General features: G+C 43.5%; 1 protein-coding gene and 1 long non-coding RNA gene across 2 annotated transcripts in view; one reads left to right on the plus strand and one right to left on the minus strand.

Moving 5' to 3' along the window:
• Positions 1–5,348: 5,348 nt before the first annotated feature.
• On the minus strand, positions 5,349–117,941 carry bsna (bassoon presynaptic cytomatrix protein a; the record flags this gene model as incomplete). Its single annotated transcript, XM_079272879.1, has 14 exons — positions 5,349–5,389; positions 6,077–6,208; positions 7,087–7,180; positions 9,878–10,233; positions 11,781–12,281; positions 13,156–15,661; positions 19,332–20,268; positions 20,739–20,995; positions 21,495–21,662; positions 23,002–28,338; positions 32,774–33,232; positions 63,200–64,822; positions 91,160–91,799; positions 117,754–117,941. 14 exons carry the CDS (start codon positions 117,939–117,941, stop codon positions 5,349–5,351), a joined length of 13,239 nt encoding a protein of 4,412 aa, XP_079129005.1.
• A 24,068-nt stretch (positions 117,942–142,009) lies between these two features.
• The window catches only part of LOC306781101, a 9,785-nt gene continuing 7,615 nt past the window's right edge, over positions 142,010–144,179 (plus strand). The window contains exon 1 of the long non-coding RNA XR_013772187.1: positions 142,010–142,983. This is a non-coding gene — a long non-coding RNA (uncharacterized lncRNA). The remainder of the gene's footprint in view (positions 142,984–144,179) is intronic.

Raw genomic sequence — 144,179 nt, forward strand, 5'->3', positions numbered from 1 at the left:
CTAAGATCCGAGCGGAGCGCGAGGACGCGCCTCCGTACTGACGTTTGAGTTTTCCTGTCGGCTTCGTCTGCTGCTCAGCAGGATTAGCCACTTTCCGGCTTGGAACCGTGCGGAGGCGTGGAGACGCCTCCTATTGACTTTGTCCATTTCCTGTCTTTTCCCTTGACTGAGAGAAATAAATTATCGTGGTTTTGAAATAGAACTGTGCTGTCTGAGTCTGCATTCGGGTCCATGAACACACCACATCATAACAGAACGGACTGACCATAACTATGGACCCAGCAGCCACAGCAGGATTTCCACCTGCAGATCCCCGGGTCCGTGAGTCATTTGTTCCGTCTCCTGAACCTTTCCACGGAGACATGAGTCCACGGAGACATGAGAGGATGCAGAGGTTTTCTGCTCCAGATGACGTTTGTGTTCAACCAACAGCCCTGCACGTATGCATCGGACAGTTCTAAAATTGCCTATCTGACCGGGTTACTAATGGCCGTGCTCTCGACTGGGCCCAGGCCTGGCTCACTCAGAACCTGTTGGATACGGTTTCTTTTGGACAATACCTGGAGGCGTTTAAGAGAGCTTTCGACCACCCTACATACTCTCAGGTCGCTGTTCAGAACCTCCTCCGCCTCCGTCAGGGCTCTGCTAGCGCCGCTGAACATTCCATTGACTTTCGCATCCTGGCCGCAGAGTCCGGTTGGGAGGAGAGGGCGCGAAAGGGGGTTTTTCTCAGCAGCCTGTCGGAGGGATTAAAGGACGAGCTCGCTGTTCTGGAGGAGGCTAAGACACTGGAAGACCTGATTGCTCTCACCATCCGACTGGATACTCTGATGCAGGAACGTCGGAGAGAGTGTAACTACAGGCTCCCGGCTCCGGTTCGTCAGCCAGTAACCACTTCCGGTCACCGGTCCCCAGTTCCACCTTGCCGCCGCAGCCCAGGCCCCCAGCACTCGCCCGCTCCGGCACCTTCTCCCGTGGATCGGGATGAACCCATGCAGTTGGGACAGTTCCATCTGTCTCAGGATGAGAGGGAGCAACGAATCCGTTCAGGAGCCTGCCTCTACTGCGGCGAGCCGGGTCACCGTATCCCTGTCTGCCCGGTGCGCCCAAAAGAGAGGGCTCGCCGGTAAGAGTGGGAATACTGGCAAGCGACTCCACCCGACTTCCCCGTCCCAAGTCCCGTCTCACACTACCAGCTAAGTTATGCCTGCCGTCCGGTGCTCTACCGGTCTTGGCCCTGATTGACTCCGGAGCAGAACAGAGTTTTTTGGACTCCTCCTTGGCCTTCGCTCATGGGATTCCCTTGGAGGAGTTGGAATGCCCTCTTCAGGCGAACGCTCTGGATGGCAGTCGCTTGACCAATATCACGCACCGGACTTGCCCTATTACCCTGCTTGTGTCAGGAAACCACCAACATGAGATCTGTTTTTACGTCTTCTATACGCCCCTGACGACCTGGGCCATCCTTGGCTCCTGGACCACAACCCACAGATAGACTGGGCAGGAAACAGAATCATCGGATGGAGGCCTACATGTCTTTCAAGGTGCCTCAAGTCCGCCATTCCCCGGCAGACCTCTTCTCTCCACACCCCTACTACCGGGACTGATCTCACCTCGGTCCCTTTGGAGTACGCAGATCTCAATGAGGCATTCAACAAGGAACGAGCCCTTTCCCTGCCACCCCACCGACCCTACGATTGCGCCATAGAGCTATTCCCCGGCACCACCCTGCCCTCCAGCCGACTATACAACCTTTCCCGACCTGAACGCGAGTCGATGGAGACCTATATCACAGACTCCCTCACTGCTGGAATTATCCGCCCATCATCGTCCCCGGTGGGAGCAGGGTTTTTCTTCGTGGCCAAGAAGGACAAGAGTCTCCGTCCTTTCATCGACTACCGAGGGTTAAACCAGATCACCACCCGGAACAAGTACCCACTACCCCTAATCAACTCTGCTTTTGAATCCCTACCCGGTGCCACAATTTTCACCAAGCTAGACCTCCGCAATGCTTACCACTTGGTTCGGATACGAGAGGGGGACGAGTGGAAGACTGCTTTCAACACTCCCCTGGGACATTTCGAGTACCTGGTCATGCCATTTGGACTTACAAATGCACCAGCCGTTTTCCAGGCTTTGGTGAACGATGTGCTCAGGGATTTTCTCAACCGGTTTGTGTTTGTCTACATCGACATTCTGATTTACTCCTCAAACCTACAGGAACATTGCCACCATGTCCGTCAGGTCCTTCAGCGCTTACTGGAGAACCAACTCTTCATCAAAGCCGCGAAATGTGAATTCCATGTCACCTCCGTACAGTTTCATCATTGAGGGTCAGATTCGGAAGGACCCAGAAAAGGTTAAAGCGGTCACCGAATGGCCGGTCCCCTCTAACCGGAAGAAGCTCCAGCAGTTCCTAGGATTTGCAAACTTCTACCGCCAGTTCATTCGGAACTACAGTCAGACGGCGTCACCCCTAACCAGACTCACCTCCTCTAAGGTGTTTTTTTCCTGGTCCCCCGAGGCTGACCGGGCGTTTAATGCCCTCAAGGAGCGATTCACATCAGCCCCCATCCTAGTACAGCCGGATGAAAGCCGCCAGTTCGTGGTCGAGGTGGACGCCTCCGACACCGGAGTAGGAGCAGTATTATCACAACGCTCAACCACTGACTCTAAGCTCCGTCCGTGTGCTTTTTTCTCTCGCCGCCTTTCCCCGGCCGAGCGGAACTATGATGTGGGCAACTGGGAGTTACTGGCCATCAAGCTGGCTCTGGAGGAATGGAGACATTGGTTGGAGGGGTCAGTCCACCCGTTCATTGTGTGGACCGACCACCGAAATCTCGAATACATCCATTCTTCCCGGCGACTGAACTCCCGCCAAGCCCGTTGGGCTCTGTTCTTTGCCCGTTTCAACTTCACCACCGCCCACCACCACCGCCCAGGAAGTAAGAACATCAAGCCCGACGCCCTCTCTCTGCAGTTTTCCCCAGACGAGGTTGAACCAGCTCTGGACACGATTGTTCCACCTGCCTGTGTCCCAGGGGTTCTCACCTGGGCGATAGAGTCTGCAGTGCGGGAGGCTCAGCAGACCCAGCCAGACCCAGGAGGTGGTCCTCCTGGGTGCCTGTTCGTTCCCCTTTCCGTCCGTTCCCAGGTTCTACAATGGGCTCATGACTCCAGACTCTCCGGCCACCCTGGGATAAGACGTACAATCAACTGGCTCCGGCGCTCCTTCTGGTGGCTATCCTTGGACAATGACACCCGAGCGTACGTCCTAGCCTGTATCACCTGTGCGCGCAACAAGGCCTCACACAGACCCCCTGTTGGACTATTACGACCTCTGCCTGTTCCCCACAGGAATGGTCGCATATGGCATTGGACTTCGTCACCGGATTTCCTCCCTCCGAGAACAACACGGTCATCCTTACCATCGTGGACCGGTTTTCCAAGGCAGCTCACTTTATTCCCCTTCCCAAGCTCCCATTGGCCCACGAGACCGCAGACTTGTTGGTTCAACATGTCTTTAGACTCCACGGCATCCCTATGGATATTGTTTCTGATCGGGGTCCTCAGTTCTCCTCACAAGTTTGGAAGGCGTTCTGCCACAGCCTCGGTGCCACTGCTAGCCTCTCCTCCGGCTTTTACCCCCAGACCAATGGGCAGACCGAGAGGCTGAACCAGGAGCTAGAAGCCATGCTCCGGTGTGTAGCGGCGGCAAATCCATCTTCCTGGAGACGTCACTTGGCCTGGATAGAGTATGCACACAACAGCCATACCTCCACGGCAACAGGTCTCTCCCCCTTCGAGGCCTCCATTGGCTACCAACCTCCCCTTCTACCCAGCCAAGATGTCGAGATTTCCGTCCCGTCAGTCCAAATCAACCATGGCCGATGCAGAAGAGTCTGGAGAGAGACTCGTGCCGCCCTACTTCGTTCTTCCGAACAAAACAAGCCTCTGGCTGATCGCCGCCGCACACCCGCCCCCACCTATCTTCCCGGCCAACAGGTCTGGCTTTCCACCAAGGACATACCCCTACGCACTGAATCCAAGAAGCTCTCTCCCAGATTCATTGGCCCGTTCCCCATTGTCTCCGTTATCAACCCGGTCAAGCTCAAGCTCCCGCAATCCATCAGGATCCACCCTGTTTTCCATGTGTCTCTTCTCAAACCTGTTCACTCCAGTCCTCTGAACCCTCCGGCCGAACCCCCTCCACCCCCCGACTCATCGAAGGCGGTCCGGTTTACACAGTCGACCGTCTCCTGGATGTCCGCCGACGAGGTAGGGGTTACCAATACCTCGTTGATTGGGTGTGGTATGGTGTGGAGGAACGATGCTGGGTTCCTCGCTCCCGGATTATGGATCCAGAGCTACTCCGCACATACCATCGCCTGCAGCCCGATAAGCCTGGCGGTTCGCCGGGAGGCCCCCGTTAAGGGGGGGGGGGGTGTACTGTGAGGATTTGTGTCTAACTCTGCTGTATTTCCCTCAGTAGGGTCCTCCTACGAGTCCCGCCCACTGCCACGCCTCTCTCCATAGGCACAGCTGTGCCTCATCTCCTGTGATCGCCTCCAGCTGACATAAATACTCCTGTCACTCTCATTCCAGTTGTCAGTCCGTCCGTTTACCTACCTGGTATTCCGACCCGTGAGTAGTCCATTTGTTCACTCTCTGAAGATCCGCTACTAACGATGCATTTCGTTTTTTCAACTTGCCTGCCGTACAGTGTCGAGCCTCGGGTTTACGCCTGTACGAAGAAGCCTTCCAGTTAGTTCCTCGGAGATCAACTGTGTAGTCTTGGCGTTCCTGTGTCGAGCCTCGGGTGTCACACAGACGATCCAGCCTGCCTGCCAGCCGCGGACGCGGACCGGCCACTTCCCGGCTAAGATCCGAGCGGAGCGCGAGGACGCGCCTCCGTACTGACGTTTGAGTTTTCCTGTCGGCTTTGTCTGCCGCTCAGCAGGATTAGCCACTTTCCTGTTTGGAACTGTGCGGAGGCGTGGAGACGCCTCCTATTGACTTTGTCCATTTCCTGTCTTTTCCCTTGACTGAGAGAAATAAATTATTGTGGTTTTGAAATAGAACTCTGCTGTCTGAGTCTGCATTCGGGTCCATGGACACACCACATCATAACAGAAGGAAGCTGCTTTGAATGTAAGAACCTCGGCTAAAACCTTTTCCATAAAATAAAAGCCACAGTAGATAATAAATCACCTTCCAGTTCCCTCGTCTGTTTTCAGTCCTGCTTCTTTTATATATGATCCGTCTTCTGCAAGCCTGACTTCGCACATGACTTATTGATGTACATCGGAGAAGGAGAGGAAGAAAATATGTACCTTAATCTCAGCACCTCAGAATAAGGAGGAGAACTTCTTGCCAAAACCGGTGAGAGCTGGAGGAAAGTGAAAAAGAAATTTAATAGATTAAATAGATGTTAACTGAGGGACTTACGAGTAAAACCTGAACGTGTCATGAGATCGATAAAATTATTTTTTTGCATTCTTAATGACGAGGCTTTTACTTTTTACTGGACAGCCCATTGTAGGGTAAAAGCATCTCATATTTTTCTGTTTGGTTGATATGCAACTTCAAAGCACTGAGTTACTGCACTGACTTTGGTATAGATTATTATTCTAATTATTACAATGATGTTTCAGTCACTTTGTGTCTCTTGTTAGTCATTTTGGCGTCTTTGTAGTAGTTTTGTGTCTCTTTGCAGTCATGTTTTGTCTCTGTCTCTTTGCAGTCATGTTTTGTCTCTATTGTCTCTTTGCAGTCATGTTTTGTCTCTATTGTCGTTTTGTTTCTCCTTCTAATCATGTTTTGTCTCTTTATAATTGTTTTGGCCCTCTTGGTAGCCATTTCGTGTGTCTTGTTGCTCGCTTTTTGTCTCTGTGGTCATTTTGTGTCTCTTTTTACTTACTTTTTTGTGAAGTAAAGTAGCTGTCGAGTTTGAAAAATGCCTTTCTCCAACAATTATTAGAACGTTTACAAGGTGATGATCAATAATAATACGTGATGCCATTCCAACATGACGGTCAAATGAAGTGTGCTTTTAATAAATGATCTTTTGTTGTACCGTCTCCCAGTTTGCCGGCCTGCTCAGCGGCGGATCCAGGGAGGATCTTGGACAACATGCTGTCTCCCTCCATGCCAGGCTGACCTGCTGCTGCACTGCCAATACCTCCTGGCCTAGTAGTTGCCTTGGAGCCTGGACACAAAGAACAGAGAGATGAAGAGAGGATGACAGACAGACAAGAGAGAAAGAGGAAAGGAAAAGACAGAGACATATCCAGAGGACATGTCAGGATCTATGCAGGTCTAATATTAGGTGGCATCTGACGGCTTTTTTCTTTGATGGCATCTGTGGTGTCAAGTGCTCTGTGTCTTTTCATTGCACTCTCCAAAAATGTGCTTGGAAATCAAAGTGTGTGCAGTAGAAAATAATCATCTTTGAGTTGCACTAGCTGTCCCTGATGTATTTTTCCTCTCCTGCCAGTCTACTGAATCAGCCACCTGCCCTGCTTTCACATGAGGTCTCTTTATAGACTTAGATGGGTTCCTGTGTTTAGTGGACAGATTTTTCTGAATAGATGTGTCTGTTGTAGCCTTCGGTCATTACTTGAGACCAACTCCTAGTCATTTTTTTGTCTTTATTTGCATTTTTTTTGTCTTTCAGAATTGTTGCCAATTATCTGTTGATCAAATCTGTTCATGGTCAAATGTGGGATTCAGATCCGTCCATTTACCTCCCACACCGCATAAAAGACAAACTACTTCCTGTATCAGCATTTCATTTTCTCATTGTTCTTCTTTTACATTTCCAAGAGACGCACTACCTACTGGTCAAATTAACTGAATTACTTTATACCAAATTAACTAACTGACCCAAGTCATTACGTAGTGACTTAACACACTCGGGATGATCTGCTGCCTTGAAGTGAAACCCCTCCACTGTGGGATTATCTGCAGATTAAGCTCAGATTAGATGAGACGGCACACACCGGTTACATAATAAAGACACAGTGGGCAGCTGCTGGCGAGACGTGAGAGTGCTGGGAGTCTCTGTGTGCGATGATTATACTGTACCTATGCCTGTGAGTGGGGGCTGGGCGGCTTTTGTGGCAATGACCGGCGCTGCCTTTGCTCCAATAGCTGTTACTGGAGGCGTGTCCATCTTGGCCTGCAGAGACAGAGACAGAGAGAGAGAGTATGAGAAGATAAAACAGCATGAGTAACCAATGCTCATCATTTACTAACACAAACATCTCAGTACTGTCTATACCTCTTCACAGCAAAACAGCTGGTAATTGAAGACAGTGGGGGAGAAATAGCTCTTAGATATTCACAACACAGCAGACACAAAGAGAAGAGAGGAACAAGTAAGAGGTTGAGAGACTGACAGAAGGTGACAGAGAAAGCTGCTCCCCTATTGTGTTGTGACATCTTACTGAATGACATGAATGATGAGTGTCACCATCTTCAACACAGTCAACTGTCAGTTATCTTCCTTTTCTTTTTTTACGAGCTGATCACATTTGCTTTGTTTCTTGTCCAGGCATAAAGCATATTTTAAAATGAGAACACAGAAACTTTTGGGGAACACAAAAAAAAAGATTTCATCATTGTAATTATATTATTGTTATTGTTAAAATAAGCCATTAAACAATTGTACTACACACTTGAAATGAGACTATCACTCAGCAATCACTGATCATACAAAATAATTATCCACAGATGCCTCCAAGGAAATCTCAGGAAAGCTGAAAAATTCCGCCAACTTCTTTACATTCTGGCCTTTGATGATAGATTGTCTGTTGTTATTAATCAATTAAATGAATACATTTATAATTTATCATTTTGGTTGAACTCCTGTCCCTGATTTAAGATAATATTGACATTGTCGTATTACTCAAATGCTTTTTTAACTGTTTTTGCTTTTCTGCATTTATTTTCATACAGGGAATTATAAATACATTTTATGTGACTTTGGTGAATCCAAACTTTCCACGTTGGAAACCGCCGTCTGACGGCAAGGTAAGTCAACTAAAATATTCTAAACATGGCTGTAGATGTTCCACATTTTCCTGCATCATTGTCCCACCTCATCCCTTTATCAGAGTGGACTGGTTTGGACATTTTGATATCTGCTGAGTCACTGTGAGCAGTGTGAAAGCTTTTACATTGCTGTGTTTCTTTGCAGCTCTGCCCTCACCATTTACGCACTAAACTATACAGTGGCTGCTGCTGCACTAACACAGAATAGCTTCAGGAAAGAGCAGACCAGACCTCTGCTGATATCCATCACTATAACAGTTAGTACTATCTGAACACAGGAAACAAGGCCCGCTTTCTATGTTCTTACTTTGTGTCATCTGTTTTATGTAAAGCGGTAATGTAATGCCACTCCTGTTTATAAACACTCCATAAATATACTTGACTTGACACTGAATCCAGTTTAGCTGCAGCAAAGAAGAGGTGGCGCATCGTTAAGCACCGTGCAGCTTACAGCATCTCATTATTTACAGCCACTTCGTAAATGCTTTTAATTACACAATGGACCGAACAACAGTGTTAGCGTATGAGTTTGCAGACTTGGATGATACTCAAATGACAGTTCATGGCTTCCTGTCAGACCTTTCTGAATAATTTCCAAGACAAATTCCGGCATAACTTGATATCAGAACCTTATGACCTCATGAATTATTGTACTTTGCTTTCCCGCTGACAGCACAACGATGCAGCAACATGAAAATCAGGAACGCTTTTCAGCCGTGAAAACTGTCGGCAATAATTATGGGTCCTGGTGACTTTATGAACTTCATTGGCAACTCATTCATGGATTCTTGAAGTTGAGATTTTTCAACTCCAACAGCAAATACGTTTGCATGGATTTATGAATATGTAGTAAACACAGGGTGCAATCGTACATTTTGAGTGCCAATTTCTTGAGCGCCTAGCAGACAGTGAATCAGCTACGTTTAGTTATCTGTTGCCTCAGTGTTAATCACAGCGTTAGATAAAGTCTGCCAACAGAGGCAGAGCAGAATTTAAATAAACCATCTGAACTGGGAGGAGATGGACTACCGGTAGCTCTTATCTCTGGGAGCATGGAGGGACACAGGGGAATAAGGGGAAACAAGGGCTGAGGGTGAAGACTGTCTGGAACCTAGGAAGAGGTGAAGGGATGGAGCAAAAAAAGATGAGGGGGAGGAAGATTAGTATGGCGCCTGGAGGGATGAATGAATACAAAAAGGATGAACTAGCTAGCAGTTGGTTGTTCGAAAATGTTGAATTATAAATAGCAGGATGGATAGAGAGAGCGAGAGAGAGACAACAACATCCTTATCAAAATGGTTTGTTACATGAAGATGACAACATATTAAACGCCAGGTTTGTCATAATCGTGAAACATTTCTTTTGGGACAAATATAACAAGCTTGTTTTGTCAAGATCACAGTAATATCACGAGTAATATGTTGTGTACAAAAACTGAATTTGAAATGAATGTGTGTGTGTGTGTTGTGAGAAAGAGAAATATAAACATAACCTGTGGTACATTTAGTTCTGCAAGAGAACAACAACTCAACACTAACAGAGGAGGTATACAGTACATACCATACTTCACATCAATCACATGCAGTGATGGAAAAGTAGAACTGACAGTAAATTTGATTTGAATGTATTTTCAGCCATTGAACAGCATTTTAACAGTAATAAAAGTGTAGTTATTTTTTCTCAAACAGAAAAATACTACATCCTTTCTATTATCATCATACCATCTGTTGATCATAAAAAAATGGAAACAAACGCTGCAAGTCTTTTTAACATTGTCATTTTCTATTTCTCTCTATTACTAGTCTTCCCTCTTTGTACTCACCATGGTGGCTGGCATGGTTCCTGCGGGACCTGTCTGCCTGGCCTGACCCATGGGTCCACCCGATGGACCCATCTGGCCTGGCTTGGCTTGGCCTTGCCCCATGCCCATTCCCATTCCCATGCCCATGCCCATGCCCATGCCTTGTCCCTGGACTGGGGGCTGCTGCTGAGGGCCGGTGGCCACTGCGGCACCAGGCTGCCCTGACCTGGCCGCTGATGTCTGGGCTTGTTGCTGGAGCTGGGTCCTCTGTCCTGGAGCTCCGTCTGTCTGGGAACCTGGACCACCCTGTCGCCCTGATCCCGTAGGCCCTCCAGCGGGGCCCTGACCCCGGGAAGAGCTGCCAGACCTGGAGGAGCCTGGATGGAGAAGGTGGGTGACATATTTGTTTTAATGGAAGTGTTGTGCTCATTGTTCCAAAATCGTCTCACCTTAGGACAATGAGAAACAGCTAAAAGAAACGACAAAAATTCAACAGTCACCAGATACTTTAAAACAAGTATCAGCAGTACTCTGAATGCTGCAGGCCTTTAAATGCAGGGAATGATTGACAACTTAAAGTTATCATGTGTTATCATCTGTTCCTCTTCGAATGTGAGCAGTTCCTAGAGGGAGAACCTCGACTGATAAGCTCCAGTCAGTGAGGTCGAACTTATCCAATCAGATTATTTATGCCTTTGAGAAACTTTTGTGAAACTGGAACTGCAGTATTTATTTTACAGTAAGGCTTTCTTATTATCATAATGGATGACCTTTTTATTACATTGTATAGAGTAGCAATTGACAGGTGACGCAGCAATGAAATGCAACAAATGTTGTGAGCAAAGATCAGACCAGCGGTTTAATGAGTACACTGCTAAGAACACAGCCACAATGCTGCCTCAGGAGACAGCATTTTCTTTCAAAAAGTTACGCTTGACATAGTTAATTAAAAATTGTTGATCCCTCAGGGGACTGTTGCTTGTAAAAGTCAAACTCAGTCTGAACAACCAGGGGTAATTAAATATGTCTCCCTCAGATCTAAACAAGACATTTACAGTGATTTTATCCAAGAATCACAGCTTATTATTGCTCCACTAATAATTTGAGAGTGTACAATGTGTTTAGGAAACTTAACTTATGTCTGTGAAATACACGTTTTCATCTCATTTAGTTAATATGGTTCATGGTATTATTCAACCTTGAATGGTTAAGGTTAGGAAAGGTCATTGGAAAACAGTATCGCGAGTGCTTTTAGTTTTTGCAACTTGAGGGTAACTGTTCAGACACAAACCTGGGACAGGGATTTTTTTGGGGTGTGTTTTTCTTTATCCGAATCAAGGGTCTAAGGACAGAGGGTGTCGCATGCTGTACAGATATTGGGCTGTATACGTAATATTGACTTGACTTGACGTGAACTGGAAATATCTGTTACTTCAAGTCACCGACATATAATTTGTTTTTAATGAAGACGTTTTGGCACCACTGCTCATTCTGGAGAGGCGCCAGACCGCCTACACTGGCCAGACTCTGAATGAGGTCTAATATTGTTCTATCATAAAATTAAATGAGCAAATTACTTTGGAATGGTCTCTTTTTTTACTACTTCTTAAACATATTCCACATATGGATGTTAAAATGACATTATAATGTATAACACGTGATATACCAGTATTTAAATAGTTACAGAGATGATGTAAAATCAGGTGAAGAATGCATCAATCAGTCATCGTTCAGTTTGTTGAATTATCAACAAACAATTAGTTCGATGGTCTTTTTTTTCTGTCAAATATTTTGAGATATAATGGAGATGAAGGGCTAGTAATATTGGTTAACTTCTACTCTGAAAGTGCAAATGTAATGCTATTCCTCCTGACATACAGTAGAAAAGCATGTTATATGAGGTGTAAAGGTGCCCTGTATTTACCAGGTGGCTGGCCCTGCATGTCCATTGGCTGCTGGGACTTGCTCCGTGAGGAACGGTGCGGGTCCCCCTGTCTGGAGGAGCGCTGTCCGTGGTGGTGACCAGACGGATCTCTGGAGTAGTCCGAAGAGTGGTACCCTCCGGACCTGGACTCACCACGCCTTCCTGCAGATGAGGATCGTGCTGAAGGGTCTTGGCGCATTGCCGGGTCTTTGGGGTGCACCTTGGTTGACCTCGAGGCCCTCTGCTCATCTGAATGACGTGATGCGGATGACTGACGGCCAGAGCTGCCTTGGGGCCTGTGGTCACGGGATGCAGAGTGTCGCCCTCCGTGGCCGTACTCATCCTGGGGCCACAGGTCCTCCTCAGGAGGCTCATCATAATCGTGGTAGGTATGTTTGACACCGTGCCGGCTCCTCCCAGATGAGTGGCTGCTGCCGTAGTGTCGAGAACTGGAGCGTGGCTTCTCAAACCAGTCAGTTTCTTCTTGGCCCAGATGGTAGGCTTTGGAAACCGAGAGCAGATCACAGTCAATCTCCATGTCGTTTGGTGACAGCGGCATGCAGGCTGAGAGAAGGAAGGAGACAGGAAGAAGACCATCCACATGCAAAAGAAAAGAATAGGAGGGAGAAGACAGAAAGAAAGGCAGAAAATAAAAATAAAAGTTTAACATCCATGCAGTTTACACTTCACGTCGCCTTCACACATTACAAGACAATATAAACAGGATAAAACACTGCAAAACTGTCCGTCATGGCAGCTGTTTTTGTGCAAAAATGTTTTCGCTTTAATTTCAAAATAACTTTATGCTGCACAGACATAACTGCCATGCAAATTCTTGATGGTATGAGAGGGCCTATGGGTAAACTGTTTCAGTGAGACAATAATACTCGCCCTCTGAAAGATAAGGTTTAAATATAGAATTTATCGTGATGGACTTTTTTGCAGTGTATCAAAGGATTCATGAATCAAAACACAGACAAAACAACAATGCCAATAAAAGAACTAAAAATAAAACCCTGTAAAGAAAAACAATGCATCTGTGTCGTGCAAAGAAGACCTTTCAAGTGAATCAGAGTGTAGCGAACGGAGAAAACGACCACGCCGGAGAACCATGCGAGTATTGGACAGACAGACGACTGGACGAACAGGCGGAAGGACGGACAGGCAGGCAGACAGACAGACAGCAGTCCACTGATAAGAGAGCTCCAAGTGACTCTCAGGAAGAAGAAAACATCAGCATGCAACGGCTATCTCTGTCTCTCTTTTTCCTTCTCTTTGCTAAGCCTAGCCTCTGGGTGGGTGGGGGACGTTTAGATAAACGGTGGGGGCAGTAGTAGGTAGTGAGACTGAGTGGGCGTTCAGCTCCCACAATTACCTTCACTGTCTGACACCGCGCAATGATAATCGTCTATAATGTATGTATCATCCGATTTGTAGACATGTGTCCTGGGAAGGTCTTGTATGTGGTCTTGTACATCTGGCAGCGAGTGGCTGGAACCATACTGGCCATAATAGTAATGATATCTACTGCTGCGACTGTCGTACGGGTCGGGACCTAAGCTTGATGATCGCCCCGAACCCATGAACCTCCTCAGGGGACTAAGTGGGCTCTCCTCTTCAGAGTACTGCCGGGTTGGTTGGCGCCCCCGGGTGTGCCCAGATCGGTAGGCGCGGTCGTCCCTCTCATAAGATCGGCTGCGGTACCCAGAGTAGTCTCTGGCTGAGATCTTGTCCATGCCGTAGCCGGTGGAACGGGAGCGGCCGGTGGAGTTGTAGTAAATCCTATCGTCGTCCTCCCCCGTTGAACCATAGTATCGACTACCATGAGTGGTGCCACTGCCGCCCTCGTAGTTCTTCGTCTTGAAGCCGTAATCCTCGATCAGCTGGCGCCCTCGAATGTGAGAGGAGGGATAAGCCCCACCTGTTGATGAGGAATAGGAGGCCAGGTCTGCCTCTACATCCCGAGCCTCCTCAATGGGGGAAAACTTGGAGATTTTTTGCTCCATACTCCCCAGTTTCCTGTGCTTGCTGCGCTTGGTGGACATGACAGCAGGAGCCAGAAGGCTTCTGGAGGACGACGAAGGTTTCTGTACCCCGGAGCGGATGCTGCCATGTTTGTAGTCGTAGTCATAGTGATAGGAGGATCCCCCACCCATGCTAGAGCTCACGCTGCTGCTGCTGCCCCCTAGAGGTCCGTGCCTGTAGCTGCTCTTACCCCTGCCGTGGTGGTCGTACAGCTCTTCCTGCATCGCCGCTTCCTCTTCAGGTGCCCTGCCGTACGAGGAGCTGCCAGTTCCCCCACGCGTAGTGCTGCCAATGGTGTTGATGTGACCGTGGATGTCGCCCGGGTAACGCCCACTGCCGCCATGATGCATCATGTCCCCTGTCGACGTGCCCAGCCCGTCTTTTGCCGTAAGCTCGCTTACGTCGTCAATCATCATGTAGTTTCTTGGAATGTTCTGCTCTAAGCCAGGAGCCCCATACATCCCATCTGCGGTGCTGTATGTTGAGGGACTGTCTACAGAGTGCCCATAGGCATTGGAGACTGTAGACGTGTACTGTCCATATGAACTGGCTGTGGTGGTGGTGTAGCCATAAGTATTAGCAGTGGTTGTGGTGTACTGGCCATATGAATTCGCTGAAGATGAAGTATACTGGCCATAAGTGCTGGGTGGCATGGTAGAGTACCCACCGTAGCTGCTGGATACTGGTGCTGACCCATATGGCCCATAGGAGCTGGCCATGGTTGTCGATGCAGTGTACTGACCATAAGAGGGGGCTGCACTGGAATAGGTAGAGTCTTGGGCGGTGGTGGTGACCACAACTGTGGGGTTGCTGATCGTCTCGTAGTTGGTGGGCATCTTGTGCTCCAGATCGGCCAGCGAAGTCTGCCTTGGTCTTCCCGGGTGGACTGTCAAGATATCAACCTGGGGCTGCCCAGGGTATGGGGTGGTCTGGCTGGGGTAGGAGGACACAGCGCTGGGATAGGGTGAGCTGTGGGTGGGGTATGGGGGCTGACCAGGCGGTGCAGGTCCAAAACCTGTATGCCCCGGTTGGGGCTGAGGCTGAGGTGCAGCTGGTAACCCCATGTCTGTCTGGGGGTATGGGGGCTGAGTTTGGGGATAGGTATGGGAGGGGTAGGAGGTTTGAGACTGGTAAGAAGGTCCAGGTGGTGGGACATGGCTCTGGAGGGGCGTGGGCTGTGGCAGTGCCTGGGACTGAGACACTGTGGGATAGGGAGGCTGGTTGAATGTCGAAGACTGGTACGGCACACTTGATTGCTGCATTGGTGCTGCCGGTTGGCTCTGGGGGTACTGACAGGAGAGGAAGGACGAGGTGGGTGGGTACTGGGCTGCTGTGTTTAGGTCGCTGGTGAAATGACTCAGAGGGGCGGTGCTTGGCCTTGACAGAAGCCCATTGGACTCATGTGATGCAGCTGCAGCTACCAAACGTAGGTTATTCAACTCACTGTCAGACATGTAGTCTCTCGTGTCCCCCATACACCTCAGGTAGGCAATATCTCTCCTCTCCCTCTCCTTGACCAGTGTCTCTTTCCTTTGGTGGATGCCCAACTCTAGGTATCTCAGTTTAGCATCAATTTCTTTTTCTTCCTCCTCCAGTTCAGCTTGCTGCTTTCTCAGCTTGGTCGACTCTTGCTCCACGGCCTTCAGCTCGTGGGTGAGGTCTTTGAGGAGGCTGGCTTTGGCAGCCAGACCAGACCTGGTGGCTGGCTTGTGGCTGGGCACGGAGGGCAGGTAGACCTGTTGGAGGGCGGGTGACATCATGGGCAGGTGACCTGATGTGGTAGTCTCGTCTGGAGGAGGGCTGGGCAGGGTTCGTTTAACCTTTCGGAGCAGTGAGCTTTGCTGTAGAGCTGCCAGCTGGATAGAGAGAGAGAGAGGGAGGGTGGGAGATAGGGGAGGTGGGAGGATGACAGAACAGGAGAACATGGAGAAACAAAGAATCATGCAAAGAAAGGGATAGGGGAGGTAAAATAAAAGAACAGGGGAGTGTGGACAACAATTAATGTGATGGGCATGGTGAGCCAGTTAAATGGAGAGGGATGGGACATTTAGAAACCAGATGTGAATGTGAGATGGACAGGGGCATGGGAGGGTAAGAGACAAAGGTGGCAGATGAAGAAAGAGACCAGAGAGTGAAGGAGAGAAAAAGTGAAGAAGAATGAGGAATCCATAGAGGGAAGAGAGGAAAAGGGGTGTAGAGTGATGTAGGGAAAGAGAAAAATAAATGAGAAAAGAAAGAGGTAGATGGTAGAGGAGAGATGGTAGAAGTAGATCCATGGAGAGGGATGACAGTGGGATGAGAAAGTTGTTTGAAAGTTGTTGTGCACAACAGACGAATAGACCAGGAGGAAGGAGGAAAAACTCAAAAAGGAACATAAAAAACAAGGAGAGGATGCAACGACAGGGATACACAGGGAAGACAAAGGAGACGCAGAGACAAAGACAACAGGGAACAAGAGTGTAGTTTGTATTAGAGGACATACAAAACCATTAAAATTAGTATCAATGGTGCTGCAGCTAATCAATCAAACAACTTCAATAATTTGGGAACATTTTACTGAGTATAAGGATTGTGTGATTTAACAAGTAAAAGGCAAAAGACAGCTGTCTGCCCCATATTATGTAATATAAGGAAGGTAGTACAATTTTTTCTGTCATTCAAAACTTTGAGTAAAATATTTTTCTTTAATTAGAGGGATGTGAGGGAATGACCAAACTAATCATCTTTTAAAGAAAGTGTTCTTGCACACCATCACTGATATGGTCTGGAAAGATGCATGTTTGGCCTCTTCAAACTGAGTGTGACTATGTGGCATGTGTTTGTATATAAAAGCTTAGCTAAACACATTTTGGAAAGTAATCGTCCTGCAACTGTCAATGAATAAATCATTTCGGTTATGGATTGGGAGGTTGGCAGCATGAATTCATGGCCAGTATGTAGTATCTGCTTTTGAATCGGTATGGACCTAAAGCCAGGAGGGATGTTACCATGCGATGAATTTATGCTGCTCTGAAAACAAAATAGGGTTCTTCTACCACTGAGCCAGGCATAGATAATAAAGCAGCCACAGTTTGTTTTTGACATTTTCCATATGTTGAAATGGTTTTCTTGTCTTTGCAAATTACATATGTATTGCTTCTAATAGTCTCATGCTTTAAACTTAAACTTCAAAACTGTAGACCAAGCCTATGGCACCATGTGTTCCACAGCAAACCCCAAGAAAAACACAAAGAACAGACAAGAATTTTAGTGCATTTGATGATTTTAGCGGTATAGATTGCTGTATACTTGAATGAAATGGAACTACGAAAATAGTAAATATAGTTCAAAATCATCCAAGTATTTGGATCTTGTTCAGATGAGTCAATGTTTTCCTGTAGCTGAACAAAATCATGAATGACATGAACGCAAGAATGAATCTTGGTTCATCTTTGTTTTTTATAGTATGTGTTAGTTCTGTACCTTCCCTTTGTCATCGAACATGTTACCTGCATTTTGAATTGTTAAATAAATCTGTTTATCATGTCAGTCTGTGGCAAAAGAAACAACCTTGTGGGGACTTATCAACCATATAATCTTGTGAAAACATACTCTCAACACCTCAGAAGATTAGGAGATAAAATACTTTGCAGTGTGAAACATCTATACCTAACAAAGGGGTTATTCATCACAACCGTCACATAATAACTGATATGGCTCAACATTGACGAGGGGACCATTCTTAAAAAAACACATAAAAAAAAAGATTTTAGTCATTTCACACGCACATCCCAAAGCAGTGTTCTTTGTTTAGTTTATCTTGCTGCATGCTGCAGACACTTGGGATTTAACAACACAACAACCAATGATGTTGTAAGTGGATTACTCCTGAATAATTGGAGGATGCTTTTTTAATCCAATCCATGTTACATCTTACATCAGCACTGGAGGCTCTGGAGGTATCTTTGGAAATAAACACCTACATTTTGATTCAGCTTTCAATAAACTTGATTATTTTATAGTACCGTATAATACAGAGATGGTGTTTAGCCTCGCCCTCACTCAACAGTAAGACTTTTCTCCAGTCAGAGCTGCAACAAACTCCCGGAGGAATATTCCTAGAACATACATTTATCATAAAGCAGCTCTGTAAATCATAGGATGACATTTAACTAGTTATTAATGCACAGAATCATGATGGTTTTGTCCCTTGTGCCATAATCCAAGGTACGTTTTTGTAGAGTCCCAAATTACAGAGATATTAAATATGCAAATGAATACCATAGAGATCGCCAAATTGTACTACCGTCATAGATCTCTACAGGAAGTGAAATCATAGGCAGAAACATTCACAAGCTACTTAGTTTAGTATCAAATTGGGTAAGTTTGGGGGTGAGACTTTCTTCACCCAAGGTGTCTATAATAAAGGCCCACAATATCTCAAGAAAGCTTAACAGCGGATTCCACTTTGAATCTCACTTTCATGGCAGCTGCTGTTTCGTCAGAGTCGGTGTCACTCGCCATAAATTGGGGATGGAGTAGACTCAATAAAGTCTGTATGCCCTAAAGAAACGTGGAAAACAAAACCAACACAAACAATACAAATCCACAGCAAATGGAATTAGTCATCATAGCATTCCCATAAAACATTTATCGTACCGGTACTCACAAAATAAAAACAGGGCCAAAGTAGAATAAAATGAATGATTTCAATCAAGGTGACATAGAGGCCATTCAGTATAGATGCCTTTGGGAAGTTTTGACTCCACTGAACCACATTAAAGTGAGTGAAACTATTGACGAGAGCAAAGTTAACGACTGCTGGGGCCCTGTCCACGGTTATAAAATATGATTAAAAAAACTGGTTTTATTTCTGTTGAGGATGGTTCTATATTGGTTTATCAAATGTATGTGGTTGATTTTTATCAATATTTTATCACAAGATTTATTGCAGGAAGCCCTGAACATCTGACGTCTCTTGGATTGTTGCAGTCGGCAGCATTACTAGCAGTAGCATGAAGAAATGGAAAGAAAGCAAAACATCCAATCGGTTTGGTATTTGGGGAGATGCATCAATTCCATCCAAACTGCACGCGCCACACTGCCAACATGTGTTCATTATCAGTGGTAGCTGTATAGCTGTGATGATGACAGTTGTAAGTGCTTTTTTACTGTAAACTTGACGACTTACTTTTTGCCATTATGTTTGTATTGTGAAGCTCTACAACCATTGAAGTACTATGAAAGCTGTAATACAAATGTTTTTGTACTACACATCAATTAACTGCAGGTCTCAAAAGGTGCTTTTTAACAGAAACATTTTTTAACATCAAGTTTGACCACTGACTTGCGATCTGAAGGAACAAATGGCCAATACAAAAAAAGGAAGACTAACATAACATAACAAGATAACATCTCCACTGTTTAGCTATATTCTGAGTCTAGACTGTGCCCTCAATTGATTTTAATTGGTTCGTTCTCTTTCATTTTAAATCTCTCTTTCATTGTGTGCTAATGCGTGTGTCAGCATGGTTTGATTGACTTTACCTGGCTCTGGAGCACTTGTTGTTGGTAGAGGGACAGCCGGGCCTTGGTGTGCTCGTCCGTGGTGGGGCTGAGGGACTTGGGGTCTGACATGGACCTCTGGGTGCTCTTAATTGGTCGGGGCACAGAAGGGTGTCTCTGGGGTGACTCTGCTGTGTAGGACTTCTGCTGAGGTGTGACATGGGCTTTGTTCAGCCTCTCACTGGACAGAGAATTCTCCAGCAGGCGGTGAGGGGACACCGGGGAGACAGGAGAGTAGAGGACTTGTGGGGATTTGGGAGTTGTCTGCTGCTGCCGGATGATGCTGGAGATGGACTCGTTGTGGATGTGGTTGTGAGGCTGGTAGTTGATGTCGAGCGGGTCGGGGCGGCGATGCTCAAATTTGGCTGCGTTTGCTGCAATGTGCTGCTGCTGGCGCTGCTGGGTCAGGAGGTCGACAGAACCGGATTGTTGCGTTCCAGTGCTGGTAGAGGAAGAATATGGACTGACCGTGGTTGGTACACTGAGCTGGGGGGCTACAACACCCTGTGACTGGGCTTCTGGGTCAGTCTGGCATGCTAGAGACTGTCCTTTTTGGGTCCGCTCAGGTCCGGAGATGTAGTGCACAATCTCTACTTTATTCGGGTCTGGTACAGTCACATGGATTGCTGGGGAGACTCTTCCTAAGTGCTCCACTTCCGTCTGGCAAGACATTTCCCTGATGGTCTGGATGGCAATACTGGAGGATACCATCTTGGGAGTTTCGGTCTTGGTGTCAGAGGCCGTGGTGGATGTGGCGGCAGTGCTGCTGCCAGCGGCACTGGACTCAGCGTGCCGGGAGAAACGGGAACGTCTTCGTCGGACCGGCTGCTCAGCCTCAGCCTTGTCCTCGTCGTCATCTGTCTGGACTGAGCAGTCAACACTACGACCACGCCTTCTGGTGCGATGACGCATCATGTACCTGTTGATGGGAACAATGAGGAAAGCCATAATGATGCAATATACTACCCCATATGTAAAAAAGACAAAATGTAATCTACGTGTTGTATTATAAAGTGCTTCCATGGAAAAACATTGACAGAAGTCTGACTTTGAACATTTAACAAGTATTGATGTCATATCACCTTTTTGTGTTGCACCAAGCTTTATGCCTTTGAAACTCTTACAGAAGCGACATCTTTATTTTATGAAAATATGTATAAATTATTCATAAAGCCTTCATCGACATCTCAGTTTGTGTATTCTTTTTTTAATTAAATAAAGATGTGAAGTGAACAGGAAGACTATCAAGATAATCCTCGCCTAATACACACACACACACACACTCTCTCTTTCTCATCTACACCCGCATCAACCTACACGCACTAAACAAACATATCTTTGTATCTATGTATCTGTCCACTCCACACACACACCCACACTCATCTCTACCTCTCCTCTCCATCTTCATCATCTGTCTGCACAGAGCTGTCCACGATCCTGCGTGGGGAGCCGTAGAACACCACGCCGTCTCCGTCCAAGCTGTCCCGGCTCAGTCTGGTCATGGAGCTGTGTTTCCTCATGTTGCTCCTGGTCTCCATGTGCTCCTGCTGGCTCCTCAGACACATCTCTGATGAGGAGTTGGGGAGAGAGCGGGAGCCAATCTGAGAGTCGATGTAAGGGGGCAGGGGCTGTCCATTCGCATCAAGCTGAAGAGAAATGGAATAGTTTACGGTTGTTAGTTGTCTCCCATCATTGATTCAATTGAGACTGAAAAGGCTTTGCATATTGCAGTTCATATTACAATCATAGAGGTCCAACAAAGACACACATGCAAACATTATGAGTTGCAGCTTGAAGAGTCAATTTAGTTACAACAGTTACAGTGATGCACAATTTACTTTACAGACGTGAATTTTTCTTTGCAACCCAGTTGATTCACGAGTTAGAATGTGTCCGTGGCTTAATGAACCTTTTGATTGATTAGAATTTAGGAAATATACTGTCGAAAAAAGCACAGAGTCAAGTAGGAAAGTCCAAGCCAGGTGTCAGGCAGGCCAAAAATGTATTAGTGAGACGTTCTTGAAGCATGCTTCTTCTGGACTTTCGCACTCTCCATGCCCTAAAACTGCCTAAGAGCTGATGCATTCAACATGTATGTTGTCACATCACTTATATGCACCTGCCAGTGTTCCTCACCCCCCTCACCTGAATGCTCTGAGCTGCAGCCGTTTTCTGTCTCTTCTGCTCTACAAGCTGCTGCTGGAGCTGGTGCTGTAGAGACTGGATCTGGTCTAGCTGTGACTTCTGCTGTGCCAACTGCTCCCTCTGGAGAACGAGTTGCTTCTCGCGTTCATGCTGCTGCTGCTGTAGGACCTAAAACAATGTTGGTGGAAAGGGGTATTGAAAGAAGCAGACGTCGGCAAAAACACAGAGAGAGAAGACAAGACAAAAAAAGTATGGAGAAGTGTAGCACAAGAGAGAGGCGAGGGTGGACAGATCGAGAGGAAATCAAAGAAAGAAAAAAAAAGATGTAAAAGAGACATAATGAAAAATAATTAGAGAAAGACACAGAGACAGTAAAGACAGTAGAGGACAAGCTTGTTGAGTTTTGGCACATCTGGTTGAATAAAAGATGATCAAAGACTCCGGACACTACATGTGACATGGAATTATTCTTGTGCTGATGGATTAGTTGTAAAAATGGTTCCAAGTTAGCCAAACCTCTATACATAGCAAAACCAAGATTGGAAGCGCAACATAAATGAAGTGCAGCATGTACTGGTCATTGCTGTTGCCAGTCATATAATGCTCATAAGAAAATATGTAATGCATTTTCTTTGTTGCATAAATGACAAGCTAGTGCAAATAAGGAGTTAGGGTTTCTGCTTTTACAGTGGGTTATGAGATGCATATTAAACATTCCATCTCTAGTTCATTCTCATTAAGTAAGGCTTCCAAACCTGTTTAACTGAGTTTACTTGAAAGATTTTCAACTGCTTGTTCTATCAAAAAAAGAAGAAAATCGTCATGTTAGCCCCTCTGTTACCTGTTAAAACATCTGAACAAGGCTATTAGGAGCTGAAAAGTGGTGTATTCAAATGTGTATTTGCTATTGATTATCAGATGAATGCAACATAACAGGATTCATTTTTCTTTATCGTATAAATCAGACGAACAAATGGCACTAAAAACCAAAATCTGAGCATCATCAGTTTCTCATGCACACTTCACAAAGAGGGAATATCCAGTTCAGTGAACTACATAGCATGCAGATTATAAAACTATATTTGTATATTTGTAAGGCTGACTGGATGCAAACATTTCTTTGAACAAAAAAATCCCATCAATCTTTACATTAAAATAGAATTTTTTTCTAACAATGACAGAATTTGAACACCATTTTCTGGAGAGATATTTAATAGTCTCACTGTCACAGTTTGTTACATGTACTTTGTTGATGAAATTCATGCATACAGTAATTTCTTGAATTATTATTATACTGTATCTTGCAAGTCAATTTAGTGGTTGCACATCAAAGATGCGGCACTGAATGAACAAAACAATTTAACGAATAAGACGCAATAAGATGCACCACAAATAACACCACCACAAAACGAACAAAACACAAACCAATATTCTATGGCAAAACCAAGAATCACAAAACATCAAACAAGACATCAAACTCCATTCTGCCTCCTGTTTCTCCCTCTACCTGTTCCTTGATGTTCTGCAGCTCATGTAACTCTCTCTGCACAAGCATCTGCTCCTTATCCCTGTGCAGCTTCAGCTCTATCCTTTCTCGTTCCAGCTCCTCCTGCAGGCGCAGTTGCCGCAGTTTCTCCAGCTCCACACGTTCCCTCTCCATCTGCAGAAGCTGCTCCTGCTGCCGATGCAGCCTCTCTGCCTCGGTTTCACCCTCCTTGTGTATGGCACCTGGTGGGGGGAAGGGAGGAAGACCCCCTGAAATGGGTAAGCCACTAGTGGGGACAGAGGGGCCGACTGGTGGTTGGGTGTAGCCATGAGTGTGTGAAGGAGTTGAGGGTGGGTAGGCATGGGCTGCTGGAGGAGGCTGTTGTTGCTGCTGAGCAGATGCCACTTGTTGCTGCTGTTGTTGTTGTTGACTGTTCAGGTGGGCCTGGGACAGGTTTATTGGCTGCTGCTGTGGCTCTATTGGTATGACAACTGTTCCTTGTACCTCCGCTGATGAGGATACACTTTTACCGAGGTAAACTGGTTTATCCTGGAGTGTAGAACTAGTAGTTGTAATGGAAACAGACACTGGGGCACCTACTGGGCCTAAAGTTGTCGCTGCACCAGCAGGAGTGGCAGTGGTTGACGTTGTTTGGAGAAGACCTGGTGCTGGGTAGCGGACTGGAGCTTGCCCAGTTAAGGGTATTCTTGGGCTCATTGGTAGTCTGCTAAGACTGGAAAGGGGCACAGGTGTCATGTTGGCAGAGGGGTATGGCCTGTAGACCCCCCTCAGTAGTGGGCGAAGAACAGAGGCAGGCTGTGTTGTTATGGGAAGTGTAGAAGCAATGGGGGTCTGGATGGTGGAGTAGATCATCCCATCAGCGGATCTAACAGCAGCAGGGTACATGGCTCTGAGACTGGCCTGCCTGGCATTGATGAGGTTGGTTAGCGCTTGACTGTGGGAGATTGGCTTCCCATCTAGTCCAAAAAGGAGGGTTTGTCTCATGCCGAGACCTGTTGCAAATCTGGAAGCCCCAGGCCCGGTTCCTCTCCCCAAACCACCAAATTGCATCAGTTCTGGGTTGCTTCCATATCGATCTATGGAATTGAGAGCTGCACACATCCGGCTGATCTCCCTGGCAGTTGTAGCACTGTACTGCGCCAAGTTAGCTTCTTGGAAGTTAGCAATGTCACGAGCAGAGTAGCCATAGTCTGAACTGATGTTGGACAAGGAATTATATCTCCTTATAGGCAGCGTTTGGGCTGTGATGTCTCCTCCATGCCGTAAATCTGTATAGGAGCCATACTGCATCCCCATAAATCCTCCATAACCCTGTTTCATTGCAGTTAGATCCATGGCAAGTTCTCCTGTGCCTTGGAGGTGTGGTTCTAGTTTAGAATGGTAGGACTGTAGCCCAGCGTCAGCTAGGTTTGTATCAGACATTGAAGGCTGAAGCCTACCAGGGAAAGGTAATGTGTAGGCCTTACGTTCATCCATTGGATATTCATGGTACCCTTCAGGTAATCTTTCTTGGTCGGACTCATAGGTGAGAGGTGGCGTAGATGGAGGCCTTATGCCCTCTTTCTCACCACCGACACAGCTTCCACCAAATGGAAGTCGGTAAACAACATCACAGCAAGCTGGTTGGTTTTCAGGTTTAATTTGGCCTCCTGTCAGGTCCATAGCATCCTGTCCTACTTCTACCTTCACTAGCTGAGTCATTGCCCTGGCCTGCTCTGGCCCGCCGTCCAGCTGTACTACCATGCTATGTGGTGATTTACCTCCTGATATCAAACCAGGAGGACTAGGCTTCCCTTTCAGCTCAACGGGACCAGTGCCATACATCTCAGGGTTAATGACTGGTGATACAGCACTGACCACAGCTGAGGCAGCGCTAGTCTGACTGACTAGCAGGTCTTTTTTCAGTAAAGGTGCGATCTGACCGGTAAGGCTATACCTGGCCAAAGATGCTTGTTGCTGCTGATGTTGCATCTGATGGTGCTGCTGCAACTGGTGTTCAAGAAGCTGTTGTTGCTTCTGCAGCTTCTCTTGCTGTATTTGTAGCTCTCTCTGTTGGATACTGAGGTCTTCCAATTTGGCATCAATTTTTGGTATTGTTGGGTCAGTTGGTTTGTTTTGGGAAAGACAAACAGCCGAACCCATACCCTGACCCAAATCCACTTGGTTTTGATGGGGATCACCATAGATTGTTGGCTGTTTGGGCTGGGTCATGAACATGGAAGCAGCCACTGTGACACTCACAGTGGTTGGTGTGATTATCTCCTGGGTGTTCAAGTTCATAATCAGTGGCTGTACAATCGTTGAATGTCTGCTACCCTCTGATCCACCATGGTATCTCCTGCTTTCAGTAGCTAAGGAGGTGAGATCCATTCCCTGGTCAGTCATGATAATAGGAGCTGGTTTGGTTGCTGTTCTGAGGTCCACAACACTTCCGCCTTGGATCATATGACCCTGCTCTACCCTAGAAGTACCTGGGACTGTAGATATTCGACAGAGGGAGATGTTGTCCATTGACATGGACCCTCTGGTGTAAGTGCTGGATGTGGTGGCCATACTTGTTCCCACATTTACTTTCTCCACTCTTTGTGTCCGGTAGAAGCTACGTGTAGGAGAGTGTTGGTAAGGTGGCGTGTCTGGAGGGCTGCCACATGGGGAGTAATTGTCAAATGTTGGTTGGTGGCTAAATTGGGTAGGAGATGACAGGGGAGAAGTAGCAGTGTTGACTGTCATTGGCCTAGCTGGGCTTGGAGGTGGGGAGTATGGGACGTCCTGGGAAGACTGCTGACGATAGAGCCGTGGTGAAACTGGACGATGAGATGTTTGGGTTCCTTGCGCTGTCACTGGAGACGTAGGCCCAGAGGTGGCTGACTCTGACATCCGCAATGCTGAACTGAAAGTCTGTGTGGAGAACTCAGCTGTATTCCTTCTGGAAGGTGAATGGGTAGGACTCTGTGGTGGTGGTGATGGAGAAAGAGGAGGACTGGTGCTCCTGTAATAAGTAGTATACTTTGGAGATCGTGGCTCAATAATCCTCTCAGTGGACGATGTTGAGCTGTCTCGCACTTGGACATCCCTGGTCTCCCCTACCCTTCTGGTGATCACTTCTCTCTGACTGTAGGCCTGGGTAATTTCTGCAATCTTGCTGCATACACTTGAGACTGTAGTTGAAGATGTGGCAGGGCTTGAAGTGTGTCGGACATATATACCAGACTGAGTAGTCGTCATTGTGTGGCTTGTACTAGTCTGAGAAATAGTTACTGCATCTCTAGCATACACTCCATAAGCTGCAATAGTGGTGGCAGCCACTGCTGGAGTTATTCCGTTCTTTCCTGCTTGGCTTTTAATCCTGTCTTTGTGTCCATCCTTTGCAGAGAAATGCTGTGTTACTCTGACATCAGGAATCCGTCCTCCAGTCTCAGCAAAGGAGACGGGAGCTGAGATCTGGGTGGGGCTGGTCCCTGGAGTGAGTAGAGCATTGCTCTGCTCCAGTAGCTTAGCAAACGCTGAGCCTGTGTCTAGGAGCTGTTTGTCTGAGTAGGAGGTCTCAATCTCAATCTCTACTTGCTCATCAGTGGCCTGCTGCATCTTGGTGATGTTCTGAGATGTTTGTCGGATCTCCTCGTAAATATCAGTTTCTGTCTCTGCTGCCTCATTATCATATCCTGCTTGATCTTGTTCATATTCATACTCGTCATCATAACCTTGTCCATTAACATCCTCCTCGTAGTACTGTCCATGTCTTCCATGTTGCTGCTGTTGCTGCTGTTGTTTCTGAAGCAACTCTGCCTTCCTCATCATCTCCTCATAAACCTCCTCAGCACTCTTCAGCGGTTTTGAAGTTGAAGATGGTGCTGTGGTGGTTGTTGGAGTTGATGATTTCTCTACTGGCGAGTAGAGAGACATAAAGGTAGGCAGGTTGTATTCACTGCCTGACTTGTAAAGTTTGGACTCGTATCCCTCAGCCTCTGAGTCAAGACTCTGAGGGGAATATTCAGAAGCAGAGGAACGATGGAGCTCTTCCATTTCTGCAGCTTGTCTCAGCTCTTCTGTTGGAGAAGCATCTTCAATGGGTGAGAGATTGCTCGGTGGTGTCTTGGACCTCTCTCTGCGCCTCTGAGCCCTCAGCTCCTCCTTATCCCTCTTTGTCTTTCGTGCTGTGCTCCTTATTCTCTGTTGTTCCACCTCCCTCATCTTCTCCTGCTCTCTCAGAAGTTCTTCTTCCTCTCTCAGCTCATCCTCTTCTGAAGAGTCTTCAATGGTGGGAAGGAGAGGGCCATGGGAGCGGTGGCGTGCTTTCCTCTGCTGCTTGGCCTCTTCCAACCTTTGCCTCCTGCTGGGGCTACTGTCACTGTCCTCCTCCATTGATGAGATGGAAGTAGGTGACTGGCCTGAGCCATACGAGGATGAAGTGGCTGGCAGAGTGGAGGAGTAGTCACCTCGAGAACGCTCCTCGGGAGATCCTGTCAGGCTCTCCATCTCTAGCTCAGGTTCCCGATCAAGGCTCAAGTCATTTTCATTGCCAAGCTCCATGTCTCGACTGTAGCTACTGGTGTTATTGAGTTCAATGGTTTTGAAGCGCCTCAAGCCTCCTTGTGATGCCATCACATCTTCCTCACCCTCCTCCACTGAGCCTTTATAAACATCGTTAGAGCTCTTAGTTTCCTCCTCAAAACTGCTGGAGTGGTGCTGAAGACGTCTTTTCTCTTTCCCTGAGTCAGAGATTGTGTGTTTGTGGTGGTTTTTCTTGGGTTTCTGGTAGCCATATCCTTCATCTTCCTCATCTTCCTCTTCCTCCATCTCATCCTCCTCATTATCTTCATCAGCGCTCATCTCCAGTATTTGTCTCCTCATGAACTCCTCATCTGTCATCTCTGTGGGCTCAGCCTCATTTTCCTTCTTTTTCTTCTCCTTCTTCTCCTCCTTCCCTTCCTTCCGTTTACCCTCCCAGTCTCCTGCATCTTCTTCTTCCTCTAGTATATCTTCCAGTTCCTCATCAGAATCGTATGAATCTGGTGGGATTGACAAGGAGCGTGGGCGCTGCTTCCCTCTGTCATCCAAGTCTCTATCTCTGTGCTTCCTTCCCCTTCTGTCCACCTTCTCTTCAGAAAGGCTCTTCTCCAGCAAAGGCCTCATGGAGCTTTCAAGCTTGGTGATTTCAGATGGGCTTGGTGGGGAACCCCGCCCACAGATCCCCCTCTCACTCAGTTTCATCTCCTCTTCTTGGATTAGACCTGTGATTTCACTGTGGGAGCTGGAGATGCCATCAGAGGAGTAGCCGGTGTCACTGAGGCTCTGAGGGCTGCGTGACAAGTCATGGGTGCTGTTGTTTTTTGTATCCTAAAGAGAGAAGAAGAAAGAAGAAAAAAGAAAGAATGAGAGTTAGAATACTCAGGTTTTTAATTTAAGTAATAATTTGTGAGAATGTTTTGATTCTGGATAAGCACATTGGTATACACACAATTTAAGCCCACATATATTTAGATTCAGATTTTTGGATGTACAATAAAAGGTTTCTGTCTAATTTTAATATTTATCTGTAACCAATAAGTAAAGTGATAAATCTCATCAACGTTTGTTCAATATGGGACCTAGGTTTATCGATTTAAAGATAGATAACAAGATAGTTCCATGGTGTTACATTTTTTAAATATGTCATTCTGCTAAAACTGCCACCCTCAGCTTTTTATAAAAAGGAACATTAGCAAACCAAGTAATGAAGTGTTACACTTAAACAAGAATGCATGAAAATAGGGTTCTCTTCATTAGGTTTGAGAGTTTGGAGGTCTATAAAAAACAGCTTTTAGTATTGTCTATATTGTTATAAAGTGTGTGCTTTAGGAAATTCCACTGAGAAGCCTGAGCTAGAAAATATTTAAGTGCAACAGTATTCAGTAACAAATTACTTGGTTCTTATGAAACCTAAAATCCCATTACAGAAATCACACTCTTTAACAATAGTTGTCCATGAGCTCATATGTGGGCCTAGATTGGATTCTTAGAAGTTATCTCATAAAAAAAGTTGCTAGACAAAGAAGAAAGGTATGAATTCAGAGAGAACATGTGAGACAATAGGCTTGAGGTTGTTATTCAATTTCACCATGGATGTAGAATTTTCACCATGGATGTAGAATTATACAAGGAAACACTGAACAGTTAGTGTAATAAAGTACAAACTGCAGAGATTTGCCCTTCCTATTTCCAAAACCGGATCTACCAACAATGTAGTTACAATTCAAATAAGTCATAAAATGATGCAACAATAAAACTTGTTCAACACATTCAGGCTATGGTCTGATTCTATTAAGAACTAAATCTCCAATAGTACAGTAAATGACAGTATTAAGACAAATCACATAATGAATCAGTTATCATTAGGTGGCTTATAGTTGACAGGTTTGTAAACAATGTTGAGCCATTGATGGAAAGAGGTGATTCAAACTGTGTATTTTAGGAGTGAGAAAATGTCAGTTTTGTGATGATGAGCGATTGTGAAGTTAACGTGACTGGAACACAACAACTACTCAAAACTCATTCATCAATGGCTCTGCCTCAGATGTCTGTTAATAACATGCCAAATCATAATCTCACAGGGACTAACCTGGTGAATGAAAGGCAGATGGAGGACAGAATACAGAATAGATTAAAAAAAAACTATGGAAATGTTTTCTGTAAAAACTATGGTTTTAATACTTCAGAGGAGACTTTACATTTAAGTTCTCTGCACTTTAAACTCCTAGCAGTTCCTTAGATGAGGAAGGTCTGCTCTGGCCCACAGCAGCCAATCTCGATAAATATTTCGACAGGAGCAATAGCTGCCGCTGAGTAAGAAAGGGCATTATTTCACTGCCTCTGTGTTGCTCTCTCACGCGCCGTTCCCAAGGTAGTCTACACTGCCACTTGCAGTGTCAGCATTCTGTGAGGAGGGAATCAATGACGTGCTTTCCAAACTGCCATGGATGTCCAACACACCTTATAGTTTGAATTAACCAGGCTCCATAGAAAATCTTAAATTGGGTCATAACATAACTGTATTTTGTGACGTAAAACACCCATTGTTATAGACATAATTCACATGAAATTATAGGGCCATTTCTATGCATAGATACATTTCCTACAAGAAGTGCAAGAAAACAAAACAAGCTTTAAACCGAGTTCAAGAGTCGACTGATTGAATATGGAAGCCAGAAGTGCTACGGAGAAATACAAAAGCATGGTAACAAATCTTTTCTTTTGTCAGAGAAGATATTTAAACAGAGCATGGCATCAAATTGACTGGGTACAATAAAAGTGGAAATGTGTTTCCTAAAATGGTGATGTAATTAAACTCCAAACCTCCCCATTCAATCTTTAATTCAAACCTTGAAGCATCCCACTTGTCACTGTAATTATGAATATAATCTTTCGACTGAGAACATAACTGAAAATAAAGTGGTGCATAGTATTGCAACTGTGTTTTGCCTTCTGTTTCAAATTAATAGGACAGTATTTTATGGATCAGTGACCAGTTACAAAATGGTATTACTTTTATATGAGCATGCAGCATCTCTGAAATATGCAGGTGAATAACTAAAATATTGATAAGAAAATAACGGGAGATTTGTGTTGAAAACATAAACTTTAAAGAAACTGGTACTTTCTTACTTTTTTTTAGTTTACTGGGAGAAAACAGAGTCCAGCAAGAACTCTTTTGAGTTCTCATAACAAGTTTGGCTTGGTGCTGCATTTACTTACTATGTTGTGAGAAACTGTTATTTGGCCAACTTAATGCTAAACTAATGTAATCTCACAGATTTGTTGAAAGTGACCTTTATGATTCTTTACAAGTGCTCATCTGTGAGCACACGTCATCACACCTATGTCATGTAAGCTATATTCACAGTAGCATGAATGACCTCATGATGCCACCTTCATTACTTTACTTACATCTGGATTCTAAACACAGCAGTCAAAACCTTGAAGACAAAGTTGGAGGAAATCTAACAGGCAGCCGGGTCGATGGCAGGATCCATGGCGTAAACACTTAATATCCATTTCCCAGGTGTCAGACAACACAAACTTCTGAAGTCCACTGGTCACATGGTTCATCTATCACATGCAACTTCTGGGTCTGATTCTGCTGAGGACAGCAATGTTTGCCACTTTTGAAATGTACGAGTGGACTGCGATACTGAAATCAACCAAGTCTTTAGTCTGGTGCTGAGTCTAGTTTTGAGGTGCTGAGTCTGTGTTTTTAGAGACCTGCAGTTCATCCACCCTCCTAGTTAGCCGTAGCCTAGTTTCAGACCTCTGAACTGTAGACCACATCTCTGATTTCAGCAATTCAAACTGGTTTGGTGTTGTGCTCATCGATGGCTGTTTCCACCGGTTGGAGAAACAACTAACCAGTGAAAGCTTAGTGGAATTAAGAATGTCATCTTCCTACAATGGAAGCTATCAAGGTACTTAGCTACATTCATGAAAGATTGCAACAGAAATATGGCAAGAAGCATGGATGAGAGTGACACAGCTGTTCAAGTTGCTGTAAGTCGACTTAAATAAATATATACAACTATGAAATCAACATATTAAAAAACATTGAGTTAACTGCTGCTAGCAACTGCTTGCTCGGCGTCTGTGTCAACTAAAAATGACATCAGTGGAACAGATAACTCACAACACTCTTACTTCCTAGTTATGGCAAAACAAAACAAAACACAAACACAATGTCAGGCTGAAGGAAATATGGCAATTTAGTCTGATAATCAGGGTAACCCAGCATCTGTTTCACTAGCTTCAGTGACTTCAGTCTGAAAACATTAAACGTTCCAGGGGTCTTTTCATATTTTAAGACGAATTGGCATCTCGTGCTGTACTACTGTAAATGTGATAAATGTTTAGCACGGACAATCTGCATTGTCTCTGCAACCAACAACTACACCTCCCATGAGGCCTGGAAAGTGTCCCAATAGTGAAGCATAGTGGGAAACATTTGTACTGAATGCTGAATGTTTTTCCGTGATTTACAAATTGTTTAAATTTGACAATCTAATGTACTAGAATCATTGTAATCTCCTTAGAATATTTACAGAAAATCTCAAGAACATTTTTCAGTTTTGCAGAAACAATGTTGAGAGAATCTGTCCATGAGAAAGCTTGAGTTGGAGACGCTAGAAGAGACGCTAGAGTGACTTTGGCTCCTTGAACTCTAACGGAAGCCATCTCGTTAGATCCCACCTTTGTCCAGCTGCCAGCACAATGCCAGGTCAACGTTTTACAGTGTGTACAATACAAAACCGCTTTCTCTCTGTTGTGTAGGTTACATAAGGATCATCTGGATTGTATCCCTCTCATCATTGACTTTTTCCTCATATCTTGGCTGTGAGGATTGTGATTGTTTTTGGAGGTCCAACATGGGCAACATCCTGTAGACTACACGTAGCTGGTGCTTGACAAGAGCTTCCATTTAGCTCATTAAGGTTTATGGAAACAGTATGAATGCAAAACAGGTCCATGCTGAAACAGCCACTCACATAACTTAACCTGCATACATGCTCTAAAAGTTAAAAAAGGTCAACAACAGCCAGTGTTGGTACATAGGCCTGTATGTTGCACTATGGTTCCCGCTGAATAATCACTGAAAATCAGTTTATTTTTCACTTATTCATTTGGTTCACTTTTCTCAAGCCGTATTACCATTTTACCAGTGGTATCAACTTTTGGTCCTTATCCATAGCTTAACATACAGAGTAGTATACCGAACTAAAGCAATGTTAGGACAATAAATCAGACTTACATCATAGTGCCTGGACTTCTTGATTTCCTTAATGGGTGTGATCGGCTCTCCTTTCCTCTGGAAGGGTTTGGTGTCTTTGGCAGTTTGGTTCTCAGGCTCGGTTTTGGGTTTCTCCTCTGTGGGTTTTAGCTGTTTCTGGGTCTCTGTGGTCGATACTGATGCCGCAGCTGGTGTCGTGATCTTGGAGTCTATCAGTTGTTTGGCTCCATTGGGCGCAAACGGTCCACTACCCCCAGTTCCCGCCTGCGCTTTCTGTGTCTGTGGCTGGGCCGGCCTGGGCCCCTGTTGATTGGTGGCTTTGTGGAGAGGGCTTTGCTGACTGGCTGGCGCCTGGTGACGGGGCGAGCCCATTGGCTGGTGCTTGGGAGACGGATGAGGAACAGGAAGTGGAGGATCGTCGAGACCGCCTCCGGACATCAGCTGCTCGGTCTGGCAGTTGAGACATAACCACCACTCCTTCTGAAACACACAAAATACAAACACATTTAGTGACAACCAGCTTGTTTTTCACAATAGTACAGAAATGTTTGTTCATCATATTATGTCTAGAATATGGCAAATAAACATAAACCTGCCTGATTTTTTTAGAGCTTCCCATATTCCAAAATCTTCCCTCATTACTAAAGCTCTGAAAAGGCAGTGCTACACTTTCAAAGCATCAACACTAACGTGGGAGGAAAGGCAACAATTAGCTCAATAAAAAAATCTGGGACATGTTGCATGAAAATACAATAAAAAAAGCGAATAAAGCAAGTTTGAATTAAGTTTTACTGTCTTGAATGGACTGTCAAAAAGTCAACGGGTGGGTGATTACCGCTCAACAGCAAACAGTAAAGACTGCAACAACTGGGCAGCTCCAATGTCATTTGACTCACAAGTGTGTGAGTCAAATGCCATTCAACCTCCTGTCCTTCATCAACTACTCCACTAAAACGACGTGTTGTCAGTCTACTTCTCATGTTAAATAAGATTGACGGATTAATGCACTGATTAATATTCCTAATGTTGAAAATGCTGATTCCACTTAAACAGCAGACTGCAGAGTTAGCCGAACACACACACACACACACACACACACACACACACACACACACACACACACACACACACACACACACACACACACACACACACACACACACACACACACACACACACACACACACACACACACACACACACACACACACACTATAGACACTTTGGGAATCTTATTTCCAGACAGAGCTGTCACAGCTGCAGCAGGCTAAGTTAAGCTGACACTTGTTTCTAAAAGGCCGAGTCACACTGACAGCTACGCCCTATTTCCAATGCATCGGATCCCCTCACTTCTTGCACTGTGAAGCTGACTGATGAAAAATTAGACTGTGATGCGCGCACACACACACACACACACACTGAACATAATTCATCTTTTGCCTCTATTTTAACTTGTTTCCATTTGCTGGTGTGAACACATTGTTGGCTCTGTCTTTCTAGAGAAAGACGTAAACAAAAGAAGCAGACGAGAACGGACTTAGTATGAGCATCGACAGCCACCACGGCTAAAAGACTAAGGAAATGTCACTGTCCCTCCCACAGTGTTTGATTGACAGGTGATGGCTTGGAAGGACAAACAGAAAAGCCACAGGACTGAGTTTACCAACATTGTGACTCTTGAGACCGGAAACAAGTTTAAATGAATTTATATTTTCTTAAAAACTAAAAACACATATCTTCAACTATGAACTCTTATTCAGTTGATCTTATATGTACTATTCAATGTTCATTATTTTTGCAGTATCTCTCCCGTATACTCCTTCTGTGTACTCTCCCTCTCTCTCTGTCTATCCAGGAGAACTGAGGTTGTTTTGGACTGAAGTTCGGCCATATTACTCATGCAATGAATAACTGACAGACGCAGCGCTCCCTACCGAACACTTATCTCGCATCTCTGCTCTTTTCCACCCACTCATCAAATCCTCTCTACACACAACTCACCAACCCTCTCTCTAACTCCCCTCCCCTCCCCACTCTATCTCCTCTCTTTTTATCTACCTCTCTCTCTTTCTCTGAATCCCTTTGAGATTTTGGTTGTTAAGTGTCATGCAAGAGACACTTAATGCCGCTTTGGATTGAGTGGTAGTACTTATAGCCACCATTACATACCACCAGGGCATTAATTGTTTGTAAAACGTCTGCATGCTCTAAGATGCTGACCCTTTGTATATAACTGAGCAGCTACCTCCAAAGAAGCAGCACATTGTATAAGCACATTGTGTGTGTGTGTGTGTGTGTGTGTGTGTGTGTGTGTGTGTGTGTGTGTGCGTTTGTAATGAGGCCTTCCCTGATCATACATCACACATTGCAATGGAAAAAGTCGCAACTACTCCTTTAACTATCGTATAATACGTTCTCTGTGTGTGTGTGTGTGTGCGCGCGTGCAACCCCTTAAGCAGCATACTGTACAGTGTACAGTAGTAGAGTGTACAGTAGTAGCCTCTGAGACTGTTGAATCACTTTTAGACCCTAAAGTGAACTCATTCCTCCTTTTCCCAGAGGCAGTACATTCAGTCCTAGTGATCACATCACATGTGTGTGTGTGTGTGTGTGTATCTGTTGTCCAACAGGTGAGCCCATCGCTGCACCACTTAACCTACATTGCACAAACATTCTGGCCTTTTGTCGTCCTGTCAATAACATTCACTAAAATGCTCCATCAGTTCTAATTCTGCATTCAGACTCTCTCTCTCTCTCTCTCTCTCTCTCTCTCTCTCTCTCTCTCTCTCTCTCTCTCTCTCTCTCTCTCTCTCTCTCTCTCTCTCTCTCTCTCTCTCTCTCTCTCTCTCTCATTCATGACACGGAGAAGAACACAAAGCTTCTCTGCTTCTCACAGTTTCACTTTACTTCTCGTGTGACTCATTCTCATCCTTTTAAAATTGTGTTTCACACATTTGCACCTGGTCATTAAACTTCTATCCTTCCCTTTCCTCTCAGCTCTTACTCTCCCTCTCTTCTCTCTCTCTGTCACCCTCCGTCTCCTTTTCTCTCCCTCCAACAGAGCGGGGGCTATTTTTACCCAGAATGCCATTGTTCTGCTCGATCGCACACTTCCCTAGCACTGGCTGCCACTTGAGGCTGCACTCTACCGCACCACAAATACACACACGCACACACACACACACACACACACACACACACACACACACACACACACACACACACACACACACAGACACACACACACACACACACGTCAGTGCAAAATGGAGGAGGCCTGTGTAGCTAAAGGCTTACCAGAAGGAGAGAGAGCTGACAAGCAGAAGGAGGAAGGGAACAAGGGGAGAGGAGGAGCCCACTGGGCGGAGGAGAGGATAAACGGGGAAGTGAGTGACACCACACAGGCATGTGAGTGCGTGCACATACACACAATAAGTCAGCTCAGCCTCCAGTAAAGTGGCTCCCTGGTGAGTCTGATGTAAGTGGGTTGACATGAGAACAGAGGAGAGAGGAGATGGACAAATAGCCACGAAGAGGTGTTGAAGTGGACAGACGAGTGTGTGATGGACTGAAAGTTAACAAGATGTCTTCAAACTGTCTTTATGAACCCTCCCATTTGAATTGACTGAGCATTTTTATGAATAATTTCCTTTGCACATGTCATTTGTGACTGACTTCCATCTCCCCGTGGTTTTGCTTCCTGGTTTCCCGTCTAATTGCTAAATATTTTGACATGAAAAGTCTTGAACCCAAACAGCACAGAGTGAGTTTTGGGCTGCAGGTTTCACCGCTCAGTGCACAGGTTGCATCAGTCACCGTACGTGAGGAGACTCACTTTTACATGACAACAAAGATCAGGTTTCATAGGAACTCACCCACATGAACTCTCCTCCTATCATCTCCATCTTGAGCTTTTTGTGTCCTTTCTCTACTTTTTACCATTGAGATACATTTTTAAGTTTTTTCTACTCTTTTCTTCCTCCAATTATCATCTCTCTACCCCTCAGATGTATCTAGTGAGCCTTTGGAGGGGGCCAGTCCCAGGGTGGGAACCACTGGACTACCCTGCAGTTTATAAAGTAGATGAGAGAAGGCCGCAGCACAATGTCACTGACACATTGATGCATTAGTATTAACAATCTAATAATGTAATGGCATTATGCCAGTCACAGAGGCCATTTATTCTGCAAATGCGTTTGATGCCTTAAGTAAAGCATTTTTAACAATGTTGTATTGGTACTTTCACTTAAGTAGAGGATCTAGATTAGGGTGGATGATTTCATCTAATACCTTTTGCACTGTAAGAAGCAGGAGAGGCAGGGATATAGAGAATACAAGGAAGAGAGGACGAGGAGAGGAGCTGAGGCATTAAAATCAGGAGGGAAAGGTAAAGTAAAAGGGGGAGAAGAAGTTAGATCAGAGCAACGACAGCAAGTGGAGGAAGTGCAGGAGAGGATAAAGCTCGAGGACTGGAGAAAAGAGGGAATGAAACAAAAAGAAGAAAAGGGAAGAAAGGAAGAAAACAATTGAGAAATACAGTAAATTAGAAAAAGGGAGGAAATATAGCAGAGGAGGAGGCGAGACGCTAGGGGATGAAAGATAGGAGGGGATGAATTATAGGAGTGCAAAACCAGTGAAGGAGAGAATAAGTGAGATATAAATGAAAAGATTGAGAGTAAGAAAGGAGTAAGGAGAAAAGGAGTAAGGAGAAGAGGAAAGGAAGCCGAGAAAGAGAGAGGGGAGATGGAGTATGGAGCCTCTTTAATTAAACCTTGCAGTGAGAGGCAAGAGGAGTGGGCACAAGGCTGTATACTGTATGTGTGTGTGTTTGTGTTTATGCGTACACATTATGTTGTATTGCCCACATTCTAAAGTCACCTCCTTCACTTCCTTCCTATTTTCTGTCTCTGGCAGGCCAACCAGCAATTCTTCACAGAGCCGATCTGAAACCCAGATGAGGTTGATCTGCCCACCTCTCTCCTCCGCTGATACCAAGTGTAGGAGGTTCTCGTTTGCATACGTTGTGAATTCATAGCTGCCATGTCGATGAATTCTGACATGAGCCAGCACTACGACTGTGAGCGTTATAATCTGATTGCACCGTCAAAGGGACACTTACAGTCCGCATCAAGTTCCATCATATGTCTAAAATAGCATGACAACAAAGAAGCAGCAAGTCTGAAGCAATTTAACTAACTATTATAACGAACAGGCTGAAAGATGGACCAGATGTTCAGAAAGAAAGACCGACTTAAGACGCAGGGAAACAGTGGAAGTTCCAAAATCTTTAAAATACATTCGCAGCTCAACAATTAGCTGAATGATTAGCTTTCATTTATTAACCTGCTCTCATTAGAGAAACTCCGTATGGCATCGCTAACGTTACCTGCAGTGGACGAAGATGGACGGCTACTCGACAAACAATCGAAAACTGCATTTCTGCAGGTTTTTATCTTCTGCTTGCTCGCCAAATGTTTTGATAAATTGCTGTAAAGGTTTTATGTATTTGTGACGAGAGTTACAAAGAGAGTAAAATGTAACCACACTGGATCTTTCTCTTCTCTCTGCCATGATGTGTATCTCAGGCTGTACTGAGGTGGTGTGTGTGTGTTTCAGAGTAAAGCACAACTCCGGTCCTTGTACAAAGACACGCACGCTGCTATTTTCTAGGAGATCTCACTCTGTAAAGTACCAACGGCAGAAACTCCGGACCTTATCCATACTCTGGGTTTCTACTAATCTAGAACCGGTTCCTGTTTGGAACCGGATCTCGGGGGGCGTCCCTAGTGACCATGATCTATCCCCTGACAAGTATCACTACACCTAACCAAGAACGCAAATCAGAAGAGGGTCATATGATTCATTTTTTTAAGCGAACATTTTTCAAAGCTTTAGGAAGGCACTGACAAACCACGTCTTCTTTCTGATAGGGGCAGAAAATACTGGAATGGGTAGGACTGTTGTGTTACTGTTGTAGTGCAGAATCACCTGTCTTTTATTAATCTCACACGGATTTATTTATTCACAGCAGATTGTCTTCTACTTGTGGTGCTTGAGCAGCTCCACTGCAGTTAATAGAGATTAAGTGCCTTGCTCATCACAATTTCGACATTAGCTTTGGAGGAGAGTTTTCTTGCCCCGATTCACTGAGACAGACCCCGGGATTTGAACCGACGACCCGACAGCGACGCGCCGCCTGAGAGGCGGACGCCTTTGAGGTTGAGAGCCGGAAACAGACCAATAGGCGCGTCACGTTTGTTCAGAGTTTGACCCACAAATCTGTCTTGAGAGCTAATTTGAACAGGCTGCTGTCTCTTTGGGACTGACTGATGCATGCAGATACGCACACACACACACACACACACACGCGCATACATGCACACAAATAAATACTAATCAAGAACAGGGAGCAAGAGTACAATCTTTGCAGTGCATACGAGTATATCCTTGCAAGAGTTTGTGCATGTATTTGTGTGTGTGTGTGTGTGTGTGTGTGTGTGTGTATGGGCTTCAGGGATCAGAGGATTTTGACTCCTGCAGTAATAGCATGGCAGCTAGCCAGCAGCAAAACAGGACAGAGCTTCACTGGCTATCACAGCTTTGGATCTACAGGGAACATGAAGTCAACTGACTTCAACCACTGCTTTGTCATTCAAACAAAACACCTTAAATTTGATTTCTCACATTGTACAGAATGTTTGTCCAACACTTCTTTAAAAAACGCACTTAAACATGAATCAAATGACTGTGTTTGTTGTGAAAGGAGCCGCTGAAAATGAACACCAACCAACAAAGGGGCGAATTGACAAAGAATGGATTGCTGCCGCTGACGGCACTATGAATTACACATCATTTGCCAACATCAAGGTCTGATTCACAAAAGATATTGTGGTAATTATATTACAGAGCAAGCACGTCCCTAAGGTTTTTGCAGCTGAATGCAAATTGCCCTTCTTTTGCGTCTAATTGCAATTATCCAAGTATAAATGAGCTTGAGGCCAATGTGTCGGTTGCGAGGGGTGGGAGCCTGAGGCAGAGGTCTTTTCAGGAGGAGGCTTACCAGAGTGCCACTTCCATCCAAACCTCCCAAAGGAAATTAAGAGAGAGGCAAGAAGACACTGAAAGAACAGGGTTTTGTGTAGGAGGGAGACAGACAAAATTATTTGCGTATTTGTATTTGTTTATATAAAAACCTTATTTTTATCTGTCTTTCATGTTTCCTCATTTTTTAAAATGTATTTTCAGAACTGTCATGTAGGGCAGCTTTATTCATTTATTTTGCATTTCATTGCATCCCAAGATAAATGAGTTTGAGTGAACCGCCCTACAAATGCGCTTCAGTTACCGCCTCTCAACTCTCGCGGCTATCAGCACCCTCAGTGCTCGAACAAATGACGCAGTTTCTTTTTGTCAAATCCGCAAAAGCCACACAATCCTTTTGTGAATTTGCCCCAGAGTGTTTTAGCTTCTTTTAGCTCATTGTTTTGGTTTTATGGCACAGTTACTAGGTTCAGTTGTTTTCAGCAAACAACTTCTGATAACCTCCTGTCTGGGTTCTTGCCTGATAATGTGACTTTTACAATATTTCCAAAACTGCATTTCTATTCGTATACATACAAGCCCTATTTTTCTGCTTTTCATCCACAGAGCCTCATCAAAAATAATCTCTCTGGGGACACGAGAGTTTACTGAGCTGAAGTTCTTGCCTCGCTGTGTGTACCCAGAATTGAACCTCATCCTCATAACGGGGGGCTGCTGGGTATTAATAGGATTTAATTGATCTGGCCTTGGTTTTAGTATGAGAGAGACTGCAGCCTTTGAAGTGCCGAAGTATACTTTGAAGTGCACTAGGCAGTCCTCACTTGGACAGGAACATTATGGGTAGGGGAGATTGCTGGCTCATCCCTCAGGCTGAAGAAAGAAACATGATCAGACAGATGCTAGAGAGGAAGCTGGAGGAAAAAATCTTGAGGAAAGTTTAGCCACGAGCTGAGAGCAAAGAGAGAAGAGGAGAGAGAGAAAGTCTTCCATTTGAGATGAGTGAGCGAGATGGAAGGGGAGGGATCCGTGAGGAGGCTGAGAGATGGAATATAAGCAGAGGTGGGGGTGGACGTGGGAGAAGATGGAGCGTTGCAGGGGAGAGAAAAACATGGAAAACAGAGAATGATTGCAGAGAACTAGACGAGAGGGTGTTGAGGGTGAAATGAGAGGGAGAGGACAATGAGAAGCTCTCTCCGCTCAGGTTTCCTCTTGTTTATTCCAGCACAGAATAAATGAATCAATACAGGCACAATACCAACTTTACATCCCCAACAGTAAAGTGTTTTATAGACTGAAATTCAATTTACTAATAAACCGCTGGAATAGAATAAATAAAATACCGGAGGAAGCAAGATCTCACATGCTTACTAAATGCAACAGCTAAAAAAAAAAGGTCGAGTATAAAAAGAAAATGTAGTTTTGTAATTCAACATCAGTATCCGGCTCCAATATTTGCAATTTTCTAAACCGGGCAATTTCCCCTTTAACCGCAATTATTATACCTGCGAAACCAAGAAAGTGCTCAGTATGTGATACTACAGAGCGTTAGCATTTAGCCGCTACTAGATCAGGCCCTGTTTTAAGAAATAGAGAGTAAGAGGTTCAAGATAGGTTTGAATGAATAGGATGGCCTCTTCCAACACTGAACAGAATCCTGTTGTACTTGTGTATTTGTTCCTCTGTTATAATACGAGGTTTTGTGCCAGTTCCGGTGGCTGTTGAAGTGCACGTCACTGTCCATCAAATGCTTGCAGGAAGGGACACAAGGAGGGCAGAGGAAGCCACGCTCAAAACATGATTGAAAGAAGAGAGATAGCGAGGAAAGTATGAGGACGTATGAGGAGATGGGTAAAATGGAGGACAGAACAGAAGGGGGGAGGAGCAGGGATATTAGTGAATTAGAAGGAGAGAAGAGAGGAGGATGACGGGGAGAGAAGAAAAGAAGAGGAGAAAATAGAGATTCCAAAAATGTACAGTGAATTAGTTCTGCCTCATGAAACTGGCAGTTCTAGCTGAGAAACGCTTAGGGGCAAGGACTTCTGTGTGTGTGTGTGTGTGTGTTTGTATGAATAAGTGTGTGCTGGCGTGTCTACATATAATTTGTGTGTCTGTCAAGTGTCCGGGTGCCTGGATCTAAGGGTGTGTGGGTGTGTGGGTGTGTGTCTTTGTGTGTAAAGAGCATCACTGCCTCCCCAGAAAAGAGTTGATGCCGCGTTGACATTTCGACAAAAACACAAGCGCCATCTTTTAAAAGAGCAACTGTGCGAGTGAAGCTCGAAGAGAGCTGACAAAAAAACACCAAAAAAACTGTACCTGTCACGTCATTACATGCCATTTAAGCTTCAACTAATCCCTTAAAGCGACCCAAACAAAGATTTTTAACCGAAAAAAAACCCACATTATTGTAGAAGTGTGGTATTGGGCCTAATCAGACACTGTGGCTGATTGTTTGTGTGGACTGTGATTCAGAAGCAATGGATTGAAGCATGAAGAACTAAGTTTCCCCTAATCAGCAGTTTACTACCAACAACATCTTTCATTACCATCAACTCCCCCACCAAGAAGAAAACATAAATAGGGAAAATGCTTTGTTTGCAATATCACCTGCTTATATATATACACCGTATATATATTTAAAAATAAATGCATGAACACAATTTGAAGCTTTTCTTACAATTATACAAAACCCATAAATTCATGGAATATTGTCTTATTGTCATTTTCAGCCGCAGCAAGAGGGGACAGGGTTCGATTCCTGACGGCCGTTCTGTGTGTAGAGTTTGCATGTTCTCAGAGAGCCAGCGTGGGTCCCCTCTGGGTTCTTCCTCCCACAGTCCAAAGACATGCAGCTGAGGTTAATTGATCACTCTAAATAGCCCGTAGGTGTGAATGGTTGTCTGTCTCTTTGTGTCAGCCATGCGATAGTCTGGCGACCTGTCCAGGGTGTACCCTGCCTTCACCCAATCTCAGCTGGGATCGGCTCCAGCCGCCCGCAACCCCAGAGAGGATAAGTGGTTACGGATGGCGGATGGATGTTGTCATTATGTGAGAAAATGAAAACGAGAACGTACCAATCGTACAATTATTGAAGTGAAATATTTCCTCAAATGACCAAAAGGTTGACACTTTCGTAGAGGTCCACCTGGCTCCCAGCAGTCATACAGTATGAACACACACACACACACACACACACACACACACACACACACACACACACACACACACACACACACACACACACACACACACACACACACACACACACATAGGATGAGTGTCTAAAGGTCAGTGTCGTCTGTCCTTGTGTGTGTGTGTGTGGTGTGTGTGTGTGTGTGTGTGTGTGGGTGCATTTTGACCCTGACTAACAGCGAGCTGAGTCAGCCTCTAAAATTACACACAATGTGCAGCCAAACAATATCTGGGTCAGTCTGCACTCTGCCATGCATGGCATCCAGTGTCTGGCTCAAGGGCATTTCAACAGCAACAGCTTCATCTGTATTGCTGTGAGTCCTGCTTGTTTTGGGGCCTGGACCGGTGAGATCTGGGAGGATGGGGAGACCCTCCACTGTGTTGCAGCTGCAGGGTGATGTTCGTGCAGCATTTGACATCAACCCCTAAACATCGCTGATAACACATCGCATGGGACACACACTTCCATCACCTACATTCTCATACACTCATGCCTAAACATTTAAACAAATAGGAAACATATTCAGACAGCTGCAAATACGCAACGTCCACACATAGGCGCACGTACACAAAAGCACACTCACAAAGCAGGGACTTCTACCCTCCCATCCAATCAGATCTCTCTGTAGGAGCGTGCTCACACTGCGCTGTGGAACTATCCACCTGCTCTGAGCGACGGGGGGCTCCAGATGAATCACACTGCTGCAGCTGTTTGTCTATTTATTCCCCTTTTTCTTTTCTTTTTTCAGTCTCTTAAATAGTTTCCTGTCTGTTTACCCCCTTCCCATCACTAGAAACACTTCCTATACTCTTTCTCGCTCTCTTTTTTTGAGTTTCTCCTTCTCTCTCGCCCACACAAAATGTCTCTTTCCCCATTCCTCAAATTGAAGTGCAGCCTCCATCACCTTCTATTGCGCTACTGTCATATTGAGGACATGCACATGTGAAATGGATCAAGAAATAGTAGATGTGATTTAGACAGAAAAAACAAGGAATAATGGCTGTTGGCTAATGCTATTGCTGATAATATTAATTTTTTTTATTCCTTACAGTGTAGTTGACTGTTATTCTTTAATATCCCTGTTGAAAAAACCTATTTGCAAAGAGTATCATGCCCTCCCACCCTGTGCATTCATTTCTATTTCCATGTGTGTGTGTTCAGCTGTTGGAGGATCTGCAGTAGCTGCAGGGACAACACGATCACTACATGGTGATTATTTGTCATCTCTGGGCAGTGATGACACGCTGCCCGTCTGCCGCCGCAGCTCAGATTGGCATTGATTAGATGTCAGTGTCAATGCTCTGCCCCCATCATTTCATCCTTTTACACAGAGCATGACAGAGAGTCCTAACCAGAGAGTGCTGTCCCTCTGCTGTGAGGGCAACCAAACGTGAAGAGACAAATCAATGGGGGGAGAACGACAAAGACTGCCCTTTTCAATGCTCTTTGATGGATTGTTCCAGTTTGTTACATATTTTCCTGACAATCAACCGGATAATCAAACGGCGTGTTTGACTGTGAACAAGTCATGAGAATATCTAAGAGACAAAGATTGTGTTCAGGCTAAAGGTTGAGCTAAAGAACTGAAATGAAGAGGATCACAGATCAATAACCAAAAACTATTAATTCCCACACATGGCAAGGAAGATCCCTGACAGTGGAATCGATAGAGAGAAAATGTCAAGGGACGCATGAAAGAACAGGAGCGTAGCGTCCATTTCTCTGAAACAGCACGCTGAGGAGAAACACAAGTAGACTTAGAGATTGGTCCAGGATGTGTTTGTCTGTACTTCAAACTAATTATAGCTCCAATGTATAAGCTAGCTGCTTGGTAAACCCAACCGAAAGCTTGTGGAATAGCTGAAGAGATATTCATAATTGACTCAGAGAGTCATGTGAGGACAAAAAGTCTCAGAAGTAATTAGAAGGCTTAATGTGAAAATGACAGCAAAACAAATCATTTTTCATTTTCCAAACATTAGGTAGTGACAAGATTTAGCCGAGCCAGCAGATACACGTGGAAGACCCTGCAGTCTGATTTCAACATAATAATTCATGAGTGACAGCCCAGCTGTAAACTGCAGTGAGGAGTCAAAGGTGAGATGAAGTAAACACGGCAGAGGGGGAGGGGACAGAGGGAGGGATGGAAAGAGGGAGGGAAGGGAGAGATGGACTGGGGTGCATGCAACTTAAAAAGTGGGGAAGTGGAGAAAGGATTTAGGCTTCATTTCCACTCCTGATCTTGTTTTGAAATGAAGGGAAAGTGGATGAAGGGGAAATGAAGGAAGATGGGAGGCGATGGCGGCACAACAACCCTCATATAATCATATAATATAATATCATCATTTAGATTTACGTCAGCCAAGCCACAAGCCTGCACTCATACTGTATAGATCAAGGGACTAGTGTGGGAAATTAGCTTTAGCCATATACAGTTGTACACACTACATTGGGCACTAGTTCAGCAACTGATAATGTTGCTCAGTGCTTGTCATAAACGTATTCCTAAACTAAACCTAAGTCTAGTCTTAACCCTAAAACCAATAAAGGAATAGTCAGGGTTAAAGAAATAGTTTGATGTTTTAAGAATCCAGCCTATTTGCCTTCTTGCCAAGAGTTAGACGAGAAGATCGATATCACTTGATACTGGAAACAGCTTGTTGGAGTCTCCACCTCATAGTGACCATGAAATAGTTCCAGCAGTGTTTTTACACTTTGATTGTTGTATGGATTATATAAAGGAGATACAATGTGTTGATTGGCCGTCTTTAGAGGTGGTAAATATATATTAGCTTTGGACCAGGCTAGCTGTTTCCAGTCTTTATGCTAAGCTAACTGGCTGCTGCATGCTTATTGGATAGACATGCATGGTATTGGGCTTCTCAGCTAACTCTCAGCAAGAGAGCTAATAAGCATACTTCCTAAAATGTCAAACTATTCCTGCGACACCTAATCAGCCCTTCAAAGAAGTCCTCGTCTTCTAAAAATGTCTCTGGCACTTGCAAAGATTGTAGTAAAAGTGTAGACACACACACACACACACACACACACACATATACATAAATCATGCTGACTGACTCAGTTGCACTGGACCAAGTCAGTCAATCAACATAATCAAATTGGTTCCAGAGCGTTCAGTGTTTCCTTGAACATGAGACCCCGCCCACTACAGTAGACTAGAATAGAGAGATCATGAGAGCAACATTTGCACAGCAGCTATTGTCAGATCACAGGCCTGATGTTATACTATTATTGACAATAAAATAAAGTCTATAGTAGCATGCCACCACACTACACATACACTGCATTGCACTACTGTGGAGTGACTATGCTGTTATTTCTCCCCCGGGACAACTTAGTGTTAAAGATACCTTCACCCTACAGGAAATGAACTGCCTTTCAACACTTCAGCACTGGGGCACAAACACACACGCACGCACGCACGCACGCGCGCGCACACACACAAACACACTCCAGTACAATATTTCTTTTAATCTAAGAGAGCTGATTGGTGAGTTATAGGGTGGACTCTACTCCCATTGGATTCAAAGAAGTCTGGACTGTAATTTGAGTGCTCCAGGGGGGAGGGAGGGGGCTCTAATTGTTTATTGCTTGTGTTCACAGAACTGTGTGTGTGTGTGTGTTGGGGGGGTGTGTGTGTGTGTGTGTGTGTGTTTACAGGGGAGGCGAGATCAATTTACCCTCCTCTACCAGGGGAATCGCAGACATGGGACACCTGCTCTTCTCTCTCCCTTGCTTTCTATTTGGAAATATTTGGAAACGCTGTATGGAAATGATTGCTGCCTTCTTTAGCTATCGCTGCCTTATAGGCGATGTTACGTGAAAACAAAAAAAACACGTACATTAAAGCCTTTTCCCCCTTAAAAATAACTTCAATTTATGTGTAGGTCAGGTCCAGCAGATTAAAGTTACCTAAAATGGTGGTTAACATGGAACTATTCTACATCGCTGGTTAATATGGTGAACTCAGTCATACAGTAATGAATCTCCTCCCTCATATTGTGTGAATCATGTGAAACGTGGGCTTCTTCAACATTGAAAACGGTCTAGTTGAGACAGTTATCCAACATCCATTATAAAAAAACAGACATCCCCTGGCTACCGACACTATTAGCACAATAAAGTGGAGGAAAGCGCAGTATCTATTTGTGAAGATGGTCATTTGAGCCGCGGACGTGGCGAGAAGTGGAGCTGACAGTGTGCTGAAGAGATGTGTCACTAAATATAGTGATTCATTTTAAATATGAGGCTACAGCAGGAGTTTGACAGCTGCACAGGAGCTCCCTGCTGAGACAAAGTTTTCACTCTCATCATCTTTTTCTTTTATCTCTCTGTTTTCTGCTCTCTCTCTCTCCCTCATCCCTCTTATTTCCCCATCTCTGTCATCTCTCATTTCACAGAGAAACTAAGTTTGGAACCAACAACCAGACCATGAGTCAATAGACTGCTTGGCTGCGATTCTTCCGTTATTTATTTATTTTGCAGTTGGGCAGCTATTCGCAAATGCATGATTTGATTTGACTGTAGACAGACAGACAGACAGATAGACAGACAGATGGATATATATGTATATAGATAGATAGATAATGTATTGTTTATGACAAATTTCTTCATATACTAATTAAAATCTTTCAATTGATCCACTAAGAACAGGCTACCAGATGTTCATTCGAGCAGCAGCAGTCAGCACCACGGACAGAGGCAGCATCCAAGTGAAATGACCACAACTCACCAGCAGTGGGACAGACTGCTGCTTTTGGGTACGAGAGCTGTGTTTCTTATTTACTGTAGTCTGGATCATGGAAATTACTACACAGAGTCATGTGGTGCTAGTTAGTCTGTGAGAGCTGGAGAGGACGAGTGCATTAGCATTGCAAAATGCCCAAGAAAAATGATACAGAAGGAGAAAAAAGAAGGGAAGTGAGGGAGCGATAGAGTGGAACAGAATAATAAGAGGCAGAGAGAGAGAGAGATACTGTAGAGAGGGAGAGAGCAGCAGTAGAATACAAACCACTGAGCTGCTGGTTGCAGCTGGATTTTTCTCGTTCTACACTGACATACACACATACACACACACACTATAGAAGTCCACAGCTGAAAAGCACCAATCAGAAGAAACCATTCTCCTGCTCTCTGGTTTCTGGCCACAGTTCTCATGTCTGTGGTGTAATTCAGCCAACAGGATGTTATACTCACTGCTTTAAATGGTTGGCCATCACAAAGGAGAATCCTGCCACCGTGCAAATTTAAACTTAAATGAGAAATAAGACACAATAAGATACATCAAGTACATTATCCATATTCAAAGGCACATTGCGTGCCAATGTAAAAACAAGTGTCAGTGATCTCATAAATCATGTGTACACAAATGGGAAATTCATTTTCAAATTGATTAAGTTAGTTCATCTTGAGCCCTGGACTTCAATACACAATTGTCCAGCAACTTCATACAAACTGACACATGTATTGATATATATACATATATATATATATATGTATATATATATTGATATATATATATATATATCAGGAGTGTCATTCTGTAAAAAAAACTGAATGCAATCTGGCTCACGAGGCCTTAAAAAAACCTGCTAACCTTCCTTCATTTTCATTACTCTGGATGTCAATAGAGTCTTTTAAGGTTCTCAGTTTAGGGCTTTCACTGATTTATAATTTTAAATAATGAGTATCACATTTTAAGACTTAAATATTTCAACACTTTAAAGATCTCCCTGTTTTCTGATTCTGGTTTACCTCTCGTTGATAAAATTATTATAATGTACATCAGTAGGATAGTAACACCACGCACCACTAAAGACTAATACTGTCCTCATTCGCTGATTAATCCAACCACTTGTGCTTTGGAGGGTTTCCTTTGTTGCTATTAAGCTACATGAAACTCAATACCTTCTGAATCGATGCTTCATATTGAATCCTTTCAGTGGCTGAAAGGACTTTATCCCTCTCCTTCTTGGTGTTCATGTGAAATATCTCATCAAGTATCTAGTTTCTTCAAATCACTCATAGATATGTAATTTAATCAAGGCTTCAACCATGTCATGAAATATTGTATATGTACTGCTTCACATGTTTAATGTAACATGAAAATAATCTACATTTTGAGTCCAAAACCATGTCAGCATGCGTAATCCCATGAATCCTAAAGTCAGAAAAGCAACAGAGCATAGAGGTGGAGGGTGAAAGAGAGAGAAGGAGAGAGTGGGAAGAGGAGAACAGCTGGAAGGAAGGAGGGACAAACGGAGGAGGTAATGGAGCACAAACACATCAGGCTTCAGTCTCGAGGGCAGCACAGCCAGCAGAGAAAATAAAACACCCCCACGAACACCAACTGAGTGGCGCAGCCTGCCTTCGAATCATCCATTCAGTAAGCAGCACACGGGGCCGGAGGACAACACAGTGAATGGATCTGGCGGGGTACCTCTAATTCCTCTCTCCCTATCTCCCCCCGTCCCTCCCATAGGAGCGGTCCCTCTCTCGCTCAGTATCGCCACCTCTGACCGCTTCACTCTCGCCGGTTAATTCTCTTGCTCCCTGTTTCACGGCTGAGTCATCATCTAAGTCATTCCCTTGGTTTTCTCTCTTTTCTCTTCTCAATCCTTCACTTCCAATCTCCCCCCTCTCGGCTCTCTTCATGGCTGTCTGGTGCTTCCCCCTTTTTTTCTCTCTTCGTTCTTTCTTCTCCATCCTTACTCTCCCGTCAGTCTCTCTCTGTCCGGCTTGCTTTCTTTCTTTCTCTCTCGAACATAGATATTAAAGCAAACATAATGTCACGCGTTGGTTTGCAGAACAACAGCGTTTGTGTTTGCCTATGCGAGTTATCTGTGAACACTTAATTGCCTGTATTCTCATGCATGTGCCTCTGTGTGTACTGTAAGTGTATCTAAAGACCCTACGAGTCAAGTGTGCAAACATTGATCTGTATCTACACATATGCTTGAGTGGCATATATATATGTATCTGTGTGTGTGTGTGTGTGTGTGTGTGTGTGTGAGACACATCTTAGCTGTCAGTGTCAGCGACAGGCAGCATACAGGATATGACAACTGATTGGCAGACGGACCACCAACATTCGTAATGGCAACCACAGAGGACATAGGCTGCCAGGGATAGTTTATACAGCATATTGGAGTTATCAAGGTTTTGAACTTTTGTTTATTATTGTGAGGACATTTGCACATGAGACCTGCAGCGGACTTACTGATGAATATTTAAAAAGAAGATATTATGTGTCTTTGCACAAGATGTAGAATGACTACCGGCGAGTGACCCTGTGCCCTGCATTTATTCTTTGGGTAGCTGATGTACCACGTTATGATTAAGATTGTCCAATTGCAGAAAAATGAATGATTTCCGCAATGATAGATACCATTTCCCTCAGAGTTGCGATATTCCTCTGCTGTCACTTTTCTTAGTTTCTGCTCATGGCCTCACTCCTTCCAGTATATCTGAAAGTTTTCCGAATGTGGGCAACACAACCTGATTCCAAATCCAAAACTTTAGTTATCGAGGTCAGTGTGGCTTGTTTAAAAGGGCATGCATTTCTTATGAAGTCGGTAGGTGGTCGCAAATTCAAGCCAAAATGGCTGCAGGGATTTCTACAAAGTGTTCAGCTTTAACGGACAGATAACGGAGCGGCATGAGCATCTTGTATCTTCTCATGCTGCGGTCATTGAAAGGTCCGCGTTAGTGGGCAGCATGCTCACCTGGATTTGCATTTGTTTACATGTACGGCTACATTATCGAACAGCAGTTTAACCCTTTGACTCAACATTGACTGACCTACATCTGGGACTTCAGTGGTCTTGTCTACTTCATAACCTGTACAGACACGTTAGGGGGTGAAGGGCATTCTTATTCTTTGTATTGTCTCTTTTATTTAAGAAAGATTACAACAAAAAAGTCTTTCAAAATGAAAAGACTGTGTTGGATTGCTACATTTTCAGCCTTTTTTTCCTCATCTTGCACGTCAGTATGGATCTTCTTTGTTGACATATCAATCAACATCCTCAGCAACTCCCATGATAAAGCTTTTTGTTCTGCTTCCAGCACTTCCACACACATTTAAAGTTTAAACTCTACTTCCTGTCGATGCTTCCAATTCAGTTCGAACACATGAAATGAATCGTAAAGAAATTCCAAAACTGTGAATGGCTGAACTGGTGCAGAGCAGAGAGAGGTGTGAATCATCCATCTGCTCTGCTCCCCTCCTGAGATACAGACAGGGAGCAAGTGAATGGAAAAAGGCGTGAATCAATGTTCCCTCTGTCTGTCACGACCCCAAAACAACACACACACACCTCCATCTCCATCAGTGTAGGAGTATAAATGGTGCATTGACTGAGCAAATGAGATTGGTGGTCACGTGAAAGACAGCAAGAAACAGAAACACACAAAAAAGGACAGATGAGACGAGCGAGTCTGAGTAATTCAACCTTTTCGCTCAATTATCGACGTGAGTCATGGCCGCGTGTGTGTGTAGTGCGTTTCCTTTCAAGAGCACATTCTCCTTTTATGATGCTAAGTATTGTGTGTCTTATTGTGTGATCGTTCCTTTACACACGGAGCAACGCACACGCAGAATTCAGCTCATGAGTCACTCATTTTTCTTTCTTTTTTTTTTAAATGGTGTGTAAGAGAGAGATAACATGTAAAAGAAAGGGGGATCAACGTGTTTGTCTTAGATACGAACACATCAGAAACCCCCCTGAGAGAAGCAGAAAGAGAGAGACGTAAAAATAGACATTTGCTTTTACTTGAGTCCACAGACCCACGCAGTACGATACGTCTCTAAGTTACAGCGGCTGCCAAGTTCCCTGCTGTCAGAGCTTAGAACGCTGCTCCGGTAGAGTTTATGCTGTGTTCAGAGACCCTGGGACATCCTTGTGTCAAAAGGAAAAGAGAGGATAATGTCTTTCACTGCAACAAAATATGAGGTAACTGAGCACTTTTCATCTTTTTCACCACTCCCCTTTCGCGTCGCCATTTAGCTTTTTATTCTGTCCAAGTTCCTGACTCGACCCACCGGTGCCACTCTGTCACTAAGCCACTCTGAAACACGTGCTCAACAGCCCGATGCTAATAGAATATTATTAAGAGATGGCGTGAACAGACCTGTGCTTTCGGACAAAGAGTGTGTTATCTCCTCGATTTGAAATAGTAAAATAATAAACAGCCAGGTTAAAGTGAGGATCCCGCTACTGGCTGATGTTCCACATTTTAACTTTGCCTTTTTTTGTCTTTTTCTTATTGCAGAGAACGGGTTAATTGCTACAATGCAGTACAATCAACGATCAACAATCAACAATCAACAATCTCTGAAGACTGGACATCTGAGAAATCAGAGACACTATGAAATGCTTGAACATATGGACCTAGTTGCAGTCATTGGTCATCTATCAATTGCCCTTAAAGTCCGATTTCAAAGTAGAAACAGTCGTATCACATTTGTGTCAGTGGCTCTTCAGTCCAGATTTGTCCTTTTCTTGCACCAAATTTTAATTTGCAAACTTATCTTTAATTTATCCGTCCGTCTGAACTCAAAATGCTTTCTGCTCGCACCCCTATTTCTATTGACAGTGAAAACTCCCTCAGCAGTCAGATGAACAACATGTACAGTCACTATGAAAGCAGGAAGCGTTACTTTTAATGAATATTCCAAAGAAATCTATTGCCTACATTTTTAAGGATTGAAATACCTTGTACTTTAAAAAAAATGAATGTGGCACCCTGCTAAACATGAAAAATGCCCCTATAGAGCAGTGCATTCTGTAGAGACACACTGTTAAACTGCATTTCAGCCATTACAGCTCAGGATCCGGTTTAAAGTCAGCGTATTTTTCAAATCTACACCCTGGCTCTGCGGCAAACCTCTAAGGACAACAAGCTCCATGTACCTTTAAGGCACTATTACTCCAGTCAGCCATCATGACTCAAGAAGATCAAGCCTCTACTCTACATGTTGCTCCATCATTACGGCTCAGCGGCAGATCAGTTCCTATAACAGTATGTTTTACTTTTCATCTCATCTGTGCCCGCATGGCTTCTTCTTGGTAAAACAGCGCTCATCTTGTTTTCCATCACTGGCAATTGGCAAAGCATTTACTGAGCTCCAGAATCCAAACACCACTCTGGTTTTCCATTACTGCTCTTCTTCAGTGGTTTTCGATGTGTGCAGAGCTTTATTTTGACTCATCAGCTGCATACAGCATGTCCCTCAAACACTTCCCTGCAGAGATCTCCTGCTTCGTTTTGTAGTAAATCTACTTCACTACCATCAGACTGCAGAGTTCTCCGTTTGGTTTTTCTGGGAGGCAGGTGCATAACCCTGGGTAAGAATGTTTCCTCTTCTACTCTGACACTATGGCACCAGATGTAAAGGATTGGTATTATTAGTTTTAGATTTTAGTCATGAGTAAGTCTTATTTTTGAATAAATACCAGAGACGCTCATGTTTTTTCACACTTTCATGTATTTTTGCTCCCTTGAAGGAACCCATTGGGTTTCAATCTAATCAATCAATTCGTCAAATCTTCAAACTTTTGACAGATTTATCAATCTGAACATGCCTACATTCAAATAGAACAGTCAGAAAATGAGGGGTAGCTCAGCACCTTTACAGCCAAAATCATTTTCAGGAGTGTTATTTTTTTCTTTCTTCAAATTTGGCACAAAAATCCCAAAAAAAGAGTCCTCCATTGGCTCCCAGCAGCTTCAGCCCTTTGTTCCTTCGCTCTTCCCCCCAGTGAGGGAATTGCCCTTTCTTCCGCTGTATCGGCCCTTTACCTTTGGGTTTTAAACTGTTCACAATCACACATTGTGCTTCTGTGGGAGTCTCTTTTTGTGTGTGTGTGAGATGTGCTGTTAATCAGCTGTGTAGCGTCGTGAAGGGAACAGCTCTCCTCGCTGACCCATTTAAAAACAACATGGGGGGGGAGAGAAAGTAGGACAGTATAAAACTTAAAAGTTACTGCACACAGAAGCTCACGGGCTAACACACCTATCTCCTCGACTCCCTCGAGATCTGCTTTTGCACCAGAGATGAACCTTTCCATTTGTCTCACTCTGTCTCTTCCACCGCACATTATGCCTTTATGTCAAAAGTGGAATACCGGTAATAAGAAGGGCCATTCCACTAGCAGATAACACCACTACCACTGACTGCAGGGTGGACAGTGAGGCACCTGATCACAGTCTCACGCACATGCACGGTGGAATTACGCAAACATGAGACAAGAATAAAGGAGTCTCTTCTTTTCTTGACTTGGTACGCGCATGCAGAGATTCCCTCACAAAGATAAGAAGCTGCTCAGATACAGCGAGGCACAGTTTAAGCTGCCTCTAAATATAGAGCTGTGGCTCAGCAAGACAACACATGTTTTAGTTGAAGCCAACAAAAATGACTGCTGATGATGTAGGATTATTTGCACAGATAACAATCTGTCTTGAACTATTTATAGAGGATGTGCTCACCTGCACTGCTGAAACATTTAGCAGAACACATTTTGGAACAGTATGTTTCCTTGCAAACCTCCCTCAGCCTCTCCTCTGTGGTTATAAAGAGGGAACAAACTCACTGCCCTCATCCTCATCCTCTTGTACTGCCACTCACTGTTTATCTAACCTAGACAGGAGCATGCAAATGTAACTTTCACAAAGTGAGCCAGTGTAGCAAGCCTTAGATAATTCTCAATGCCCTTAATTAAAATGTAAAAGTCTTTGTAGGGGCATTTTATGTTGTTTTATGCTTTTTGTTCACGCTTCAAATTGTTGGTGCATTTTAAATAAGTAAAATTGAACTGTGTTGAGAAACATTTACACAAACTGTTCTGTTTGTACTGAACTGCATGTCTGCAAAATCATTTAGCTCACAGATCTCTATTAATGTGTTTGATCCGTGTATTTGCTTCAATCTGAATGAAATAAGTCTGATGAAAAGAGTTTCACGCAATGATCTACGACTTAATTTGCTGTCACAAAAGGTAGTTGCCATAGCAATATATTGCAATATACACATCGGTGACAACTTATAGGAAGAAACAAAGTGTCTTCGTAAGCTTAAATTCTTGCTTTATAGCATGGCCTTTTAGTCCGACAGGGAGCTTCATGTTCAGAAAACAGACAAAAAGAAGAAAAAGTGCCAGAGGTGGAGCTGTAACTCATCCACACAACGAGAGCTGTACAGAACAAAAAAAAGTAATGAGGAAGAGAAGAGGCAAATATAGGGGAGAGGATGGAGAGATGAGAAGATGAAAGAGGAGAGCAAGTGCCGACAGATTGAGGGGTGGAGGCAGAATGGAGAGGGAGGACAGAAGGATGAACAAGGGTAGGAGAAGAAAGGGAAAGATGCAGTGGGAAGAGGGAGGGAGAATGACATGAAGGGGGAAAAGGCAGTACAACACTGCAGGAGAGGAGAGGAGAGAAGAGGAGAGGAGCCGTGAGGTGGACAGACTGAGGAGGACAGAAGGCTGTGGAGTGATTCTGGAGTAGACAATAATTGAAGAGATGAAAGGCAGAGGGATACAATGAGAGGAAGAGGAGTGGGGATGAGAAAGAGGAGTGTGTTTATTTATCCTAAATAAAGACATTTAATCTGCATTGGTGTGTTTGTGCACATGTGGTATGTGTTTGTGTGTAATGTTCTATCTGTGTCTTAGTTTGTATGTGTGTGTGTTAACTTTATATGAGTAAAATTACACTGAAGAGGCTGGATCCTGTGAAGGATGCAGCTAATGCCACAGTGGCCAAAAGGTTAACATGGGTAATTTAAAGAGTTTCTCTGTGTATATTAAATGATGCGTTGTGATAAGTTCCCAAAGCACTGATTGGTCATGCTAAAGGTCATCTCTGTGCGAAGCTGCTCTCTGTTGTGCTCACTTACTGTTTCCTCTGCTTCCTATTCCACTTCAACAAAACAATCTGTAAATTGATGAGCAGAGGACCCAGAGAGAAACACACTAATGGAGACATGAAACAGCAAAAACTATTTTAAGACAAAAGCTGTATAATGTTCTACAAACTGTGTGACATTTAGTCAACACCAAACAAATAAATCTCACACACACGCACACACACACACACACACACACACACACACACACACACACACTCAGTGTAACTAAATTGGTTCCAGCAGTTCTTGTCATGAGTTTGTGATGTCCAAGTCACAGTAATCCACTTCAATTTAACAACCCATGTGAGTATGCGCGTGGGTTTGTGTGTGCGCACATGCGTACCTATCCAGCAGTGGCCCTCGGCCTTCTTACGAAACCTGGTATTAAAGGGGCCCGCCGTAAAATCAATCGAGTGTTGATAAGCTCCAACATTATCGTGGTCCACACTCGGTCAGTGTAGAATCATAGTCCACTGTTGGTAGTGTAGGAATGTATCTGTGTGTGAGTTTCTGTTCTGTTTCTGTTTCTGTCAGCATCTCCAAATAGTACAGACAGAAAGTAGCAATTATCACATTTCGCAAACCCCCCCCATCCAATGATTTTTGTTTTGTCAAAGTTGTAGTATAAGTTCCCTAATTTTCTCTCCTTTCCTCTATTGAACGTATTTGCCTATGAAAATTTGTCCAAAGATCTAAGAATACATATATCAGTGTTGGCCAGTCATGCTTCTCTATTTAGAAATAAATCAGAACAAAAATAGAGGAGAAGAGCAGCAGCAGGAGCGTCAGAGCCCCTAATGGACGTACGGTTCGCTCCTGCACTTCAGGACATCTCACCACAATTAATAATACAACGGCTCACCATCCCCATCCCCTCCTCTCCTCCTTCTCCTCCTCCTCCTTCTCCTCCCCCTGCCTCTTTCCACCCGCCTCTTCTCCATCTGCTCCTTTCATCTCTGCCTCCTTTTTCATCCTCCCTCTCTCACCCAGATTTTCCCTAGTGGGATTCAAACTGGCAACTTTCTGGTCACCGTCCTGCTTTGAGTATAAATATAGCCTTCCCACTTGCTACATCTATTCCTCCGTTTCCTTTTCTCCTCCCTCTATTACATTTGTCCTTTTATTTCTATTTTCTTCTGCCTCTCTTTTTCACAAATTGACTTCTTTTGTCTCCTTTTTTTCACATCTCTGCAGGAAAACTGTTAATTTCAGCCTCTTCCATTTACTCTTTTTCTCTCTTTCGCTCTGTCTGTCTCTCTCTCTCTTTCTGTCTCTGTCTCTCTCAGAGGTCTTGACTTATTCAGTACACCAAACTCCTTTCACTTTTTTAAGAAGTCATACAATATGCATTGAGAAACCTGCTAGACAAGCAACTTGTTCCTGTATGTGTTGGCCTTTTTTTCTCAGACAGTTGTTCATCAAATCAGTCCTTGAAACCGCGACGCAGTCATGAAAAAGCTGATCATCTGGTCGTCTTAAGTCTCTTATCCTCACTGAGGTGGATGCATTGGCTGAACTTGCAGAGGTGGTCATTTAACAAAATAATGATTATAAATCATGTCTTTATTTGCAAATGTGTGGGAGACATTTGATTCAAATTTATTTTCACAAACAGGGATAATATTTTTCTCTCAGAAAACATGCATACATCTATTCATTTTTGAATTCCAGTCAAGATGTCAAAGCTTGCGAATTCCTAATATCTATTTCGGAGAAATAGACTCAAAATACTTCGATTGAGTGCCGATCACTCAATAACGTTGTGTACCTTCAGCGATGAATAAGCTGATACAAAATATGCATCACACTCTATGTGACATCGCATTACATTGTGGAGAAATTATTGTTGTTGACCTACTCATAGTGTGAGAGCATCATTGTACATTCCTTCAGGTTCATGGTAAGATATTTAAACATTTTGCTTATACTTTCTGCTGTTGTACACAATCGCTCAGCCCTTCTGGAATATTCTCACATCTACAATACTTTGGGATTGTTTTTGATGGATGAATATGACATGTTAGGGACATTTGAATGTATAATGAATATTTCCATTGACTATAGTAAGTTTATTGACCTAAAACTTCTGTGCTGACATATCTCTGTCCTGAATCTGTCAAGTCCATTGAATACCTTAAAGTGACAGTTTCACCTAAAGTTGACTGACCTATCTCAAACCATTATGCATGTATCCTTTACATCTCGCATGCAGTCTTCAAACTCGTAGAGTACTCAGTCCTGTGCTGACGTCTGCATCCTGCGTTGCGTGCTTACTTGCCTTCTCACAGTCGGGTCTTTAAATACCTGCAGATGACGTAAACTGAGACATGGCGCTGGGTTTCTCTCACTTAGTTTAGTCAGGCGGCAACTGCAAGTGTCATTTTGAGGCGTTTCTGTTGGTGTGATGAGACCAAAGACTGATGAAGACCCACCTGTAATTAATTAGTTGTGACGCAAAAATTCAGTGGTTATTGTTATTTTATTGTACTTGAAATACTGCATGTGTCACCTCTTTTGTGACATAAATGAAGCGCTCCCCAGTCTGATATGTTGTCTGGAGTCTACTGAGGTTGCTTTATCTATGCACCCTAGGGAGTTTACAAACACACACACACACACACACACACACACACACACACACACACACACACACACACACACACACACACACACACACACACACACACACACACACACACACACACACACACACACACACACACACACACACACACACACACACATTTAGACACACATCCAGGTGGACTGGGTGCAGTAATCCTAATAATTGTTCCGACAGCAGTGAGGACAGCTGTGAAAGCCTGAATGACAGACTGGACAGAGAAATGGCCTCATTCACTAACACCTGCTTATACAGTGTCAGTGCAGTGTGTGTGTGTCATGGTGTTTCATCATCGTTCAAGCCTTCATTGGGAGGCCGTTTCATCAAACGCTGAGTTGTTCTGTTTCATACGTTCATGTTGAATTGTGAGCTTAGACTTTAGCAATAACTATACACAACATGCTCTACAGTTTCTCAGACACTCCCTTTGGCCTTTCAAGTTCCAGCAAATTAGACAGGACAGGAAGAATAAGCACACTAAAGGAGAAAGAAAAAATGATATTTGGAAAGGTAAGGGGAAAACAACTATGGGAGGCAGGCTTTGAGTAGAGAAGCAGAGAGGACAGAGGGGACAGGATAGTCACTTTTTACTTTTTTGTTCCAGGATAATGGAAAATGGCAAAATGGGAAAATACAAACACAGTAGTAATTAAGTTTGTCTGGTTAGCAAGCTTACTGAACCTACTAATGCAGATAATAACTTCCTGAAGTAAAGTAGAACTTATTGGGTCAACATGTCACTACCTGGTAGATTACATGAAGGTTTATATACCTGCTACCACAATGTGAAACTATATCAGCTAACATATAAGCTATATAACCCAACTAAGAGTCTACATCCTAGATGGCATCACTGGGAGGCTGCACAGTTGTACTTTGAGCTAAATGCTAACATGGGCACGTGCTCACAGTGACTATGCTAACATGCCAATCTTTAGCAGGTATAAAGTTTACCAAGCATGTTAACATGCTAACATTTGCTAATTAGCACTAAACACAAAGTGCAGCGAAGGCTGATGGGAATGTGATTTGCTTTCCAGGTACTGGTGCTAGATGACAAGTGACAGGATCGCAGCGTCATTACAATTCATCCTATGGGGAACATAAATATTTGGACCAAATTTCACAGCAACCCATTCAACAGTTGTGGAAATATTTCAAGAAAAACCGTCAACCCTTTCTTTTTCTTCTTCCCAATGTTTTTATGCGTCTCTGTTAATCCAGTCTCCTTCATCATCTTTAAATATGGTCTCCATCTTCTCCAGTCCGATCCACCTTTTTTCGTAGACTCGAACTTAAAACTTTGTAGCAGTAAACAGTAGTGAACACGGTGTCATCATCTTTTCTCTAAAATACTGAAGAAACCATTTCATCTGCTCGTCATTTTATCCATTTTTCTCTCCCTCTCTTTCTTCTGTCTATTCTCTCTTTTCATCCACTTTCTCTGAGAGCTATAGGCCTTAACCCACATGATACAAACACACAGATGCGTACACACTCTTTACAAAATATGACTTCTTTATATCTGCATGTGTGTGAGTTAATAGCTTCGATTTGTCACGGTCTGAATAACATTTTGAGCCATTCTTACTCTTTGCTCTGTTTGAGTATTTCTGTGCCGTGTATGGTCGTAGTCCCTCTACGGGTTACTATATATAACCCTCTCGGGGTTATATATTATCTAGGTCTATTTTGAGGCAGTGACAGTACATTACAGTACTGTACTATGAACAACTCTACTCCATGGAGACCTCGAAGGCGTCACGCTGCCTCAAAGTAAATAAACACGAGTCATACTTGATCTGCTTGACTGACGGACTGATTTACACGCGTCCTTGCCTCTTCGTGTCTTATCTTTCATCTGTTTTTCTTCTCTGATTTTCTTCCCTCTACAGTACACTACATTTTCGCATCATCCCTTCCTTCCCTATCACTTGATATATCTCTTTCCTTGCTTGACAATACATACATCTCTTTATTTTCATCTTCCCTTTCTAACTTCCTTTATTTCCCATTCTGTTGCTTCCTCTCCTCCTTCTTCTTTTTACCTCTAAGCCTGTGTCTGGATCAATAATGAGGAGGCGAGAGGGTAGTTGGCCTTTACACTTGTTTCATTGTAGCATGATCAAAATCCACTGCCTTGCTTGGTCTACAGTCTTTATCTTTCGATCTATCTTTTTTCCATCCTGACCTTATTTGCATGCTTTCTTCTACTCATCTATTTCCATTTCTTGCTCATTGTGTCCAGCTCATTATAGTGGCCTTTTTATTTCCCCCTTCATCTTTCCTTCTTGCTCTTTCTTCACCTTTCTCTTATGGACAAAGAATCCATGAAAAAAACAACTTTGCTTTGCCTCTTTTTACAAATTTGTAAAAATGAGGCTTCACTCATTTAACAGCATTGCATTGTCAGTTCAAAATGTGCCGGTACGGAACGACTTGCTTGTCCATCGGTGTTGCTGCTTGCGGCTTTTTCGAGAACCTTTCATGCCCGGCATGCTGTTTGGCAGTGTAACAGTTGCATTTAACTCAGAAATCGGAGGTCAGAGCTGGGAATGATGTCACACCCGAGATGACTTTGTTGAAGTACATTAAGTTGAAAATTTTAATTGAGTTTGCTCCAGCCAGGTACTACCAGTTAATACAACGTATTACGCCGGTATTTTGCGCAATCAAACACAGAAGTAACATGTCCACAGATAGAAAGTTAGACAGTACTGCTTGTATGACTGATTTAATGAGACACAAAGAACTGCTGCTAAAGCATATTACTACAGCTTTTTTACTGTTACAGAGCAGCCATCTTGGATTCTGAGGTCAGGGTTGGGGGGTCCGTCAGACTCTCAGGGTCAGAAATCCAACTTTATGCGACATTTCTGTCAAAATGTCTGACTGGGAACTAAAACATTCCGTCTTCCCAGCTCAAATGGAACGCAACATTGATATCGCTGCAAGCTATGGAAAGCGAGCTGTACCCAGCATGCCATTCAGCAGGGTAACAGTGAATTGGGGTCCGCTCTCAATAAACGACATTGTATGTACATAATACGCGACTAATTAATAAGTCCCGTAGCGCTCAAGAGCTCTCACTTAACACTGCACTTTATTGCGTCCTCAGCAACACACCCGCCAAGTGTGAAGTCGATTCGAAAAACCGAAGAACAGACATTCAGACAGAGACCTCTTTCAGTTCAGTTCTGATGGACTGTTGGAGGCCATGTTACTCTGATTTCTAAATGACAAAAAAAAATCAGTCTCAAGTTTTTGGGTTGATTTGTTTCAGTAACTCGTGATGAAGATCACTAACATTGTTTCCCAAATTCAGTAGTTGCTATTGCTATGCCATGAGTTTTTATTGGCATGTTTGCTGAGAAACAGTTTGTTAGAATGTAGCTTATAGCATTCTATCTGACAGAGCAAGTTGGTTTGCTGCTGCCCGTCGAATGATTCCATAGGACGACAGACAGAGCTGGAGGTAGTTTGTAAAAGAACAAAGAAGATAAAATAGGATATGAAATATTGGTCGATAAACACTGACAAATACTGAATCCTCAGAGGAAAGATGAGAGGTTTAGATCTAACTGCATCCACAAAGTGAAGAGGAAAAAGTTCAATAATGGGAATGACGAGCTTTTTCTATTTGTGCTGAATGGTATTGATTGTCTGGAGATGATATAAGCCTTAATCTCTTTGTTTGTATTTTGTTTGAAACACAGGCGCATGATAAACTAGCAGTATGTGACACACTAAATATTTTTCAATGTTGTTGCCGGCTCGCACTGCAATTTCAGGTGCACCTTAAGTGATTTTGGTCTGGAAAAAAGCTACAAAATAAGGGAATCTGTTGGTTTTTGCGCTTAATGATGAAGCTTCTCTTGGCTATGACGACTTATGAACGCTTAATTGTTTTTAACGTGGACTCTTGGAAGATCAATCAACGAGCTAAAATAGACCAAAATAAAAATTGAAAATAAAATAAAATAAATGGAGCTTCGAAGCTTCGAACTATTCAGTACAGCTCTACGTATTTTCTTACATTGATAAGTTTCATATACTGTTAAGGCCTACTCATAACGAGCGCACTGACGTCCATTGATGGGCGGTAATGAATAATGTTATTATTGTGAAAGGAGGGAAGGGCTTTCAAAACGCCAGTATCCACAGGGCCTTATATTGAGGCGTTTCTGCCTATAGTGTAGCCTATTATCTAGCTGTTGGTTGGTCTTTGAAACGCGTGCAGGAGTTTATTGGTGGCATTGTTGTGATGAAAATTAACCAATCTCTTTCTCGCTCGCTCAGTAAACTGCAAATGTGCGAACATGGAAACTAGGCCTATAGAGGATTACAAAACATGAAAGCAGCGGGACAATGCGGTAAAATTGGGCAATATAGCCACCCAAACTGACATTTGGAATTGAGCAGTAAAACAGCAAGAACAGGTATGTGCCTGGTCATTGAGTAATTTTCAAATTTTGCATCCGTGGATAGTTTGTGGATAGCTTTTGTTTTTTATTCACGTAAAACGGCACCGTGAACGACAATATGTTGTGAAACACGTTTTTCTTGCTGGAATACATCCATACATGTATCTGTGTGTGTGAGAGACATTGTGTGTATACTGTGTGTACACTGCACTGCATGTACGTGTAACACTCATCTTACCTCCACCAGATGTGGCGTGGGGTTGAAGCCACACAGGTTACACACTTGGCCTTGGCACTGCGTACAGGTGTTGTAGTTGGGCGGGTCGGAGCTGCCGATGTTCAGTTCTGTTTTACAAAGAGGACAGTTCACTTTAGGCTTCACAGGCTCTGGAGCAGGCACAGGGGCCACCACGGGCTCCTGCTTCTGCAGCGCCTTCTGCAGATGAGTAGGTGTTTGCTGATGTTGCTGTCCTTGCGGCCCTTTTTGATGATGCACGGGCGACTGTTGTTGCAGCATTCCTTGTTGATGGGGCATGGTCTGCTGCTTCTGGGTTGATGCATGCGGTCCACTCATTTGGGAACCTCCCATTTGGCTCAGTGCAGGAGGACCCCCCATTTGGCTTGATGGATAAGGGCCTCCCATTTGGCTCTGCGTATGAGGACCCCCCATTTGGCTCGGTGGATAAGGGTCTCCCATTTGGCTCTGCACATGAGGACCCACCATTTGGCCTGGCGCATGAGGACCCCTCAGTTGGCTTGATGGATAAGGGCCTCCCATTTGGCTTGGCACATGAGGACCCCCCATTTGGCCCGGCGCATGAGCACCAGCCATTTTGCTCGGCGCTTGAGGGCCACCGATTTGGCTCGGCGCTTGAGGGCCACCGATTTGGCTCTGCAATTGAGGGCCACCCATTTGAGTTGGACCATGAGGGCCCCCCATACTGAATGGTTTGGTTCCAGGGGCCCCTTGTTGTTGCTGCCTGTTGTCAGCAGTTGTATTACTGAACACCACCTTGCCTCGTGCAGGGCTTGGCTGGGTGGAGACAGTGGGTAGAGGGTCGACATTGATCAGGGTACTCGCCTGATTGAGCAGCGACGCCCCGAAGCCAAACAGTTTGGTAAGACCGTCCTGAGCAGGAGGAGGGGCCTGACTTTGAGGTCTGTGGGCTGGGGAGGAGCCAGCGCTTCTGGTCTGGTCATGGTGGCGCGCCATAGGCTGGTGCATTGGAGAACCGCGACCCAAATCGGGCTGGGACGGAGCCTTTACCAAGCCGGGGAGGGGCACAGCGCCAGGGTGGGGAATCCGTGGTCCCCCAGGCTGGTTGAGGCCTCCTGTAGGACCTCCAACAGCTCCTGGAGCCCCGGTACCTCTCTGAGAGTATGGGTCAGACCTCATGCCCTGCTGAAAGGTCCCTGTCTGAGTCTGGGGGCCACCAGGGACTGCGTGTCTCTGCAAGCCTGGAGAGGTATGAGGCTGAGTCTGGGGCCCTGGCTTAGACCCAGGGTACGACTGGGGCTGAGACTGGGGCTGAGACTGGGGCTGAGACTGGGGATACTGCTGGGACTGGGAGTATGGCTGGGCCTGGGTGTAGGGTTGACTCTGGGCGTAAGGCTGAGACTGATGCTGCTGCTGATGTTGCTGCTGCTGCCGCTGGCTGGGCTGACTCTGTGCCAAAGGTTTGGGCTGTGCCGCTGCTGCTGCTGTCTGTATTGGCTGAGGTGCAGGCTGCTGAGGCTGAATGATGGGTTTGGCTTGGTGGGACGGAGAGTGAATCTGCTGTTGGCTCTTAGATCGAGGCGTGGTCATATCAATGCCAAGAGCTCTTTGCATCTGACAATTCAGACACAGCCACTCCTGGACCTGCAGACAGAGAACAGACAGGTTTGCTGTTATTTTAACCTTCCCCTGGGCAGAATCATTTTAACTTGTACATATCAGAGATATCCAGTATCAGCTTGTTCCAACTCATCATTGATGCTAAACAATCTATAGTGAGGGAAATATCTAATACCGGCAATAACCTATGACTGTACCAATCCCTCAAAATAGAAATGGAAATATTTAAGATGTATTGTGCATCATCGTATATGTAACTATCCAAATTTAGCGTGACGTATTTGAGATCTTTGGATCTTCACTAGAATTGAAAATGAGAATCTCAGGGTTGCAGCAATGCTTGGCAACATGTGTTTTCACTGACTGGGCCATTGAGGATGAAGAAGTTATGATTGCTGTTTAATTTAGCGATGTTACAAAAGTTAATGCAAGTGAAACACTTGATAAAAAGGAAGAGAAAGACCTGTATGAATCTGTATGATTAATTGATTTTCCCTTTCAAAGCTGATTGCTATTGATTGCTTGAAATATCATCACCAACTCAGACAGAGTGCACCAGTATCTCTTCCCAACCACATGGACAATGTATTCATTCAGCCAACTTCACAGCTGCAAGACGATAGAGAGAGAGAGTGCATATGGATGGCTACACATAGAATATGGTCCATCTTTCTTCCCGTTGAAAACAGAAGTGCAGAGAGAATAGTTGTAATCAACCAGTAATAGAAGGAGAAAGAGGTAAATCCACCACAAATTGACTGCAGCGCTGAGTGATTGCTGAGCCGAAACCGCAATCTGAGTGAAAAAGCATTCCATCTCTCACAGACACAGACGTAAATCCACACGGGTACACAGGTATGCATGCACATCAAGTGACACAAGCAAGACACAAGCAGATATAATAGCAGACGCACACAGTCAGAAAAAGAATGCGGAACATCCATCAGCATCTAAAAATAAAAATAAAAGCATCACCCCTCCTCCTCCTCCTCTTCTCCATCTTCTCTTCTTCCTCCAGATGAGAGCTGATACTCCCTGGAGTCCGAACCTTGCTTTGCTCTCTAATTCCTCCCGACTGCAAAAAACAGACTCCTCTCTGAACCGTGTCAACCTGCTGTCGTCCTGTGTGTCCTACCGTGGCTTTGCATCCACCACAGCCACTCCAGCCGTCATATATTGTGCTATTTTAGCTCATCTGCAACCAAGAGCAAAGCTAGTAAATCTGTGCACGTTTCAAGCGTTTCTCCCGTCCCCTTTCCTTCCCACAATGCAACGCGCAAACGTACTGTATCACCCCGCCCGGAATCTGCCGAAACCCCCACCGATTTTTTTTCTGCTGAAGGACAAGTGGCTCCGTGTATTTAAAGGGAAGATGTGGGGGAAAAAAATGTCTGCATCAGTCACGTACCCAAACTAAGCACTTCCTCCCACTGTGCTGTCCCAGCCTGCTTTGCAGTCTGGCATTTTCTAGCTTGGCAGCATTACTGATCCCATTCTGTTAACTCAGCGGCTACAGCCTGACATCCTCCTCTCCTCCTGAACACATTCTCTTTGTAGCCGTCTTTCCTCTCCTCTCAGCTTCTCTTCTCCCTGCTTTTTTTTCTTCACATCCCCCCTCACACTTTCCCATTTTTCTTGTTTTCCGTCTCTACCCCCATTGTTCTCTCTCTGATCAGCTTGAACATGTAGGTCTCGTTCCTTGAATAGCTGAAGCGAAAGGAGATTTGAAAGTATAATTTTGCTGTGCATGCTCCTCCCACGTTGTGCTGCCATAATTACATCTGATGAAGATGGCAAGAGGGAGATGAAGGGAGGTAGATAGGGAGAAAGAAAAAGGGGGGGGGCTGGTTGTAATGAGTCCCTGGCTTTCCCTCTGCTTCATAAGCAACATCACCAGAGTCACTTGAATGAATGAGGGATAAAGCTAGGGATGGAGGGACGGGAAAGAGCAGGGAGGAGATGGAGCAAACACTGGAGGAAGAGGAGTCAGCAGTTTCTTTAATCCGGGCAGCTCTTCAGCTCTCATCAAGTCGAGCTGAATCAACAGCAGCACCGAATATCCACCTCTGCTTCACTGTGGTTAAAACCAGTTAATCCTTAACACACCTGAGCCATGTTGCTAACAAGTGAGGAATAATCACGTTCCCAGGGGTTTGTTTAAAGGTTCAGATTTCATCTTACTGCATCGAGGCACTAGGAAGGGAGTTTTAAAGAGAGTGAGTGGAGATGAATGAACTCTCCACTGCAAAAGCAAAGGAAACTTGCTCGATCAGCTGACCATCCAAAAGCCCCCAGGCCCAGAGCTCTGACAGGGAATGATAAGCCCGTCATAGTTTTGACAAGTGTCTTATGGACCTCTGAGCATTAAGAACAGGTGTCACCTCAAGTTATAGCCAATTTACTGCTTTATGGTACTTATATTTAAAGTGTCGGAATGTTTATGCAAAACTGAAAGCACTCCGGTTAATGGCAATAAATAAAGATGAAACTTGGAGAAATGGAGCTGCAGAACCTCTGGGTATCAAAGAGCATTTGGACCCCACGTGGGGGTGTAACCTCCAGCGTTTTTGTACTTCTGGTTCCCTGGTCTCACAGTCAATGTATTTTTTAATGGGTTTTTCGTTAGATACCTAAAAAAAGGTCTGTTGAAAATCTGGCACCTTCCCTGCAGGTTTGTGAGGCGATGTGGATGTGTTTATTTGTGCTTCATAAGGTTTTATTCTTCTGATTCACGGCTGCCGGTTCCTCTCTTCATTCACTCTCTAGCTCGCTCGACCACCGCTGCTCTCTCTCTCTCACTGACTCACCTGTTGAGCTAAAGAGGAGGGGTGAATTTTGAATTCTGTTTCCAAACAGCAACCAACAATGTGCAACATATTATACCATTAAGGAGGTACTTAATATTCTGTGTATTTTGGCACCTGTTTGAGTGCCAGACTTATCCAAAAAGAATCCTATTACTGAACAATAAGACATGTTTTCAGTGCCTTCCAAACTGGCCCATATTTCCGTTATAAATATGATTCATGAGACCATTTTTTGATCGGCCACTTTTTTGGTTACGGTCTGGATCATTTAAAGACCAACTGAATTGAATTTGCATATTTTATTTCTGCTCACATGTGTGTTCTCCTTAAAAAGAAAGTTATCAATCCATCAGAATGCTATGTTGATAGACTTCATACAGCCAAATGAAACTGTTTCATTTTATAACTTATTTGTATGAAGCAGTAACGTCACCATTCTATCATAGACAGACGGTCACACTGGCAAACAGCCAGACAGCAGGCTACTACACAACACAAGAGCCTCAGACTTTGAATAACACCTGCTAGCTTTTCTGCTAAAGTCTCCTTCTTTTTCTAACTTACGAACATGGACACACATTTTGTCCTGCACTTGTTGAACAAGCCAAACACACTGCTAATGTCAGTTTTGTTCTTGGATAGCTAACTGTAGAAATAACTCTCTACACGTGATTTATAAAGGTAAAGTGCAGGTTTGTTCACTGTGTCTCTCGTCCCCCTGCTGGAGCTCAGCCTGTCAACCGCTATACAAATTGGAAACAATTTGTATTTCTGATACTTCCCCCAAAGACCTTTATATCTTATTCAAAATTCATTGGGAATTTGGACTGCAAAAAGGGATGACGAAATGTGAATTCAGTTGGACTGCGAGGCAACTAAAACTAGGTGTTTATTGTCAAGGTCGTGGTCGTGGTTAAAACAAACTAATGTTACGTGTTGGTTTGACACAGAGTTGAGCGGCGGTGTTATTCAGACACAGTGACAGTCAACAACATAACACACTGTGTTATGTTGTATACTTGTTCCTATACAGTGCAAAAGGTCACACCAGACAGTTAAAGCAGCAAAATACTAATTACTTGAATCAATTTGAAAAGCCACAACTGCATTTTGTATGATTAGAGATCAGATTTCCTCAATTTCTGTTCTTTCTCTCACTCTTATGTCTCTGCAGACAACTATCCATTCTCTTAACCACACACACACGCACACGCACACACACACACACACACACACACACACACACGCAGGTCTGAACTCATCTTGTAATCATTAACTTGGAGGTCAGGTCCATCTATTGAAGAGGTTGAATTTGTGTACTGCAGTTTAATTCAATGGTTACAAAGCTTTGATTAATACGTGGACATGAATAAGATAATTAAATGGAGCACAAGAGCACAATGTTCTTAGATCCAGCCTCTTCATTTTGACTTCAGATTCAATTAGTGATGTCAGTAACAGCTGGTTACCACTGAATGTATGAACTTGAAGCAGGTGCACTACACTTCATGCTTTGGGGAGAAAAGCTGGTCTGCTGTGCTAGCTCTATATATATATATATATATATATATATATATATATATATATATATACACACACGCCTGTATATATCACACTTGTGTGCACAAATTAACCAAAACGATTTATTTTAACTTCAATTATTTAGTTTTCTCTTTCTACGCCGACTCCCGGGCTCTGTAGTTTTTTGTACAGCACAGTGGAACTGTAAACATAATAGACACACTTGGTCAGTCCTAAAGGCGGCAGTAGAACAGCGACCACACAAAGACATCAAATCTGAAAGACTTCACAAACTGCCTATTGCTTGAATCTCTGCAGTGCTATAACTTCTGGCTTCAACAGGAGCAAAACAATTAAATGAATGAAGCCGAGCGCCAACTGCACTATCTGTTATAGTAGTTGTAGTGCGATACTTTGCCCATATCATGCAGCTCTAGGAGTTGAAGTCTCACGGAGCAGAGTTCATTGTGACTCTAGTCATTCATTAGCATTGTGACACCGAGAGAGGAGCGGAGAGGAGGAGGGAGAAAAACCATCCAATCAAAGAATTAAAACAGCCGAGAGGAGAGAATCCGTGAGGTCTCCCTGCCTTCCATCTCTTTCTCCCTGATGTTTTTCTGCTTGTCTCTACCAATTAAGAGAATAGCTATTAGGACGTGAACTGGGCTACCTGGTAGTAGTGGTTATCAGGTGTTCAGTGGCCTATAAGTCCCACTGAATACAGTACCTAACCAAGAAATAAATGTTAGAAGAACAAAAACTGCAAGCCATTCTTTGTCCACAGGCTGGACTCCTAAAAGTGACGTTCCCATACAACAAAATTGCATTGTTAATTACCTGTCGAGGGAAACGTATTTAATATTTCATCCAGGAGACAGCTGCTCGTATCCTGTGTGAGACCAACAGTCAAGCTTGACTTAACAAACATATTTATTTGAATTCAAACCATGATGTTTTACTGAAGTAGTTCGGTTGCCCAAACATAACCATGTTATTTTGTCGCGTTAACGTGTTTGAAACTATGACGATAATCGGGGAGAAGATACGTTTACCCTCGAAATTTAGCCGAATCTAGAATGCAGTTTAGTTGTATGGGAATGCGATACTGGAGGAGACAGCGTTGGTGGTCCAATATTGTTGCGCAGGTGGATAATACAAAAAGTATGCATACCCTACACACACACACACACATACACACACACCTACACACACACACACACACACACACACACACACACACAGACTAACCTCTGAAACTGTTCTGTCATCAGATACGAGAAGAAAAAGACTCTTTCAGCTATTTCCTGTGGCTGTAGTACGCAAAAGTGTGACACGGATACAAACCCAGTGACACTAAAAAACACACACGCATACACTACACACTCTGACTCGCTGGCCAGCTGTCATCATAAAATATTCACATCACAGATCTCCAAACACTATGATTACTGAACAGGTGGTACCGCCATGTCACGGAGAAAACTTCCAAACGTCTGCAGACATTTTATCTTCACTTTTACTTCACTCGACACAATAAAACAAACCATCTTACAGTTGTTTCTCCTTTAATATGACCACCTCGGTGTTGTAAAGAGGCTTGAGTCTAAGTTATACAAATTCGTAGTTTATCTACTTCAAGCTGCAGCTGGGACTAATATGCTAGACTGTATACACTGCAGCGTATCCTGTATTGTGACGTGAGGCTGAAACAACAGTGTCCTCTATTTGAATCTGTTGCACCGGGTTTGTCAAAGTCAAGCCCCAAAACAAACAGGGGCCCACATCAGCATTTCAATGAATTAATTATCAATGACAATGAACGTCTGATTTAATTGATCCGGGAATATCTCTGAGGTGTCCTGAGGCAGTAAAACAACAGACGAGGCGGTGGTGAGGAAAATTGACAATGTAATCGAGGGTTTTGTAGAGTCATCCAATATCAGCTTTCTCATCTGGCGTTAAGGTTGATAATTAAGAGCGATGTTTTAAACAGTATGTTTGAGATGCCCCATCATCAGGTTATAATACACATTATATATTAAGAGAAACGTTACGTTTCTCTTTGTAATAACTGAATTGCAATCTTATTGAAATAACGATGGACAGTATGACAATATTTACTATGAGACAATAAAAAACGACACATAACATATCACTTACCCCCATAGAGAATTATACTTGAACAAACAATTTAACCGTAAAACAAAAATTGCAAGAGTTTTATTAATTTCTTTGTCCTATGTTAGCCCTTGGCTTCAACAAAAAAACTCAGTTTTTGACACTAAGAACCAGATATGGTCACTTCACATTACAAGTGAAGTGACAAACTGAAATATAAACTCTTTTCTTAGTTTTCTTAGTTTTTCTTGCAACAACATCAGTGGGCGAGTAAAACAGCACAGAGATTTTTCACTCACTATGGATAAACGGTGGGAGGTCTATTGTAGAAATAGTATGACATGTTTACAGGTGCCTTTATTACATCAAACTCAGGTTAACTTCCCATCAGCTGTAATTGGCTAAGAGTGGCTATGTCACATGTAATGTAAGGCAAATGAAGCCCACCGCAGGCATTAGACAACGTTTATGTTCTGCCCTTGTGGTCTGGCCTGAGCGGCTCACTTTCTCTGTCATGGGAACAGGCCAGACTGTATACACACACATGCACTGTAGTGCATTAGACGGCCTCACATGCTCCTGCACAATACATATGCACCTCCACAGAGGGACATGCACACAGCTTTTAATAGACCTGTCCAATCGACATGGTGTGCAGTCTTTCAGGGCAAAGTGGAGGAGAGGAGTGAAGGAGGCAGAGAAAGAGGCCAAACGTACACCAGTAGGAGTGTTTTGTGGAAATGCAGGGTGAGGATGAGATGAATGTGGAGAAACAAGAGAGGAGAGAAGAACCGATGCGTCTCAGGTTGGGCCGAGTTTGTTCACGGAGCAATTAAGTTTTATTAAAAATAATGGAGAATGGAGAGATGAGAACTATTTAAAAAAACAAATGAAAGAACCCAATAATGCGTGTGTCTCCTCAGAAATCATCACATGTTAATAAATGGATGTTCTTGCACCATCTCTCACAAATGAGATTAATAACTGTTAAGTGGTTCCCCATTTCTTTGGTGATGTGTACTTCCTGGTTTAAATATACTCGACGAATGATTTTATCACAGAAAAGGAAACTTTCCGAACATGAACTGCTGTTCCTACGTCGTCTGATGAGCAAACAATACTTCATTCATTCATAGGACAGAACATTTTTCACATAATTTGAACAAATAACAGTGGTTATTTCTTTAACTTGACTTACATCCCCCAATTTTGTGGTCACTTTTCTTTCATTGATGTGGACAGGCACAAAGACGTTAACATGCTGTGTAAAAAAGCAGCAGTATCATTAAAAAGATGAATTTATTGAGAACCTCATGCATGAAGATTTACTGCATGATAATTACTAAATGTTACAATTAATGAGGAGGAATGTATTATATGAGGAAAATGTAACATCAGCGGATGTGCAGTGGGCACACGCTGGATGTTTGACATTTATCTTGACTGTCAGTCATTGAGTGGAGGCTCTTATGCAGAGTGACTCCAGTGAGTGAACAGTTTGTCCGGCCGCTCACAGCCCTGGCAGCAGACTAATGTACTGATCAATATTCCTCACAGAGAGAGGACGTTCCAGGAAGTATTCCCATAATGAAGCACTGAGATGCTAAAGCTAATTATGGAAACACTCACGAACACACACATTTGTATTCCTTCTACATACTTATGAGGACACACGTTGACATGACGCATCCTCCAGCCCCCTAAACCATAACCTCGACCACCGCATCTACATGCCTACATTAACCTTAATCTCATTCTAACCTTAAACAAGTCTCAACCAACCCTTCTCGTCCTTTGCCCTTCTAACAACTTACATTCAAAATACAAAAAAATATACATATACTTTTTACTTGCAATTGTAACAAAAAATGTATGAAAAACGATTCTTTTTTTCTACAATATGTACTAAATTGGCTGGTTGCACAAGAATGAGACTAAGGACATTATAGTAGCCTACATTTTAACAAATTATTATGCTAGCCATATTTCAAGAAACACATTTTGGTATGAAACCGCAAGAAAAGCACCGGTGTAAATAATGAAAATCAATGATTTCGGAATTCCATGTAGCTGCTTCAGGGTCCTGGAATTGTTCATTGTGGCTCATTGTCCCTCTGTCACAGCTTACTGGGACTCTTGAATAGAGCGCAGCCATCGTTAATGTTGACACCACCTGCTGTACCGTAATTATGATTTATAAAGGTGTTATGCTTGCATTATTAAGTGGGTAAACTTTTTTGCACCAACAATAAGATTGATGACATCAAAATAAGGGAGGGCCGTGTGAGTCGTTGTTTGACAGATTGAGGACACTTTGACGGATTAGATGCTGAAGATTTCAATGATGATGAATAACAGCTTTAATTAAAGTGAATACATAACGATATTGACACATAATATTTTTGAAAACTTAGGGTGTCATCACACTTAATTAATTTACTGAACAAAAAGTTTACTTAGAACTTGACTTTGTTCTGTTACAAGTGAACCAGCCTCTCGGTCATTCTGGCACATTCAACATTTTCTCCCCAAGAATGATACTCATATGTGACTTAAGAAATATTATTGGACATTTGTCAGCTGCAGAAAACTGAACCAAATCTGATTCCAGTTCCTGTAACTTTATCTGTAGTTCTCCGTTCTCTGGTGTTCATAGCACAAAGGAATTAATAAGGGCCTCAGTGGTATCCACTCCAGTCACTCCAGTCATTTCGTTATACTCGTGTTGTAAACGTTGGCTATCACATGTCCATATTGTTATATCTCTGAAACCTGGTGTCCTGATGCTTTCTTAAACCAATAATAATTTACATCACCTCTCTAAAATAACTGATACTTATATTTTAGGCATATACTGTATGTGCAGTGGCTGAGCCTCACAAGCTAAAAGAGGAAGTTTGATAAAACATCGAAAGCATGCTCTACATTTAGGAATTCCTCCTTTCTTTCCTAGAACCCACGAATGCTTCTGGAATAAAGAGACGAGTGTGAACCTTGAAATGTAACATCCAAAGACACAGAGAAAGACTCCTCCTTCATTCCAGACCTAATAGCACCTCGGCTGACAGTTCATTCTCTGCTTTGTCCTGATGAATGGACTACACACACACACACACACACACACACACACACACACACACACACACACACACAGCAAAAGGTCTATCTCAGCATGATTACCATCAGCAAGCTCCCCGCCAAGAGAAAATCATAAAACACACTCACCTCTCACACACACTTACACACCCACACACACACAAGCACACACACACACACACACACATAGTCCAACATCCGTTTCCAATTTCATAAATCCTGTTCTTATGATGCCATCTCAGTCCACACTGTTGTCACAGTATTGCACATAAACACACCCCTGTGCCCATCCTCAGTGTCATCTACACACACACACACACACACACACACACACACACACACACACACACACACTTCCTCTGACCATATTGGACTGGACTCAAAGTGCTGAGGCAGATTTTAATTAAGAAACATGCATTATAGTGTGATAGTGGTCAATACAATCGACCAGTTGGCATTATTCAGTGACGGGAGGCAATGGATGGATGGCATAAGTGGTGTGTGTGTGTGTGTGCGTGTGTGTGTGTGTGTGTGTAAATGTGTGTTTGTGAATGTGCCGATAGACTGACAGATAGATAGATGTAATATTGCATGCAGGAATTTCGTTGTTGATTATGTTTCAACAAGAATGAGAGACAGAAAGAAAGAGATTGTGTGTGTGTGTGTGGGTGTGTGTTTAGGTGTGTGTGTGTGTGTGTGTGTTTGAGTGTGCACAACTTATGATTAAAAGCCTTGGTCTAAGCCTGTGCTGTAAGATCAATAGTAGATTTGAGTCAGACAGAAAAAACAACACCATGAGGTAGTGTGCAATGGATGGATGGATGAAAAAAGTAAGATCTCATAAAGCGTTTCAAAAATGGAAACTCAAATGATTGAAATGAAATAGGAGCAGAAAAAGGACAAAGAATGGGAGAAAGGGAGCTGTCAAAAGAAACATAATAAAGCAGGCTTCACTAATAGGCGGAGCGTGGTCTGGGTCCGTACTCAGACACTGTTGTATCCGACCTGTATCTATAACCGATAGATAATTGAGAATTATTCAATTTCGATGGAGTGTTTCAATTTTAACTTGTGCAGCTTTTCTAGCATTTTACGGCACTCGTTGAGTGGTCCAGGAAACACACCGACCAATTTCATGTGTTGTAAATCACATCACGTGATGCTACTCAGCCAATCAAATGGGTATTACGATTAGCATCGCTCTCAACCCGAGTGAGATGTACACAGGGTACATCCCAAGTCTCTTAATTGCATCACTGTTTCCCTCACTTGCGTCTTTTCCTTGCGTCTTAGTCCCACCATGCATCCCTCCCACCAGGGATGCATGGAGATACGCGAGGAAAGCATGCGAGGAGAGAGGAAATGAGGAAATTTTAAGATTTTAAGATACACGAGACGTCCTTTCCTTTGTATCGTTATGTGAAATTCTAATTGTTTGTATCCATAATAACAGTTATTGAGGGAAATATCAGATCATGAAAAGACCAATCTTTCTCATGAAAGTTGTTTGTTGTCCTTTTGTTGTTCAGACATACAATGAACATATTTAACCAGATTGGGAATCCGAAAACCAATCAAATATAAAACTAGAGTTTAATCTCTGATCTGTCTTCCCTCTGGTAAGAAACTCCAGTGATATTTAGAAAAATCTGATTAGTCCGATTAGCTGCAGCGTCCAATAACATAACTAATAAAATAATTAGGCGGCATTTCGGCTGTAAGAAACACTTCCTGGAAGCCTATTCTCATGCGTCCTCGCTCATGGCTCCTCGGATATCCCTCCTTGATCCTCGATCCTCAATCCTCAGAGCAGAAATAAGAGCTTTGGGACGGCCGTCAATATGGCGGCGCAGAACAACTTCCAGAGCGAGGAGCGAGGAAATGACAAATAAGAGACTTGGGATGTACCCACAGACGAGAGCGACCGAGTAGTCAGAGAAGTTATTTCAAATGACTTCCTCCAAAAAGAGAAAAGTGGACAGCGAGACCTGAGTCTTTAACCAAGAATGGACAGACTCTTAAATGTTTATTCTTCCCACGGGCAGTTTAAAACCAGTGTGTCTCACATGTTCAGAGACCGTGGAGATTATTAAAAGCGACAATGTGAAGCGCAACTACGAGACAAAGCCCACTCACATCCGAAATTAAGTCACGGATAATCGATCCAAGAGCCCAATATGATCAGAATCCTAACACGTTAATTCACTGCCTAACAAGGATAACAGAGAGAATAGAGCTGAAACAAGTGGATTAATAACCACAGATAAAGTCCATGCACACTCATTTATTTGAAGAAGATGAGAAGAATATATCATGGCTTTTTTGGTTGACATATCTTCACACATTAATGAATTAAACTTGAAGCTGCAGGGAATTGAAATAAATTTTTCTAAAATGAAGTGCTTTATTTTGAAAAGCTTTCTATTATGTCATGTATTCTTAAATGCAGCCCTTTTTTACTTGAAACGAGGGAAGATTATTTATTAAGTATTAGAGTATGTATTATTCATAATTCATCCAGTTCAATTGGAAAACTGACTGAGATATTATTCAATTGAACTCTATTTGATTTCAGTTGTTGACTACATACAGACGTTAATACAACTGTTGGGCTACATCAATGTACAGGACTGACTTATAGCGCGAGTTAGACATTATTGTGATGTTGCGGACCTTTGCATGAGGAAATTCTCTCCAGTTGAATTTGAATTGAATACCACTGGAATAAAGGATGGAAAGACCAAAGAGAACGAGATAAAGAAGAGAGAATCGTGGTGATGGGATTTGTAACGGCCACGAAACAATAGTACATTTCGTGGCGGTGGCACAGAATGTCTCAAAATTACGTGAGGGGAAAATAAGGTGAGGTCATCGAGGAAAATATTTTTGATATGGAAGACCTTAGCTGGAATCCCTGAAATTATTAAAAGCAATATTTGTGGCATTAACACTTAATAAAATGACCCCAGGTTATGTGAAATGGTCACATCCATTCCTTCTCTGCATTTTTATTGTTTGTGTCTGTCTGTCTGCAGGTATCTGAGAGTGCCAGCATAAGACATGAATCATTTAGAGCAACTCATTATAAATTCCCGGGCCTGAACTGCTGGGCTTGCCGCTGCACTTTCTCAGAATGTGTGTGTGTGTGTGTCTGCACGTGCATGCACATATCTGTGTCAATGTGAGCTATCTATATGCATGTGTCTGGTTGTTTGCATGTTTATTTAAGCGTGCGTGTATGAGTGTGTGAGTGTGTGTGTGCGTGCGTGCGTGCGTGCGTGTGTGCCTCTTGCCTGGAGCCTCTCTGCTGCTCTGCTCTCATGGTTAATGCATGTGGAGAGAGAATCCCCGTCCCTCCAGCTTTCTCCCCCGTCTTCCTCCCCCCATACTACCCTACTTCCCTGAATAGACCTGATCCTCAGCATACATGTAGAAAGATAACTCCCATTCCTCCCCCATTTCTGCTGCACACCTCGGAAGACGAGTCAGAGAAGAACAGAGAGAGAGAGAGAGAGAGAGAGAAAGGACAAGAAGATAAGACAGGAAAAACTAGGGAGGAGGGGGTGATAAGAAGACATGAGGGCATTTACTAAAGGTAAGGTGGGAAGAGGGAGTAAACGGAGGTACAGCAGAGGGGAGAAAAGCCTTCTTTTGAAAAGACGGCAGAGAGACTCCCTCAGATGTCTGATCAAAATCCATAATATAACAAATACTGAGGTTGGAATGGTTGTCTATGTTCTCTGCTACAGACTCTCTTCCTCACATGTCACGAACAAGAACAAAGGTACGGGAGTGTCGGTTTTAGGCCAGCGAAAAACTCGAACCAAAGGCTCAGTTCGGATAGCGACTGACGTTATCCAATAAGCACAACTGGCCATGATCTGTAACTACGACTAGGTGGTGGGGCCTCGCGACGGTGGGAAAGAAGAGGCGGAAGTCGCTAGTGGGAGAACAGACAACAAAAAAGCTGAAGGGTTACGACTGTGTGTGACGTTTTCTTAGAACAGTATTATTTTGCTGTCAATATGATCATATATATGTACGGGATAGTCAAAAACACATGATCAAAGTCCATGTTCTTCTAAAGCATTTAAAACCTCACACTGTGACATATTTAAGCATGATTTTACTTGCACTCGCTGCAAGAAAACAAAACCTCCAATCAGGGTTTGTTTCCTATTTCTGTCTCTCCGGTAGCTTCCTCCGCCAGGCAGGCTGGGCTTTAACCAGTGCCAGGTTGGAGAGGCAGAAGAGGCACAAACACACACACACACACACACACACACACACACACACACACACACACACACACACACACACACACACACACACACACACACACACACACACACACACACACACACACACACACACACACACACACACACACACTCTCTCTCTCTCTCCAATGCACCTCACTCTCCTACGAGTGTAAGTGGCAACTTGCAAATCAAGCTGGTTTAAATCCAGCTTCTGTCAAATATGTTTGCATTATTCTCAAGTCACAGCCCTTCTCTAAACAATCTCAGTAAATACAGTAAAATAGAGGGAATGCAGTTCGTCTTTTCATCAAAAGCCCCATTCACATTTGTCATTGATACTCAGAGCATCAGTATGGCAGCAAACAACTATTTGTAAAGATATGGTGGAGCTGTCTACCTGAACAGAGGATGAAGTCACTCTCCCTCCGTGTGTGTGTGTGTGTGTGTGTGTGTGTGTGTGTGTGTGTGTGTGTGTGTGTGTGTGTGTGTGTGTGTGTGTGTGTGTGTGTGTGTGTGTGTGTGTGTGTGTGTGTGTGTGTGTGTGTGTGTGTGTGTGTGTGTGTGTGTGTGTGTGTGTGTGCTGTTATCCGAGCTTCTCTGTGCTTTGAGTGTGCCCCACTGCTCTCAGCGGTTACAGCTGATCACCCAGTCCAGAGCGACAGCTTTGCAGTGGAAGCGTTGTGTTTCGGTTTACTTAGTCAAGAAAACTACGTGATTATGTTTAGGCAACAAAAGTACGTGGTTAGGCTTTAAAGAAGATCGTGTTCGGGGTTTGTGACATAAAATACGTTTGTTAAGTGACTTGCGTTATTAAACTAGATAATTTACGTAACCAAAGTCGGGTGAATTAAGTCAACATTGACTTGGTTCCACACGGGACCTGAACGGCAGTCTCCGGGGTGACCCATCCAACCCCACGTTCTCGCTCTTCACACTGTCAGTCGCTCTGAATGTCTAATGAAGACGCAGATGGGTTTACGTTGGCGTTGGTTCAAAGCCCAGTGCATCCCATACAGACGCTAAGTGACTTAGTGCGTCTGTACCAGACGCAGACGGGCGCTGACACAGGCAGCAATGACAGTCTGCCATTGTCTAGATTTTCGTTTTGTTGTGTCTGAAGCACCTGAGGTATCCCTGGAAATAGAAACATAAAGTCATCATTTCTAGGAGTTATCATTCATATGCATAATATCTCGAAACAAGACTCAATGACTCGGCAGTAGTAAACTGAGTCAGCTATGTGAAGATGTAAAAAGAGAGATGAAGAAAAGAGAGGGAAGGTAAATGTTCTGATCTGGATACTTGATGAGTTCTGGTGATGTTGTGCCTGATGCATGCTAGTTTGTGTGTGTCAGCGAGCAGCTCGTGTCCCCTGGTGACCCTCGTAACGCTGTTTCCATCACAGTCTCTCCCGGGACGTTTCTCCGCCTCGACGTCCCAACATGCCCACAGAGCTTCACACGAGGAAACATACAGCAGTAACCGCCGCCTCGGCATTCACGCACGTTGTAGAAACAGCGACCTTCCCCGTGGATCAGCCGGTTTCTGTGGCGACAGTCGTTTTTTTTTCGCCTGTCGAGGTGAGAAAACTATTAACGACGAGAGGAGTGAAAAGGAGGGACAGTATAAAAGGTGTCAGGAGGCATGACACGAAGACGAATAAGAGGAAAACAGGATAGTCCAAAGAATAAAATAAAAATGAGAGCTCAGAGTGAGGCTGGGGAGGACAACGGGGAAATAGAAGAACGTCGAGTCAAGTGGAGTTTAAAAAAAAAGAATAGTGCTTCTGTGTGACTAATTGGGTTGAAAAAAAACAGGGCAGTAACAGAGAGTTAGAGGTGTTATTCCTGCTGGGGCCACTCATAGTCAGAAAGAGTCAAAGATGAACGTGTCTCACAAGATCGTGTAAAGACTTAAAGTCGGGTCACGCTCTGCAGCGTGGCCTTTTAATTCAACCTATTGGTCCGAGACTGTTCTAAAGAGATGCAGTAAGGTTCCCTGAGCACGACAGGGCTGCTGTAAAGATACAGCTGCTGTGAAGATATATGAACTGTGTGTAAATTGATCCATGGAGAATTTGAAAACCTACCTAGTGTGGTGAAAGTCGGCGGAATGTTTTTGCAGTACGGATGTCAGTTTTGGTTCGTTTTGCTTTCGATAGACTGAGAAAGAAGAAGTGAAATACAAGAAGTGCTTTCCTTTGACTCTGGCACTCCGCTGACTCAGCTTTGGCGCCGCATTTTTGAGCGCCACATCCAGTTAGAGGTGCTGAAATTGTAATGTTGTTGTGTGGTAAATGTCTTGCCGTCTGCTTGCCGTCAGTAAGGGTGCTCCGATCGATCAGCCACAGATCGTTATCATCTGATATCCGTTGTAAATGATTTGATGGTGGTCTTTATAAAGGCTGATCAGAAGAGCCGATCAGACGACAAATCAATTCTCAATTGAAACGTTTTAAATACTCATTTGCCTGCTTCCTCTCAGGCTCTGTAATTCCCTCAGAGAGCGACACAGCTGGACACGCACACATGCGCGCCCCGTGGCACCGTGCCCGATATGTGTGTGTGCCCAGCTGTTTCACACACACACACACACACACTCTCACACACACACACACACACACACAAACACATACTGCAGAGCTCGCCACGGTGCATCATGTCCGTCATTTAACATGGGCACCAAAGCTTCTTTTCGGCACCCATGTTGAATTAACATATAGACCGTGAATGAATCTGTAGACCTGCCTTACTTATCTTCAGCTTTTAGACCTCCGACTCTGAGTCCGCCTTCTCATGATTTGTGGGAGATAGGTGGGCCGGAGGAGAACTGTTAACAGGAAATGATAATATTACCGAGCGAGAGCAGATCCGGGCTGTCTAAATGAGCTCATACCAGCTAATACTGCATGATTAATTCACCGCTTTTTAAACAACGGGGCAATATGTCCCTCCTTCATTTTGTATGCATTGTCAGCTCTTTATACAAAAAAACATCAAAATACCTCACTGGCTGAAACAACAGGCCCGAAAAAAAAGAAGAGATCAAAGAAAAACGTGACAGTCGACCAAACACCGGTGTGGCCGTGGATGGAAGGACTTTGGGATAATGCTAAAGTTGTTGGTTTTTTTGTTGGATTGGCAATTAATGAATTAATCACTTTGAACTAATTAACCTAATTCACCTTTTTTATTGAGTCCTAACAATGAGATATGTGGTTTCGTAAATGTGAGTCTGTACAAAGTGTGTACTGCACATCAATATGCATGTGAGCATGTGTGTTAGTTCCCTCATATGGGAATTTACATACTGCATGCACACACTTGTGTTCATAAGTATACTGTGTATGTGCCTCAGTGTGTGTGTGTGTGTGTGTGTGTGTGTGTGTGTGTGTGTGTGTGTGTGTGTGTGTGTGTGTGTTCATCTCCACTGAGCTGTCAGTGCATCTGGAGGCTTTCAAATATCGTCTGAATTGTGATCATTATGCTCCGTCTGCGGTGATGAAAACATACCCTCTCGCTTAGGTCGATGCGGTCGTGTCCGTCGCTAAAGAGGAAACCGTCATTGTTTTTGGTGCTTATTAGCGACTGCTTCAATTCCTCTCGAGAGGGAAACTGCCATAAGGGCGTCTGATATATTATGTCGTACGCGAGAAATGTCAGAGGTAATCACCAAAGTGTCATTCCTGTAACCTGTGTCATGAGCGATATTATTTTTTAGCATTATTATCAGCAGGACTGCTATCAGGAAAAGGCAAGCCAGCATTGGGGCCACACTCTCTTGAACATGGTGAACACCCTCTGGACATTCATGATGACTGATTAATACCTCCTGCTTTTCTGTGTCTGGTGTTATTATTTTGCTACAGGAGCGTTTCAAAACTTGGAAGGTTCAAATCAACCTAATCAACATGCTTTGTCCTATTTGACGTTCCGTTGTGTTGTTGTTCGGCGATGAGTGTTTTCTCGTTAAGATGAACCTTAACATCTCCGTGGTGCAACCAAACATCGACACAGCTTTCGTATCAAACCAACTACTTTCAACATGTCGCTAAGTGTGGACTTTGCACCCAAGCTTGAGAGAAAACGTATGTTTGGCTGGTTCAACAGCTTCCTGGCAATGATGATTATATTGCTCTTTTTTTTGTTGCAGTTTTGTGTGACCTACAACTGAGAGGGTTAATTAGCCGTGATGAAGTAATGCAATAGCTCAAAAGGGAAATGGGCTGGAACGTTCTCCATGTCAGACCTCAGCGGTGGAGATCACGTGCTGCTGTCTGCGGTCCCATCATTGTACAGCTGTTTGTGTCCGTGTACCCGTCTATCACCTCTGCCTTTCTTAAACCTTCTTTCACCACTTGCTCCCTTTTTGTCTCTGCCTTCTCCTGATTCCTTCTCTCACTTCCTCTCTCTTGCTGTCGCCGTCTCTGTCAGTGTCTCTACTGTTTTCTCGCACGGTAACACCTTTTTTCAGACTTTTTTAGTCATTCACACATCGGATTCGGATGGAGAAGTCACAGCGCAAATCAAGGAGTGCGAGAGAGAAAAGGAACACTGTGACTAATATGGGAGAACTGACAACAAGACATGTCACTAACTTCACAAACAGGATTATTTTTCAAATACAAATAACATACTATCGTCAACCCCTCTCGGAAATTACATTCACATACTAATAGTTTAGAATGGCAATAACGTTTTGAAAGACATGTAAAGGCATTTGTTCTGTGCCCAAACCAAAATCTCAACCATGGCGGCGTACGTTCAAATGTTTGAGCAGCTCATTGCACCATCAACGTATTCTTACATTCTACTTGTTTGTACGTTGTTGTTGTTGTCAGCATGTCAGATATAAAACCTATAATGTTATATGTTACAGGACTAAAGACCAGTGATCGGATCATTCTGTTGCTTCTTATTACAAATGTGTTTTAAATCAAATCGCCAAATCAAATCGCCAAATCAGACCAGGGGCATAAGATGGGAGCCCCCACATCCTACGTCCCTACTTCAGGCCCCCTCATCTTCAAACTCAGCCTTCATTTTGATCTCAACTACACATCTGTAAGGTTTGGTGGCTGCATCTTGTACGGTTGTGACAAGATCGATCCACAGACGGAAATGCAAAAACCTGGCAAAGTACTCAAAACCACTGGTAGTTCAAGCTAAGGTGTCTCGAGGACCACATTCTGCCATGATGACACACACACACACACACACACACACACACACACGCACACACACACACGAGATGGAAATCATACCAGCCACTTGCTGTCAGGGCTGGTAATGACAGCATTGTGATGATAATGATGATAATATAAATGCAAAACCTTAAAGTGGTCACGTCCGTTACTGAACACAATGAAGTCGCACACACTGGCATGAATAGTGTGCGTGAGACAGGCAAGAGGGAAGATTTGAGAGGAGGGAACAGAAAAGCACAGTCTGCAGATTTCACGAGAAACTAATTAATCCAGCAGACACACATTTCGATTAGCAGCCCGACATGCATGCGGAGTCGAAAATGTGTGCACAGTCTGTTGAACAACAAACAGGTTGGGAGGAAGACGTGCTGCCACACGGCTTAAATGAAATATAACGGCATACAATAAAACGGTTATATAGGGATAGATGCATGGTAGCAATACCAAGTTGGCTATATTGTTCATTGCCATTAACTCTATACCTGCTAGGAAATGACACAGCCGCCGTGATCGGAGGTTTAGTATACCAATGCGCCCAATTGTTGTCTATTTTACCACTTTCATTCCATTTTACTGCATATCAGTTTAACTGCTACGATACAAACCTCATACAACATTTTACATTTGCAGTTTGATTGAGTGTCTGGTACACAGGACGTGATGTGGCTGAAGTTTGTGAAAAGAGAAAACATTGCCTTTGTGCACTAAAAAGCACTATTGGTTTGGGATTATTTAATTAGCTTGTATGTGTTTTTAATGAAGAAGTAATGAGTAAAAACATTTTAGTGCACAATGTGTAGAGTAGCAACGGTTGAATTCCAAACCTTGTAATAACCATTTACGAGTGTTTCTTTTCTCATGTCAGCCTCTATACTTGTTACTTTGAGTCAGAGTTTCCATTTCCACTGCGCTGCCCGCTGAAGGCACTTTGGATAAAAGCCTCTACAAAATGGCATGCATTATACTCCCTTCACTAATGGCTTATGAAGTCACTTTTATCAACATATTTGCATCAAGGCTCACACTGTGCATGTTGCTCTGTAGCTTTGCTTTAAAACAATATATAAACAGGAGCAAAAACAATGCACGACCACAGGCTGCTAATGTGTTTTCCATCTCTGAGACTGAAAAGCAGCGCATAATTCGTTTTGGTATCATATTGGCACGATCAAAATATTCCACCTAAACGCAGTAAACTGCAGATCATGATTAGCCTTAATTCAATCTGTGAAAATAGAGCTGATCCATTACTTCCCTGCCTATATTCTTTACCTTGAAACACATTCTTTTCCACAGCAATAAATGACTTACAGTGCAAGTTCAAATCAAATGAAATCGTGGTTTCACTCGTAACATGAGCTGCTGAAATAATCAAGTTGATTTTGTAGTTTATGTTGCATTCATGTAACATTGGGCTGAAGCAAAGAGAAAGGTAGGAGAGGGGGGAACTAACTATATGACGCGAGTTGGTCTGTTAGACCTTCCAATTTCTAAAATGCCTCTGTAACAGGTGTATATCACTGTAAATGCATCCATTTACATTGGATCATTAGCTATCATTCGTTTCTGTTGTGAGCGTGTGACTGTAGAGCGGGTGGTCTTATTGGACAGCTGTGGTGCACAAAACATTTAAAGGCCACGGTTGATTGCTGAAATTGTTTTCACCATTCTAGAACATCTGGAAAAGGTGACAACACCACAGCGTTCCAGGCATCATTTTTACGCCCAGCATTCAGACATGAACCTCCGAAGCAGCATCCATGCCAAGTGTACTTTTTCAAGGGTTGAATAATGCATATAAATGAATTGCAAATACATGGAGCGTGGGTGTTTCTATATCCCTCGTCCATATTCATGAGAGCTGCAACACTCGGGGTTCATCCTTTTAAGGTGCTACACAGACAACGACGGCACACACGAATACATGAAATGAAAACAGGCTCATCTGGTTTATTCCAAGATGCTACTTATCCATAGAACGAAAAAATGATACCTGTAGTTTTGCAGTAGACTTTTCTAAAACACAGATGATTCTAGTTGAAAAAATAGAAGTATTTTTTAAATAAAACGACTCAATACTTGAACTGCTAATGTGTTTAATGTGCTGATGGAAATGCTCCTGAAAGGACAGTGACAACATTTTCTTAAACACCGTAGAATCCAGCTGATGATCTGGACTTACAACTCGGACATTCAAAGTCCAGTAAAGAGACTAAAGGCTCTACAACCATGTGAGGCAGTACTTAGGCGCTTTGCACTAAATGCTAATGCCAGCATGCGACCATAGTCACGATAACAATGCTAACATGTAAGCAAGTATTATGTTCACCATACTACTTTAGCATTTGCTCATTAGAAGAAAGTGAAAGGTATCATCTGAGGATGATGGGAATATGGTTATTTTTGTAGATATTCGTACCAAGTTTCAATCCATCCTAGTTTCGCTCAAAACCACAAATGTGAGCCTCAAGGTAGAGTTCGAGGAAAAGTGAGAGGATCAGGTGAGCCAGTAGATGTTCTCAGTCTGGACCAAAGCAGTGGCCTGAATCACTGACAGACCAACGCTGGCGTCTCCAGAGCTGCTAGCGTGGCTTAAAATCCCTGTCGAAGTGAATAAGTGCAGTTTGGTGACGGATTCTTTTTAAAGACTTTTCCACCAATAAAAGTGACATGTTTAGAGGGCAATAAAGATCCAACGTGGATCAAAATGACAGAATGTGTGATTTAGAGTCAATCTGTGCAGGCGCTACTCGTTAAATCAATGATTATTTCCCTTACTGTACATGTACGCAAGGACAGTTAGCCCCATGGAAGAGTGGCAGGCTTTCAAGCCAATTTGACATAATGGCAAAACCTTTTTCCCAAAGACTTACATTGGGAAACAGATGTTTGTGAATCAGCGGATCATTTTTTTGAGGTAAACAACTCCCCAGTACGAACACTTACATTTCAATTGAAATGAACGTGGCCCCAACACTGTATTCTGTTCTCTTTTTACATCCATGGATCAGACAAATACAATAATGTAAAGCCCTATCATATGATACTATGATCTGCAGTATATATATATATCTCGGTGCAAGACATATTCCACAAATCACATCACACAACATTATGTCACAAAGGTCAATTAATACCCTGAAAGCCACGTTTCCTAAATGCCACCCTTCCTGAATCAGATACATCAACTACAATCTCTCTGATCCTCTTCTTTGGCCTTCTAATTGGTGTCACTCTCCTGATTTGCTCTTCTAAATGTTATCTGATGCAGGAGGGGTCAGAACATAACAAGATATGGAGCTGGCAGTGCTTCTTAGATTACCAGGAGAGAGAGTGCCATCGATTAAATACAATAATGATCTGTCATTCCAATCTAAACAGAACAGGGTGGAAGACCCTCAACATACAACCGTACAGTAACTGGACATTTTCTTTATCATCATGTGCTGTTAAGATCAAGAACCGACTTTTTATTCATTTTATTTTGATTGTTTTCCTCTACCTCTTTAGAGATTTTGATTTTATTCAATCAAGTTTTGTTTAAACATGAAGAATAAATGTCATTTTGATGGCTTGAGGGGACTACATGTGTGGCTTTGTGCTTGTTAAATAGTCATAATGAAAGATACCGGACCTATTTATACAATAATTTCTTTGGCTTGCCTGGCTAAGTCTGCTAAATGTTACGTGATGCAAATGGATTCAGAGTGTAGTATGGCGGCTATGAATCCGGGCACTGCTGATTAGATTACCAGGACATGCAGTCCATTGATCAGCTGTGATAATAATGGATAATGTTCAGTTTAAGTTTTAATCCATAGCTGCAGACGCAACAAGGCTTGAGCCCTGCCCAACTGAGCTGAGGGAAGGGGAAAGTTTGTGACATTTAAAATTGAGTTTTTAAATACGTTTAAATATGTATGGCGTTTTTTGATCATAGAGGTTTTAAAATATCAGGACTGGACATCTTATATGCACATTTGCTATGACTTTTCGAGCCACCGCTGTGAACGAGAACTTGTCTGCGTGGGTGTCCTCTGAAGTGAACAGGCATACGTGGCATGCTAATGTGTATTAATCTCACACAGCCGTGGGGCTAAATCACCTCAATGTTAACGGCATCAGAGAGTAACAAGGTTTTGCAGGCTGGTGCTGTTTATTAGATTATCAGGATTAAGAGAACATTGCTTAGCAGGGACAATAATGGAGAAGATAGTGAATGTTAATAGGAATAGATTCATGGGGACAAAAACAATGGCGGGGCCAGTGTATTCATCTGTACAAGATGGTGGAGTCGAGAGTCAAATGCAGCAGAGCTTTTGTGTGCCATGCACATTTGTGTGCGTTTCCAGTACCCAAAATTCATAAATTAAGTATTTTTCAACCCTCCTCCTATACGATTGTGTGCGACAGGAACAGAGAGTGTTGTAGGCGAGGGTTGGATGTGATGCTGTTGTGTTGCATTGCATGTTATGCATTCCATTTTTGCTCTGCAGGAAATCCCTGTGGGTTCCTTCAATTAATCAACATACCAATTTATTGCTCAGGCTGCCTGCATGAATTATGCTGAGCCAAGTAAGGGTAACGGTATGTGTGACTGTGTGTGTGTGTGTGTGTGTGTGTGTGTGTGTGTGTGTGTGTGTGTGTGTGTGTGTGTGTGTGTGTGAGTGTGTGTGTGTGTGTGTGTGTGTGACTGTGTGTGTGTGTGTGTGTGTGTGCGTGCGCGTGCGCGTGCGTGCGTGCGTGCGTGCGTGCGTGCGTGCGTGCGTGTGTGTGTGTGTGGGTGTGTGTGGGTGCGTGTGTGTGAGTGTGTGTGTGTGTGTGTGTGTGTGTGTGTGACTGTGTGTGTGTGTGTGACTGTGTGTGTTTGTTAATCTATCACAAGCAAAGTCAAAATCCCTGACTCAGAGGCTTATCAACTCCTCCCTCCCTCCACTTCATTAGCATTAGCCACCATTATTACCCTGTACTCTCTCTCTCTCTCTCTCTCTCTCTCTCTCTCACACACACACACACACACACACACACACACACAGGACCACTGTGTACCTGAGCAGAAATCAAAACTCGGTCTTAAAGATGATCCCACATGAGCCAGACATAAGCTGCCTTACTGTACATACAGTAGAGGTCTTTGAACTCACAACCAGTAAAACCGTCGTGACATGCTGTGCTGAGAATGACTGCTAACGTTTTAACGTTTTCTGGAAACTGACATCCTGCGTCTCCTGCTTGGATTTTGGTGTCAAAAGCAAACATGGTCAGGGAAAACATTGGCACTGTGTTTAAATTCCACTGCTGTGCCAAATCAAGCGCTCCTGTTTGACCGGTCAGCCCGGTCTCACTCCCAGGGTGTCAAATACCGCCGATTGGCCGGTGGCCCGCGGTGTCTTGATAAGAACACACACGGCACCCTTAAGCGTCTGTATGACATTTATCTTTCAACTAACTCCGATTTATAAACCCTTCTGATTCATTGTTAGACGCTCAGAGCAACGGACTTGATATTGAGAGCGAGAAACTTGGCTGAGGGCGCGAGGGAAAGGGTATATATTCTTAAAGTTTATTAAGTAAAAAGTTGAAATCCCTCTTAAAGAGACACTGCGTCAGAGAGCGTGGGATGCAACTCTATTGTTCTATTAGAGGCACCAGTTTGTGTTGAATCTGCAAAATACCACAAATTAAAATGAAAAATACACAATAGCACTTCTAATCACCGCAGCACCGTACATCAGCGTTGTTGTGAGTCTTTTACTGTTTGGCAGTGGATGCTAATGTGTTAGCATGGGCCATCAGGGGGAACGAGGTACACATGGATGATTCAGGTGCCAATGTTCTCCCTCACAAAAGCAAATGAAAAATGAGACACAACAACAACAACCGCAGTTGTTTGTTTAATCCAGCAGAGTGTTTATCGTGCTGTCTGCCAATGATATGGCCCTGGACCTGACATCAGTGGGAATTAATGTGTGCCAGCATGGCTAATATATTAGACGTGGCCTCGTGCTTCTGGTTCTGTTTGCTGTCTAAAGTATTTCCCGTCTATACCCAGGGAGGCTGAGATTTGATATTTGTCACCATGACGCTGACACCGGGGGTGATAGTTTGAACCCGTCACCAAAGGGTGAAGCGTCAACCTCCTCTCAATCAAAGAGGGCCTCCTCACCTCCTCTCTCCTCTTCATCTCTCAATAACTTTAGTCGCATTCATTTGTCTTTGACTTCTCAGTTTCTTTTCCCTCCATCTCTCTCTGAGTGCCAAACACTGTGGTTCACATCACACCTGTGAGTACAATGAACTCACACACACACACACACACACACACACACACACACACGCGCTGTCACGACCCGTGTGTCTTGGCTCGGCACATTAATAGACATTCTGTCAGGGCCTCAGGGAGGAATTACTGCCACTTGCTGAGCCCTTACACTCACTGTCTATCACAAATACAGACAAAGACCTACAGTACAAAGCCACACACACACACACACACACACACACACACACACACACACACACACACACACACACACACACACACTGAACTTTTATGGTTTCTATTGCTCTCATTCCTCTACTCATTCATGCATTTCTAAATATTTACTCTTTAAATTACATTCATCAATGGATAAATAGTTCAACCTTGCCGTTATAATTTTCTCATATTTCACAAAGAAATTAGAAGATTTTTCAGCGGGAACAGATATTTTTTAAACTTATTTCTCTCTCTCTCCCTCTGACCACATTCATCTCCCTCGCCTCAAACCATCCCTCTCACTACTTCCATCACTTTCTCTGCACTGACTCGTTCACTTCATTCACTCGCTTCAGTTCAATCTCATTCAAGTCAAAATTGGCACGAAAAAAACAAAAGCAGCTACAGTCAAAGCAAAAGCATCTCTTCCCCTCTCCTCCCTCTCCTCCCTCTCCTCCCTCTCCTCCCTCTCCTACTCGAGCAACAGGCCAGACAAAATCTTTATCCTGTCTGTCGCTGCTGGACCGGTTTTCAGACTCAAACTTCAGTTGCATGCTTTTGGAATAAACTTCCCCTTGTTGTTTATCATTGTGAACTGAAACATTAATCAACTGTGGCTTCAGTCCGCCTCCAGGATTGAATTATATTCATACCCAAATGCTTAGTCCCTCACTATAAATCAACATTATTTCCATTATTGATTCCATTTATGCCGCAAGTAAACTACAACAATCTTCCCTTGTTGCACTGATGTACAGTGGCAAAGTAAGGACAGGCAATGAGGAAAAAAAGGAAAATGTCAAACCGTTCCGCACACAAACACACACAGATGAACACACTCACACATGCATCTCCTTGTCAAACATGACCTACCTCAGTGAGGTGCGGGTTAGGGTTGAATCCACACTGGTTACAGACGGTGGACTTGCACTGGGTGCAGGTGTTGTAGTTGGGTAGAGCCGGTGGGTTGGACAGCTCTGTGGTGGTGCACACCGGGCACAGTTTGCTGCTCGGCATCGGTGCGATCTGCGGCACCGAGTAGGGCGAGGTGGGCGTCACGCCGCGATCGGGAGATGCAGAGGGAGACCGGCCTGTCCTGGAGCCGCCCGAACCGCTGAAGTCGACTTGGAGGTTTCGACGGGAGTTGTGCTGACCAGGACTTGGATGACCCCCGTGCCCTACCATGCCGGACCCCGCTGGACCGTGACCCATCCCGTGGCCGGACCCTGGGCCATGCCCCATGCCGGGCCCCTGGCTTGACTGCATATGTCGGGGGGAGGTCGGAGTCTCGTGAGTGGCCAGGCGGTAGGGCTCGCCAGCCCTGGACCCTACTCCTCCACCTCCGCCCATTCCTACTCCCATCCCTCCCATACCTCCTACTCCCATACCTCCTCCTCCCATCCCTCCTCCCCCTATTCCTCCCATTCCTCCTCCACCTATTCCTCCCATTCCTCCTCCTCCTCCTCCATGGCCTCCTTGTTGCATGCCAAGCTTGGGGCTACCCATCGGACTCCTGCAAGAGAGGGACAAAGAAAGTCCTTACAACACTGAAAAAAACATTGGAACAGTTTGACTATTTGATATTGTTCGCGAGATCCTTATATCATCAAGAGTAACCAGGACATTGTTTTAAAAAGAGATGTTGTGAGTGAAATTAGTTCCATTAACAGCATATATGTAGCTAGCAACTGCACACATTCTACATACAAAATATTGATAAAATACATGACAAAAAACCTTTTTAAACCAAGTCCACTTAACACATTAAAAAGTCAACGAACTCAGACATTAGTTTCCTGCTAACAGTAGCTTTCAGCCAACACAATTAACGATTGCAGGCTAGAAATGAGAAGCCTGTTGAAGTCGAACAATTCTGTCATAATTTTGGAGTTGCCACCATTGTTATTGTAGACCTTATTATATGCAAGAATGGAAAGCTTGACAGATTTATCGCTTGAGACATAGAACCTGAATGTTTTAAGTACGATCAATTCATTTTGACAAGTAAACAAACTCTAATGAAACCTTTCTGACTTTCAAAACAGTTTGTGTGGATGTTATTTCAAAATGTATATTACATATTCATTGCTGAACACAATTACGCAATAATATTAATATTCTTTCTGCTGCGGCAGCAGAGTGAATGGAATAAGCGCCGTTGGTTGACGCCACCCCAATGTTAAATGAGAAAAATATCTGACTTTATTGAATGCATTATTGTAAATGAATAAGCACTACAGGAGAAGTCAGCCTGGTAATTGTCACTGTATTCTAACAAATTCAATGATCTTCTCATTGCCAGAGAACCAGCAACAGGAACAACATTTAAAAACCAGCTAAAATAATTACTGATTCATTCACTGGTAGCTTCTGAAAGCCATGAAAAGACCACAGGCATCAACAAATTAAAATGGAAAATAACAGGCTGCGGCAAGACCGACCACGCACGCACACACACACACACACACACACACACGCACACACACACACACACACACACACACATACACACACATACAAACCCATTTCTACTGTGTGTCAAAGGCGACATGAACACATAACACTTCGGGCAGAAAATAAAACACATCCACACACACCTCGACAATATTCCCTGAGCGCGCACTTTAAGCAAACAATTGAAGGAGAAGCAAATGGTATGCTCCTGCTACTTTTCAGAGGTAAGTAAATAAAGTATTGGGAGATGTTTCAAACAACAGAGCATGTCTGACATGACACTGGGTTAGTCACATGATTGACAGAGGTTTTCAAATGCCTGTCAACTGCAACTCCAACCCTGCCACATGTTCAGGAAAGGTGGCGTCCTCTATCTTGGTCAGCGGGTTGGTCGAGGACAGGTGTGTCCTGTAGATGCAGGAATCACAGTCATTATTGCGTTTACTTATTACCGCGCACCTGTGTGGTGTATGTAGAGTTCCCGCGCATGCAATTCAAGCAGCCGCGCATGCATATCACTTTTACGAGCGCTTTGACCCCCTTTTTTCAAGCCAAAGCGTATTGACTTTACTAGTGTTGTGCACCTCATGTACAGTATCATGTACTGACACGCATTTCTACAAAAACGGGATCGGCTGTTTCGGCAAGGAGGATTTTTCTTTTCTATTCCACTCTTTGATGAAATAGGTCAATTAAGTGCCTCACGTGAGTATTTCTGATCTGCCTGGTTACATTAAGGCAACCAACACCTTATGGTAAGAGAAAGATCACCTACAGTACGCGGTTGAGACACATAGGCCATGGGGATGACAGTCACTGTTCTATTGTACTCTGTTGTCTGTGCTGACATTGATTGAATGAGTAGGCTCGGTGTATTACCAACTTTAAATGGTTAGCGCACACCGAAATTGGAAATGTTGATTTGCTGTCCTCCAGTGTCACAATGTTCCAGATGGCCTCTCCTTTCATGAAAAGATATTCTTCTTGCGGACAGACGACTATTTTCTATTCTTTCTCCTTCGTAATCTTTCTCTCTCTAAACTTTCTCCATCACACCCCCCTCTCTTTGCTCAGTCGCTCCTCTCTTCATTGCCTCTCTGTCTCTGACTCTCTATTATCTTTTCAGCCGGCACTGACCATGGCCTCGCTCCCCCCAATGTTCTCTTTTTTTTCATTTGTTGAATCTCACCTTTTTCATTATTTCTATTTACACTCTCGAAAGGGAAGTGGACCTCAGGCGACCCTACATGGTTGTCTTTTCTTTTTTTCTGAACCGGTCACAGAAACGCTCTTGTTGGTGCAACTTTTTCGATTGCAAAACTTTACTACAGTTGGTTTGTGGGACGGGAGTGATGTTTCCATGATGGTTTTACTGACGGCACAGTGCACACCAAAGAGTTGATGACAACAATGTAGGCTTTGACTGTCAAAAGCTCATATTGGTCCACATCAAAGCTGAAAAACACCCCTCCAATATTCAAGGTCACTCTGATTAATGTAAGACAGAGAGGAGTGTGAGAAAGAAACACCAAATGAATAGATACAAGAAAGAAAGATACGCAGGGAATGGGAGAGAAGAGGAAGACACGGAAATGAGAGCGCCGGGAATACTCGTTTTCATCTTCGGGAAGACACCATCGCTAATTGTTGTGCTAAACTAAGGCTGATAGGCGACAACCCGAATAATAGGAACAATCCCTCTCTCTGTGTGTTTACACACTTCGCCTCTGCATTGCACTGGGGACATTTATCACTGTCGCAACCCAGCCTTTTAATGACCCAATACAAATGCATGTTGAGTCAAAGTGATTTCACCCAGACCCATTAAAACCCTCAATTTACTGTCTGATTGTGGAACAGAGGGATAAAGCAGGCCTGCCAATCATCCGTAAGTGACAAAGACAAGGACAGACGATGAGAGCGGGGAGGAGACAGAAAGGGGGAAACAGGGCGAGGATGTTACATTGTCTTACTCAGGTCTCCGACTGTTCACTATGGTGGCCTTTTTTGGCCTTAAAGTTATCATTTAAGTGACTACATTTTGAGATTATATGTTGTATATTGCATATCATGGAGCATTATACTGTAGCTGATGGGTTGACTATTGAACCAGTTTTTAAACTATAGGTTGATGAGATCGGTTCCTGCACTGAGGAGCAAGGAGGATGGGGTCTGCAGTCTGCTGCCTGACTGCAGCTTCTCATTTGCAATCCCACAAAATCCCCATGCTTCCAGTTTTTTATTGATCTTAGCTTAGCATCCTTCTCTTCCAGTTGATACGCAGAGCAAACAGAGGTTTGGGTAGGATTTACCTACTCTTGTTCTCCCCCCCCCCCCCCCCCCAGTCAGGTGCATTCCTTATCCCACCTCCCACATAGACCTGCAGCAAAACAAGTCTATTTAGGTTGTTGGTGGACCCAAACTAAACATCTATTTCCCCCTCCTCCTCTATTCCTCCTCTATGCCTCCATGTCTTCCCACTCTGGGCTGTTGACAGAATTGCTTTTGTACGGCCCATTTATTTCCATCTGCCTCCTCTCTCTTTCTCCTTTCTCTCCACCTCGCCTCTCATCATTTTCTGTTCTCTCCCAGTCTCCTCTGTTTCGCTGTCTCCTTTTTTATTTCCTTTTCTTTACCGTCCGTATCTCAGTTGTGCAGGTTTGCTAACTAAACTTTAAAAAGAGGTTATTTTTCATTAATTCATGATCTTGGAAGGTCAGCAGACCAGCTAGCAACCAACAGAGGGTTAACCCGGCTACTTTGAACGAACGTTAGCTTTGACAAAATAATAGATACTGTAAAACTTTGGTTCGCATATTGTTATCTCAATAAAGTGCGCCGTTTTTGTTGTCTCCTAAAGACAAGCTAGGACGTTCTCTCTGCTCGTCTTAGTCTTTCATTGACAGAAAGTGACTAAACGTGTTAGACAGGAAAACTGAAATTCTGCCTCCCTCATCCTCTCTCCCTCTTTTCTCTCCTCCCGGTCTCCTATTAGCCAATTGTTTTCCTCACCCCTTTCTTACAAACCTTGTTATGCTACGAGTTAGCTATGTTACTAGCCTGAAGAAAAAAAGAGCAGGCTACATACAAAATAAAACTGAATTAATTATATTAAACTACGACGTTCATATTTTTCGACGTATACTTGTTTTCTTTAGTAGTATCCTCTTCTCTCCCTCCTTTCTCTCATTCTTGTCTCCTTCAGTCCTCTCTTCTCTCGTCTCCTTTTTTAAATGTTCCTTTCCTCATACCCTTTTTTCATTCAGCTGCTACAGTCGCTCAGTGCACACTAGCTAATTAGCATGAATACAAAAAGGGTTATAAAAGCATAAATTAAATGCACATTCATGTTTGTGGAAGGTCAGCAGGCTAGTTTACTAAGCTACTATCTACCTACATAGCTACCATTCCCCACTTTGATTTCTCCAAAGATATAGGGACAGTTTGGCCTGCATGTTGTTGGGTTAATAAAGCGCTATAGTCTGTGTTACATCAACTAACAGAACTAACAGTCTCTGGGTTTAAGATTTTTAGGCAGGGGAAATGTGGCGTATCCCTACTTCCACAGTCGCTCATCTACGGTTAAGAGCTGTTGGTGGCGCTACAATCCGGCATCCTCTTCCCTTCCGACCTGAAGCTGGTTGCAGGACTGAGTCTCTTCCCTCTCTGCTAACCTTCAGAGACCTTCCCATGTGTCTCAGAACCGCAGAGTCACTCCTCAGCTCAGGCAAGAAACTCATCTTCTGAACACACGCATCAGGAGGTCACTTTCTGAATCATGTCTCGTATCTCCGCTCACTCGCACTGTTGTCACCTCTTTCCTAGTTCTTCCCTCGGTTGTCACATTGATAATTCCCGGCTGTTGAGTTTCCTTTTGTTGAAGTGCTGGCAATAAGTGAGAATGTTGTAATGCCGCTGCCAGTGCTCCTCCTATCAGTTGATTCAACACAACACAAGCACAACTCTGCTAACGGCAGCTACTATGGGCACCGGGTCAACTGGGTACATGCAAACATACTGAATGCATGACCAAGTGTAGGCGCTGAATGCACATACATGTAAGCACATGCAGGCACACATTTTGCATATATTCTGAATGAAGTATGAAGCTTTATTGATCTCCATGGGGAAACTAGGCCCTTGCAGCAGCAATATACTGTATAGGTGAAAAACTAGATTTATGGAAGCAGTAGAACTTGACAAAGAAAATATTCACAAATGCCCACACACACATATTATCACTAGTGCCCGTCACTGTTTTAACGAGTGAGTGGGCAGCTCAGCAAGCTATTTTCTAAGCGATAAGTTTGCTCTGTATAATAACACACCATGTATTTTCTGTTATTTTGCCATATGTAGAAAGGATTCAAGTACTTGTCATTCAGAGGCTGTTTTTGTGGAGCTCTGAAGGCTGTAGTTTACTTTTTCAATCAAACCAAAGACTACACCAGGTGATTTCACCGATTTACGCGAGAGGAAGAGGAAATAATAAATTAGCTGTAATTCAACATCAGAGATTTGAAATTCTAATCAGGAGATGAAAAGAAATAAAGTCAAATCACAATGGGCTCATATTGTGCAACGCATTATTACAGTATGTAAGCGCTTGGTAGAGATAAAGCTTTGTTATGCAATCAGGGAGTAGCAGCATCAGCACAGCTGTGCCATTCACTGCAATACTCGTGCTCGTTCACACCAACACACACACACACAGACTTGGCGGCACAATGAGGCTTCATGCCACCATGTATGATACACACAGTTATGCACACGGTAAACACGCATACTGTACCGACAGCACGTGTACTGATGGCAGCTATTGAAAGGCAGTGCAGTGTAAGAGGCTTTGTTAAAAATGACTCTGTGACGATACCACATGGTGCTGAGTAAAGGCCACAGACACTGACCTGGATTTAAATAGAGACGCATCCTACAAGGCTACATTCTGAATTTTGTTCCCAAATGTGAACGTGATAGCCCCCCCCCCCCTAAAATAAAATGACACCTATTCTTCTTAAATGACTCAACAATTAAAGAAGAGTATTGCGGATCGAAGAAACTGGCTGCAAAAAAAGGCTTTTTAATAGAATAGATTAGATTAGAAAAGAATGAAATTATGGACAGTGTCTGCAGCTACGACATCATTTCTTATTAATATCACGTTCAGTGGGATGCAGCGTAGGCCCATCACACCAGGTGCTTAATGGTTGCGGTTTGATTTACAGCCAGAGAGGTTGGAGACTTGGAGCACTAACTGTATGCTACGACACCCAGGTGCCTGTCTATGCGTGTGTGCGCACACACACACACACACACACACACACACACACACACACACACACACACACACACACACACACACACACACACGTGTTTACTATAGTTTGCAGCAATAATAGCCTGTCAGCCAGATGTCTAATGTACTTCTTCCTCTATTTATGTCTTCAGCCCATATCTTCGTAATCTTCTGATGCATTCTCAGCAGATGGCGGCTATAAATGACAACCACTGTTCCGTCATTTAAACGTTGCCTGTGTGTGTTCGTGTGGAAAGATTTTAGAATTCACGAGTTTGATATGTAGACATTGTCTCATATGTGTATTACTTGCTTTTTATTGACATACGCTTTGTGAGCGTGTCTTTGTGGTTATTGTCATGCATGTTCCTCTCTGTGCTGAATGTGACTCCAGCAGATGTGCTATTCCACATGAACAGTGGGATGACAACCACACACCTGTCTACATTTACCTCTCTGTGTGAGGAGAGGCTCACAGCGTTTTCAGCAGTTAGAGATGCCATCAACACCTCAGTGTGTAACAGAGTGTTAATGATGAACTATGCAAACACACACACACACACACAGATGCCTGCATCTATAGCGGTTGCAATCACATACAATAGGCCTATATATAAATATACACAAACAATCTCTCTCACACACACATAACAGCAGCAACAGACACTAATTGAGATGTATAATGCCTAATCAACTCTCCTCCCAGTCAAATCAAGTCCCCACAAAAGAAAATGCGAGAACAGAAATTGGATTTTTGAATATCTGTCTGTCTGTCTCATTTGTTAGCTTATGGTTTCTCTGCCTCGCTTACCTGCTGGGCGGCATGCCTACTCGCTCTTGACTTGCTGTCTATTGTCTCATTGGCTAGTTTATTTCACTGAGCGATTCTCTTGTTAACTCATTGTGTGACAAAGCTAACTTTGAGAGCTGGTTTCTTGGCTGACTGGCTGTCATTTCAACTGACAGTTGAGCTAGCTGGCCAGAGAACCGGCTCACTTATTGACTTATCGGCCGACAACACTGCTGGCTGACTTTCTTACAAGGTGACGTTCCTACAATGTGGCTGCAGGTGTCTGCCTTGCTGAATGGCTTACCACTTTGCTGACCGGCTGGCAAAGTTGACCAAATATCCAACATTCTGCCACCTTAGTCATGATCTCTGCCTCTCTAGCCTTCCCTTGTGTTTTCTGTGTGTCTCCCTGTGTGGTGTGTGGGCGTGGCTTCTCCTGCTCCTGAGCTCTGGCAGGTGGCACACCTGAGTCTCATCAGCTAATCAACTGCTGCAGGATAGCAACCCATGGCGTGCCTCACAGTGTTCACCGGATCGTTGAGACAACATTCTCAGGCCTCAGAAGTGTTTTGGTTTTTTTAATTCTCTATTCGTGTCTGGGAGTTTAAACTCTTTCTTGCACTCGGATGAATCTCCATCGGCCATTCTCAGTCTCGTGCTGTCAGACCCAGCTCCTCTGGATCAGCCCCAAGAAAGCTCACCCTCTGCTGTTATCTCCATTCTTAAAACCAAGTTTTGTAATAAACTTCTTAACCTGCTATCAAAGTTAATGTGCTGAGTTCTTGGTTCACTCAATACTGACCTTACACGGGGACAGATAAACTGTCAAACCGTGCCTTCATTAAGAGACAGGCTAGCTCATCATAACTGTGGCATGCAGCATGCTAGATCATTCTGTAGACGTAGAGGTCAGGGATGTTGGGAAATGACCCTTCCTCTAGAAATTACTTTTATATACGATTCATTTGCAACAGCCCAGGTTTTGATAGAAATGACCACCTGTCCACCAGTTGCAAGCAGCCCACAGACGCTGCCAACTCTAGAAAATCGTTGCCAGAGAGCATCCAGGCAGCAATTACATTTCCGTTACTGACTGATGATTTACAGCACAGACTGGATGATTACTTTGCTACCATCTAAATGACGTCCTGCCTGTCTGAGAGAATGAGTGGCTACCTGACTGCCTGACTGGCTGACTGACTGCAGGCGCTGCCTCGGTCGGCTCAGACGCTGAAATGAAAGCAGCCAAATTCTGACAAATGGAGGCTGGTGTGGAAATGATCAAAGGAGAAAAAGCAGTGGGCTGGAGGAGAGAGGACAGGAGACAGGGAAGAATTGCCCTGCTAAGCATGCTGCTCCACACTTGGAAACCTATCCTTCACCCTCTCTTTCTCCCCAAATTTATATTTATGCCTGCAGACACACACACACACGCACACACGCACAAATGGAAATCCATTTCAAGGTGTTTCCCGTCCTACCTGCTCACTTAGTTCAATCTGACCCATGGACATTAGGAATCAATATCTACCAATCTGACGTCTCATCAGCGTTTGAGTTTACAGGTTGAATCGGTCTGTAAAACATTACTTTATGAAGCAATAAACACCAAGAACAGAAAATGATGGAGTAGATGTGAAAACGCTACTTCAATATTAAAATAGACAGCTGCCAGTCTCTTACGTATAGATGGTACATAATTTGTCATACGTCATCTGTGTAAATCATAGAAGAGACATCGAAAGGGAAAATGTAACCGCACAAACTGAGAAAACATGCTACATTTTCCCCCCTACATTTTGGAATAAGAAGAATCCAGAGCAGCAGCGGGGGGTCGAAGTAGTTTCCCTCTCACTGCAGGGTGAACTTTTAAAACAGCTCTTGACCATCTCTTCTGCACTTTAATTGAAACTCCTATCAGTGGTGTGTCGCCTCAGGAGCAGAGGCCAATGAATGCAAATGCGACAGAAAAGAGCAAAAACCAGAGAGAGAGAGAGAGAGAGAGAGAGAGAGAGAGAGAGAGAGAGAGAGAGAGAGAGAGAGAGAGAGGTGCGAGTGTAAACACAGAGGAATAAACAAGTGTGAAGACGCAAAGGACATAAACGGGCGAGCTTGCTACTGTCAGTTTGAACTGAATAGACTTAAACATTGAAAGAAAAATTGACATGCAAATCTATGCATTGAGAAGTGTGTGTGTGTGTGTGTGTGTGTGTGTGTGTGTGTGTGTGTGTGTGTGTGTGTGTGTGTGTGTGTGTGTGTGTGTGTGTGTGTGTGTGTGTGTGTGTGTGTGTGTGTTGGTCAATGTGGGATATGAAGCACATTTACCTTCAGGAATTTGTTTTTTTCAGAGTGAATAGTGATGACGGAGATTGAAAACACATCCTACAGATCTGATTGGATCACTCTTAACATGGGTGTGGTTTAGCGAACACCGACTGAAGGAGCACGTTGGCCTCCACCCATACCTGCCTCGACCATGTTGTTAGATAAGGAGGAGGATTACAGTCAATTAGAGTTCAATCCCACTCTTTTGAGAATTTGAGGAAAAATAATTTAGTTTGATGCATCGACATGAAGTCTCTCTCATGTATGAGTATAACTGTACACTCTCCGTATAACACACCTGACTTTCTCCATCTCTCTTCTCTGAGTCCGCCCTCGCCCTCCTTTGCCCAGTCTCCCCTCTCCTCTCTCCATCTGATCCTTGTTTACAGAGCGGCTGCTTTCGCCTTAATGAGAGTCATTTCATAATTACTCTCATTAAGTGAACCAACAAAAACAAAGACAGCATTGTGTTGAGGGGGAGTCAGCAAAGAGCAGGAAGCGCTTCACAAAAGTCAGAGATGAGTGGAAGACCGACGGTATACATGATTGGAGTCAAAATGTGGACGTGCAAGGGCAGAAGCACAAAACAAAACTTAAGCCTTATGAACATCAAGACAAGCATTAATAACCATAATATTAGATGAACTAACACAGACCTTTGGGAGAGGCTTACAACTTTGTGCTAAATATACTTTTACAGATGTAAATACAGATTTAAAAGCTTCACAGCTCCATTAATTCTTTAAAACTGAATCAAGACAGAAAAGTTCAAAACCAGAACAGAAAAACTATATATATATATACATATATAATCTCGGCAGCTCACTGAAGATCACAAGGCAATATTAGTGGGTTTGACAATACCCGGAATTAGCAACAGCGATAGTAGAGAGCTGAGCACGGTATCTTCTCCAGTCACATATAGTTAGAAACAGGAAGTACTTTGCCGATAACTATCAATGCCAATAATCAATGGATCAGAATAAATTGCCAATGTACATCCTGGAAGATATAGCTCTAACAAAATGATTACATATAGATAAGACAAACACAAACGTTCAAAGTGCTCCTCATTATGAAGCAGGTCCAGCAGGTGATAGGGAGAATTGATACGAGATGAAGTTTTTGCAGTAATTTCAGCTACTTAACGATGTATTATTATATCTTTAGTAACTCTGGAAGTAATTTGGATGCTTAGTTGGCTGTTTCTATCGCAACCCAACCCTCATCCCACTTCCACTGCTCTCAGATTAAAATCCTGAAGTGCACGTTTTCTAAATGAATTAAAAAATGTTCTTTACACCTGACAGAAGTACATCTCTGTCTAATTCTCTCTTCCCTCCTCAATTTTGAATCGTATTTCTCCCGACCAGCCATCTTTTTCCTCTAACAGCAGCAGCAGCAGGCTATTTCATGCTGCGTGTGTAATAAAAGGATTCCTTTGTGCTGCTCACACTCAGAATGGGCAGTCAATGGGACAGAGGGATATAAATGGAGACTACCTCACTCCACACTTTATATTTCCTAAAAAACTGATTGCTGCAAAAATGTCGGCAACCCACCAGACCTGTCTTGAAACACTGACCCCGTCTCCTGTACCGTGCTTTGTGGGTGTGACTTTTTGCTGTGTCATCAGCATTCATATGCAGCCACCGTGTCAATTATTAAATAAAAACTTACTAGAGCACAAAATTGTTTACAAGAGCACAAAGCTCCTCATAGAGCTGACCTGTTATGTAATGTTGCTCACAAATAGCATTTCACCAACCATCATCTCACAAAATCCTGTGGGAATTGAGGATGAATATGCTGTTTTCTCTTCTATATCTGCTCGTGACAGCTAAAGCACGACTGAGGTGTGTTTGTTTTGAGCATGGAAGTTCGTGATGCTTGATTTTTGATGAATTATGTTTGGAAACCATTCCTAATTTGAGGTGCCCTTATCAGGTGCCCTTCATCACCCGAATGGAACTGGCTCAGGTGTCATCGCTGGGCCTCATGATTAGGAGTCAGTGAGCAAACGGAGAGAGATCAAGGAGGCCGTTCACATCCGTCGTGTCCGTGTGGGGTCATTTTGTCACAAGGTCTCAATCTTTAAACTCTTAGTTAAGATTTTAAAAAGTTCATGCTTACATGAAGAATGAGAGGGGATATGAACTCCAGTCGTCAAAGTCAAAGTAATATGCGTTGTATACTCACTACAGTAGAGTCCTAACAGGACGGTGGATTCAATTATAAAAATAAATAAATACAGAAACGGATGGGAAAAATTTGAGCCAGGCCGAAAATGGTGCCATTAGGCTTTAGGTTGTAGTCGTGAAGTATTTGCTGCTGATTTGATTTCATCACATTGCAAGCCAAGAGGCTCACAGCTGGCTCGCACAAATGAGCGCTAAGCTAATTTCACTTGTGATCAGACTCGTTGGTTAAGGCTGCGGTGAGACATTGATGAAGTGTGGTGTTTAATGCATGAACCGGTTGGTGTCAATCCCAGAATGCCAGGCGACCATGTCTGAAACAAGATCCCGGGTTCTAATGGGCCTGAAGGTCATAGAACTCAGTGAGCATGCACGCACACACACACACACACACACACACACACACACACTTCTCAATACAAGCAGAATCTGATCAATAAGGGCGAGACTGGAGTTATGAGGTTTCCGTGTGACGGCGAGGATACGCAGCCTGTCCTTGGCAGAGCTAGAACACTACAGAATTGCTGATCCACAATATGTCCTGCTGGATTTACCTCTCTCTCTCTCTCTCTCTCTCTCTCTCTCTCTCTCCCTTTATTCTGCTCATTAACTGTCATACAGGACTGTCAAACTGAATCAGAGACACGCAGACAGACTGCTCAGTCAGCGAGGCCGTCAGAAACATGGAGGTGTTGTACCAAAAGTGAGCTGCAGGGCTCGCTGACAGCTGCTCACTTCACAGCACAAACACGCCTTGCATTTGTCACTTGTAATTCCCGTTTTGTTTGATTCAAGGCCTTTGTTGTTGGATAGGTATAGGAGCAGTTTCTGTTTTTTCCTTTTGACATTTTTTTGTTTTTTTTCCATTCTTCTTTTTTAACACCACGTATTCCTACGGTTGAAACCGTTGCATTGACCAACCATTGATCTGATTGATGGTTGAAGGCGGTTGGGAGTCTACGTTATAGTCTTGGAAAATTACTTCTCTCTGATTTGAAAAGAAAAATGTTTGTGAAGAACAATGGAAAATGGGACAACCTGTCTTCATCAGGTTGTTTTACATATTTAAATGGCTTTAAAGTTTTCAACAACCATATTTATTTATTTATTTGTGTTTTTGGACAACTGGTAAATGTAAGTCCATCATTCACTCTCTGTTTATTGGTGCTGGGCAGATAGCATACAGCGGTTTGGATTTCAGTAACTGTGATGATGCATGATGCGATCATGCAACGTTATGGCCATCAGTTGCAATCTAAAAAATGTTTGTCTGTGAAATCACTTTTTCTCTGTTGCATGAAGTCATGACTCTTCATAGAACAATACCAATCACCATTTTGCAGTGGAAGAATCATAGCTGTGGAAAATTCCAAGAAAGTTGTTAAATTGAGCCAGAGTCCCACAGTGGATCACTTTAAACTGCGTTTTCTCTGTGAAAGTGGTGCACACACGAGGTTTTAGCTCAGTGATTGTATGTTTCTTTCTCAAATCTCCCAGGGAGTCCTTGACTCCTCTGCTGAAGTTTTTATGTCCACAGGCCTTTGACTATTTTTTATGAAATAATCTAATATATATTTTTTACACAGCTGCTCGTTTTTACTAGATATGATTCAAACAGTGTTTTGTGTCCATAACGTCTCCAAATGCCAGTCAGTAAATATTGTGCATGTAAGCTACAAAATGAATGTGACTTTTACTTCTGGTACCCTGGACGTGGTTCAATTCTCTGTTAATACATAACACTGTTGATTAATCTAATCTGCTCTCAGATCAGACAGTGCTGATTAAAGTAAATTATATTCTAAAAGTACAGTGTATGGTTCGTGGGTTTTCGAAAGCAAGTTCTATTTTAGTGAGTCACTCTGTGGATTTTAGGAAAAAGACCATGAAAAGAGTTATTTCACACCTACTGACAGCTGCAAAATATCTGTGACAGGTACGTGCCGCTTTCACCGGGTGAAATATAGACCCACTGTACCGCTTCAGCTCGGAGCCTGAAACCTCTTTGTCTTTTTATGACAAACAATAAACCTAGCATTGGACCGGCTCACAGCTGATATGGTAGGCTATGTCTCTTTGACATCCTACTTTCTCATCTTGCTTCTGTTCTTTCTATTCCCTTTCTTCCTCCAACTCTCTCCATTATTTCGGCTTCAGTTACTTACTTTACTGTGTGTGAAAACTGTTGTCTGACTGCTGCATCTTTCTGTGACATACGTTTCTAAAGGTGGAGACTTTGAAAGTTCGAGAGTTTTTTGTTCGCCTATTCTGGAACAGCTCGTTAAAGGATTCATGTTCAAAATCAAACAAGTCTCCCTGATAACAGGAGCAGAAGCTGCAGCTCCTTTTGAAGCTTTTGGAGGAAAAAAAGAAAACTGCTCGCAAACCTTTGAACACATCAACTACAGTGACCTAAATTCAAAAATCCCATTTTTCCCGAATGTCATGCTGATAACAAAAACATCCCATTTGAGTGTCTTTCGCTGTGCCAAACCCCCCACTGAGTCCAAATGACTGCAGGAGCACAACTGTGCTGGAAATTAAACTGTCATCCAGAGGACACTGTCGCTCTACTCGCCTCCGTCAGCCAACAAACACAGTGTTTTATGAGTTTAAAATGGAGAAATTAGTGATTTGAGTTTGAATCAAAAATCTGCATGTTGTCACTGTCTTTTGCTCACATGAAGTCATTTATTTAGAATTTGTGTTGATGAACAAGACAAGAGTTTCAAGAGTCTGTTGAGTGCTGACTATCCTTGTTTGGGTTTACAGCAATAACAACAACCCTTTTTTTTTTCTTTGAATAAATCACACTGAAGGGTGAAGCAGAGAGCAGTACATCGGTGTAATGTTCCGTAGCAAGCAAATAGAAAAGGGTGAAATGTATTGGCTGTGAAGAAATCACTATAAAGGAGGAAAAGGCTGTTGTGAGTTGATGCGCAAAAACACACAAACAGCGTACTGCGTACAGCGTTTGTTCCCAGGTGGTGCTGTGTCTGTACTTCTCAGCTTTAACACACTCCCACACAGTGCATGCACACACAGCCACAGCATCAATACAGGTAACATTTACTGGCAGGTGGCGACAACATAATGAGAAAACTCTGGCGTGACCTTCGCTAGTGCAGTTGGGAGAAAATGGCAGAGCGCAGCATAATGTTCTCCGACAAACAAGCGAAAGTCAGAGAGAAATGTATCCCGAGCTGAAGGAAACGAACCGCGAGTGTAGGGTGTCAGTCACCCACAGTCACCACCGCAGTATGGACATGAACAGCGTTGAGCAATCATAAAAAATAGACCTGATTCCTTTGAGCAAAGAAAGTCATAATTAGTCAAATGTAACATGTGGTTCATTAAGAAAGAGCTAAAAGAGTTATCGTCTGTGGGACAGTTCAGAAATAAAGAAATAAGGGTGAAAAATCTTTTATTTCAAGATCCGTTTGCCTGCAGTTAATAATAAATGATAGACGTATAAAATGGCACGGAGCAGTGCAAATTCCTGTTTTATCTTGTAGTGTGATAGTAATGCTTTTCAGTCACAGACTTGCCTCTTAATGGCCACAAGGGGGCAGATTGGCCAATAACAAGTGAATGAATGAATAAACAAATGTACTGACTTGACTGTATCAGCTAACCTCCATCCAAACACTCTGGAGTCTCTGAATGAATCAGTTAGCCAGGGATAACTAAATATGGCTTATTGAAAACGTATCTTTATTCATTGTAATGAAATTTGACCAATTTTCATGTGAAAAATAAAAATCTAAGTTTGTTTTTGTTAGGCAGCGTGACCACTGCACCTACAGTATTTTATGGTGAGGAATCACTTTTGAATTAAGAACTGGTAAGCTATGAAAAGTGTGCAAAAAATACTGAATTTAATGTCAATGATTGCTCAACATTGTCAGGAAGGAACCTCCATCATCAGCAGCGGACAACACTGGAGGAGTAACTTTTCCTATAATGACTCGTGTGCGTGCGTGTGTGTGTGTGTGTCTGCACTGTTCTGTGCTTCTGGTGTTTAATTTTGCATGTTATGTGTAAGATAAGTATGTGTAACATCAAGTATGTGTGTGATCTTCAACACACAGGTGAAGGGAAGGCCAGATGTCTTGTTTCAGATACATATGTATGTCATTGAATGTAATTATTATGTATTTCTGCTCAGTGCAGAACAATCATCCATTTAGTATTCCTGCAAAGTAGCTCAGCTTTCATTCTAGTTATTATGAGAAGTGGCTGTTCGTTAATTGTTTTCCATGCCAGGTTTACATGGATAAAACCTCTTCCAACCAATCCTGCAATGTTGGATCGAAAACAGTAAATACAAGCCAAAAGGGACACGGAGCACCTGTATCCAGGTAAATGCCGGAGCCGGCTGCTGTGTGTCAGCCTCTGTCTCAGTGTCTGGAGAGTTCCTTCTGAGCTGGCTTATTAATTGTCCCATTACGTTGGTTTTCTGGCAGAGACGGAGGAGATGTGCAGTTTGGTTGTTAACCCTGCAGACTTTTCACAGTGCGTCGGGTCACAGCTCGCCTCTGAGACGATCAATTTGTTAACACCAGAGCTACACCCGGACAGCATCTCTTGGCAGGATGAGAGGACCCCTCAACCCACAGTTGGATCACACGACACCGGAACGCTCCGTGTGAAACCAATAGTGATGAAATTCCTCCAGGGAGAGTGGAAATTCATGTAAAACAACACTTAAACTGAACCCTTTCCAAAGAATGACAAATATAAAGCTTCCATTTAATGCAAACCTCTGTCTGTCATTGGCAGGGGGGATATAGTCACATATACTATTTAGTGCTAGGCTCAGCAGGGAGGATGGAAATAAATTGCATTGCCAAACGTGTCCCTGTGTGCATTTATTCTGTATTTTGATATTTTGAGTACAAGAGAACTCGTTATTCTCGTCCCACTGGAACCTAATTAGCATACAGTGAAAAACATTTCATATTTCTCAAACACCTACTTTGCAAAATGTCAAAAAAAAGATTGAATTAGCGCTCATTATGAGGATTCATTACAATGCTTTACTGTTTTTACTGTGTTGTTTATTAAAAGAAATGTGAAAGAGATAAATCAGGAAAAGATGACTCATCAAAGCTCAAGGTTCCAAAAGCCTAATTCTGAATATTTCAGCCAATAGCTCAGCATACAAATGGTCTCTGATTGTAAGACATGATGTTAATCATGTATGTGAGTTTTTTTAAAAAAAGGTGCAATTTGTTATGATCAGCCACATGTTCCAAAGTAATAGAGGGTAGCATTTCACCTCTACCAACTCCACACAATCTACACATGGTTTGTCGACTGCCGTCGTGAAGCCTAGAGTTTGGCATATTGGCCGTCCTCATCTTCTTTTTTTGGAACCAGAAGTGACACAAGAGGGTGGAGCTAAGTACAACCGAACGCTGATTAAGACATTCATAGGCAAACCAAAAATGTTACAATTAACTTAAATTAACTGAAACCTTACTGTGAAAAGGTTAAAGTTTTAAGACAAAAACAGGCTCATCCCTGAAAAGGCAGCTGTATCTTTTTTCTTTCTTAGAGTAAACTATTTCTTCAAATGAAACAGGAATATTTTGGACTTATAGAGAACAAATTAAAGCTCCTGTTGGTCCTTGTGGTATACAGGACTGAGGTCTGAATGGCCCAGCGTGCCATCATTGTGGAAACTCAGTGTTGGCTGAGGTGGTTCAGGCAGCGCTGCACACTGCTCACTACATGAGGGCAGAGCCGACAAGACTGGTGTTTGTTACAAATCCCTACTGAGCCCTGGAGGGGAACTGACAGCCAAAAGCAGGAAGCCTTCGTAATCTGGACTTCTGATCCTTCATTCATAGAGATTTAAAAGGTGTGGCAAGTTCCAACACATCTAAAAAAAATATCACACCTACATTCACGTTTCATGCTGCAAGCTTGGATCAAATAAACTTTACCTTTTTCAAACAAGCTTGTAAAGTGAAGCTTTTGTGTATCAAACACCTACTAGATGCAAACTGGTTTGCACTCAAAGTTGTTGGGATCTAAAGGGGCGTGTTTGGGTTATCAGCATTTAAGAAACTGAATTCTTGACATCAATAGAATTATTGATGTATGTAACAATTATTAATGATTATTAATATAAACGGGGCACCACCCTGCGAACAGGGACCAATAACCAAACGATAAAACTAAGTCTCATAATTAGTGGCCACTCGTAATGTCAATAGTCGGGTGCGACGACACATTCGAAGTGACAGTGACGGTTTAAGTTTGTACACGGGCTACTACATACAATTTCATGACACACATATGCACCAGTAATCACAGACGACTGCTCCTTAAAGTATAACAGAGTTTATTCAATCAAAATAGTAAATGATCAAATCAATTAATATTGCAACCAACAAACGCTATCATACAATTTTATATGCCTAATACCGTCAAATGAATAGAATAGATGAGGATGTATGTATGTAAGTATGTGTGTGTGTGTGGGGGGGGTGAGCAAAGGGGGGGGAGCAAGGGAACAGCTCAGTGGCGTGTGACGTAGTTGACGTAGTTGTCGTCTTTGAACTACCGGCAGCTTATGCAGTGATAAGCCACGACTCTCAGCTCCCTCACAGAGTCGAGTTAATGAGGAGAGAATACCACACGAAGTGTCATAAAATAAATGAAAATAATTCCCAAACAAAACAGATCTCTATCGCTGCGGTGAGATGAGCGTCGTGTTTCTCATCACATCTCTCAAGTAATAATACACAAACTCTGCATCCACTCGCAGCGATTTGTCTAATGCAGACAGTTACAGCAGTTCAATACTGCTGCTGCTTCGGTCCGTTGTGGCGTGGCTCTGGAGCACACGCAGACGTGATCTATCCTCGCTGCAGGGAGGATGATTTAACTTCGGCTGAGGCGACGTGTCGGCGCGTCCCTCCCGGGAATCATCGGTCAGGAGAGAGGGTTGATGTCTTCCTGCCGGCTGTGTACACAAAACGAAAAAGCGGAGAACGGATCGCGGAAGCGGATTCGTCCCCGCGGGATGAAGGGGCCGTACTCAGAATCGAACACGGCTGTTTCGTCCAGCGAAATGGCATGCGACCTGTCAGGGTTTTAGGGGGGTGAAGGCCGCGGCTTCCTCGTGGCCTGCGTCGCCAGCGTCGTGCTGGGGGGGGGAGGCTGCTGGATCTTCTGTAGCCATGATGGAGGTCCGGGGCGAAGAGAAAGAATATCGCTGCGTTGGCGCTTATAAGCGGGTCTGCCCGCACAGCGGGAGGCTGCTTGTCGTCCAATGAAGGGTCCGCCTCAGCTGTGGCCGAAGGCTGGAGGTGCGGTCATCTCAAGGGGGCAAGGATCAGACTTCAGGTCAGACTTGTGTGAGGAAGGAAAGCATGTGGGAGCTCAGCCAGCCAGGAGGTGGCGCCAGACCCCAACAAAGTTAAACGTCGACAAATCTTTCAGAGCTCTACTTTGCTGTATATTTATTCATTTGTTGTGCAGAATGATAATTTAGCCAACACAGAAGCCTATGTGAGCAGTTAATGTTTTTCATAACAACTAAAAACAATTTGGAGTGTTGTTGAGAATGGATGAGGATGTATGTATGTAAGTATGTGTGTGTGTGGGGGGGGGGGGGTGAGCAAAGGGGGGGAGCAAGGGAACAGCTCAGTGACGTGTGAATTGACTTACAAAAACCTGTATGCTTTTGTGACTATTTTTCCCAGATAGAGCTTGCCAGAAAACGAGCCATGCAGGAAGATGCCCTGAATTAACCCTGCCCACACAGCTCTGATTGGTTTGTTATTTTTCCAACTAGTGGAGACATACTCTCTGTCAAAGGGCACACCGCCAGACATATAGAAGTCGCTAGGCGAATCAGAGATGTGGGATGCACTCAGAGGTCTGGAACCGGGCGAGCTTCATATGTTGCTTCATTCTCAGTTCTCATGGATGAGGTTTGTCATGACAGGACCGAGCGGTACTGACCACCAGAATGGCAGAAAAGCACTTTGTGTATAACTGTAAATGTCACTATAATCTTGCACACTGAAGCCGATATGCTTGGTTTGATTTTTACCAAAATTGGTCTGAATGAGGTTAGAAAAAGCCTTTTCATGAGCTTCCTGCCTGTATTCTAGTATGCATTGTATTGGCTTTCTGCCCTTTGGGTGAAGTCCATGCTCATCTACCTAGACCAGGACAAATTCCAACATATTCACTTTGTGACTCCAGTAGTTTACTATCTCCTGGTTAAAGCAGCCAACAGAAAATCCATTATCCACCACTGTCTTCCCTGTGATTCCACAGATTTCACCTCTGGTCCTGCTCAGATAGACGTATCGTTTCTGTTCGGACTATTTCTGGGTTTCACTCATAAGCTCCAGCGACAGCATCTATTTGCTGAAAACCAATACTGTCTTGGGCTGTGATATTGTGCTTATTGCCATCTTATCTCCCCATGCAGCCACCCAAACACATTTAGTATTTGGAGGCTCCTGCAAACATGTCCTCCTGATAACAGGGCGTGTAAATATATTGAGAGCCTCTGTCTGTCTCTCGCCCACTCAGTGTCACACATTCACCGACACACAATTCGTAAAAATCTCACTTTTCATGCTCACACACTAACACAGAGAGGAAGACGTTCTCTCTTTTTTATTCGTTCACAATCGCCCTCCAACACATCCACGTTAATTAACTTTTGGAGGGTGAGGTCAGCTTTGTGAACCTCCAGGAGATTAAAGATGGTGACTAAGGACCTGCTCACTGCCTTTCAGGGTAAGAGTCAGAAAGTCAACCCACAATCGTAGTCCAGGTCAGTGTTTTCCAACTGTGTGGTCTGAAATCCTCCACGAAATGTACAGTGGCAAGATCACATTAGAGAGAAAAAGCTTGAGGGCAAAACCCAACATTTTCTTCAGAAACCATGAGTCGTTTGTTGTCTCTGTGTTCATCAACATATCTCTGTTGGGTTATATATATATATATATATATATATATATATATATATATATATATATATATATATATATATATATATATAAGTTTGTGTTGAATTGACGGACTGCTCTGGAACCTTTCCCTGTTGGTGCATTCAGGTATGCTATGACATCTGAGATTTCAGATGTGGCTGCTGGTTTTCTGGGTTTGATTTTTGTAATAATTGTGATGCCAAAAATCGGCCAAAACTCAGACCTTTGATGTGGGAGTGTACTCTGTTTAAATTGAGGAGAGACCAGTGTCTTGTAAGAGCTTCAGGGTGTAATAAGAAGCTATTTTAGGCACAAATGTAGCCACCAGTGGACTAGAATATTTGCTTTAGTCCAACAGATCAAACGAGTTTTAGTTTTTGAATAAGCCGTTGGAAAGCAAGGAGGTTCAGAGATTTGTATTCAAATACACACTCAGATCTGGTCTGTAATTTGTTCATTTCATGTGATAACAGTGTAACTTCACTTTCATGTCATCATGTTATCTTTAGTGTCACATTGACTCAATTAACATGGATACAATGCTTTCTCCATCCACCATATTTTGACGACACAAGGCTAAATTCACATTGAGGACCCCTTTTTCTGCTGTGCTAAGAAATAATACTCATCTAAACCAACATTTATCAGCATCAGAAAATATTAAAGCTCCACAACGAATCAAATACATGTGTAACATGAAAAGATTTTTGCTTGTACAGATGAAACCCCAGAGAATTATCACCCGACCCTGCAGCTCTCCTTCTTTTGGCTCATCGCTTTGGTACGAGGCCAAAATTATGGTTTAGTCTCAGCGTCAGTTCAACCTCTTCTCCAGCAGCAGGCAGCTGTCTTCAGTAAAGAGCCTCTTTCAAACCAACTGTTACCTGCCCAGCACCAAAGTGCAGCATCTAGCAGCTAAAAAGCCAAATCTTTGTTCCAGGGGTTGGTGGAGACCAAAAGAGAGGTAAAAGGAGAGAGAACATTGGACTTGCATTCATCAGGCGGGCACAAACAGCAACACCTTTTACATTATTTGTGATTAGAGGAGCGGTTAAGCTTGGATGTTGGATAAAAGGAACGGACCAACTCAACCAATCATCAACAGCTACAGTATAATGGATCGGCACTATAGCTACAGCCTGACATTTGGCCGACATCTACTCAGCATCACACCCCATAACTTTCAACCTCGCTATCAAATTTCAACAACAAAAAGGCAAAAGGACGGCCGGTAACCAATCCACTCAGCAGATCAGAAACCGAATCCTATCAGCGTTCGTTCCTCTGCTGATGTGAGACAAAAAAAAAAACCTCACTCTGAGCAGGACCGTTCAGCATAAAAAGCCTCAACAACAAACTCAGTCGCACTGTACGTTCACGATGAACACGGCAGTGACAGACTGCTGCTTTTCTGCAAGAGGCGGAAAAGAAACACACATAAAACATGGCCGCGCACTCATGTACACACACACACACACATGTCCCACACGCATGCCTCGCTGGAAAGGGAAAATTGGTCCCAACTGTGCATGTCAGAGAAAGAAAATAATATGGCAAGAAAGTCAATGTTCACACACTCCAGTTCTCTCTCCAACATACACACACATTCACACTCTCCCGCACAAGTCATCTCTCTCTTTCTCACTCACACACAGCTTGGTAAGCGTGTACGGTGAATAAATTGCGACGACTGCCGACTTTTTCGAGTCCTCCAGCCGCTCTTCACAGTTGCTGATCATGTACACAACAGGGTGTGTGTAACATACACACACACACACACACACAAATGTACACACAGCCCAGCCTATATGTGACAAATAAGTCTACGAATATGATGAGAGTGGGGTCAGAAGTAAACTGAACATGTAACGCCTGTTCCATATGTGCTGTAGAGCTAAGGTTCTCTCTCTCTCTCTCTCTCGTTCTCTTGTCTTTGCTATGCTCTCTCACTCCTTTCTGCCTCCTTTATCTTTAGCCATCTGAATATGCGTACTCTCCATCCCCCTCTCCTCTTTCTCTCTATCTTGCATCTTGCATTTATTTTGTATTCTTTCTTCCCTTACACAACTGTGTACATTGCTTCATTATCACTCACTCTCTCTTTGGCCGTAAATCCGCCTCCATCCATCTGTACATCAAATGCCCTCCATGTGGATTTCCATGTGTGCTTTTATTTGTCATTTGAAATTAATTTGGCGATTAAATACAATTGTATTATACAAAACATCTATAATGATGTGCTAAATACATTAAAAGACAAAATGCTGAAAACTAATACGTTTACGTTCAAGTGACAAAGCTCTTTCATGGCCGTGATAATAATGACGGGAGCAAAGGAGGAAGTGAGGCGAGTGAACCTCAACAAAGTAGTTTAACCCAAACCAGGATGTTTCCTTTAACCCATCAAAGTCATATTTCTACCCAAACATTGTCACATCATGAAATGTATTTCATTTTCAACAGTGACTTATAATGGTTTTTGGGAAGCACATTCAAATGAAGCTGACATCTATTGTATTTTACAATGTAAAGCTGGCAATGTTCTATATTTTGTTATTGTGAACAAATTTCATGAAAAGATCAAAACCAGCAATCCATTGAGCCCACTAACAAGTATTGACTGTGTATCCAAAACCTAATATATCTTAATACTCACTGTCATAGAGCTCCATTGTTGTCCAAGAAATGTCTTTAAAATGGGCCACACCGCTGCAATGGGTGCTTTCATTGCTGTTCATTATTTGAATTCAATCCCACAAACAGCATGTTGCTGCCTCAAAAAGACACAAGAGCACCAAATTTGCATTCATCCGCAGCTGAAAATAGTCCCCTAAAATACTCTTTACTCCTGTTTGAATAGCTTTTGCTAACAAGTACAGTAATCCAGCCGTTTTAGAACATCACTGAGACTTTTTTAATGCAACAATTAATTTGTAATGCGTTTGTAAACATATACATGTTCAGTAGGAACCAATGGGTTTGGGACTGAGTGCCACAGACATGGAAGCTTAGTCGTCCATTAAGTTTTATTGACAATAAGAAATTTGAATAATGGCAGCCTTAACCTTTAAAGAAAACATGCATACCTTTAGGTTACAGCTTTACATTAATATTGTAAACAGCACAACATGACAACTGAGAAGAATGTTAAGAGGGGAGGAAAGAGAGAGAGAGAGAGCGAGAGAGAGAGAGAGGGAGAGGACCGAGGGAGCATGGAAATATGCAGGGATTGAGTGAAATAGGAAAGGGAGAGACAAACGCAAAAGAATGAGAAGGATAGGAAGAAAGGGAGACTGAAAAAAGGGAATTGAGAGAGAGAAGGACATCCTTTCTCCTATATACTGACTACAAGTGTGGACAGGATATAGAGAGAGACAGAGAGAAAAGGGGAGACGAGAAAAGAGAGTAGCAAAGCATGCGAGCGTGCAGAGGAGATTGGGAGCGAGAGAGTGATAGGCGCAGGCAGTCAGGCAGAGCAGAGCAGACGAGGGAGGGAGTGTGAGAGAGAGTGTGTGAGAGTGAGAGGGGCGGGGGGGGGGGTGAGCAAACACGCTCTGCACGTGAGTCAATCTGTTCACATGGCCTTGTATTACGCCGTTATAAATACTTAATGTGAGGCACTTGATGCCGCGGAAAACCCTCGCCTTTTATTCGGAGCGGATTTTAAAATGTGTGCGCCGAATTTTTGAGGTCTGAAGTTGCAGGAGGGCAGAGACCTGCAGATTTAGTGCATCATATATAGAAGATTTGATAAAAGCAAAAAAGAATGAGATCACTTTGAATCCCCTAAACAGAGTAATGCAGTAATAATGCATTTTTCAGCTCTGTTGTCGTTCATCGGAAGCGAGCTGAAGCTGTCATCTGCTCCCTGAGTCCCCACGTTATGTAATGATGGATAGGCCTGCTGCTCTGCTCTTCTCTCCTATACAGAGGCATGAATCAAACCTGTGCCCTAAATATAACCACACACACACACCCTGGTGTGTTTCTAGGCCAGCTGTAGCCCTACTCTGGCATTTTTTCGACAAAACGTCTACCTGGTTGCGTCTCTGTACAGCAGCCATGGCTGCAGAGTTTATGGATGAGGCGGTACAGTCAACTGGGTTTCTTGAATTCTTGCGGCAACGACACAAGATTGGTGCATGTGTGTTAGCTGAGCCAAGCCAAAGATTGAAGCTGTAGGGGTGAGAAGGATCCTAACATTTGTGAAAAAGGTTTGTATAGAGGCCTTTGATATACAGGCTGTGTAGAATGACCTGTGTCTATAGTGCATCTGTTGTGCACGTGTTATGTCAGTCATGTGAAGCTATGTTAGGACACACATGGTCTTCATGTTATATGTGGTAAAAGAAAAAAGGCTGACAGTCTTAGTACTGCACAGAGAACAGGTATGCACATATTTGGATGAGGACAAAAAAAAATGTTACATATAGATGTCAAAAATGGCCTTTTTGTTATACAATCGAACACATATCTGGTTGTATGTTTAAGAAATGGCATGATTTTGTGGGATATCACATGTACGTTATAGTGCTGGTGATGCAATAGCACGGTATGAAAGAGAGGATATTTATTTATTTGATATTATGTGGCACAGGGTTTGGTTTGACATGGTACGGTACAGAACAGGTATGTCGGTAAGCAACTTCTGTCAAGACGTTTCTACGTCATTAAGGAGAAACGCTGTCGTTGCTGGTATAGTATGCTCCACACATATCATCAAACACGCGCCTACATAGCCGGCAAGCCCCGTAACGTACACGCGCACACACACATTCAGCACCTTCCTCTCTTCCATGCGGAAACAAGCGAGTGTGTGAAGACGCTCCCTCGAGCACAAACCACACAAACAAAACAAAAAAACTTCCCAATGGTCACGTTTAATAAAATGTGAACGGAGAAAAACGAGCGGCTCGATCGTGTGTGGGGTTTTTTTAGAGAGAAGACGCGTCCTGTTCGACGCAAATACGCCAAAAAGCACAGCCCGAGCCGGCGGAAGGAGGAAATACTATTACAGCACAAATCTGAGACCGAACAAACAGCCGGAGATGCTCGCTGATCATTCCCGTTACATGGAGCACAGGGGCACGGTGCTTGTGAGCCGCATTAACATGCAATGTCAAAACCTATTTTAGGGAACACGTTCAAAACGAGCCGCTCGGGCTCACCGGTGTGGCTGGTTGCATTTCAGCACCGCAGACAGCTCTCGGGCTTTTCAGCACGCAGGGATTGGCGCGGGAGAGAGAGAGAAACAATGTGTGACACTCTTAATCTCATCTCTCTAACAATGTGAACCAAATGACACCTGGTCTCTTGTCCATCGACCGTTTCCGTGTTAAAACACACACACACACACACATTGGGTTGTGATTCAGTAAACCCAGAAGCCCTCCACCCAGCCGCATTTACCCGAGACCTCCCCTACTGCTGCTCCCTACCTCGTCATTCCCATCCCGGGGCCTCCGATCCCCATCCCTCCCCCGGCAGCGGTTCCGTTGACCGGCTTCATGTGCTGTCCTGCCCCCGGTCCTGTTGCGGGTCCTCCGGGCATCACCGACCCCGTCATCCCGGCTGTCCCCGGCTCGCCGGGCTGCCCGCCGCCCTCCATGCTCGCTTCGTTCCCCATCTCGGTCTCGGCTCAGGAGACGGGAGAGAGGCGGAGAAAGGCAGTAGGTCAAATCGGCGGTGTCGCTCTCTGTGTCACTATACGTTGTCTTTTGTAATCTAACCATAAAAAATAATGAATGGAAAAAAGAGGAGCGAAAACTGGGAGAGTGAACTCAGCGTTGCTCCTCCATCACCGCCATCATCATCATCATCGGGACCAGTGGGCTGCCTCCTGACGCGATGACGGGAGTGCGCCGCGCAGCCACGGCCACTGTGGAAATGAAAGTGCAAGAGGCGAGAGAAATCGAGATTAGATTAGATTAGATCAAAGTTAAATGAGCCCCGTGGTCGCAGCAGCAGAAAGATTATACAAAAAGCAACATGGAGACAAATGAAAAGGGTTCACTCTGACCTCCAGTTGGTGATCATCATAAGGGGCACACAAATACAAAGACAACTCAGTTATATCTGGTATTCATTTTGGTTGTTTCATCCCTGAACACCTTTCCCTCTGTTCATAAATCGTATGAGGTTTTTTTAACTGCAGCTTCTTCTCCACATTCAGATTGATGCTGTCACGTAAAACAAGTCAACTGATTTCATTCCTGGATGAAGCAATACATTTAAACTATGTTACCAATCAGCCACGAGACAAACAGATGTTAAGTAAAACTAACAAAGTGTGCTTACAGAATGGAATTATATGAATTTTCAGCTGAATGCACATGAAAATGCACATGAAAATGTGCATGTTTGTCTTAAAAGTAATGTTGATTTGCCAGAAATGCACTGTCAATGGCAAAGACCAAAACACTATCCCCACTATCTTTGATGAAATTACTGGATTTACAAACAGCTGCTTGAAGAGCAGAATTGCGCAACCACAGACGCGGGCGCGCGCTTTCCGGCCGTCGAGGCTGCTGATGCTGAGAAGACGAGAAGCAGGGAGTGAAGGAGGAAAAGGGAGAGAGAGCTACAGCGGCTGTACGTGCGCATTCATGTGGTGCTTTTTCACACGAAGAAGGGCACGAGGAGCGTCGTGAGCGCGCCGGGGCGCCAGGATCGACTGCACCGGCGCATCACGTATCAGAAAACACTCCACAGTTTTACGCACCCGCTGCTCACTATTTATCCAGAATGACTTCCTCCTGGTGGTGCACAGTATAGCACTCCGGACAACGTTTAGGCTATTTGTTGATTTTGATTTTCAGTGGCGGCTGGTCAATAGAGGGTCATGGGGCATGGCCCCACCATGAGCCACACAAAAAAAAGAAGAAAAAAAAAGAAAATTATAATAATCATAAATTATACAAATTGTCAATATTTGTGTTTTTGAACTGTGGAATGTACCCAGTAATGTGTGTAAATATGATATCTGCTCAAAATATATGCTTTTCCTGCTCGTCCTCTCCGCCTGTGTGCTCGTCTGCTCGTCCTCTCTGTCTGTGTGCTCGACACTCTGAGAACGTGCAGCTTGGGGGGCCTGTGAAGCAGTTTAGCCAATTGCTGATTCAAGATATAAATGAGTGACATACAATTTAGCCAATCAGCGCCCTCAAATAGATTCAGCTTGGGGCCAGAACGATCTGGCCCAATATATTTTGGCAAAAGACACTTAGAAATTGGCCCTTGGAGGCAATAAAATAACCACTAACATTTGTCATTTCTACAGTACCAGACTGTAGTGGCAGGGCTCCAAGCTGTCTCTTTTCAATCTGCGATCATGCCGTGGCTGATGAAATGTGGAATTCCACATTTCTCATCCAGCGAGCAGTTTCTTGCTCCAGCAGAGAGTCCTGAGAGGCTGCTCAGGAAACCTGCAACACCAGAATCGATCTCCTTGACAGACTGACTCTTTGACACAAATACTTAAGGAGATTAAAATGAAGCAACGTGCCAGCTCTCTACTTCAGTCAAAGCAACAGGCTGGGGGCAGGGACACCCTATTGGTCAGCTGTGAACAGTTGATTGAGTGATTGATAGGCGGCACTTTCACTGCCCATGTGCAGACGTAGCAACAGAGGAGACAGTTCCCATCATGTATCTCCTTCTAGGGGGTCTTTCCTTCCTTTTGGCTTCATCTCTTCTCCACAAACATGTCAGGAAAGAGGCACCAATAGGCCCATATTGACATGTAATTGCAGGATAATAACAGGTGAGATTGAAAAAAACAATTATGGCCCTGTTCCATTTAGGTGGGCTGGGGCCCTGGTATTGTGCATGCTGGCTCACTGCTTTGACACTAAATAGAAAGGGATCAGTTTTATCAATTACATCTGTGATTATCCTGAAATTACATGTCGATCTAAGTTCTGTTACCATTGTGCAAAGCTGTTGTTATCATTATTTCCTTGCTGTTGTTGTTCGGGGCTGTCAATCATGATATCAGCTGGTCTCACTATCCAATAGCACAACGACACAATTACATCATTGGCCAATCATCTTGCTGCTGTCTCTCTTAAATATGATTGTCTCTCTACCTTCAGTACGTTCATGCTGCTGTTACACACCCCTCCGCCTCCCCATCGCCGCACAGTCTTCGCAGATTCATCACCTTCATCAGCCACCATCACCACCAGTGTCTGGACTCCACGGGGGGATTTATCTCGCTGCTGCTGCTCAGGGCAGACGCCCCTCGATTACAAATCTCCCTGTAGAGTCCAAGCGCCAAAGACTCTGAAGACTATCATCGCATATCATTTGTTCACGATAAACAATTATCTTCTTTATCAGACTTGTCTCTCCTGATTGAACTAACGTTAGCCTCGCAGAAGCCAATGTGCGAGAAAGATGGCGAGCTACCAAAGATAATTGTTGTTTAGAGTCTTATCCCTTAATTGCTAACTAAGTAAATATAACCTGCAATAAATATCTCATCTGCATTTAAAGTAAATTTCTCAAGTGCATTTATTTGCTTAAGTAGTAAGAGTTCCTCGTGGCAGTAAAAAGTTAAATATATTGTATGTCTAACAACTGAGTTCTGTAAGGTTATCATAGAGACCGAATCCACTTCACAATCCCTTACGGTTTTAGAAGTGATCCTAGCCGTTAAAACCAAACCTGGCATTTACCAAGAGCACGGATCCAGAAGAGGGAAGCTGCCATAACCGACGCGACTGGTAGGAACGCCCGGGGTCAGGGTGGCCTCTCGGCCGAGTGCACTCAGACCGGAGGAAGCAGGGTAGACGTCGGGAGTAACGGCAGTTAGCAGAGCCAGGCGAGTTCCCTCGCAAGAACACCAGCTCGACAATCTTTTAATAGAGAGCTGAGTCAGTAAGTAGCCCCGTATCGGGCCAGAGAACCCCAGGATCTAACACAGTATATGAAGCGAAGGAAGTTGACCGACGTAGCCGTGACGTGTTGAATAATTAAGTTGAAGGGGCCAACATGTTGGAACACTTGTCACGTGCTTCATATCTACAGGCTGCAGATGTGTATAAAGGTAGACAACCTGGGTCAGTCCTGTCCCATTATAAGAAGGAGAGAGATACTTAGTGGAACAGGTGGCTGACAGTGGAGAAAAGACGGTTGCCACTGAAGGAAGAAGCAGTGGAGCAAAGGAATGGAAGAGAATATGGTTAGGGAACAAAGGAAAACTGTGTAATCTGAAAGAACAGGATTACACAGTATACACTACAGACGCCGGAACAGCAACAGCCACCTGCAGCTTCGCCTTGTTGCTCTCTGTAGGCCTGGTGCTGTGCTAACAGTGGGGGAGGACATCATGCGTCACAGTGACGATATCTTGCAATAATGGTGGCAATAAATACAATCTGTATGGGCTTATTGTGTTGAGGTAAAAGTATCCTTTTGGGGAAAACAGTTTATTTTATGAGTTCATTGCTTGTATTAGAATCGACATCAGGCCTCTCAACAAGACTCTGTTTTTTTACATAAAGCAGCATATGGCAGAGCTGATATGGCAACCGAGCCGACACGTGACTTCCTCTCTGCAGCACTACACACACACACACACACACACACACAAGCAGAGACCTTGAAACAATGGATAATGGTGAGATAAACATACAATTCAAGTTCAAAGCGGAGCAGATCAACTTCTCACAGCAGACCTTGCTAAAGTAGGAGAAGCACAGGTGCAACTAGATGAATGAGTGCCCATGGCAACACATGATACTAAGCCAACATGCACAATACTAGCGCCCTGAAACTCAACCCCTGAATGAAATGCAATCTGTCACTTTGACGAGTCATAATAAAAACGGTCTGGACCTAGCACTACACAAATACTGATCACATGATTCACAACAGCCTTAACAGTAAAGGATAACATTTCCTTTCTTTCTTTTTTACATGACGTATATTTTTTGTTCAATGGTGAGGGATTTTATTTGTTTATAAACAAATAAATTCAGAACAGAATTAGAAGTTATTTATTAGCTAGATATAGCTAAATATTGTTTCTAGAGGAGCAACAGTTGTGTTTTACAACAGCAAAGTCACCATATCAAGTCATTCATATCTCACTGGAGACAAATGTAAAATGTCAATACAATTAATACAATTTTTGAGTAAAGTTTATAAAGAGTGAAGAACACAGACATCCGTCAGTATCAGTCATTCCTCCCGTCCTCTGTCCTCCTGTCCTCTGTCCTCCTGTCCTCTGTCCTCCTGTCCTCTGTCCTCTGTCCTCCTGTCCTTTGTCCTCCTATCCTCTGTTCTCCTGTCCTCCTGTCCTCCTCCTCTGTCCTCCTGTCCTCTGTCCTCCTATACTCTGTCCTCCTGTCCTCTGTCCTCCTATCCTCTGTCCTCCTGTCCTCCTATCCTCTGTCCTCCTATCCTCTGTCCTCCTGTTCTCTGTCCTCCTATCCTCTGTCCTCCTGTCCTCTGTCCTCCTATCCTCTGTCCTCCTGTCCTCTGTCCTCCTATCCTTTGTGCTCCTATCCTCTGTCCTCTGTCCTCCTGTCCTCTGTCCTCCTATCCTCTGTCCTCCTCTCCTCTGTCCTCTGTCCTCCTGTCCTCTCCTCCTATCCTCTGTCCTCCTGTCCTCTGTCCTCTGTCCTCCTATCCTCTGTCCTCCTGTCCTCTGTCCTCCTGTCCTCCTGTCCTCTGTCCTCCTGTCCTCTGTCCTCCTATCCTCTGTCCTCCTATCCTCTGTCCTCCTGTCCTCTGTCCTCCTATCCTCTGTCCTCTGTCCTCCTGTCCTCTGTCCTCTGTCCTCCCGTCCTCTGTCCTCCTGTCCTCCTATCCTCTGTTCTCCTGTCCTCTGTCCTCCTATCCTCTGTCCTCCTATCCTCTGTTCTCGTGTCCTCTGTCCTCCTGTCCTTTGTCCTCCTATCCTCTGTCCTCCCGTCCTCTGTCCTCCTGTCCTTTGTCCTCCTATCCTCTGTTCTCCTGTCCTCTGTCCTCCTGTCCTCCTCCTCTGTCCTCCTATCCTCTGTTCTACTGTCCTCTGTCCTCCTGTCTTCCTCCTCTGTCCTCCTATCCTCTGTCCTCCCGTCCTCCTGGCTGCTTTGTCTCAGCCGGCAGAGGAGTTTACAAAGAAAAGCTGTTAGCCGCTCTTTCATGCGGTGCTTGTGTAAACATAGCAGCACTGGCCGAGGAATTAGGTTTCACTTTTGTTTACAAGTTCACACATGTATTGATACGGTATTGGCTTTTCACTCGCAAACTCGAGTATCCTTCACTTCACCTGGTGAAGTTATTATGAAGCACTGGGGTCAGTCAGTGTCTGTTCATGGCTGCTGTAGAAACATGGCGGTGCAAGATGGCGAACTCGGTTGAAGACAACCCGCTCCCTAGATATAAACGGCTTTCCTAAGCTAAGAAAAGCATAACGATGTTACACACTGTCCCCTCAACCACTTGAACACCAAGCATATCATGTACGCAACTTCCCACTTCGTAGCCATGAGCGAACAAGTTTTTTTATTGTGAAGGCCCACAGAGGAGTAGACCGAGTAGACAGAGGAGTAAACCTCTGTCACAGCAGAAATCCTGACTGTCATAGCAGGAAAAGCACTGGCGAAACAAATCCGCTCAATGAAGTTCCCGTTAAGCCATGCTCGTCAGCCAACACACACAGTACCAAGACCCTGGAACTGGCTCACCTGTGCTTGTTAGTCATGGAAGTAATTACGCCTGTGCTTCTCCTGCAAAGATGTGGCAAAAATGTGAAAAAGGTCTATGAGACAGCACTTTGTGAAATCGAGTTACCTGGATGGAGCCATTTCTGTGGCCAGCAAAGTGTCAATGTGTGTAAAAATCACCAATATACTTTTGAAATAGAAAGAAGTACACACCGTTTCATGTTGGTTAGTGTGCTTGTACTTTCATACACCTCAATAATTCCACTGCCATCTGTGTGTTATTGTCACAAAGCCGTGCAATGTGGAAACAGTCGGCCGAGTTGCAGATTTAAGGAGAGTGTGCGTAACGTTCAAAAAGTCCCCCAGAGAGCGGGTCCTTGAGCACTCGCCAACGGAGCCCTTGCACACTCGGCTCCTTTGTTTCTCATCAATTACACTGCGGGGCAATAGTGTCAATCAACAGAACACTGAATAATCAGGCAGATTCTGTGTGCACACTCATCTTTCAGTATGAGCGCTTGTCATTCCAGTGTGAACACACTACTGAAATAGGACCAGAGCAGTGTGCTTGGTAAGTGGCTCCATCTAATGTACGCATGCAGTCAACACAGGTGCCCGATTCACTCTGTCTCCCTGCTGATTGCCTTTCTGTCTCTCTGATTGCAGTCACCATCATGAGCTGTCAGATGGCATTAACAAGCTGTAACCACTGGAATCTGCCCTGTTGCAGCTGTGCATCCCATATGCAGCATGACGGCCATTAAAGTGTGGGCATCTGCATGTTCAGAGGGCTTTGGGACCAGCCCGGTCCTGAAGGCCAGAAGGGATTATGCCTTGAATACTAAATGAATGTAACATATATTAACAGGGGTTAAATCGCATGACACTGATTAAAGGGTCAAGTCTTTCAAATGTGATTTATTCTACAGTCAAAAATAAAAAATTAGAGATGAACATCATTGATTTTGCACAACCAAATGTATTTTGGCTGCATCGCATAAAGATTGTTGTTTGCTCAGTTTGTGTTTATTCTTGCCTGTCTGCTCGCTAAGATAATTGTGTGTGTGTGTGTGTGTGTGTGTGTGTGTGTGTGTGTGTGTACGGGTGTCTGAACAAAGCCATCACGGGGGAGGAAAGATTGCCTGAAACTGAATTGAGACGAGAAGAAAGTGTGAGAAAATGAAAGAAAATGAAAGAAAGGGGAAGCTGGCCGAGCCTCAGAGCTTGTTCCAATTTCCTGTGCCAGCCGGTAGCGTCCATCTCTCTTGTCGCTCTACAGACATCTGACATCAATCACACATAAAACACCTTTACTTCATCTACCCTGACGTTTTTGCTCCTCAGTTTCCGACTATCCTGCCGCTACACAATACACCTCAGAGATACAGAGGACATCGACGAATGTTGACAGAAATGTAATTGAGGAGAGAAAGGGGGCAAAAAGAAGAAGGGAAGAGAAGCTCGCACACCAATTTAGTGCAAAAAATATGCACAGAGTCATGAGACGGATAGGAGGGAATAGGAAAGAGAGGAAATGCATCAATAATGGAGAAGATGGAGCAAGCCATAAATCAATAAAAAGACTGGAAGCAAAAGATGTTTCTCCGAAACAGAAATTATTCTCATTAATCCTAACTGGAGCCTGTTTCCTGTGATCATTGTGGCCACGCAGTTAAACATAACAATTGTTCATTTGACGATAAAAGCAACACAGATGTAGGTTTACATGTTATGAAAATATATTGATATTTGCCTCCTGAGATTCTCCGTGGATTGCACTGCTAATGGCAAGAGAAGTGAACCGATGTAAAGCTGAATATCTTACTGATCTAAAGGTGTATCGGTTGTCAAGCATGGTCACCTGAGGGTTAAGTTTCAACCTCAGGTGACCATGCTCCTTTTATTCGTTTTTTTATTGAGCATTTATCTCAGGTTAAAAAGCACCCTAGAAAATAAAGATGGAGGAGTCTGACATCATATCGAATAAGCCTTGAACACACCTTCAATCATCAAGAGCCATAAAATCAGTTTTCTACATGTACATGGCTATACATGGCTTTCTACAGACTTTTATCACCAAATGCACAATTGTTATGACACTTTGAACCTAGCTATCCCACTGACAGGGCAACACACAGCTGCTCGTTGTACTGAAATCAATCAAATAATGCATTTAAGGTGCATGACCAAACAGTTGACCATCTCACCCTCCTCAGGCTCACCCCTCTGTTCAAATTGCATAATCCAGGGTTATGCAAAGCACTGTGGACTGCTGGCCAATAGAGGGCACTGTCTGAATGTGAGAATGAGAAATACAGTGCAGTACAAGCAGGTACATTATAAAGAATGCTGCTGCATGTTTAGTCATCAGTCCACCTGCTGATGAGCGGGTTCACAGCGTTAGAATTAGTTTGTTTAATGTACAACATATTATGTATTTCTGCACTTTTTTCTTCTGACAATTTGAAATAAAAAGTTGAATCTGATCTAATATTTAGAAAACATACAAATTGAAAAGCATAAAGTACTTGATGAAACTGTTTACATCGAAGTAGGATTTAATCGTTACAGAAACCAGTCATTAGTCCATTCTTTACTCAGGACTTTGGCTGATTGATGTCGGTATGAAGTATTTTTATTGACTCTAACATGGACTGAAGTGAATCTACTGCCCTGCCTTACATCTGAACGCAAGGCGTGTGGTTTTCATCTGGACTGTAATCCACAAATAATCCCTCTGATTTGCAGTGGTACCAAATTCAATTTATTCCATAAAGGGCGGTGTCAATTTTCCTTACTGTAAAGTTGTTACAACAAAGATCTACTTAACAGCAGTTATGCTTCGCTTGCTGGCTCAACTCTTGTCTTTGTAGCTGTACTTTTAATTGGTGCTTAATGTGTTTCAACTCTGAGATGTGAAGACTCATTTTCAAAGCCATGGGTGTCATTGTTTGATGACGTCGGACATGAAGAAGGCTTGTCCACGTTCAGTTGTACATGAAGTTGCTGGAGCACAACCATTGAGAGCTGACGAATGCTTGTGCCACAAACACCGAACACCTCCGTTCTTATTATGGAACGATGAGTCATTCAAAAGTAAATCTGCAGTGCACCGTTATTCTGCCTTAAATTACAGGGGACAGGTGTTTCCCAGTTCTTTATTCATCCAGTCTTTAAGTGTTACCACCTATAATTATATGTTCACTATAAAGATGTTGCTCTGAGCTTGTTGCCTCCTCTCTCTCATAACTGCACACAAGGCTGGATTTACCTAGAAGATCACATATCATATCGTTATTTGGATAATGAGTAAAACCAGGTCTTCTCACAAAATCAATCCACGTATGAGATTTAAGGACTCTGTTTTTAATTATTTGTCTTATTATGAATTTGACCTCTTCTCTGTGTGGGCGGTTACAGACTGTGCTCTAATGATCAGTCTAACTTTCCTTTTTGTTTTGTTGAACTTGTTAGGTTGACGCGACTCATACACGTGTTTGTCTATTCTTATGAGTAGGCAGGAATTGGTAACATGATGTTCTTTCCAGCATAACTTCACACGACTTGGACCTGAGCTGAGGCCAAATGAGCCAGAACAATGGAAACGCCTGTGTGTGGGTGTGCAGAGCGTTTGACTGGAAGCTGTACGAAATAATAAATGTATTTATTTCATTTTTTTCTGTCAATAAAACAAGGAAAGTGGACAATCTCTCAGAAACAAGTCAAAACTATAAAATCAACAGTATGTGTACATTACCAAAAGCTATATAACAGTGTATTATAATAATAATAATAATAATAATAATAAACAATATAATTAAAGCAGCTCTTTAAGTTATCAAACACTGATCGACTCACAACTTGCAGTGTTCCTGCAGCTTCTGTGCGTTAAGTAACCCCTAACAGTCGGGATGCTCGTGCACTTCCGGAACTTTCGTAATGGTTTTCTTGTGCAGAGCGCATCAGCACCGACCCTCTTCTTCCAGCGAGAAACTGATGAATGAGTGGAAGCGGCCAAGCCCTGGCCTGCATCTCATTATTACTTCGGAAATAAAAGCTATTTTTCACTCGGAGGGACTCGCCGAAGAAACGGGGCACGGAAGGTGAGACATACACACCGGGTTTTATGACCGCGTGACACCTCAGTTAAACCTCCTTTTTTTGTTGTGCTATTAGCATTTTGCATGGCGTTAATTAGGCTGCAGACAATAGAGGAGCACGCCGCACTTGCTCCCCAACGGATCCTTGTGTCTGCAGCGCTGTTGCAGCCTCCTTCCGTGTTCTGAAACGAGCGAGCGCGCTGCTTTCTGTCTTTAAAAAAATAAAAAATCATAGCAAGTCGTCCACGGAACGAGCCGTGACCGCGGCGGAGATTTAACCTGCGGGTTCACGCGAACAACCGACAACAGCATCTGCTGAAATGAATGAGTGCCTAATACTCTTTGCAAAGGCAGTGTTACCTAACAGCCGGTTCGGCTATAAAGGGCAAACCAAAAAATGTAAGTTACTTCTGTAAAGTGTTATATAAATTTAAGCTTAAACGTCAACTTAGGTGGTCTAGGGAAGTGCTTGTGCGAGGGGCAGACGTCTGGAGCTCAAGGGGTTGCGGAAGCCCCAGAGCAGGTCAGACGGGTTAAAGAGCAGACAGTGAGCCGCAGGGTGGTGTTTCGGTTTATCATGCGACACGATTAACTGGCGACTTTCAGCCAAACGCGTCCGTGGTTGTCGTAATTACTACATCTGTTGTAAATAGGAAGATAACACGTAGCTGTCCTGGTGAATGCCGCTGAATGGCCAGTTCCCTGTTTTCCCATCATATGTTTCCACACAATTATATTGGTTCGAATCATGTTAATATATTTATTTACTTTTTAAGGTGCTACAGAGTACTTCTACATGACGCGCGTTTACCCAAAACAGGTTCCAAAGACGATTTATGTGTATTTAGTAACTTCACTAACGTTATTTCAAAGGAAAGGAAACTTGCTTCCTTCCTGTTTCAACGCACATAAACAAGTTAAATCCGGTATGTTTTGACCATAGACTGTATAGAAGGTTTTGACGCTGTAATGAAAAACGAAACAATGCGGCGTTCACGAGGACAGCTACGTGTTCTCTTCCTGTTTTCAACAGCTGTCGTAACTACGACAACCACAGACGCGTTCAGCTGAAAGTCTCCAATTAACCGGGTCGCATGACACACCGAAACACCCCTGTCTGCTAGCTAAGAGAAGTGTGCGCGCGCGCGCGTGTGTGTGTGTGTGTGTGTAACCAGCTGACTAACTCATTACAAACACTTTTGGTTGAACTAGCTTCCATAAGGTTGAACTGTACACAAGAGCTTTTGACTTAGGACTTGACTCAGACTTGGACTTAAAAGTATACTCCATTAATTTAGTATCACACTCAGGTAAGACACTATTAATTAAAAAAGAAACGTAGCAAAAACAATGCAGCAGAACCAGAATACATCTTTTTAAATTCCTCACGTTATTCTTTGTCAAAACATGGCACCTACATTTCCCACGATGCAGTGCAACTCCCAACGTTTTAGGCAGAGATATAGGTGTGTTATGCTAGTAGTGGCTAAAGTAGCTTCAAGCAGCTACAAGGAAGAGACAAGGAGCGGGCTGCAGAGGTCTGGTGGGCTCACTTTTAAACTCCACACCTCCAGATCTACAAAACAAAAAAACTTTTCAGAACTGTCACTGACTGAAGTGACATCCCATCATCCCCCTGGAACCCCAAAATGCTTTATACAACTTTTCACATAATCCCCAGAACCTGTACACATGCTTTGATGTCTGAAGTTGGTGGAGTTCCCCTTTTAAAAACAGACTTGTAGGGTGTTCAAACACTGAGCCGTGTAATTTAATTAAAGGGTAGTTCTGCCTATTTTCAACCCGGTGGCGAAGTGTCTTAGCTACGCAAAGTTAATTTTACAATCTGTCATTTACATTCCAACATGGTGGGGCAAGCACGCTCTCAGACTGAACCAGAAGAAATGTGCATGTTGCGCTGCTCATAATTGAACCAAGTTAACAAACTGACTTAGACAAACGTCTTCTAGTCGTCAATTTGATGTTCCTGTGGCTGTCGGAATATGTGAGTAAAATAGCAGCAAAATATATATTATGTCGTAAACTTGAAACTTTAGATAAATTGTCCTGCTGCATAGGAGACACATAATCTGTTGTCTTTGGCCATGTTATCTTCTAAAAGTCCATTTGGTGTGTTTTCCTTGAACTACTGGCAGTGATTTGGTAAAGCTGTATCACATATTGTAGCTCTCACTGTTGCCGTACAAGTCCTTTTTTGGAGGGAGTTTTGTAACGCTGACCAGGCATTTTGGTTCCAAGTCACAAAGTGTATCAGTTTGATCGACCTGAGCCGGAAAGATTGTGTTCTAATAGTCTGAATCTCTGGCTCTTCTGTCTGCCTCCACTGTCAGTCAGACTGACCTTGGATCAGGTATCCAGAGAACTACTCCAGCCAGACGCAACTTTATGATGAAACCCTCCCGCTTTCTTTCTTTTTCTTTCTGATCATTCTTTCAGGCAAGCTCTTCCAGAACAAACGATGTTGCATGAGGTTTAGAATGTGTTTATCGTCTGTGTGCTTTCTTCAGTGAAGGTCCGTCTGTCTCTGAACAATCTGGGCCGCAGTACGTGGTTGTCAAAGATTTGTGTTTTTTATGAACCCAGACTCGTGATGGAGATATGTGTTGATGTGAAGGTCACAGTGCACGGTTGCTTACATCAGAGTGTCCGGAATGCTTTGAACTTGAGGCACGTTAGACTTGTTGAAAACACCGCTCACACATGAGTCTAATTTGCTCGTTTGAACGCCAGCCAAGGTTCGGTTGTTGGATTTTGGTCCCGTTTAGACCCATATTTTCTGGTTTTAATCCCGAAAGTATGATGATCCCATAGGGCGCCTCTGTGCCACTCGTTTCATCCTTTCATCACTCCTTCAATGTGTTGCTACCGAGCTCAGCCGCCCGCTGAGTACGAGAACAGAGCGTTCAGAACAGCCAAGGAGTGATGGGGGGGGGGGGGGGGGGGGGTTGACAGTTATATTAATGGCAGATAAGATGTCATCTATAAGAGGGGAGGAACTGCACAGCTTGACAGCATGGCTGGTAATGTCAATCAGACTGCTGTGTGATGGACAAAAGTTGCAAATATTAGTTCAGCCTTATCATACAGCACGCTGCCACAACAAATTTCCGGTTTGCGGATATTCCGCACAGAACTTACACACGGACCCTCCCGTACTTGCAGATTTATTTTTAATTTTATTGGTTTATTTGAACGGGACAGTGCACATTAATAAAAACATTTCTGCAAATGTGCCAGTTAGCCAAAAGGCTATTTTTCATCTGTAGTCCCATGCAGACATGGAAAGTAGAGCCTGACTTCAGCTCAAGTAGAGGACAACAGTTAGTTCTGACATTTCAGTGAAGAAAGACTTAGAATTTCTGCAGATGCTTTACTTGGCAATCTGGCAGTCCGATTTTCGTTTTTTTTTCTAAATGGTTGGCTTTAATTCAGCTTGTTGCAAACTGAAAAACATTTAGAAAAACATTTAGAAAAATGTGGCAAAGTAGAACACGTCGGCCCTGTGTTGAAAAGGCAACGTCTTATTTTGATTAAAGAAATACTCTTATTAGAAACAAACCAGTGAACATATCATAAAAGATTAGCCTTGTGTGGTCGCTGCATCTTCATTTAAGAAATATAAATGATTTTACACAATTCTGTACACAAGGATTACAACACAGTTGTAAAAAGTCTAGACAATACTTTAAATCTCATGTTGCAATGAATATATTGGGGGAAAAACTGAAAATATGTGCAAAAAATGTCTCAAAGACGTAGCAAATACATGTGATTTAATATTCAAGATCGTAACGTTAAGTATGAACAAGCGCGTGCGTGTGTCTCTCTGAGCCGTACTGCCAATGAGGACGGAAAGGGAGCTTCTGGAACTTCCGGGCAGAGCGGTCTGACCGACCTCCGCCGCTCATATTCATACGAGACTGAAACATGACAGCGGGGAATGTTGATGTGAGCAGAGATTTAGGTTTCACCTTCCTCCTTTTGGCCACACAGTCTAAATCAGTGGAGCACAAAGGGAGGGAGGAATGTAGGCCGACGGAGAGTCTGACCTCAGCAGCTTCTCATGTTTTAGTCATTCGTAAAAAAGCGTATGTAGGGAGTGATGGACGGCTGTGTGTCTGACCTGCTAACGCTTCACTAGTTTGCTGACTGTAACTCTTAAATCTTTAATGGCGGAAGAATGTGTAGGCACGCTCAGCAACAAGTTGTCATCAAGAGAGGCGGGGAATTTGGGGTAAGGGATCGATGTTGCCCTTTGATGGTTTAATTGATGAATCCATCGGTTGTTTTTCAGCGACAACAGATCAACCTTCTTTTGACAGAAGTAGTTTTTCAACTGTTGTATGCTTGTGAGTGTTTGTATTGTTCAAGGCATTTGTAAGTCTTGAGGGCACACACAGATGAGCGTCACACCCCTAGGCTCTGTGTGGGCTGCCAGCTGTAGTGAGGTAAATGACAGAGCATATGGTTGCTTTTTCTTTTGCCTCACAACAGTTTTTTTCCTTTTATGGAAAGATTCTACCAAGCCTGTGTTGTGGAAAAAATCCCCCCCCCCCCTTAATGCGGATGAGCTCCCTTCAGGGCCTCATCCTGCGGGGGATGCCTTAACTTTTAATGATTTAACGTCTTTCTCAAGACGCGAGCGCTCGTGAGTTATTCTCCGAGAGTCACGTGTTTTTATTGATGAATGCAAGCTTGTTTGGATTTGTCTGATTTGTATTCAAGGTCCTTCTGAGAAGAGAGTGTGTCTTTCTGGGCCTTCACGGACCTGTTTGCTCTTGTCCTTCTATCTTTATGAGGGCCAATAGAGGTGTAACTTGGAAGGATGTATTTTTTAACCACTCTAAATCCTATTTAGGAATAACATACTTTAGGGTTATGTTGTGTGCATCACTTTAAACTATTTCTGCGTCTTATTCCTTCCAGTTTGGTACGGCAAATGGCTGTCAATACTACGATACCCATGAGCCTCAGCCAGTGTTGCTATGGACACAAAGCCAGTCAGATGTACTGTTCAAATGTCATTTACTGCGAACAAGTATTTTTAATGTTGATTGTTTTCCTGATTTGTCATGAAATGTAAAAATTTAAAAGTCGAAAAATGGCCAATATTCATGCGCAAACTTTATCCTCTTTGTACGATCTCTGTAAAGAAAGGAATCCAATATTTGGCACAACAAATGAGTAATAAGGAAACTTGCTTCTCACTTGAGTAGCTCAGATAACTGCTGAGTCGTAGCTATTTAACTCTGCAGACTTTGTTTTCGGCTCTTTTTAATGATTGAGCTCAGAGGTCAGAAAGGGTCGCTGCAGATACAAAAAACACGGTTTCAGTAATGAGGAAGCGAACAGTTTAGCAACTGTAGGTTTTGCATGGTAAGACTTAAATATTTGAATATAACGTGTGTAATAGAAAGACTGTTTGATGATTATTTTCATTATCGATTAATATGCAGTTTGTCACTAATCGACTTTCATTTCTGGACTGTGTAAAAGATGTGAAAGTCTATAAAGAGGAAGTAGCGACGGATCGTTTGATGCCTTAAAATGACTCTTGGCTCATGAAACAGTCAGCTCAGATGTAAACAAACACCTTCAACTCGACTGCAGACCTAAATGTTCTGTCACATTTCTGCTTATTTTGGTTCAGCAATCCATACTTTTGACACGATTTATTCTACACCATATTTTTGATGAACAATCTGTCCTCCACACTTGTTTTTGCCTGTTGGATGTTAGATGTTTGTGTGTCTGATAAACCTCAGAGAGGAGGTAAAAGTTGGAAGAGATGGATGGAAACTCTAAGATTGGATTTCTGATAAATCTGTTCTGGCTTGCCCACAGGCCCACTTGATGGTGGAAGGAAATTGATTCATGTTGTGAAAAATGATGGCTGGAGTCTATGAATCAAAGATATAATTGATCAAAGTTCTCATAAACTTTTTTTCTGACCACAAACTTTGAGTTTTTAACCATCAGGGGACAGGTGCCAAACTGTCGTGTTGTCAACTTCATGTTTCAATTATCTTACTGAACTCTCAGTCGTCACTGTCGGTGTTGTGACTGGTTATAAATTGAAAGAAAATATCTCTGTGTAAAGCTAAATTAATCTACAAAAATGTTCGTTTTTATATACACATGGCAGTGTTGACACATTCAGCAGTGGTTATTTCATCCTTCTGATGTTGGGGGTGCGGTACAAAGAAGAGCCTTTTTAAAAACACAACAGCGAGGGGAAACATGCGATCGGTTGCTCTTGTGCGGGCCTTCATGAGTAAGTGTGCACCCCCGTGTCTGTCCACAGCTACTCTCGCGTTCTGCTGCAGCAAACTGCATAATATTTTGGGTGGCCAGCTATCGACGCATAGGTCGACTCAAGGACTCAAGGTCACTCAAGGACCTCTTGTGGTTGTGGTGACTCACACGTTTTCAAAGCAGCTTTTATTGCCTGTTTAATACTGCCTGCTGAGTCCTCACCGACCCTTGGCCGGTAGGGGCTGCTAGTGATGTATTATCTTCGGTTTTCAATACATGAGCGAGCAGGCATTTCTGAAAACTAAGGTAATTAAGGGAAATTAGTTCGTTTTAGGCCGAGGATAAGGAGCAAAGGAATGAATTATGTCAAAGGTCGTAGAGGTACTAACGTGTGTGGGAAGTTGGAAAAAAAAGAAACTGTGGTGGTTTTCCAGCCGACTTTCAAGCTCTGAAATAGAGGGAGGGAGGAGTGGAGAAATTACTGTGTGTGTGTGTGTGTGTGTACACAATGTCCTTACAGCCTGGCATACATCTTGTATAACTTTTGTTCTCGTAAACTGAACAGTGGCATTATTAGCCAGATCTTATGTAAGGCAGCTTATGCAAGCAGCTGTCCTCTCACTGCCCTCCTCCTTTATCATTCTCTCTCTCTCTTACTCGCTCTCTTTGAGAAGGCAAAGAGGTAATTACATGGTGTGTTTGTCTGTGGGTGCATATATGAAGTATTTTGTTGATTTAAATCCTAAGTAGGACAGACTTCTGTGTAGGAATGGTGTTATCAACCTAAATCACAAACTAGGGTCTGTTCGTTCACCACATTGAGTCAAAACTTGTGCAGTGTCCTCTTTATGGGCGTGGCCGTTAGGAGCATGTGTCCTTTTGGAATGGACTGAATGCTTGGCTGCATGTATTGCAGCGTAGTCTGGAACCGTAAAGGCCAGCTGCGGACGACATGCTCGACTCCGCAGAGCCCTGAAGCCCCGCTATTGCACAACGCTCTGTTCGGTTGTTTATTCAAAGTTTATTGATATTGAACATGTCACGTGTCCTAATTGTCCCCAGCAATACACCCACTTAGTGTGAAGTAGATCGCATGGACGGTTCTCAAGATATGCGAAGAACACAAATACGTATGTTCCTCACTTTATAGTGATTTATGTGTAAACTAAAGACAACAAAATAACATTTAAACAACATTGAATGTATGACAAAAATTTTAAAAAGCCATGTTGTGGCTGTTTTCTGGGAAGAACCTCTGTCACATTGACTGTGATATTTAACATTAAGGTCAGAGTTTAAAAAAGCATCACACATCAGTCTGGGCTCCCTCCACAGTCTCCCTGTGGCTACTGGTGCTAGAAATGCGAGAAAGACTATGGAGCTCAGAATGTGCTGGGACCCGTCTGCCTCCAGGATGCAGTGAAACACCTCAAGAACTGTCTCCATAGCTCACAGAGGGACCTCAAAGTACCCATCATGCATGCAGCCCAAAGCTTAGCAGCATAACAAGGAGCAAATGAATGGACTGAACAGCGGGTTACTTCTGGTGCAGATTTAGCCAACTGATTACTCAAAGTGCAAAATAGACTTAAAACCTTTAAACAAGTCTGAAATCATCATTTCACTAAGATATGGACGAGAAGTTGAAACAATTAGTTGATCAATAGAAAATGAATCTGTCGTTTGTTATTATTAATTTGGTTGCTTATTGATGACATCTTGAGCGCTGGCATTTGTACTATTTTTGGGGATATTTCAAAGACCAAACAATCAGTGAATGAATGAATTAAGTAATTGACAGAGTAACTGATGATGGAAATAATCAAGAAATTTGTACAAAAAATGCTGCAAATATTACGTCTCTGTAAAAAAAATCTTTAAATTGTACTATTTGTAGCTTCAGTAGTTGTGATTTGTGTCTGTGTGCCTTGACATATTCAGAGTGGTAGGTTCCTCATTTTGGGAGGAGATTCCACATGTAGCTGATCTCCTGCTGGGTCAGGCTACAGTGTTGTCCTACTTTCTACTAGACAATTTGAGGCTATCTTGTCCCCTCCCCCCTTTGGTCATTGGGATGTTTTTAGGACACCAGACAGACCAGACCGCTCCCCCTCCCACATCTCCTCCTGTCTTTGTCCATCTCCCCTATCATCCTTCATGCCTCCCTCTTTTTTATTTGTACCCCCCCCCCCACACGTTTTATATTTTGCACTCATCAGCATCCCCTTTCCATATTCACTGAATTTAAATTGCTTCTCACTCTGTCTGGCCCAGCCCAAAGAAATGCTGTAGTCCATAATGTTGGCTGAATCAGATGTCCTTGGAACACCTCCGTGGCCCGCTGTGTGAGGTGATCCAAGGTAAGATGGTGTAGGGTGTAAAACACAGATGGTTTCTTCTATTTTCAATAGAGCTTGAATGTTATTGTAAGTTTGTGGGCGCTGCTTTCGGATGAATGGAGATTTCTTTGAAAGTGTTGCCCATTCTTCCCCCAGTGTTGTAGTTTTTTGTTGTTGTACAGACCGCAAACAATGTCGCCCGACAGTATTACTGAACTCGTGACTACATTTTACATGAAATGCATGCATTCACCAGCTTTTTCCCCCCGCATTACAATCCAGTACATGCACGCATCTTTTCCTGTGAATCACTTATGCGCGTGTCGGCAATTTAATTCCCACTCTGTGGTGGTGGACCCTGCCAGTGACAATGACAACTGGAGGCAATTACAGAATGCAAATACATTGAATAGCTGCCGCTGAAAAAATGCTGACCAAGAAAAATAGGTTTTGGTTTAATGAAAACCTGAAGGATTATAAATTGTGAGTCATATTGAAATATGTTTGACTAATCAGCAATTTCTTTCCAAACTTGACAGCACAGACTTAACATTAGTCTGGTTGTTAATTAAAATGGCTGTAATAACACCTACATGCTCCTCTGGTGTCATTTGACTTGTTCACGTGAAAACTGTCTTGTTCAATGACAGAATTCGCCGACGATGCACCCTGGGGAGGTTGTCGGATCAGTCAAGAGCAGAAAGCAACTCATTGCGACGTCTGTAGGTTTGTAAGCTCCATAGTTAGCTTTTATGGACACAATGTGTCAAACACCTGCACAGAACAGTGTAATGCAATCCATTGCAACATCCCTGCAGTAAATCCTACCTTTGTGAAGCCTCGTTTTGGAACTATGTCAAGGATTTACCCGAACTTCGGTGGTCATAAATTGGCGCTGTATTTTGTGGCGAATGGGTTTTTATTGCATTTCAACGTGTTCGTATAATTTTTCACACCCAGTGGACATCCTTTTGTTTGTATTATAGTGGTCATGTGTCATGTCCGCCTCCACGTGGTTAAAAAGGTTGTCTCAGGTAAGAAGAAAGAGAAACGAGAGTCTAACCTTCATGCTGCTCCAACATGGAGCTGCTTAGAGTAGCTCACATATACTGTATGTTACGCAACTGTTATTTTACAGCCCCGAAGGCCTGACATGAACTGAGTTGGCCTGCATTCCACTGGTGTATAAAGTTACATAAAACCTGATGGCGATGAATGAAGCGTTTTTTGGCTGGTCGTGACTTCCAAGTAATGTAAGCTAATAACACGCTGTACGGTGTGTCTGCGGGAGTTTCATGAGAAAGTTTTCTGTACATTTTTAAAGGTACAGTAACAATAGTTCCATCTGCTTCGGTACCAGTCATGTTTTTAGCAGTGACCTCTTGATGACAGGTTCTCCATGTCGGTAACAAGATAGTTACTCTGTTGGGCTTTGAATGGCAGCCTTACACATAGCTGCACAAACAGTATGTTCACAAGTAACGGCCGCACATAACGGCCCCCCAGCCAACGTCTGCAGCCGACCCTTCCCTGGCATTTAATGCTGCATAAGAATTTCACTGATCCAAGAACTGTATGTACTTGTTCCTAATTCACTGGAGTGCACTTTTCCTAACAGCGTGTTCTGTGGCTGATAGCGTGATAACAGTGTTTGATGCATGGGGTCTTTGTGAGGAATCGGCAATTAGGGGAACCCTGAGTGATATTATGTGCAGGCCTACATGATGACTGGCCGTTTTACCAACTTATGTGAAGACCAAAAAACAACAGCAATTAAAGGACCGCTTGCAGTCATGTGATTAACAACTGGCTTCCAGAAAATAACAGCATTTGTTATTTATTAAAAGAACATAAACTTATATTTAGTATTGTTGAGGGATATAGTGCCACAAAAAAGGTCCTTGGGAGGAGGTTGTGTAGGCTGTTTGGGTTGCACAGAGCAACTGAAACCACAGGTCAGGTCCTGTCATACAGACAGTAAATATTGATTTCTTCTACAGCAACTTTGTGTACCATTTAGTTGCATCTAGTGCTGAGGAGGCAGATTGCAACCAACTATACACCCCCTCAGCTTTCCAGGTGTTTTGCAGAACGATGAGGGCCTTTCAGGTAATGTAAAAACGTGAAAGGCCCAATCTAGAGCCAGTGTTTGGTTTATTCGTTTAGCGCTACTGTACGATATGGCAGTTCTACAGTATATAAGGACAACATAGTTATGAATATTATATTCCATTGCCGCCAAAGTATCCCCCACACTGTTCCCGTAACTGAAGGTGTTTTATTACCTTAATCCAGGGTAGGAAACAATGAAGAATAAAAGACTTAATGAGAGCATGATGACTTTGCTCTCCAGCTGGCTGCTATCATGTGACATACACTACGGCCGCAAGCAAAGCTCAAAGCAGCTCCGATAACAACACACACAGAGGGAGCGGGACTTCATTCTCACACGTAGACAGTACTCCACTTATCTTTACATAACTAATGGTCGAGATGCTATATTGTGCTCTGAATAACAAATGGTGTACCTTATAAATAGTTTCTGTGATCTTATATACATCTCTATACCTGGCTATGTTTTGTGAAAGCAGAACATCAGAGCAAAAGTGAGTTCACCAGGTGTCTTGGTCGGAGTGTTGTCAAACCAACAAGTCAACTTGGCCGGAGCTACGTGTTGTGTAATCTGCTGAGTAACGTTATGCAAAGTGAGCTGGCAGGTGATCAGAGTAAACCTTGCTGTGATGCTGAGTGGGAGCGCACATTACTCAAAGCCTTTGTTTTAAACCAAGCGAGACAACTAAGGCGATAATTCTTGTTTACGGTGGTAAATGTAGGCCAAGGACGTGTTTCACCATAACTCGGGAGGTTTTGTGATTTAGACATTTGTCTCCTTCGAGAAAAAGTCTTGTTTTCTAAATGGCTCAGAATTTCTTTAATGTAGAATGACATTACATTTTTGTGTTCTGTTGTACAAGATAATAATTATGTTTCTTGTTGTACATGACAGAATAGTGCTGTAAAACAAACAAAAAAGAAGAAAAGAAAAAGTTTTTTACCGGATCACAGCTGATAGTGAAGGGCATGGCAGGAGTCTGTGGATTCAGATTATGACTGTCTCACTCTGGCACACAGAAAAAGACTGGGAGTAATGCGAATGTAATTGTCCTGCTGCTGAGAGATGGTGCTTTAAATCCCAGGAACTCTTGAGAGCTCTCTCATTGTGTGTCTCTCTCTGTGGTTCATTTCCCTCTTTCCGCTGGCTCTACAGCTCTGTCTTTCATCTGCAGGTTGTGATCTTTATGTCTCTCACAAACTACCTTTTCATATGCTCCTGATCTGCCTTTTAGTAAATTCAAAACCTTGGAGGTTAACTAAAATAATCTGCAACAACATTTCCCCTGGAGAATACACACATTATATAAATATAAGAATCGACTCAAATACTCAATTTTGAAATCACTTAAAATGTCCTAAAATGACAGAATTCCAGACAGAACAGGCACGTGCTGCGTTTTGCAGCATTCAGACTTTTGCAATTTACTTTTTGATCTTTGGTCCACATGTCAATAATGCTTTGGATGCAGGTTAGGGCACTTGTGCGGTGTGGCAGCTGTTCAGTATTTCTGAAATTTAAAAATGAGAAGTATATGATACCAGAAGACTAGATCTCAGCTTTAACTGCATACTCAAGACACACAATACATGATGTATATTACCCCAAAAAAACTCCCTCCTTGATTTCTTTTTTTTTTTAATGCAAGTAAATTTCAGTGATGTCTTGTGGCCATTCAGTCCGTCGTGGTGTGTATCTGCAGCAAGGGTAGGTTTTACCAGACAGAAAAGTAAAAACTGAAGACTGAACCACCTCTTGTATTTTGGGGAAACTTAAAAGTACTTCAACAATGTTTACCCTGTATGAATACATGTTGGATTGGGACATTAAGGCAAGAGGAATTCTTAATCCTACAAATTAAATTCCAATAGCAGGTCACTTGTTATGTATCCGAACATATAATTAGTGATGGCAAAAAGGAAGGAGGGGCGTGTGTACTTGTATCAGAGATGCCCAGATCATGTCTTTTTTTGGCCACAGATATCCGATTGTCGATGAGCCATATCGGTAGATATACGGACGATATCAATCTTTTGTTTTGCTTGTTTTGTTATAGCGTTGGTATACAAGGTTTCAAACTAAATGTTTTCACTACAGTTCCGAAAAATAATTTCAACCACCCAGAAGTCAGTCGTCAAATATTGAAAAGGTTATCCTTTTACTTTGTTATTGTCATCTATAGTGGTATAAACACGCACAATTCAAATGAATTGTCCATGTAAAGACATAGTGGAGTAACGCCTACCTGAGCAAAGAAAATCGCACTACTTCGGTGTAAGTTGTTATATGAGCTTCTCTGTGCGTTGTTGGCGCGTGCTTTTAGTTCACGTGAGCGTGCCCCACATGGCTATCTGACAGCCACCGGTCTGTACCGCTCTCATACGGTTACATTGTCGGTTACAGCTGATAATGCCGCCACGACCGACCGCGTTGTAGCGGAAGCGTAGCATCCACCCTCCGGTTCCCCGTCAGGCAAACACTATTCGCTCTGTCAAGGCGTTCGCTATAGTTAGCTATTAGCGCTGTTAGCACCGTTAGCTTTGAGCCTCCGTCGACCTGTTGAGAGGCAATGCTCCCAATGTCGGATGTAGCCATTAGCTTCATATTTAGCCATGCAGGCTGCTAACGTTAGCTAGCGCCCCTATTGCCAAGTATCTGTCTCACACACTTTATAAAAGAGTGTTCAACCACACGTGTGTCGTACTTGCTAGACATTTTAACTTTTTCTCTTGTGCTCAGGTGTCTGCCACAAGGGTTGTGATGTATGTTGGTAATTGTAGTCCATGTGAGTGTACTTTTTTACTTTGTGCTGCTAGTTTCAGATTATGCTAAATCACCCAGTGATACTGTATTGAGGGCTTAGGAGTGAGGATAAAGCGGCAAAACGTTCTTCTCACGAGAAAAGCCGAAACCCGTCAGAGGAAGAAGTCACTTACTGTACATCAAAAACCCATTTATTTTGTCTGTGTGTGTATATCTGTACTTGTTCATCTATTCATCCACACCTGTACCTTTTTTGTTTCAGGTGTGTAGTGCGGCCATGCTGAGGTAGCAGCAGCCTGCAGGTCAGGATGTCCGCTGAAGAAGAGGAGCGTCTGAATGGGAGGAAGAGGGCGAGAGAGATCGGCCGCGTCACTGATGAAGACGGAGATGATGATGAGGAGGATGAGTGGATACCTGGTGAGTCGGAATGCTCCAAGTACTGTTGATAAAATTAGCATATATACAGTTTTAATCAGCAATTAGCTCATATACAGCTTAATCAACAGCTAGTTTATATGCAGCTTTAAGTAGCAACTAGCTTATATACAGTTTATTCAACAGCTAGCTTATATACAGCTTAATCAGCAACTAGCTTATATATACAGTTTAATTAATCACTAGTATATTTGTAGTTTTAATAACCATTATCTTATGCAGCACTATTAACCACTTATACAGTGCTCACAACACAGCAAGGCCAGAGAGAAGCAGGTGAGAGGTTACTTATTTAACTGCGTCACATAAGAACAGGCAGCCATCTTTAGAGAAGATAAGGAAGACACAATAGACAGTGAGATTCAAGCGAGGGCCAACGCCCAGCTGAGCCCGGCTTTCTCCACACACTCTTTCCCAGGTCCTCTCGCCTCAAACTCTCACTCACACTGACGGAAACCAACGCCTATTGGGAGGGGCCAAAGGTGAATGGACATTCACGGCCTCCACCCAGGTGTCATAACGTACAAACGTGCCACGCCTGCATCTTTGACTTTGGCCAATGTGTAGCAAGGGGCGGACCCCATATATTAAGGATGATGCTGATGTGTTTAAGCGTGTCTTATGGTGGACCTCTGAGAGGGAAATCATTAGAGCCCATGCATGTTTAATTGTGTTGGCTGAATAACTTTGTTCGATAAATAAACCTATTGCTTTTGATTTAAACTATACGCCTCTGAGAGCTTCTGTTTCATTCTTAAACCTGCTCTAAAGTGTGAAAAACAGCTACAGCACATTTTTTCACAACAAAGTGGTGACCCCGACGTGATCTGATACGATACAGAGCTTCAGGTTAGAATGTTAACAGGCCTCTCCTTTTGATTCCAGATAACGGCGTAACACTCCCTTCGAGGCTGGGAACCCGATAATTGCCATCGGAGCGAAATTGCAGTCGGGGGGTCTGAGACGCACCGGTGCACATCTCAAGGTATGCAGAGACCTATTTAACTGAATTCTGCAACATTGTATTCATAGAAATATTCTAAAATGTGCTCAGACTGTCCGAACTGTAAGTATTTGCTTAGTATAGAATATGGTAAAGATTAAACACACAGCAACAGAGTTGTTATACAGCCATTTGGGGGTTTGTGAATATGTATGAATGTGCCCATCAGAAAACGTCAAATAACGGCGAGAAATGACGCATTTGTGATAGCGTAGATGTGAGGTGCTGTGAGCCGTGTAACGCATTTGCTCGCAGACACGCGCTCCACGCTGAACACTCAAATTCATGTTGCAAAAGGCGTGATTTCTAACGTACTTATGGGATGTTTTGGGCTACGAAGAAATTGCATAACATGACGGGGATATATGTATATGTCATTGATGTCATTGATAAACTGTATGGAGAAAACTGACTGCGGGATTCCCGTATTAAGAGCATCGAGTCTTCGGACATCAACTCGTGTGTAGCGATTCAGTAAAAAATAGTGTTACTCTGATTAGAGTTTCCTCGACGGAGTTTCTGGACGAGAGCACAGAAGTTGATTATATCGGTGTGTTGTTAATAACGGACGAGATTAATGAAAATGGCCAGAACGTGTACAGGTCCAGAGATGACCTAGGATAAAAAAGCAGTTAAATTGTATTATTTACGTTCTACCCTGATGGAGTAGTGGTTAAAATATCAGTCTTCGACGCGGTAGGTCCGGGATCAGCTCCCGGCTGTAACATTGTTTTTGACAAAAAGCAGCGGCCGTTGTGATGTATTAAAGAAGCAGAGCTCTTTGATATGTGTGTAAGATAGGGACAGAAATTATTATAATCTGACTGATTGTTTGCTGAAAAAGCATTTGTTTTTCATTTGTATCGTGGTCGAGAGATCAGCGGTACACAGTCTGTTTGATGAGATCGAGATAAAAGACAAATTGCTGTTACAATGCGTTTCTGATAAATGTGTGTCTAAAAAAAAAAAAAAAAAGAGTCAGTTCATCCGAAGGCCGTGCTTCTGACTGATTTACATTTAAAGAGACAGCCGTGTATGTTCTAATGTGTGTTCATTGTTTCACTGCATTTGTAAAAGTATTACTTACGTGCTAGACCGTATTTGTGAATTGTGCGCATTTCAAATTTGGTTTTAATTGGTGTTTACTGTGTTTGTTTGCTGAGAAGCAGTTGTCATTT

This window comes from Melanostigma gelatinosum (genome assembly GCF_949748355.1).
Source record: "Melanostigma gelatinosum genome assembly, chromosome: 8".
Taxonomy (NCBI): Eukaryota; Metazoa; Chordata; class Actinopteri; order Perciformes; family Zoarcidae; genus Melanostigma; species Melanostigma gelatinosum.